The 141,290-nt window shown below is 51.4% G+C and overlaps 4 protein-coding genes across 5 annotated transcripts in view; 2 read left to right on the top strand and 2 right to left on the bottom strand.

Moving 5' to 3' along the window:
• Positions 1-24,887, bottom strand: part of RAB20 (RAB20, member RAS oncogene family) — a 25,735-nt gene extending 848 nt beyond the window's left edge. The window contains exons 1-2 of the mRNA XM_032402616.1: positions 24,345-24,887; positions 1-189 (exon numbers count right to left, since the gene is read on the bottom strand). The exon at positions 1-189 is cut by the window's left edge and continues 848 nt beyond it. Coding sequence (XP_032258507.1) covers positions 1-189; positions 24,345-24,516 — 361 coding nt within the window. The 5' untranslated portion in view covers positions 24,517-24,887. The remainder of the gene's footprint in view (positions 190-24,344) is intronic.
• A 30,662-nt stretch (positions 24,888-55,549) lies between these two features.
• NAXD (NAD(P)HX dehydratase) lies at positions 55,550-76,191 on the top strand. 2 transcript variants are annotated; one of them, XM_032402613.1, is made up of 10 exons: positions 55,550-55,776; positions 59,537-59,687; positions 63,379-63,424; positions 64,044-64,132; positions 66,193-66,301; positions 72,250-72,300; positions 72,382-72,486; positions 73,209-73,326; positions 74,431-74,551; positions 75,003-76,191. In XM_032402613.1, the coding sequence occupies exons 1-10, from the start codon at positions 55,605-55,607 to the stop codon at positions 75,151-75,153; spliced, it is 1,113 nt and encodes a 370-aa protein (XP_032258504.1). In that variant the 5' UTR covers positions 55,550-55,604; the 3' UTR covers positions 75,154-76,191. The 2 variants fall into 2 exon arrangements, with proteins under 2 accessions (XP_032258504.1, XP_032258506.1); XM_032402615.1 differs by having other exon boundaries at positions 55,550-55,650; positions 75,003-76,190.
• A 661-nt stretch (positions 76,192-76,852) lies between these two features.
• CARS2 (cysteinyl-tRNA synthetase 2, mitochondrial) lies at positions 76,853-121,324 on the bottom strand. The gene is made up of 15 exons (XM_032402612.1): positions 121,113-121,324; positions 120,762-120,812; positions 117,380-117,497; positions 109,002-109,073; positions 108,781-108,886; positions 106,519-106,602; positions 104,098-104,227; positions 92,204-92,337; positions 90,470-90,537; positions 81,563-81,629; positions 80,856-80,994; positions 79,619-79,742; positions 78,976-79,074; positions 77,503-77,709; positions 76,853-77,371 (listed from the first exon to the last, which is right to left on the bottom strand). Exons 1-15 carry the CDS (start codon positions 121,322-121,324, stop codon positions 77,303-77,305), a joined length of 1,680 nt encoding a protein of 559 aa, XP_032258503.1. The 3' UTR covers positions 76,853-77,302.
• Positions 121,325-126,978: 5,654 nt separating this feature from the next.
• On the top strand, positions 126,979-133,698 carry ING1 (inhibitor of growth family member 1). Its single transcript, XM_032402611.1, has 2 exons — positions 126,979-127,424; positions 132,361-133,698. The coding sequence occupies exons 1-2, from the start codon at positions 127,289-127,291 to the stop codon at positions 133,062-133,064; spliced, it is 840 nt and encodes a 279-aa protein (XP_032258502.1). The 5' UTR covers positions 126,979-127,288; the 3' UTR covers positions 133,065-133,698.
• The last annotated feature ends 7,592 nt before the right edge of the window (positions 133,699-141,290 follow it).

Genomic DNA, 141,290 nt, shown 5'->3' with positions numbered 1-141,290 from the left:
CGGCCTCGACGAGGTCCACCTTGTTCCCCACGATGGCGAACAGGCAGTCCGTGCTGGCCGTGTCCGTAAGACCCAGGAACCTGTCCTCCAGCTCCAGCAGGCTCTGCGGGTGGTTCACGTCGTAGGTGAGGATGACCGCGACCGCGCCCCGGCAGTACATGGACCCCAGGCCGTGGAACTGCTCCCGCCCTGGCCGGGAAGACGGAAAGACAGACGCGGGTTATCTCTCGTGCCAGGACGCACCCACCGACCACACCGCACGGCAACCCCAGAGGGACAGTGGAAGCGGACCCCGAATGCACGTGTGGCTGAAGCCAGGCCGGATGGAGACACTGGCTTGCACAAAGGAGTGAGGGGCCCAGGCCCCACGGGATCCAAGGGCAGCGCCCTTCTGCTCTGGGAGGTGCACAACAGCCTGGTTTCCAGGCAAACCTTTGAATTTTACTCCATGCACGTAATTCAGAGGCAGGGTCACGGGCTCATCCTACTTGGGTAGAAGGGGATCCCTGACAAAAAAGAAATAAAGAACCTTTTGTCTGTGAGTCTTAGGAGCATGGACTGAAGGCATGTTACCTACACACATGTATTTATTTAAAACGTGTCATTTGCCAATAATTCACTGTTTTCAGCCAAATGACCAAAGAAACACAAACAATGTCTACCCCAATTCCCAAACATTCTCAAACAGCCCTGACATAGGCCAGGCTGCATCCTCACTTTGGGGCGGGCCGGCTGCCCCCCATGTCTGGCCCTGGAGAGAGCAGCGTGCCGAGAAAGCCGGCCCGGGCCTACACCGGACCGCTGGCTTCTCCCTCGCACGGAGCCGCACCCAAAGCCAGGGCCCCCTGCCTGTCCAGCAAAGCCCCAGTGTCTCCCCAAATGATCCGGAGGGGAAGGGGTGCTGAGACGGGGCCACCAGGGCTGGCAGGGGTTGGAGGCAGGCGTCCTGGCGAGATGCTGAGAGTCGACGTGATGTGCCAGAAGGCAAGTCTCCGAGGGCCACCTGCTGACCAGCGGCGTGCAACCCAGAGCAGCACGCCTGCCCTTCCGCACCGACGGCAGGGCCGTCCTGGGACAGATCATCTCATTACAGGTTCATGGCAAATTACACTGCCTGCCGATGGGCAGAAAGTCAGCAGCCCCCCAGCCCCCCCGTCGCTTTCGGGACCCACCCCGGGAGGCGATGATCAAGGAGTCTTTAGAAACAAATGTGAACACTGGAAGCATCAGGTATTAGCTACGAAGAAAAGCAAGACCGGCTTCCCCACCATCAGCCCTGAGCTAGGACTTCTCCGGCAGACACTAATCTCGTCTCAAGCGAGCGATCGGGGCATCGTGAGGTTTTCCAACAGGAGAAATGCTTCCAGCCCCCACCCTAGCTTTCCCGAGGCAGCGACTGCGGGAGAGGCCGGGGGAGGGTCTCCAAGTCCGCGGCACAGTTCGCTGGGGACAAACAGGCAACTGTGCTCAAGCCCGGACCTAAAATACTTCTCCTTTCCAGATAAAAATGTCTGATCTGCCTTTTAAAAACGAAAAAAGTACATAATATTGATACAAGGAAAAATCATAGTAACTAAGGAAGTAGGAACCAAAGAAGCCCATATGCTGGCCTGACGAGTCCATCAGAGCCTCTGTTACAATCCCATCACCTACCGGCCCAGGCGCATGCAGACCGGTGCACTGCGGCCACCGCAACTGAAGAATTTACAGTGAGGCAGTCTGCATACCTGAAATGCTTAAATTCTGTTTTAGATCGAATCTGCAGCGTGTAGGCTGCTTTCCCATGAGTGCAGTGCCCGTCATGGGCGGGCCCATGCACAGGGAACAGAATTCTGAATTTAATCCCAAATGAATTCAAGTGGGTGCCCTGGTATTTGTGGCATGAAGAGCACAGCGAAGCTGGTGGGGGAATCCGTAAGACTCGGCCTTTTGACAGCTGGTTTTGCCAATTCAGTGCTTGAACTCAGACTCTCTAGTGAGTTTTCCGGTGACCTGGGGACATGGCTGAACCGCGGAGTCAGGCTCCTACCGCTAACCCACGGTAAGCGTCTGCTCCTGGTCCACGCGGGGCCGTGTACCAGCTCCCCTCCCGGAGTCTCTCTCTCTCCCCCCACCGCGTTCCCCAGCCTGGGGCCCCACACACCAACTCCAAAGCCCCGGGAATTCCCGTAGTCCCCCCTCCTTGGCTTCACTGAGGAACTCAACAGCCTCATGGTGCGATTCTGGGGGCGTCAGGGCACCAGGCTGCCCCACCCCAGCCCTCAGAGGGCTGGGGGAAAGATCATGAGCTGTTTCAAGTTTAACCAATGCAGCTGCGGGTCGGCGAGTGCCAAACCCTAGGCCGGGTGACAGGGCCAGGCTGCCAGGCTTGGCGGGCCCCTGCCGTGCGGCCTGCCAGCGATCCGGGGGCGCGAGTCCAGGAGAGGGGCCCAGCCTCCTCCACCTCCAGGAAGCAGCCTGGGCTCCCCCTGCGGTGAGTGGTCCACAGGGCTGCAGGTCGGGAGCCTGTGCGATCGTCCAGGAATTCTGGCTCATCCGGGAAGCAAATCAAGACGTGACCCATCTCCCTGAGGTTCCCCCACATATTCACATTTGTAGGAGCTCTTTCTTTTTTAAGGCTGAATAATCTCCCATTGTATGCATGTGACACACTTTCTTTATCCATTTATCTGTCAAAGAACATTCGGGGTGTTCCCATGCCTTGGCCACCGAGAATAATGCAGCAGGGACACAGAAGTGCCAGTGAGCCACTCCCGGGACGGATACTGCAGGATGCCACCTATCCTGGGGCATCTAAAATAGCCACATTCGGAGACTCAGAGACCGGCCTGGTGGTCGCCGGGGCCTGGGGGCAGGGGAGGGGAGAAGGGGGAGAGGGTGGGGGAGGAAAGCTTGGGCTAGTGACCCGGAGAAGCTGGGTCAGCATGAGGACACTGGACACACCCACGCGGCCTTCCCAGTAACCACACAAAGGGGGCCCCCCCCCCACAGCACAGAGGGAGAAACCGAGACCAGAGCCCAGAACTGGGACCCTGGCCCAGGTACCAGGCAGTCTGTGGTCTAACCACCCGTGGCAGAGCCAGACTCTGGGCACAGACCATCTGCGTTCGAGTCCCCACAGCGTGACATCGGGCAAGTGCCTTTGAGCCCCCGTTCTAGTCGCCAACCAGTGGCCAGTCCCGCCCGAGGGAGGCTGTGAAAGTGTAAGTAAGGGACACGTGTAAGCTCCCAGGAGTGAGCCTGCTCCTGCTAAGCCCTCAGTCAGATTCCTCCCAGACGAAGCACAAACCCCTCCCCGGACCCCGTGTCCTGGGCTCTTGATCAGACGTTCACACTCCGGCTCCGAGAGCCTGGTGGCCACGTCTGCCGCTGACCGATCCCATCCACCGGTCTTATTTTACGAGCCTTCCTTTTGGAGGACAGCCTTCTCCCCAGTTCCGGGGCGCGTTACCGGATCGGCCGCACTGTATCCGTGGAGCTGAAAACAGCCCGGCAGCAGGCACGGGGGGACACGAGTCAGCCGCCCACACGACCCCAGGCAGCTGCTGGACCAGCGAAGGTAAACTGCTCGACTGCCTTCTCTCCCACCCTTGGCCGTCCTCAGCCCGAGGACCACCGGCCCTTGACCCCGAGACTGCTTAAACAGTCTAAAATAATCAAATGGGTGGTGTGGCCATCAGAAATCACAATGCTGGCTGCATGGTTTAAACATGTGCATGTTCGGGGCGCCTGGGTGGCTCAGTCAGTTAAGCATCTGCCTTCGGCTCAGGTCATGATCTCAGGGTCCTGGGATCGAGTCCCACATTGGGCTCCCTGCTCCGCGGGAGGCCTGCTTCTCCCTCTCCCACTCCCCCTGCTGTGTCTCTCTCTGTCAAATAAATAAATCTTTAAAAAAAAAAATGTGCATGTTCTATTTCATTATTTCTAAAGTAAGAATGACGCGGGGGCCCCCCCACCTGAGAGCATGTGAACCAGGATGCGACCGGGGTGTGTGGGGGGCGTGGGTACCACTGTGATCTGAGAAGCTCCCCAGAGAATGCACGGTGCGGCCCGAGGGGAAGATCCCCACCTCACTTGGTGCAAGCGGGAGAGAAAAAGCCAGTTGTTAACATATGAGAATCAGAAGGCTGCTGATCAAACAGTAAGGTCTACCAGGAAACAGACACAAACACAAAAGAAGGAACTTTTTGGGGGGCCTGGCGCAGAGGGGCAGAAGAGGAGAGCGAGAATCTCCAGTGGACTTCATGCCCTGCACAGAGCCCAACGCGATCCTCGATCCCACCACGACCCTGAGATCATGACCTGAGCGAAATCAAGAGTCAGGCGCTCCACCAACTGAGCCATCTGGGCGCCCCGAAGGAGGAACTTTTAAACGTCCTGCATGGTCTGGAATGCCCACTGGACAGGAGTGCACAAAAACACCGATGTGACCACATGAAAAAGACAAAGAACTCAGATCACAGAACCAGAGATGGGAACGGGGAGAGAGTGAGGGGCAGGCGTGGAAACAGCCTGGAGGAGCCCAGTCAGGGCCGAGCTGGGCCGCACCTCCCTTTGAGATCCTGTAAAAACACAATCCTTCTTCCGATGCTCTCAGGTCCCACCGTGGTGTTATAAATACGACCTGTAAGATTACCGTAGCTCTCTTTCCTATCACTGGGTGCGTTCTGCCTCAAGTTTACCATCCCAGGCAAAATCTAGAACATTCCCACCTGTCTGTCGGTGTTTCTGACCTGACGGTGAGCCCAGCTGGAGAAGGGCCCACGGAAACAAGTACTCCCAGGAAGGCTCACGAACGTTTAGGCTCCTTCGGTGCATTAACAGAAAGGCAGCACCTGTCCCCCCCGGGGTGATGAAAGGACCAGCCGCTTCCCCCGGTGTGTGCACACGGCAGAAGCAAGGACACTTCCTACGAGGATCACCGTCTGCGCAGAGGTCCCAGTCCGCGCGGGTGAGTCTGCCCCCACAGACCGACCTGTGTGCCAGCTAACCACCAGGCTGCCCGGTTCTGTGCTCCGGTGTTAGTGTAGACGTGGCCACGAAGGTTATTTTTCGAGACCTGCAATCAACTTTGAGTAAGTAGATCACCTTCCACGATGTCGGTGGGCCTTATCCAATCAGCTGAAGGCCTTAAGAACCTGAGATTTCCTGGAGAAAAAGGATTTCTGCCTCAAGACCACGGCCTGAGTTAAAAAAGAAATCTCAGCCTGCTGCCCTGCAGACTTGGAACTCAGGACGCAGCACCAGCTCTTCCCTGGGTCTCCACGTTGCCACCCTGCCCGGCAGAATTCAGACCTGAGTCCCACCGTCGTGGGAGCCAAGGCCTTGCCCTCCCTCCCTCCCTCTCTCCCTCCCTCCTTACTTCTTCATATACTTCATATTTATTTATTTACAAATTCATGAATTTATACACTGTATTTATATATAGATTTTTATATATTTATATAATATATATTTAAAATATAAGTTATACGTAATTTATATTACATGTAAATATAAATGTTTTGTTGTGTATTTAATTATATATTAAATATATTTTTATATATAAACTTACATTTACATTTTTATATTTATATTTATTTCCATATCCTATTGGTTCCGTGCCTCTGGGGAAGCCAGACGATCACACCTGGAGCCACCCCATGGCGAACATGTCGCCTCAGGAATGAGGCTGTTAAAAGCCGGGGCTCCCCAGAGGGTGGCACTGTCTCAGTGGCCCATGTCCCCTCCGGCTCCCCCATCTCCACACTGTCTCCTGGGAGGCCCCGATCCCCTGCTGGCCCCTCACATGGTGACCTGGGGGCCGTGAGCAGCACACCTCCCGGGCGGGCAGTCCGCCGGGGCCCCCAGCCGGGGCCCACCCCCAGGCCCGCCGGGCGCCACAGCCGCTCGTCCACGGGAAGGAGGGGGTCCTGAGAGGGGCTTCTAGCAGCCACACACATCGCTGCGACCCAGACCGGTCACGTCTTCACTGAGGACTGCCTGCCCTGCTCCCGGGCCCGACCGGCTCTCTCCCTACACGCAGACCCCGCGGGGCAGCCTCCTTCCCACAAAACACACAAGCCTCCTGCCGGGGCTTCAACAACTAAACAGTAAACACAGGAAAGCTAGGATTTCCAGATCCGAGATCTAGAACCTTTATGGTGGATGGGTGAGCACAGCACAGGGACCGGGGATGGAAGAGGGAATTAAAGGGGGCATTTTCTGGGGTTTGAAGTGATCTCCTCCTTCTTTCTACCTTTTAGTCTTGTTTCCCGTCCTATAAAAGACAGAACTGCTACGGTCCCCCGCCGTCTGAAGTGGGCGGAGTGGTGGCCCCCAGATGCGTGCGGGCCCTAAGCGCCGGAGCAGGTGGACCGGCCTGAGAAGATGCGGGTATCAGGGGCAGCCAGGCCATGGCGGGGTCCTTCCAGCGGCAATCCACGCCGGGGGCGGGGGGGTGCGGGGGCAAGGGGAGGCACAGAGGCTGACACACGCAGAGGGACCACGTGGCGGCAGAGCCTGGAGGGGCGCGGCCGCCTGCCGCCAGCAAGGGGCCTCCAGAAGCTGGGACAGACGCACGGAACGGATGTCCCTCCAAGCCTGCAGAGAGCACGGTGCCGCCCGCACGTTCACTCCAGACCTTCCAGAACTGACAGAACAAACCCCCGTGGTCTGAGCCGCCCAGGACTCACAGTCCTCGGAGGGCCCCGGGCTGCAGGCCAAGGCCTGGCCTTCCACGGACGCCAAAGCCACAAATCGAACAAGAGCAGGTCCACGTGCAGGGTCAGGCTGCCCAGAGAAGCTTCTACTTCCTCCCCTTGGCCCTCCCACCCCCTCCACATGCAGGAGATGAGCTGGATATCTGTGGCCTGCAGTGACCCAGCGAAGGAGAAGCTGACCAGATGGCTCAGACAGCACTGACCTCGGGTGCCCCAGCCCGTGGGGACAAAGTCTATGTCATCTCCTGAGCCAAGTCAGCGAATCTGCTGACTTCCCGCAAACAAGTCACGAATCACACAGCTAAGTCCCGGTGGACAGCAGCGTCTAAAATTGCTTCACTGTTTCCGGCTCGACCTGGGGCTGCCACAGGAAGGACCTCTGCCCTCTAATCTGATCGCTCGAGAACGAACCAACCACCCACGTCCGGTTCGCTGTCTTCCTTGAGAAACGCCAGAGGGAAGAAGCGGTCACCACTGACAACTAACAAGTTTGCCACCAAGGAGGCGGCAGCTGGTGGCACCCCAAGGAAAGCTGTCCCAAGACCAGGTGTCGAAAGCACAGGTGGCCGGCAACAGGCAGGTTCGGGCAGGGGGACGCAGTCCCCGTGAGTCGGGAGCTCCTCCTTGCCGAGCGGGCAGAGCGGAACCAGTGTGGACTGGCCGTTGGCTCTTGGGGCCCTTGCATGAGTCTGGGGTACTCAGGCCCCCCCGCGGCACCTGCTGCTTCCTGACACGTGCAGACGCCTCGCGGGGACCGCACACAGGCCGCCCCGCAGGGCAGGAGAGGACCCCGGCCTTCAGGGTCAGAGGCCCCGCTCCCCAGCCCCAGCTCCAAGTCCTACTCGAGCTTAGGGGCAGACCTGGGCTTGAGAAAAGAATGCCAGCATTTCAAAATCTAGAAGAAAAAGCGACCGGGTGGTTTCTGTCATACCTCTGTTATCAGAAATTGAACAAACTGAAAAAGGCCAGATAAGCACAAAAAGCGAAAAGCCTGGGCGGTGGAGCCAGCTCCCGCCAGACCGCGGCTTCCTCCCCGCGAGGCGGCAGTGGGGACGAGTCTGAATGAACCATTCGCAGTTCTCAGACGGGTGGGGCTACACTGGGCATCCGCAGCCCCATCCCGAGGCCAGGCCCTTCCCGCCGCACGGGCAAGGCCAAGCCCCCCAGCTCACACGTCCCTGCACGGCGGACCCTCCCGGACCCTGTCCTGGGCACCACCCGAGCCAACAGCCATCAGCTGGATGGTGAAGAGCATCCCTGCCGCCAGAAGGGGCCTCCAGAAGCCGGGACGGACGCACGGAACCCACAATAGGAATGGGGTTGTTTTTCTGCCAGAAGGAAGAACTAAAACCCAACACCAAGTAATGAACCACACCAACAAAAGAGATGATTCAATAACATTTTAAAGATAAGTGAGTAATTAAAACCCAAGAGTCCAATCTAGTTGCTTGCATGTATTGTATAGCTCCTTACATTTTGTTCTTAGCCTGACACCATTAAAAGGTCTTCAAAACCACGGCCCGCTTCGTGACACAGAGGGAAATGGCTGTTCTTGTGGCCACGGAAGGCCAGGCGCCTCCACGGGACCGAAAAGGAAAGCAGGGCTGCAGGCCACGCCAGGGGTCGGGGCCCGTGTCAGGAGACGCTCTCCTCTTACAAATAAAGGCGCCCAAACCCACAACGATCTCCATCTCGCAGAGCCACCGCGTCTGGGACAGAGAGAAGGCTGCTTCAGAAAAACGATCTTGCACATTTCAATATACACAACGTGCTTTTACCCAAATCAGCACATGTGTCATTTCTGCGGTTTGTTTGATGACTTGAAGACTAAAACCAAAAACAAAGAACGTGTCGTATGCCCAATGAACTAAATAATGAGCCGCACATAAATTAATCCTCTGCCTGTGACTCACCAACCAGGCTTTCTAAAATAACTACTAAGGTTATATAATAACTGAGGCTTAATTCTCAAATTACTTCACTCGCCTCAGACATGAGTATACTAAAAATAATTCAGTAATACAACCAAATAGTTCAAATAAAGATATGATCTCTAACAATCTAATATTAAGAAAAAGAGGCAAATCCAAAGAAAAGACACTTACATAACAGAATTAGCTCTAAAAAAAAAAAAACCTCCCACATACCAGTATATTTGATCCAATCTCCTTTACCTCCAACAGATACGCTGTTGTCCTGTGATAATTAACCTTTAGAATGAGATTATCAAAGAAAAATTATTTGCTAAATGCTCTACTTACTAGAAGCAGGAAACTAAAATCATTTCAGGCTTTTTAGTGCAAGTTTTTACTTGTTTCAAAGTCGAGACTTTGCAAACACCGCATGAAGAAAGAGAGATTTCTCAAAATACTAAGTTATCTAGAATAGCCTCTTATCTGGAGTACCCCATTCAGTAAACATCCCAGTTATTTCTAACAGCTTTGCCATCCAGAACAGCGTTTTATTCTTCTCCATAATAGAAAGTCTTCTGGGAAATCTACACCGCAGAAAACAAATGTTTTTCTGTTAATTCTATCCCAAGGGAAGCATATTAAACCTTTTCTGAACAATCCTAAGGAATCAAAGGATTTCACAGATGTTTATGATGTCTAGTTATCTCTTGCTTAACAGATTGGGTATGTTCTCATAAAATTCCCTGGAGAGTACTTTATCCACTGGCAGACACTGTGAAACCAGGACCCCCTTCTGGGGACGGCACGGGCAGCCTGGGGGTACCTGGGTATAATTTCATCAATTTAACAGTGCAAAAACCCTTGTAAATCCATCATATTAAAGTATTTTATTAGAACTCGTTTTTTTAAAGATTGATTTATTTATTTTAGACCGAGAGACAGAGAGTGAGCAAGTGTGTGAGGAGGGAGAGGGCAGAGGCAGAGAGAGAGGGAGAAGCACACTCCGTGCTGAGCAGGGAGCCCGATGTGGGGCTCAATCCCACGACCCTGAGATCATAACCTGAGCCGAAATGAGTCGGGCGCTCAACCGACTGAGCCACCCAGGTGCCCCTTGTTAGAATTCATTTAATCCTATTTAAATATAACTATATTATGCTGTACATAAAAGTAAATTTTGGGGGGCGCCTGGGTGGCTCAGTCGTTAAGCGTCTGCCTTTGGCTCAGGTCATGATCCCAGGGTCCTGGGATCAAGCCCCGCATCGGGCTCCTTGCTCCGCGGGAAGCCTGCTTCTCCCTCTCCCACTCCCCCTGCTTGTGTTCCCTCTCTCGCTGTGTCTCTCTCTGTCAAACAAATAAAATCTTTAAAAAAAAAAAAAGAAAAGAAAAGAAAAGAAAAACTGTCTGTGGGCGCCTGGGTGGCTCAGTCGTTAAGCGTCTGCCTTCGGCTCCAGTCATGATCTCAGGGTCCTGGGATGGAGCCCCACGCTGGGCTCCCTGCTCTGCGGGGAGGCTGCTTCTCCCTCTCCTCCCCACTGGTGCTCGCTCTCGCTATCTCTGTCACTATCTCTGTCTCTCTTAAATAAACTAAAAAAAAAAACTATATTTAGAGAGATGACAGATAGATGGATAGAGAGACAGAGAGACAGAATTGCATGTGAAAAACAGCACCCACTAAGAACACCAGAAAACCCGAAAGGCTGAGTCCCTGCCGGTCTCGACCTCACAGCTCGCTCCTGCAGCGGCCGCAGCAAGCCCAGAGCACTTCTCGTCCACCTGGAGATCTGATTCGGGAGGGCAGGGCAGGGCCTGGATTCTCCCGGCCACGGACCAACCTTCGGGAAGCAAGGCTGCAAAGCCTCAAGCAGTCTAGGGGCAGCTCTCGTCAACCCAGGATGAGACACAGTATGAACACAGTTAACTCTGCAACCCAGCCTGGCTGTGACATTTTGCACTTGACCCCCTAGTGCCCTCTCCTGAGACTCAGCCTGCTCACTTCCCGGGAGAGGAAGGGGCTGCAGGTGGCTCGAGCTGAAACGGGCCACTTGCCAGTTAGAGCTTCACTCGAGAGCAGGGGCCTGTGGCTACACGGTAACCGGCCAGAGTTAATCAGATTGGAAATTAATTAGGTTTGGAATGTGCCTTTGCAGCTGCTGTAGGAAAGGTGCACAAGCAAATAATAGATCAACCAGCTTCAAAAGTGGGAACAAAGTGTCCTCAGACAGGATACAATCACAGTGCACCCCCCTGCTACGTCCAAAGCTCTGGGAAAGGCGAATCACACACTGTTCTCTTCCACGCCTAAGGCCAGGTCCTCACAGGAGAAGAGTTCCGGTGAGGATACACACTCAGGAAGCATTTAAAAAGTCCTCCACTCAGCCTGTCTTTTCAGGTTGTAGGACAAGCAGCAGCCAATCTCAAAGGAAGAACTGCTTCCTCTGCCTCTGGTTACTGACACAGGTGTCCTTGGGCCTCAGTGTCCCCAGCAGTGTCCTCGATTCCGCTAACCACGTGTCAGCACTCCCCCTCAGAACTGCCGGTAAGAGCTAACTCTGAGATCCCACGTCAGGTGCCAGGCGGAACGTCAAGCTAGACACGCGTGCACACACGCATTCGCAGGCAGGCATGTACACGCGTGTGCCTACGTGCTCACATGTGCAGTTCGTCCTCCCCCACTGTATGGGGCACATCTCACAGATCTGCAAGCAGAGGCCCCAACCGCTCATGCAGCTGCTCAAAGACCCCCAAGAAGTAAGCAGCTCCTAACACCGACAGTGGAATGAATAGTCTGCATGAGGAAGTGCCAGACAATAAGGGTTTTAAAAGCAATGGAAGGGGGCGCCTGGGGCGCTCAGTCGGTGGAGCATCTGCCTTCGGCTCAGGTCATGGTCCCGGGGTCCTGGGATCGAGCCCCGCATCGGGCTCCCTGCTCGGTGGGGAGTCTGCTTCTCCCTCTGCCCCTCCCCCTGCTCCTATCTCTCTCTCTCTCTCTCTCTCTCTCAAATAAATAAATACAATCTTTAAAAAAAATAATAAAATAAAAGCAATGGAGGACCTCTAAATTCTGTTAAGAAAAGAATGAGATTTGGCCAAGCATTTTTTAGAGCAATGCTACTCTGAAACGTGTTAAAAGGCAATTTTTAAGAAAGGACAAAATCATGACTCCCAAACAGATATAAAAAGTAAATATTGAGGCACCCGGCTGGCTCAGTCAGTACAGCATGCAGCTCTTGATCTCAGGGTCGTGAGTTTGAGCCCCACATTAGACGTAGAGCCTACTTTAAAAAGAAAAAAGTAAATATATGTTAAAAATCTTACTTAGCTCATATAATGAGGGAACCAGACAGATGTCATCACTGAAACACGTCAAGGAGACACAGCCGTGTCTCCACCCGCATGAGGTCCCAGGAGGAAAGACTCTGCCTCATTCACTGCTCGTCCCCGAGCTCCGCATGGCGTCCGATGCGTGGCAGGTGCACAGTGCTGACTGAGTGAGCGAACCAAGGGATTCACACCTCCTGAGTGTTCACTCTGGACACAGAATGAGACTGAAACCAGAGGGAGCTTGGAGGCGGCCACACAAGACTCCTCGACCTTGAGAGTCAGCACAAAGTAGGGAAGATAACAAAACCCTCCCCGCGCGCCCCAAGAACAGGTACAGAGCATGTAAAGGGCACAGTAAGAGACTATAGAATATGATGCCCTTTAATGTTCAGGAGGGGGCCTCTTTATGTCCAGCATTCCTCATGTTTAAGCAACTAATGATTACCATTCTTGGACGTGGACCAACATACTACCATTTTACTTTTAAATTCTTTATTCCTATTGGATAATCTGACTCCACAGGAACAGGGGTCGTGTGGTCTACTGACTGGAAGCTGGAGCTCAGCATTTGGCAAAATACATGAAAACTAAATGTCCAACCCAAACCACGCCCATCAATAATCCCAAAAGTTATTCCTTAGCAGGTCAGAGAAAAGCCATGAGATAGGAACAAGGACAGCTCTCCCCACCTTACAAGCGCTGAGGGTCCCTGCTGGGCCCCTGGGGAAGGGAGAAAGCCCATGTGTGGGTCTACTGAGCCACACAGGGCCCCTCAAGCCCACCATCCTAAGCTTCAGAACCAACCCTGGAAATCAGGTTCACTACTACAATTTGAGGACGAGATAAATGAAACTCAGAAACAGAAAGGACAATATCCTCACAGAAAAGTGTCCCCACTGATTCAACCAAAAAAAAAAAAAAAAATCCCAACTCCCAAACGCAGCCATGAGTTGAAAGTTGGCACCACTAAACTGCTGAGTGGCATGAGTTACTCCAAGAAATGCCACAGACAACAGCTTTTCACAAGACACACAGTCACACATCAGCCTTCTGTTTCTGAGCAGAAACCCTGCTTTTAGGGAGGACACAGCCGACTCGCAGGCCACCCGTCTCTGCGTGGGAACACAGCCCTGGGGGGCTTCCCGGCACACAGGCTCGACCAGCCCAGAGTGTTTGTGGACAGGCCAGGCTGAACGTCCGTACCACAAACCAAAGGGAGTGCTAGTCCTTCCCCAGGACTCAGACACGGAGACCTGGACGGCCACCAAACCAGGCCCGCGAGCTCATGGCGCCAGGCAGAGCATCCCACTGGCCCTTCTTGAACAAGATTACCCAGGAACGGCGCAGCTGATCAGGGGTGACAGATTCGGGACCTCTGTCTCAAGGGCAAGCCCAACACCGTACTGACCTACTGGCTCTCTGAGACAACATAATCTCGGGCATGGAGTATATAAAGCTCAGGTAACTCTATGTGGGAAAAGAGGGGAGGACGCGAATCCTGTTAGTTATGAGACGGGTGGCCCAAAGGTTGGAAATATTTTGAACCTACGGCTATCGGCTGCTGCACTTCACAGGCTCTAAACAGGGGCATGGGGTACGCGTGGTCACATCGTGTGTGCGCGCAGAGACCGCGTCCTGCTCACAGCATGCCACGGGTTCACCTCCCTTAGACCAGAGGCCACCTCTGTGAAGGACATGCACGCTGCGTGACCAAGTGCAGAAAGCCTGGGGCAGGCTGCCCAGCTCAGCCACTTTCGGGGAGGCTGTTGAGACGGGGTCCCTGAAGGACGGCGCGGTAGCTAATCAGCCAACACAAACAGTAGCACATTCAAGCTGTTCTTTACAGCTGAACATTAACTTTCAAATGCGGGCAAGCATTTCAGGTGTAACCTGAACGAAAAGGCTTCCTACATGGGGTGTAGCAGTTTATCTACCCCACAATCTCTCCTGATGCCTGTGAAGGCTCCTAATAATGAAATTAAGACCTTTCAAAGGATAAATAAGGAAAACAGATCAGCAGAATACAAAAATCAAAATGAGTGCAATAGCTATGCAACTTTAGTTAGAACACTGCATTCTTGGGGCGCCTGGGTGGCTGGGTCGTTAAGCGTCTGCCTTCGGCTCAGGTCATCATCTCAGGGTCCCGGGATCAAGTCCCGCGTCGGGCTCCCTGCTCAGCAGGGAGCCTGCTTCTCCCTCTCCCTCTGCTGCTCCCCCTGCTTGTGCTCTCTCTCTCTGCCAAATAAATAAAATCTTAAAAAATAAATAAAATAAAATACCCCTCTCTTTAAAAAAAAAGAAGAACACTGCATTCTTGGGGCTCCTGGGTGGCTCGGTCGTTAAGCGTCTGCCTTCAGCTCAGGTCATGATCCCAGGGTCTCCCGGCCACACGAAGCAGCTGTAAGGCACCGAGTGTGACGGGCGCCCCCGGGAGCCAAGACGGAGCCCTGCTGCTCCCACGGTCCGGGCCTCCGGGACGGCAGGGGCTGCACATCGGCCACCCGCACGCCCCTCAGCAGACAGCTCCCGAGCGGCTTCTCCCAGGGGTGCCACCTTGACCTCCCAGCAGACTGACGCAGGGGAGGCCTGAGGAGCACAGGGCCTCTGAGATGACATCACCGCACAGGACACAGAAAGGCACGGAGCAGGGAGAAACAGCACGGACTCCCCACACTCTGGCGCCGGCCCCTGTTCTGCCACCAAGTGGCCATTGGACGTGGGACACTAACTTCCAGGGTCTGTCTCTTCATCTCAAAGAGGAAGAGGCTGAGAAGACGCACGGTCGTAGGGAATCGCACCAGCCTCTGCCATTTCAGCCTGTGCCCCATTACACGGATGGGACCGTGAAGGACACCGGCCCAGCCAGGACGGGAGACCCTGAGCCGCTCCACAGCTGGATCACGGCGCCCGCGAGGGCCAGACTGGTCTCGCGTTTGCTGCCAGCAAACCCACAGAGGTCAAAGCTAAGCTCCTCTGTGCCCACGGGTCCAAGGCCATCTGATCCACGTTAAAAAGGAGCAGGAGGGGGAGGTGTGGAGGGAGCTGAGCTGTTTCAGAAGCCGGAGCCCAGCACGCGGAGAGGCCAGGCCAGGGGGACGTCAGGGCCACAGGACAAATCGACAAGCATTGATGAAACACTCTGTAGGAGTTACAAGCTCAGCTTGGCGTCTGTTGAAATGCAAACACTGGAGGAAGCGCGTGCATGTTGGTTAGCTCATGTTGGTTAGCTCGAGCCAAGCAGGAAGGCAGAGCTCAAGAAAGGGCTGGATTTTGAATGCTGGCTGGACGTAATTTATCACTGGAAACCAAGGGATTCATGGCCACAGCACCTCTCACCAAGTTCCACAAGTGACCTTCTTTCTAAAAAAAACTCTGCTGAAAAACATGTATCATGTGACCTCGCTGATATGAGGAATTCTTAATCTCAGGAAACAAACTGAGGGTTGCTGGAGTGGTGGGGATGGGAGGGATGGGGTGGCTGGGTGATGGACATTGGGGAGGGTATGTGCTATGGTGAGCGCTGTGAATTGTGTAAGACCGTTGAATCACAGACCTGTACCTCTGAAACAAATAATACATTATATGTTAAAAAAAAAAAAAAAGAAGAAGAAGATAGCAGGAGGGGAAGAATGAAGGCGGGGAAATCGGAGGGGGAGACGAACCATGAGAGACGATGGACTCTGAGAAACAAACTGAGGGTTCTAGAGGGGAGGGGGGTGGGAGGATGGGTTAGCCTGGTGATGGGTATTAAAGAGGGCACACTCTGCATGGAGCACTGGGTGTTATGCACAAACAATGAATCATGGAACACTACATCAAAAACTAATGATGTAGTGTATGGTGATTAACATAACATAATAAAATAAAATTAAAAAAAAAAAAAAAAAACTCTGATGAGACCCAAATGAACCATGAAATGTGTGTTTTATGGCCAAGAAAATAAATCAAGACTGAAACCTTACAATTCTTAGGTCTCTTACTCCTAGGGCCGGTCTGCAAACACCCTGCCTCATTTCAGACACACCTGCATTACAGCAGCTGAGAAATGAACGAACCTGCAGTGCAGAATTACCCACACGCACTTGCATCAAGTCAGCAAAGAAAAACCAGCAGCTGACTACTTTCCTCACAAAGGTGGTGGAGTGTTAATTACCTACATAATAAATCCTCCAAGTCTGTCCGTGAAAATGGAAGTATCTCAAACACTATGCAACAAATAAAGGCTAATACAAAAGCCAACCTTTTAACAAATGGTGTTGGGTCAACTGATGTTGAGCATACATCAACCATAAAACCCAAATAGCCTACTCGTAGGTAATTCACCTGAGAGATGAAAATTTATGTTTACACGAAAACCTCTATGTGACTATTTATAGTGACTTTATCCATAATCACCAAAAACTGAAAGCAATCCAAGTATCCTTCAGCTGGAGGACTGACAGGAATGAACACTCACCACAGCACAGATGAATTCAAATGTGTTAAGCGAAAGAAGCCAGACTCAAAATGCTCCATACTCTATGAGTCTAGAAAAGCCCAAACTCTAGGGACAGAGACAAGTCGGTGCTATCTGGGGCCGGGAGTGAGCAGAGAGACTCCCAGGGACACAAGACTGTCGTAAATGGTGGAAATGGTTTGTATTTTGGTTGTGGTCATACAACTATATGTATGTGTCAAAACTCCTAACTATACACTAAAAATGAATTACTGCAAAGACGCAAACATTCAATAAACCTTCCTTAAAAATAAAACACAACCTAGACAATTTTACCAAAAAACAAAAACTATTACCTATGCAAAACTTGTTGCCAATTTTTAAACTACAAAGCCAAAGCTTTTAAAATTCATGTGAAAAAACCTCCCTGGTCTGCCTAAATAGTGGGTTAAGTACGAAACAGGGTTCCACTATGTGTAATTTAAAGAACAGGAGCAGAAATCCGGAGTCCACAGAGGCACGTGCGCCAGGAGCCTGTCTCTCCACAGTCACGCATCGGGACGGAAGATGGGCGAGAATTAGATATCAATATTCTTCACCTTTGCTTTCAGCACTTGAAAAAGATGCCACTTCTTTCTGACTGCCACGGGGTCGATGGGATACCCGCTGTCATTCGGATTCTGTTTCTCCTCTGGCTGCTTCCGAGACTTTTCCCTTGTCTTTTGGTTTCAGAATTTAGTTGTGATGTGTCTTGGCAAGGATCTCTTTCGGTTTCTCCTGTTTGGGGTTCTCTCAGCTTCTGGAACCTGCAGGTTTCTGTCTCTGGCCGAATTTGGGAAGCTCCTGGCCATGATTTCTTCTAGGACTCTGTCAGCCCCACCCTTTCTCCCGTCCTTCCAGAACTGGGACGGCGCGGTGTTGATCTTCCGCCAACCCCCCCACCCCAAACCCCGGGTTGCCGAGCTCTGTTCACCTCCGTCTGCTTTCCCTCCATATTCCAGTGCTGGCCAGTGTTTCCTGCTGTCTTCCCACACCGTTCCTTCCTTTCTCCCCTCCACCTGGCTGGTGAGTCCACCCCACTGCACCTTCTGGTTTTGTTACTGTACTTTTTCATTCAGAAATTTCCCTGTGGGTCTTCTTTAAATCTGTTTTTGCTGAGGCTCTCTATTTTTTGTCATTTGCTCAGGGGTTCATGATTGTTCACGGAAGCAGGCTCAGGATGGCTGCTGTCATCATCCTAACGCTTGTGGGGTAATGCTACCATCTTGTGGGGTAACGCTACCATCTCTGTCAGCTCCGGACTGGCATCTCGTGATTGTCCTTTTTGACTCAGTTGGAGATCTTCCTGGTTCTTACATGATGAGTGTTTTGTTTTGTTTTTTTTATTAAAACCTGGACATTTCCATCCTGTGCTATGAGACATTGGATCTTACTTAAATCTTCCTTTTGAGCTGGCTCATTTGTCCCAGCAGGGGCTGGGGGGCTGGGGGCTGGGGCGGGTACTCTCTCTTTGCTGACAGGTGGAGGCAGAAGCCCAGACTCCCCATGCAGCCTCCACAGGCACCGCTGAGGGGGAGGGCTCGTCACCCCCCAGCGGGGATGAGAGCCCTAGCTCCTACGAGATCTTGATGGTGGGCATGGGGTGCTCCAGCTTGTTCTGAGTGTTTGGCTGGAGTACAGCAGTTCTTGTCTAAAAGGTTTGTTGGGATACCTGGGTGGCTCAGTCGGTTGAGGGTCAGACTCTTGATTTCAGCTCAGGCCATGATCCCGGGGTCCTGGGATTGAGCCCTGCATTGGGCTCCCTGCTCGTGCTCTCTCTCGCTTGCTCTCTCTTTCAAATAAATATTTTTTTAAAAATATAAATAAATAAAAAAGAATGAACAGTCATTTAAGCTCGTGTGTATGTACATGTGTGTAAACTGTGTGTAAACATTTTTTCACAGAAAGGGAAGTTATGTGAAATCTCAACAAAGCAAGAGGGGCAAGTTCGAGTTGAAATTATAAAGCCCAGATTATCTCCCAGAGACATTGAATGGGATTCAGGCATGAGTTACGAGTAGGGTTGACCTTAATTAGTCAAATTCTCCTGAATCAGCACCACACCAGTGAGCCTAAAATACCTCTTCCCACCCCCAGAATCCTCGGCGCCCCCTCCAGGAGGACTCTGGGCGGCCCTCCCAGCACACGCACTGTTCACAGGCGTCCTTTGTCCGCTGAAGTCTCGCAATATAATGGCGCCTTGTCTGCCCCGCTGAACCCAGAACCCTCGGTTCCTTCCACCTGTCTTAACACCCGCATTCATATTCCGGCCACTGTTGCTGATGAAGAGAGCAGAGGAGTTCTGCGAATGCGGCCTCGCACCCAGAGGGCGCCCGCTCAAGGCCACTCGCAGTGCAGATGTGGACCCACCCCCGAAGGTGTGGGCTCACCCGCGTCGCGGGCCCAGCAGGCTTAGCGGCCGATCTCAAGTGCAAACTAAGATTTTTTGAGTGGGGGCTCATGTCAATCTTAAGTCCAAGGCGCCCCCACCCCAGTCCAGCTCAGAGTGGACCACACAGCGCCCCCTGTTGCCTGTAAGTGGTCACGGGCTCCCCCAATCACTGAACGCCAGACTCTGTGGGGAGTTTCTGTAACCACAGAGAGGGCTTTTAGAGAAGTGTTCTCCCCTCTGCATGACCCAAACCAGGGCTCAGCAAACTTTCTGCAAAGGGTGAGATCGGAAAAGTTTTTCTCTTTCTGCGCTATACGGTCTCTGTTGCCACGAGTCAGTTCGACCGCTGCAGGGCGAAAGGCACCATAGTCTCGGGGCGCCCAGGTGGCTCAGTCGTTGGGCGTCTGCCTTCGGCTCAGGTCATGATCCCAGGGTCCTGGGATTGAGCCCCGCATCGGGCTCCCTGCTCAGCGGGAAGCCTGCTTCTCCCTCTCCCACTGCCCCTGCTTGTGCTCCCTCTCTCGCTGTGTCTCTCTGTCAAATAAATAAATAAAATCTTAAGAAGAAAGAAAGGAAAGAAAGAAAGGAAAGAAAGAAAGAAAGAAAGAAAAGAAAGAAAGAAAGAAAGAAAGAAAGAAAGAAAGAAAGAAAGAAAGAAAAGAAAGAAAGAAAGAAAGAAAGAAAGAAAGAAAGAAAGAAAGAAAGAAAGAAAGAAAGGCGCCACAGTCTATAAATGCATCAGCATGGCTGTGTGCCAATAAAACCTTATTTATGATGACTAGGGAGGGCCCGGCTCAGTCTGCTGATCTACAAGAAGGGGATGTCACCCACCAGATGCTCTCCTGTCACACGAACACCAACTGCTGGGCTCAGGACCACCATATTCGGACCTCCAGAACCACTCAGCAGCTGCACGAACGTAATCAGAGAGCCAACGAAGACCTGAGAGCTCCAGCCTCAGCTCCACGGTTTGCACAGGCTGTCCCCTCACTTCAGCACCAAGGTCTCGGGGCTCTTCAACTTCACAGTCCTCACAGGCCAGTCCAAAGGATCAGTGATCAGCAACCGTGTGGTCCCTGCCAAAGAGAGCTACTCGGCAGCTCATCCGCAACACCACCATCTTTGCCCTGTCATTCCCTGGATCCAGGGGCAGCTGCCTCCCGGTGGAGCTGGGGGCTGAGGCTTCTACGAAGAGTGGAAGGAGGATGATGGGGGCTCACGGTCCTCAAGGATGGTCCGTCGCATCTGAACATCTTCAATTGTGTGTGTCTCCCCATCCTTCAGACGCTCACAGGGCTGAGGCCTCGGCTCTGCCATGGGGGCCAAGACCTCTCAGCTAACTTCACGGGCACCATGATTTCATACCCAGACATGCAGCATCTTCTCCTGGGTTGCACCAAAGTTATTCGAGAGAAAGATCTTAAACCAACTGTCACCTCTGGGATGCAAGGATGGTTTGATGTCCACAAATCAATGTGACACATCCCATTCATAGAATGAAAGAAAAGAATCATATGATCATCTCCGTAGATGTAGCAGAACTGTGTGACAAAACTCAACATCCATTCATAATAAAAATCGTTAACAAAATAGGCATGGAAAGAACACATCTCAACATCTAGTCATTACACCAAGTGCTCTGAATCGCCCCTCTCTTTGATCTCTCCATTTATTGCAGAATTACTTACTGGGGGCCCACTCAAGCCTCTCTTGCCCTTCTGTGACATTCTTGCTGCTGGTAATCATGGTCATAAGCCCCCAGGGCTAGGAGATGATTGTTTCTTCATCAAACACTAACACAGCGCTTCCTCGTTCCGGGTACTACTGTTCAAGCACTTTGCCAAGATTAACCTACTGATTCCTATCAACGCTTCAGGTGGGTGCTACAACCGTCTCCATTTGGTAGAGGAGGGAAATGAAGTGGAGACACATAGCCACAAAATCACACATGTGGTCAGTGGCTGTGGCTGGCAGAATGGCACACCCCCACCCCGTAGAGAAGTCCTAAACCCTGGAGCCCGTGAAGACGTTATGTTACATGGCAAGGGGGACCAACGTCGCAGACAAATTCAAGTTACTAACCAGCTGACCTTAAAGCTTAACAAGATGAACCCAGTGGAATCACAGGGGTCCTTTAAATGTGGGGGAGGGGTGCTTGACCAGTCAGGGTCCGAGAGACACGATGAGAGACACCATGGCCTTGAGGATGGAGGAAGAAGAAGCCACGGCATGTGGGCAGGCTCCAGAAGCTAGAAAAGGCACCAAAACAGATTCCTCCCTGGAGCCTCCAGAAAGGAGCACCGGTGGTCGGCACCTCAGTTTTAGCCCAGTTAGGACTTCTGACCTGCATTTTTTAAGCCACTGAGTTTGTGGTGCTTTGTTAGAGTGGGAGCGGAGTACTGAAATAGATATTCGTCCTCGGAGTGGGGACGACTGTGACAAAGTTGGACGTGGCTTTGGAACTGGGCAACGGGCAGAGGCGGGAAGAATCTGAGACACAGGATGGAAAGAGCCTGCCCTGCCTTGCATAGGCCGTTAGGAATACGGATTCTAGCAGCCCTGCTGGCGAGGGCTCAGGAAGAAGAAGGAAGCACAGTAGAGAAAACCTGTCTCGTCTTTCAAGGATGCCCAAGCCGGCATGAAGACTTCAGGCAGAAATACGGATGTGAGGGTGTTGCCAGTGTGAGCTCAGATGGAAACAGGGAACGTGTTCCTGGAGGCTGGAGGAAAGGGGATCGAGAGTTCCAAAGCGGTCTTCGCAGGACAGATACTGGGGATGCAAAAGTGAGCCGTACCCCCCCCCACTTCCAGGGGCTGCCGCCTTGAGGTAGGAGCAATAAAGGAGGGGGCTAGCCTTCCAGGGCTCTAGGGATGGAGTTTCTTTGGATGATCCCATGTGAAATGATACCACTTCTGTCCTTGTTGCCTCTCCCCCTCCCCTGGAGTTGAAAGCCCACGGAGCAGCGGCCCCAGGCGTGTAGGAGGGGCTGGGTTTACCAACCAAAGGCATGACAGAGAAGAGAGTGGTGGCGGATTCTGCTGGGGCCCCATCTCGTCTCTGGGCAACGGCCTTTTGCTTCCAGAACTTATCAAACCTTCACGGTGAATGTCCCACATCTGTCTGCCCAACTAGGCAAGGGTCGGGGTGAGCAAGACACAATGAACGGAATGCACGGCACCTGGACAGACCAAAGTCTGAATCCCTCTTAGCTTCGGCCAGCCTCTATGGCCCCATCCCAGACGTGGACGTGATCTTACCCCCCTCGGGAGGCCTCTTGTGTCACTGAATAAGATACCTATTAACCAGCCCAGCAAACCTCTCCTCCCCCTCCAGCTTCAGGCAGCCAGCCACTCTGCTGCTGGAAAGAAGAGTAAGACTCTCCGACCCCTCCTCTCTCCTCTACGACTGAACAGCCTGACACCCCGCACAGCCCCACACCCCCACCCCACCCACCTCCTGTGACCAGGGCCAGCACTAAAAAAGATCCTCTCGCGGGTCCGTAAACTCTGCCTTGGTTATGAAAAGTAAAATGAACACAGCTTAAAACCCAGTGTCTGTGGAATAGGAAGGACGTTCAAGAGCAAGACAAGGAAAAAGCAGAATCCCCTTCAGGGTTAAACTTTTGAATTTCCAACAAAGATTAAGGAAAGGTATCTATTCATACCTGTCTAGGCATCTAGTCATACGTCCAGGTGGCCCATAACCCCACAGTGGCTGGGGTGCCAGGCACAGAGATGGCCTGTGTCAGTGCTGAGGCCAAGCCTCGGGCACCCTGTGCGTGTGGACACAAGCCAGCCATGTGGACACAGGGCCTGGCCCCCCCGCGGCCGCGGAAGCCTGACCCAGCACACACTAAGGGTTCCAGAAACAAGAAGGCAACACCAGGAAATGAGTCGCCGCCCCCGGCAGCCGGGCGAGATGGCTAGGGCCAGTCATTGGCTGTATTACAAAATCCTCCGATGACCAAGATTCCGGCTGATCATGCCCTGGTCACTGAAGAAAGTGGCCAGTCAAAATCACTTCGCTACTTCATACTCTTGACGCCAGAGACACCTGCTCTGACACCAAAGGTCAGCTCCTCTTCCAGAAACACCACCTCCCACGGAGAAGGGCTGCTTCTGACGGCAGCCACTAACAGAGCCGCTCGGTTGGGGACCCCAACACCAATCCTGCATCATCTCCTTGTAAACCGAGGATAGCAATGAAGGCCAGCCGGCCAACTAAAGGATCAACAGGGCCAGCCTTGTACAAAACAGGCAGCCGAGTCATTTCAATGCGATGTGACTTCTAGAGCTTGAGTTCCATCCCTACCAAATGCTTAGTGCTAGAAAGTCGGCTTTAGGAGAGCATCCGGGAACATCACTGCGCAGCCTGGAGAAGAGCAGGGACGGCTACGTGTGTACCTGGGAGACGCTGTTTTCATAGCATGACTGCAAATCATTTAGTCGGACATTAACCACCCTACTAAAAAAGACAGCAACAAAGAAAGCAGGATGGAGAAGGGTAGGTGGACATCAGTGAACTCCATTAACTCCACTGTAAACAGAGGACTGGTTCTAATCTTGTTTACTTAGCAGACCGGTGTGCCCAAGTTGGCAATCTAAAATTTCTAGACAGGACCTTCGGGGATATAGGTCACTTGTGAAAGTGCTGGGCTTCTGAAAGTCATGCTCATGGAAAATGTGCCCAACGATTCAGTGTCTTTACCTGAGGCATCTTATTCCTTTTCCTGGGGAAGGAGGTAAACTCCATGATAGGACTGTCGTTGGCAGCGTACTTTTGCAGAGTTAACTCACCGAAAGCCTGAATCAAGACCCTGTGATGTGCACTTTGGAAAAATCACAAATACTACATGTACTAAAAATAGTTCATTACTATCTTAAAAATGCTTCTGCAGAAAACCACTTCAAAGCCCCATGACAGATAGGAGCGGAGATCGGACAGGTGGTAAGTGAAGTGGGAAAGGCAGACGTGCTCAGCACTGACAGCAGAAGCCTGAGCTTCCTGGTCTCCTGACGAAACCCCTCAGGGAAGGCCCTGTGGCTCAACTTCCTCCTTTGTAAAGAAGGGGTAATTACACTAGCTTTGCTCACCCCTCCAGGGGGTTGGGGCTATCAAATGAGATCATGTTCCTGAGCGTGGGGTTCCCATTAGCAGGATGATGGGGCTCTGGAGCCAAGCCACCACGCGGTACACAAGACACCAGGAGCCTCTCTCTTTGGATCCAGGGGCACTTTTCAAGTGTCACCTGTATTGTCCCTAAGACCCACCGAGTGGCTGAAGTTTCCCAACCAGCAAAGGAGAACAAGCAGAGGCAGAGAGGGGCCAAGTGCGGCCTCGACCGTGACTAGGGGCCTGATCCCGAGATGGGGTCACACGCAGTGCGTAGGCGGGACCCTGCGCACGGGGACCCTGTCCTGGGGGAAGTCTTGCCCTGGGACACCCCGGTCCTGGGGGATGCTTCTCTCTCGCTGGAAGCACCTGGCCTGCGGAGCCCCAGGACAGTGAGCCCGAGCGGGGCCCGAGCGGGGCCCGCCCTCACCTGCGGTGTCCCAGATGGAGATGTTGTAGGAGCGCCACTGCTTTAGGTAGAAAGCACCGCCCACCGTGCTGACCGTGTCCGGGAAGCGCCGCTCCATGTACCTCTGCAGCAGCGACGTCTTGCCCACGTTCATGTCCCCCAGAAGCACGATCTTCCCGTCGGGCTTCCTCATCTTCCCGCAAGAAGCCCCCTCCTGCCCTCCGCGCCGGTCCCGCCGTGCGCCCCAGGCGCCGCTGGACAGCCGGGCGCCGCCCCCGAACGCTCGGACCCCGGGGCTCGCAAGGACCCAGACTCGCGGAAACCCGGATTCGCGGGGACCCCGAACTTGTGGGGACCCGCCGGGCCCCTCCGGCTCCGACGCCAGGGAGCGCGGAAGAGGAAGTGAGTCTCCGAGCCCGTGCGGGAGCTGGAAACCCAGCCCGGCGCCCACCTGGGGTGTCCGGACTGCAGCTCTCAGCTCCCGTCGGGGGCGCCCCGGGCTCCGCCCCGGGCACGTCCCCCGACCACGCCCGTGGCCACGCCCCCACGCCCTCCCGGCGCCCCGCCCCCAACTTGACCGCGCCCCCGCTGCCCTTGGCTCGGGCGCGGGACCCCGTAGTCGGTCCCGCGGCGGCGTGGGCTGTGCGCGGCCGGGAGGCTCGCTCGGCAGCTCGCGCACGTGCCCCACGGCCCCGCCGGAGGGGGGCCCCGTCCCGCCCCCGCCGCTCCCCCAGCCGTGCGGATCCCCTTATCTGCGGGGGCGCAAATGTAGCCACTGGTCAAGGCCGCTGTAAGAAGTTTTCCTTCAAGGGGCATCTGCGCAAACCTTTCAGCACGTTGATGATTAGAAAGCTGGGGAGGCGCCTGACAGTGTCGCTTTTGTCTGTCGTCTTCACTTCCGCACGAAGTCGTTTGCGCTGCTTTGTATCTGAAAGGTGGGCGCCTGTGACCGGTTACAACTTTGCAGTGGAAATTTGCCTTTGTCAGTAGCAAATCCTACTAGCAAACTCTTTCCTCCTGCCTGTTTGGAGTGAACCTTGAAATGCTTCTAAAATGTGCAGCGTGTGGGGTTTAGTATTTATTCTAGAGAAACTGCTGAGGCAGACCTCGGTGCTCTAGTCTGAATCCCGGTAGGCGGTTTGCTGAGATCGCCGTGTGTGCTGGCGGGTCCCTGTCGGAGGGGGGTGGGACATGGCCCTCTCAGGTGCAGAGACGGGGTGCGGGGGCAGAGGTGTGGGAGCGTCTCCCGCACTGTGAGGCCCCGGAGTGGGAGCTCACGGCCCCGCCGACTTTTCCGAACTCCGGCTTTCTCTGTCCAGACGCCTGCCGTCTTCCCACCTGGCCAGTCCACACTGCGCGTTATCTGCCCCCACACCCTGCCCAAGGTTTTTCCAGAGTTCTCCTCTCCCCTCCCCTCTCGGGCCCTATCCTGCTTTGTTTTCTCTTTTTTTTTTTTTTTCTTTTTTAAGATTTAATTTATTTATTTGACAGAGACACAGCGAGAGAGGGAGCACAAGCAGGGGGAGCGGGAGAGGGAGAAGCAGCCTTCCCGCGGAGCAGGGAGCCCGATGTGGGACTCGATCCCAGGACCCTGGGATCATGACCTGAGCCGAAGGCAGACGCTTAACGCCTGAGCCACCCAGGCACCCTATCCTGCTTTGTTTTCTTGCCGCTATCTCAAATTGTATAGCTTATTCACACGTCGAACCCTGCAGCCTCCCTCTCCAGAATGCAAGCTCCCTAAGTGGAGAACAAAGGCACAAAGGAAATGTAGATAAAATTAAACTTCCTTATAACCTGCGGCCCATTGACAAATACTAGAGGCAGGCAGAGTATAAGATTCCTCCGGGAAGCTCCCAATCTTAATGTTAATGTCTTGCTAGAGGGAAAAAGGGAAAAACAACTTGGTTTGATAATAGCCAGGCCTCCAGGATTCTGGGTCTTCTTTAGCATATGAAAATCCTTTTGGAAACTCCTTTGTCTTTACCTCCCCCAGTTCCAAAGTCTATAATCAGTTGCTCCTCACGATCCCAGCGCAGCTCTTTTCTGCCCATGGGTCCTGTCTCTGTGCTATAATAAAACCACCTTTTTGCACCCAAGACGTCTCAAGAATTCCTTCTTGACCCTCAGCTCCAGACCCCAACATTTCCACATCATCAAGAAGGGACTTTTTGTGTGGTGCTCCCCAGTGAGCCTGGTGAAGCCTATCTTGCACACAACAGTTGCTCAAGAAAGCTTTGAGTCAAGGGCGCCTGGGTGGCTCAGTTAGTTAGGTGTCTGACTCCTGGTTTGGCTCAGGTCATGATCTCAGGGTCGTGAGATCCAGCCCTGCGTCGGGCTCTGCACTGGACATGGAGTCTGCTTAAGATTCTCTCTCTCCCTCTCACTCTGCCCCTCCCCTTGTGCTCTCTCTCTTTAAAAAAAAAGGAAAGAAAGCTTTGAGTTAGGAAAGAATGGATGAGTTCACCATCCTGGTGAGACCAGAAGCTGTGTCCTGCAAACACATGGTGACCAGCTATGCCACACCCTCTGGGTTGGCTCACCTGGGCGGGCCCCTCCTCCAGGCCCCCCTCTGGTGAGTGTCCCCCACCCCCCAGCCCTCCCATGCAGTTAAGACCCTGGCACTTCTAACCAGCTCATTATATTCACTGTACTTCATTCTTATCTCCTGCAGTAATTTTGAAATTCCCTAGGGACGGGGAGCATGTTTTAAACGAAGTTTGTATCCCACCCAGTTCAACACGCCTTTCTCAGCTCACCCCATCATTCACTAAACGTGGGGTTTTGAGCCCATGAGGGTCTTTGGGTTTTGTTCTCCGGTGTCTCCCAAGTTCCTAGAACTAGGCCACGGTCTGTGCTCAGTTCGTGTGTATTTGAATACATTTCATTAACTTAATGTTGTCGCCCCTGGAAAAACTGCTGCTCTCAGAGCAGGTTTGCCGGGGAGGGACCTGTAGGTTTGCTAGGTCCCAGCACCGAGCCCAGTGCCTGGCACATACAATTCACTCAGCGAGTCTGTCAAAAAATTTAAATTGTCCAGCACTTTGAACAACTAAATTCAACCAGGAGAAAGTCTCCGTATCAAATTTCAACCACTCCTAAAAAATGCCTTAAGACTCTCAATTGCCTTATTCCTGTTCAGGAGGCCATATGGAGGAAGGAGGCAGATGTTGGGATGAGTCTGTTTAAGGAGCTACTTACCTGCCAAGGACGATGTTTATTCTGCCTGGATTTAAACCACCAGCCTAACAGGCTAATCCTTTTTCCAATTGCTAGATGAAACGCTCCCAAGGCCAAGAAAAATATGTAGCTTCCTTTTTAAAAAGATGCAAACTGAGCAATTCTGGGACTCTCTGCAGTGAAAATATAAGAAAAAAGAAAAATGGTTGCTTTCCTCGGATTTTGCAAAGTAACTTGGGAGTGTTTGTAGGTGCCTTTGATGTAGTTTTTGGAGCAGTGTTGGTGGTGGTGAGGTTCAGAGCCCACGGCCAAAAAAAATTCTTGAGACGTCTTGGGGGCATAATGGTGGTTTTACTAAAGCTCGGGACAGAACCCATGGGCAGAAAGAGCGGCCACCCCGAGATTCTGAGGAGCAACTGATTATATACTATGGGGTTGGGGGAAGTAAAGATAAGGGAAGTTTCCAGAAGAACTTTCACCAGCTAAAGAAGACTCACAGGATATAGGAGACCTGGCTATTGTCAAACCAAGGGTGTTTTTTCCCTCTAGCAAGGCATTAACATTAAGACAGTTGGGAGCTTCCTGGAAGGATCTTACACTCTACCTGCCTCAAGTATTTGTCAATGGGCTACAGGTTATAAGGACATTTAATTTTATCTACATTTCCTTCTGCCTTTGTTTTCCACATCACCTGGTTGTAGAACAATTTTTCCTTTAAAGTACTTTCCTCCTTTTTAAAAGCAAAGGAAAACAAAACAACAAAACCAAACCCTGCCTATCTATCATATATTCATTCAGTGGGTAAGAGTTGAAGCACTAAGCACTAAGCCCTGACCTAGGAATAGAGCAATGAGAAAGACAGCCAACAAAATAAACAAGCAAAATATATAGTGTCCAGGACAGTGATGAAATGTTAGATGGAGAAAAACAGAACACGACGGTATACAGAGAATGAGGACTGAGGGTGGATGCAGGGGGTCCCGTTTTAAACAGGATGCCTTCAAGATAAAGTTTTCATACGCATTAGGAGGTAAGGCCTTGAACATGCACGTATCTCTAGGAAGAAGGGTTCACACAGAGAGCAGTGAGTGCAAAGGCCCTGAGGCAGAAGCCCTCCTGGTCAGCGTGATGGACTGCAGGAGGTCAGAGCAGCCGAAGCAGGAGAGGGAAGGCGAGCTAGACATTAGGTCTGTGAGGAGGGGGGTAGGTGGGGCAGGGGAGGATACTGGGGCCTAGAGGTCGTCGTAAGGGCTGTGGCTTATACTCTGAATGAGACAGCAGGGTAGCAGAGGATTCCGAGGGGAGGAGAGACAGGAGCTGTCCTTACACAAGGTCACCTGCCTGCTGTGTTGAGGCGGCCACGGCAGATGCAGAGACCTCAGAGACACGGTGCTGGTTGGGATTAGCGTGGTAACAGGAGTGTTCAGAGTTGTTTGCAGTCTGGGCATATCTTGAAGGTGGAACCTACAGGATTTGCTGTGGATTGGATGTGGAATGACAGGGGGAGAGGGGAGGGATAGAGAGAGGAGCGGAGCACAAGCACGTGGAGAGATGGGGTGCCACATCCATCTTTATCAGCTGCAGGCTTCCTGACCTCAGCACGGCCACAGGCCGGGGACCCAGATCGCTCTCGGGGGCGCAGCTGGGGTGCCGGCCTGTGATGTTTCGCCGTCTCACAAGCGCAACCGGGGCGCAGCGGGAGCCAGCAGCTTCCCCAGGGCCCCGCGGCCGGCTGCGCCCCGATGTGTCTAAGCTTGAGGTCCTGCCCTCGGCCCAGCCAGCCGGGCACGGACCCCAACATCTACATCCACAAAATAGTGGTTCTTTCTCTGTCGTTCACATCCACAAGACGCACACCTACTTCAGGACAAAAGCAGTGTACATATAAGGGGTTCTCTGAACGAAGCACCGGCCGCTGAAGACGCGGCTCCGCTCTGGGGCGGACACGGGGGGTCGGAGACAGAAGACGTCGTTGCAGCCAGGTCGAGCAGAGCTACTTCGTGCCACTTAGATTGGCTTCCCACGGACGGGACAGAAAGCCCCAAATAAGTGGAGTTTAAAAGAGACATTTATTTCTCCCACCAAAAAAGTTCTGAGGTAGCCCATCTGAGGCTGGCCTGGCAGTCTGTTCTACAAAATCCGCAAGACTCCTTCCAGCTCACAGCTCTGCCAGCCAAGAGTGGACTCTCACCCTCCTCCTCCCGGTGGGAGCTCCAGCCATCACACCCACGTTCCAAGCAGCAGAGTGAGGAAGGGCTGGCCGACTGTCCAATGGCTGACACATGACACTTTTGCTTACATCCCATTGGCCAGAAGTTAGTCACATGGCCATACGCCTAACTGCAAGGAAGGCTGGGAAATGTAGTCTTTACTCTGAGTCCTCGTGTACCCAGATAAAAATTCTCTAATTAGGAAGAGAAGGAGGGATAGTGGGGAGGGGGGACAGCCAGCAATTTCTGCGGCTCACATGTAACAAACTGAACCGATACTGTTCAAAATGCCTCAATGCCACAAATATTAGGTCATTGTATACTTCCATTAATACTGCATTTCAGTATTCTCCTGGGTGGCAAATAAGCCTTCAGCTATGTGCCAAATCTAAATGATAATCTCACTGGGGCTCAGTGGACAGACATAGTGAGGGTAGTGACGTCTGCAAGGGACACAAGGGACACCGTGGAGAAGAGTAGCAGTGCACGCGCTGAATACTCGCCCCGCCTATCCAACACCGTCCCGACACCAGGGGATAAAGCTTCATCTTTACCAGTGGAGTAGGTAGAAATAGGTCTCATATCCATTTGTGTTTCTTTGACCATCAGTAAGGTCAAAATCTTTATTTAACAAATCTACTGGTTGGGGTGCCTGGGTGGCTCAGTCAGTTAAGCCTCTGCCTTTGGCTTAGGTCATGGTCTCAGGGTCCTGGGATGGAGCCCCGCGTCGGGCTCCTTGCTCATAAGGGAGCCTGCTTCTCCATCTCCCTTGCCCCTGCTATGTGCTCTCTCTCTCACTCGCTCTGTCTCTCAAATAAATAAAATCTTTAAAAAATAATAAAAATTAAAAATAAATAAAAAATCTACTGGTCATTAATGAGTTTTCTTTTGTTAATTGCCCATTAAAAACCTGTGAATAGGGGCGCCTGGGTGGCTCAAGCAGTTAAGCATCTGCCTTCAGCTCAGGTCATGATCTCAAGGTCCTGGGATGGAGCCCAACATGGGGCTCCCTGCTTGGCAGGGAGCCTGCTTCTCCCTCTCCTCCCTGCTCATGCTCTCTCTCGCTATCTCTCTCTCAAATAAATAAATAAATAAAAAGAAAAAAAAGAAACATTGAAAAAAAAACTGTGAACATTTTTTTTGAACATTTTTAAATTATGGTGCTGCTATAGATTTGACATTCTTCAAAATAAAAAATTGGGAGTCATGTGTATCATATGTAAATAAATTTCAAACATATAAATATAAAACTTAAGTCATAAACCTGTAAATAAATTTCTATGATATATAACATTTAAAAGCTTTTATATACTTGTTTACTCAACTATGTCAACCTTGTTTATGGTGATTTTTTTAAAGTTGTTTGTTTGTTTTTGCTTTTAAGAAAGAGAGAGTATGCCCGTGCACCCATGGTGGGGAGGGGCAGAGAGAGAGGGAGAGAGAATCCCAAGCAAACTACCCAGTCAGTGCAGAGCCCCACATGGGGCTTGATCTCAGGATCCTGAGATCAGGAGCTGAGCCGAAATCAAGAGTCGGATCCTCAGCCCGCTGAGCCACCGAGGCGCCCCAGGGATTTTTTTTTAATGTGCAAATATTTTTTATTTGTATGTAACCAAATCTACCAACTTTTCCGGCATAGTTTCTGGGCATTTCAATATCCACTGTGATCCCATCAATTGACTGCTGAAGGTCTGGTGTCAGCTAAGTATATGGAAAGATCTCAAGAGAACTGAATTTGGAGCCCCGGTTGGCCATGTTTTAACTGAGCGACTCTGGGCAAGTGTTCCTAATGGGGGTGCGCTCTGTTTGATCATCTACCAAATGTAGATGACACTGCCCCTCTCAGTGTTGTGGGCAAGTGATCCTCTACACAGGGGTGCTCAGTAGGCGTGAGTTCCGTTATTCCTTCCTGGGCCCCCCCCAATTCGATCAGCATCCCCTCGGCCAGCACCACCAGCACTCAGTAAGATGAACCAGGCCCTTGGGGACAGCAACCTTGCCCCAGCTAGGACAGGAAATTGTGGGTGTTTTTCAGGTCGGGTTTACATTTCAATTTCAGAAACCCCCCACCCTGAGTTTCTGCTCTTCTTCCTCTTAGAATTCCCTGCATCCTCTTCCCTTCTCTGGAGTCAGCATATAGGCTGCTACTAGCATATAGGCTGCTATTGTAGATCAACAATCCGCCACATCCGTTCCTTCTTAGATTTCAAAATATATCTTCATTTGATTCGACGCTGATGCCTTCCGTCAACCCATTTTCTGTTTATCATAAAAGCTATCCCAAAACCTCAAAATAAATTCAAGGAATTTTGCAGAAATGGAAACAAAGTCAGTACAAACTCCAAAAATGGTAGGTTTCTCATAAAAAGAGCATCTTCCAACCTCTGGAATCACCCAGCTTTGGATGGAACTGAGCTAGGGCTAGAAAGAATGGATGCTTGGGAAGACACGAGCGAGGAGGCTGCTGGGGGGCTGATCCCTGACCAGCCATGTGATTGGTGGTGGCCCCGGGGAGGTGTGATTAAGGGCCCGAGCTAGCAGGTGCTGCGGAGGCCAGGCGGCCAGGGGGTAGACAGCCGGATGCGGCAGCGGGCAGGGGCTGTACTCCCCGCCCCGCAGTGCGGGGCACCGCGCAGTTTTCATTTTGGAAGATGCTCTTTTTATGAGAAATCTACCATTTTTGGAGTTTGTATTGAGACGGAGGGGTGGCGGGAGGCCAGACAACCCACACTTCCACCCACTGGGAAGCAGAGCAGGGACTTGACTGCCCCAGGCCCCACAGCAGCGCTGGCCTCTCCCCCTCCTTTCTCGTCCCTCGAAGCCCTTCAAAGTCCTCCCCACAGACACACGTCCTCCACGACAAGGTCCCAGACCAGAGGGGACACAGGAACCTGTCACACAGAGGAAAGGAAGGTGTCCCGTCTCTGCATGTCGATGCCTAGCCCGGTGAGGAATGCTGCGGGCAAGAGATGGGGCAGCCCGCCACGGGGTCTCCCGCGCACCGCAGCGTCCAGCCGCGCCCGCCGGAGCCTGGCCTGCCCTGATCTCCGACCTCCAGGACTGCGGAGAAATAAATGTCTGTCGTTTAAGCCGACCAGCAGCCAGAGCAGACGAATACACCAGGGATAACATGTCACCATCCTTGTCCCAAGGAGACGGCAGTCTGGGGGAAAGAAGCATAAAGACCGGTGTCCATCACAAGACAGAGAAGGGTGTCAGAGATGCTTGAAGCAGGGTTAGGACAGAACCGATGGCCCACACTCTCAGGGATGGTTTTCCTTGAGCCAGGCCAGCCAGCACCCCAAATTCTCTGGCCCCACTCCCCACACGTATGCAGTCAGGAACTCTGGGTGGGGCCCAGCCCTGCACCTGAGTCTGAGCCCCTCAGGCTTGGGGTCCCTGCTCTTGGCAGCACCCGGGGCTAATCTCCCCAGCCTCCTTGGCCTCTCCCCACCAGGCCCAGAGCCTCACGGACCACCGTGGGAATCACGTTCCTTTGCTCAAAAACCCGGCACGGGGGGCGCCTGGGTGCCTCAGTCATTAAGCGTCTGCCTTCTGCCCAGGTCATGATCCCAGGGTCCTGGGATCGAGCCCCGCATCGGGCTCCCTGCTCAGCGGGAAGCCTGCTTCTCCCTCTCCCACTCCCCCTGCTTGTGTTCCCTCTCTCGCTGTGTCTCTCTCTGTCAAATAAATAAAGTCTTTAAAAAAAAAAACAAAACAAAACCGGCACGGTGTGGTCAGCAACCCCCGGCCTAGGCCACACCTCTCTAGCTTCTTTGCAGAGTGATGGGGACTGAGACCCCCAGAGCTCGGAGGCCATGGGACCCCCCCCCCCCCCCCCCGCCGTCTGGGCCCTTGCCTCTTTTGCACAGGGTCCTCAGCAAAGCTCCTCCAGCAGGCCTGCCCCCACCTCCCGGGACCCCAGTGTCTCTACAGTGAAACCTCACACACACCACCGGACTTAAGAGAATGGTCCTCCCCGCACACTCTGCCCTCAGAATTTGGGGATCAATCTGCAACTTAATTACTCGATCTGCTAAGAAGCCTTTGTACAGTTGTCGGTTTGGGGTTTTGCTGGGTTTTGTGTTCTTTTGTTCTATCACCTCCCCCCAACAGAAATGCAAGTAGCTCTTCCTTCATCTTTCCCTTAGTCTAACACTTAGGCTTTGGTTTTTCTTTAACAGCTCAACTTCCTCTTGCGAAACAGTGGACTTCCCTGTGCAGATAGAACAAGGAACTCTTAATTAATTGCTTTCGGTTTTTCAGTCATTGATGGACAGAGGGGATTTTGAATGTTTTTTAAACATCGTGTGTGGAAGTCCTCTCTCCACTGCGCCACCCGGTGCATCATGACCTCTTCAGCCTGGACACAGAACGTGAGGGCATCTGACCCAGGAGAGAGGCCATGGGTGGGGTGTTTCATTCTCTGTAAAAGAATGACTTTTCCTGGTCTTTTATGGACATGCCCACTTTGAAAGATTCCACTTCTCATCTTGTACATTTCTTCTCCTATTACTCGCTGATTCTTAGCTGGAATTTTCAGCGATACGAGCAGGTGTATGAGCAGGAGTCATCCTCTTCCTCCCTCAGGCGGCTGACGCTCCTTCGTTCTCCACGACGCTCATGGGTGCTAGCTGTGACACTTCCTCCAGGGAACCTGCCCCCCACGCACCCTGAAACCGTTCTCCCCCATGTCACCTGGGGTCAACCTAACAGACACTTCAGCTTTCGACCCACTTGTGGGCTTTGACTCTGTTTCCCACTTCCTCCTTGAAAGTCTGTGGCTTCCTGGACCACCCTTCACTTTGCCCCCCACCCCCCAGGGCTCTACCCTCATCGTGTGGGTTTGCTTTTTAAATAAACTCGCCACATATTCTTTCAGTCTCTATCTGTGCACTGGAACTCTGTATGTACAATATTAGCTAGATTTCCTTGGAATGGAACTTTGGCCCCTTTGGAATCAAACCTCAATCCTGCCAAGAGTAGACTTGTCAAAACAGGCCTTCTTAAAGACTCTAGAATTTCTGAAGATCTGAAAAAATAAATAAGCCACAATGAACATAATGCTGCTAAAGAAGATTATGACACTTATCTCGGGATGTTAGTGCTGAGACTCGTGCCGTTAAGCAACCACTTGGTCTGATCGCAGGATTTCACGGTTCTGGTAAGCTTCTCGAATTGCATCACAGGGAGGTTTGGACCTCACAGGGAAGAGACGATCAGAACACCCGCACGTGGGCAGAGACAGGGCAGCAGACAGCTGTCTTCCGGGTCCAGCCTGGGGTGTGTTGCCAACCCCAGAATGCCCCCCCTGAAATTTGTATCGTCGGGGGGGGCAATACCTTCCCTCCACCAATACAGACTCAGGGCTGGGGGCCTGAAAATTTAACAACAGACAGATTAACAGAAGAGAGAGCAAGTCTGTTCACACTACACGTGAGCATGCTCAGATGAAGCGGACCCTGAACAGAGAGATACAGGGGTTCATGTACCAACTTAATTGGGGGGCAGAAAGCGCTGCTAGGGGGAGACAAATGAGCCTTTAGGGGGAATGGGAGGTGTGGCCCCTGTCGTAATGTTTGTTTATGCGATTTCTCATCCTGGTGTGAGTGGCCCGGCTCCTTCCCATCTGGGGGTGAAGCTCTGCTTTCAGCAAAGGAAGGGAGCTCTGAAAAGGCTTCTCTCTGCATCCATTGTACATCAAATGTCTCCAGCTCAAATAATCTTCCTACCAGCTCTGTGCGGCCAAGTGGGTCCCTATGAGACCAACAGAGCTCTTGCTTGGAATTTGAGCAGAAGGATCCTCCCTCAGGGCCTGCAGGGAGCACAGACCTGAGCTCCTGTGGGCCCTGCTCCGGGCTCCCTGAGGTGTACTAAACAAGATCCCCATGCCCCCTGGCATTCCTGGCAGGAAACGGGCAAGATTCCTGCACTTCCTTGTGCAATTCTGGCTTCCTTGTTGGGATGAAAGATACATGCTGGCTGGGGCCTGAATGTCTGTGTCCTTCCAAATGCCTGCCATGAGACCCCGACCCCCACATGGAGGGCATTAGGCGGGCATTTGGGAGGAGATGGGTCATGCAGTAGAGCCCTCGCGAAGGGGATTAGTGCCCTTAGGAAGGAGACCCCAGAGATCCCTGGCCCCTTCCACCACGAGAGGACCCAGTGAGAGCATCCTCACCTGACCTGGGGCTTCCAATTTATGAGAAATAAATTCTGTGGCTTGTAAGTACCCCCAATGTGTGGGATTCTCTTATAGCTGCCTGAACGCACTAAGATTATTTACTTTTTTTTAGATGACCCAAGGGGAATAAATGTGTTTTCATTTCCCAAATGCTCGCTCTAGCTTCTGTCTGCAACATGAACAGAGGGGAATCTGAAGACAGGGGTGTCCTCCCTGCGGTAACCCGCGAGACCGAGGAGGAGCCCCCAGGATTGGCCAGCTTTAAAGTAAGACCCCACGCCACTGGAACTCTGGTTTGAGATTTTCATCATTTATGTTCATGAACTTGTCCACACTGTGGCTCTGAAATATTTTCAGGTATTAGCTCATCAGATTTCCTATCCATCTCCAGGCAGCCCTGCTTACCTGCTCTCCTCCCCCTCTCATCTGAGCCAGCGAGGGTGCTCAGATCTGCATTTGAATCACTGTTTATTCTGTAGAGAGCCAGTTGTTTTTACTGTAGCACTTGACAAACACTTCCACAAGAGACCCACTTTGGATGATTATGGAACTAATCCATACGTCAAGCCACCTGAGTATTAACATGGGTCTCAAATCATTTATTGAAGCCATGAAGAACTGTTTAAAACCCACAATTAATTTTCAGGAAGGACTAACGACGGGTTGATCCTAAGTTTTCAGACGTGGGCAGTGGACACAGTGGGGTGTGCTCAGTTTGCCATGTCTTCTTTGTGTTTTTCTCCATTTTCATATCTTCTACAATAAATACATGTTGCTTCTGAAAAGAGAAAAAGTAGATCTAAAGTTAAACTTAATTTGAATCTGGAAAACTGGGGTGGAAGTCTATGGAAAGGACCAAAGGAAAAGCTTAAAATTCATCATGTTTACTTTTATTTTCTTTAAAGATTTTATTTATTTATCTGAGACGGAGAGAGAGAGAGCGAGAGCAGGAGCAGGAGGGAGGGGCAGAGGGAGAGGGAGAAGCAGACTCCCCGAGGAGCAGGGAGCCCGACGTGCAGCTCGATCCCAGGACCCCAGGATCATGACCTGAGCTGAAGGCGGACACTTCACCGACTGAGCCACCCAGGCACCCCTCATAGTGTTTACTTTCAACTGAAATCGTATTTCCTTGCACCATGCCAGGATTTACTGGCTTTGGGGGGAGAGAGGGGGAGTGTGGTTCATGAAGGGTGCTCAAACGGCCCAGGTTGCAGCTCTAATGGTCCAAGGTGACGTCATCAGTGACTTCATTAGTGGGACTTGGTCCAGCCCTAATATGACAGTTACGAACAACTACCGTTTGATGAAGGTGAAATTATTGAAGATATAGGTTGAACCATATGAAGTTGCCGGCACCTGAGCTTTGATGACCTAAAAATGGTGATTTCATGTAGTTCAACTGACAACGTGGTGAATTTAACTATTTTCCTAGACAATGTCCATTGGGTTGGTTTAAACATATTTTCTCTCAGCCACAGAAATTAAAAGTGCGTAGCCTTAGCCTAGCCTCTCACACGTCAACACCCACCATAAGTTACAAGGGCCAGTGATCATGCCCAGCTGATTTTAGGGGCAGTTTCTTAAAAGTACCAATCCTTTTGTCCCCCAACCAACAAAGTCAGAATCTCTGGGGACTGGGGCTTGGACAGCAGGTCCTTGTTTGTTTGTTACCAACTTTATTGAGGTAGTCAGCAGACAACAAACTCCATTTTTAAAGTGCTCAGCTGGGGAAGTCTGAGAAATGTGTTCACTTGTGGGACCGTCACCACACTGAAGATAATGAAACTATCATCTCAAAAGTCTCCTTGTGCCCCTTTGTCATCTGTCCCTTCTGCTCCTCCCACTCACCTTGTCCCCAGGGAACCCCTGATCTTCCATCACTGTGCATCTGTGTGCAGTTTCCAAAATTTTCTCAACATAGAATGATGCAGTATGTATGGTGCATTTTGTCTGGCTTCTTTCTTTCACTTGGCATACGTTCTTCATGTTGTTGTAGCGATCAATAATTGGCTTCTTTTTTTGCTATGTAGTACTCCACTGCGTGGGCATACCAGAGTTTATCCACTCATTTGTTGGATATTTGGGTTATTTCCACTCTTTGGCTGTTAACAAATCAGCCGCCATGACTGTTCATGGACAAACCTTAGTGTAGACAATGTGCTTTCATTTCTCTTGAGTAAATACCTAGAAATCAAATATCTGGGTCGTATGGTAGGAATATGTTTAACTTTTGAAGAAACTGTCAAGCTGCTTTCCAAAGTGCGTGTTTCCCCGTATGTTCCCACAAGCAGGGCATGAGATTCTAATTTCTTCCTGTCCTTGCCACCCCTGGGTATGGTGGTCTCCTTACTTTTAGTCCTTCTCATGGGTATGTAGTGGTATCTCACTCTGGGTTGGATTTGCATTTCCCTAAAGGCTCATGATGTGGAGCAGCTATCCCAATCTTTGCCCAGGTGATAGTATTTTAGGAAAGCACACACCCCATCCCCCAGATGATTCTAATGTGCAGCGATGGTTGACAGCCACCAAGACTCCTACAGTACTGTGACGCCCAGCTTCTTGTCCCCCTCCTGGGGAGGGTAGGACCCTCCCATACCCAGGTTTAGGGAAAGGATGAATCCTCTTCCAGAATCCTGAGGACGCTTCTTGGGCTAACCTCAGCACGAATCCTTTGAGGGCTTTAAATGTGGATTCCACCGAGATTCCTTTTTTTTTTTTTTTTCCAAATAAAGATTGATTGATTTGACAGAGAGAGGCGGCAGGGAGGGGTGGAGGGAGAGGGAGAGAGAGAATCTCAAGCAGACGGCACACCCAGTGCGGAGTCCAACGCGGGGCTCGGTCTCAGGACCCCGAGATTGTGCCCTGAGCCAAAATCAAGAGTCAGACGCTCAACCAACCGAGCCACTTAGGTGCCCCTCCACTGATATTCTTTTAGGGAATCCTGCAGTGAGGGTTCCAACACCACACTTTTCCCCCTGATGGGTGTTTGGAGGCTGTGTATGTGGGGTCACCTCTGGCCTTGAGCTCATGATGACTGCAGCTGCTGTCTAGACCTGCCCACGTAAGAGACACTGACCCCTGAGCGTGTAGAAGCGGAAGGAAGGAGAGGGACCGGGGGTCAGCTTCTCATCCCCGTCCCTCCTGAAGTGAGGAACTGTACGTGGAGTTAAGCTGCCCGTCATGGGTTAACTTGTTCCCTAAAAAAGATATATTGAAGTCCTAGCCCCCAGTACCTCAGAATCTGGTACCATTCAGGCATGATGCCTTCTCTTCTATGTATTTATTTGTTTATTTATTTATTTCTGAAACTGGCTTAAATACGCGGTATGGTCTCACACATCCAACCATTATTTAAACACGACAAAGCAAAAATAGAAAACACTTTATATATTTTTTATTTTTTTTATTTTATTTTATTTTATTTTTTTTAAAGATTTTATTTATTTATTTGACAGACAGAGACAGCGAGAGAGGGAACACAAGCAGGGGGAGTGGGAGAGGGAGAAGCAGGCTTCCCGCCGAGCAGGGAGCCCGATGCGGGGCTCGATCCCAGGACCCTGGAACCATGACCTGAGCTGAACGCAGACGCTTAACGACTGAGCCACCCAGGTGCCCCACTTTATATATTTTTTAAAGATTTTATTTATTTATTTGAGAGAGAGAGAATGAGAGAGAGCGAGAACACAGCAGGAGGAGTGGCAGAGAGAATGGGAGAAGCAGACTCCCCACTGAGCAGGGAGCCCGACCGGGCTCGATCGCAGGACCCGGAGATCATGACCTGAGCCAAAGGCAGACGCTTAACTAACTGAGGCACCCAGGTGCCCCTAAAAAACACTTTAGATTGCATTGTCCAGAAATAAACCAATGTTACTTAGTGTACTAGAAAGATCTTTCCAGATATCTCCTGACTGCACGCAAATACGATTACAGGAAATCTTAGAGATGGTGCCACCTTGGTGGTGTTGGGGTGTGGGTGTAACGTAATGGGCCCTTCACACACCAGTCACGTTGTTTGGGGATCCCCACCCTTGCAGACATTGTTAGGGTGAGCGTCCTTCTGCACATCTCTTTTTGATTCTGTGGGAATAAGCCCTTGTGGTAAATTCCCAGAAGTGGGATTGCCTAACCCCTGCCCCATTTTCATTGTTTTCTGTAAAATTGCAAAAACAGCACATGCTTGTTGTTTTTTTTTTTTTAATCAAATGTTGCATAAGAATGCAAAGTAAAAATGAAACCTGTTCCATGCTTCTCCTAGGGATGATGACTGTGAACAGTGGAGAGGAGTTTTAATGAAGCAAGTTTGGGTTTAAATCTTTGGTCTCTCTCTTAATAAATACGTGACCATGGGAAGGCTCTTACTATGTTTAATGATTAATTTCCTCATCTGAAAATGAAGTTAGTGCCTGCTGTCCCCTTCTCATGGACACTTAAATAAAATATATGTGAAATGGAAGATTCACAAAAATGTATGTGCACCCAGGTGATGATGGACGTCGATGACTGTCCAAAATCTGGAATCATTCACACCACACCTTCCAGATAGATGACCACTGGATTGGGGCACCTGGGTGGCTCAGTCATGAAGCGTCTGCCTTCGGCTCAGGTCATGATCCCAGGGTCCTGGGATCGAGCCCCACATCGGGCTCCCTGCTCTGCGGGAAGCCTGCTTCTCCCTCTCCCACTCCCCCTGCTTGTGTTCCCTCTCTCGCTGTGTCTCTCTGTCAAATAAATAAATAAAATCTTAAAAAAAAAAAAAAAGAAGACCATTGGGTTGAAAATAAACAACAAAAGGAGGTTAGAGAACCTAAGTGTTTGTCCGCGTGTACTGAGTCACTCTGGGATTAAGGAGGAAGGTTGGTGGAAGCAGGGAGACCAGCTACACAGAACCGAACGTCAGCGAGCAGTCAGCATGCTCCACTTGTGAGATACCCCAGAGGCCAGACCCGCAGGGAAACTCACCTTCCAAGGCCTCGATTTAAAAGGAAGAAATACTAAAAAGAACGAACTTAAGAGTTTATTTTTAGGGCACCTGGGTGGCTCAGTCGTTAAGCGTCTGCCTTCAGATCAGGTCATGATCCCAGGGTCCTGGGATCGAGCCCCACATCGGGCTCCCTGCTCAGTGGGGAGCCTGCTTCTCCCTCTCCCTCTGCCTGCCACTCTGCCTACTTGTGCTCTCTCTCTATCTCTCTATCCAATAAATAAATAAAATCTTTAAAGAAAAAAAAAGAGTTTATTTTTAGGGGCGCCCAACTGGCTCAGTTGGTAGAGCATGCAACTCTTGATCTCGGGGTCGTGAGTCCCAGCCCCACACTGGGTGTAGCGCTTACTAAAAAAAAATAATAATAATCAATCAATCCCTGCTTTCAGTACAACCAGGATATTGATATTGACATAATCCATCAATCTTAAAAAAAAGTTTAATTTTAAAAATTGAAAAAGGAAGAACAAAGTAAATTTAAATAAAGCACAAGGAAATATAAAAATAACAAAAGTTGATAAAAAATACAATCAAAGAAACAACAGAAAAGATGAACAAAATCAAAACCTAGTTTAAAAAAGATTATTAATAGATCAAACTCTAACATGACTAAAAAAGAATCACAAACAAGTATAGGAAGAAAGGTGGTAAAGCGGCAGATAATTTTTTTTTTATTTGTTTATTTGAAAGTGAGAGAGAAAGCATGAGCAGAGGGAGGGGCAGAGGCAGAGGGAGAAGCAGGCTCCCCACTGAGCAGGGAACCATACATGGGGCTCGATCCCAGGACCCCAGGATCATGACCTGAGCCAAGGCAGATGATCAACCGACTGAGCCACCCAGGTGCCCTGCAGATAAAATTTAAAATAATAAGAATACTCTAAGTGTTTTATGTTAATATTTTGAAAACTTAAATGAATGTATGACTTTCTTTTTTTTTAAGATTTTATTTATTTATTTGAGAGAGAGCACATAGAAGGAACACAAGCAGGGAGGAGTGGGAGAGGGAGAAGCAGGCTTCCTGCTGAGCAAGGAGCCCGTCATGGGACTCGATCCCAGGATCCTGAGATTATGACCTGAGCTGAAGGCAGACAATCAACCAACTGAGCCACCCAGGCGCCGCTGAACATATGATTTTCTATAAAAATTGCAAAAATTGAGTGAAGAAAAAGTGGAAACTAAATAAACTATTAACCATTGAAGAAATTGAATCCGTGGTCAAAAGCTTCCGCTCATCGGATGACACCAGGCATGGCCTGGGAAGGCAGATAACCCTATTTCACACGGACTATACCAAAAAGTAGAAAAATAGGGGACATCAGTTTGTAAGGTCAGTATAATGTTGAATAAAATTCAGACTATAGAAGTGCAAGAAATGTACATGACTCACCAATATCACCCATAAATAAACCTTGTAAATAAAAGATCGCAAAGGACATTCAACGTGTATAGAAGTAGGGATGCACGACGACAACACAGTGCAGCCCTGGAACCACCACAAGGCTGTGAATCAGAAGTTGTATTATTTACTCCCCAGGGTTAACAGATTAAAGGAAAACAAGTAGGATAATTTTAACAGATACAGAAAATTAATAAAAATCAATAATTATTCGTGATTTAAAAAAATTCTTAACGTGAAATAAGGGGATTTTCCTTATCCTAATAAAAGGGTGTTGATCGGAAGCAAACATCATACTTCCTGTTTTAACTTTAAAAGCATTTCCATGAGGGGCGCCTGGGTGGCTCAGTTGGTTAAGCGACTGCCTTCGGCTCAGGTCATGATCCTGGAGTCCCGGGATCGAGTCCCACATCGGGCTCCCTGCTCGGCAGGGAGTCTGCTTCTCCCTCTGACCCTCCTCCCTCTCATGCTCTCTGTCTCTCATTCTCTCTCTCGCAAATAAATAAAATCTTAAAAAAAAAAAAAAAAAAAGCATTTCCATGAATCGGGGAGTCTGGGTGGCTCAGTCGTTAAGTGTCTGCCTTCGGCTCGGGGCGTGATCCCAGCATCCTGGGATCGAGCCCCGCATCGGGGTCCCTGCTCCGCGGGGAGCCTGCTTCTCCCTCTCCCACTCCCCCTGCTTGTGTTCCCTCTCTCGCTGTCTCTCTCTCTCTGTCAAATAAATAAATAAATAAATCTTTAAAAAAATAAAATTCTTAAAAAAATAAAATAAAAGCATTTCCGTGAAGGTGAAAGTTAATATAAGGGCACTTTAATCCCCATGATTCATCAGTGAATAGGGCGTCCTGGCCGGCACAGCAGGAAGGAAGGAGAAATAGAAACTAGAAAGGAAAACAAAGCTGTCGTTCTCTGCGGATGGTAAAATTTTGTATGTACCAAATCTGAGAACATTTACAGAGAAATAATAGGTTTTTGGGAATAATATTAACACTGCAAAAAAATCAGCAGCATGCTGTCATCAGCAATAAATAATTATAAAATGGAACAGAGAAACGATGCCGATGCCAGTATTCATAAACCCGACGTGGGGGAGAGAGGCGCTAGAGTCTGCTAGTGAGGCGGGGATCTCATTGGGTCTGGTGGCGGCTTGCCCTCCCCCCACCATGCTCACACTGGGGGGACGGGGTCACACGGGGTGAGCACCGGCTGGCGGGGTGCTCAGAGAACGCACAGAACACGTTCCCTAAGGATCCCACCAGCTGACTCCTTAAAAGGAGCTGCAGAGCCCATTCTGGTGCAGCGGACAAAAATGGAATCATACCCCCATAGGAGGTCGTTAGGATGCAATTCGTGAAGTTAAGGTGAGGTCATCCTGGTGTAGAGCAGGCCCCTAACCAATGTGACTCGTGTCCTTAGAAGCACAGGTCATGAAAGGGCGCCTGGGTGGCTTAGTCGTTAAGCGTCTGCCTTCGGCTCAGGTCATGATCCCAGGGTCCTGGGATCGAGTCCCACATCGGGCTCCCTGCTCCATGGGGAGCCTGCTTCTCCCTCTGCCACTCCCCCTGCTTGTGCTCGCTCTCGCTCTCTCCCACGCTCTCTCTCTCTCTATGAAAGAAAGAAAGAAAGAAAGAAAGAAAGAAAGAAAGAAAGAAAGAAAGAAAGAAAGAAAGAAATGTTTAAGATGAACAGGTCATGTGAAGATGCAGACTCGCCTGGGGACGCATGTGACGTGTGTGCAGTTGTCAGCCAGGGGTCGCCACGGAAGCTGCAAGAGGCAAGGAAGGATGTCCCCACAGCTTTCGGAGAGAGCAGGGTCTGCGGACACCTTGATTTCGGACTCTGGCCTCCAGATGGGAGAACGGTGAGACCCGGATCTCTGTGGCTTTAAGCCGCCCCTTCGTGGTGGGCTGTTACCACAGCCCTGGGAAACGAACACACACGGGGATGACGGTATCTACCCAGAAAAATCACTGTGGCAGAAGATGGCGGCGTCCCCAAATCTGACCCCAGAAGGTTCCATACCGTAGATTTCATTTCAGTAACGTGCTTGAAGAGACGCGATCCTAGTGATGGAGGACAGCTCAGTGGCCGCCGGGGTTCGGGAGGTTGGGAGGGAAGGACGTGGGGCGTCCGTACAGGGCAATGATGGGAATATCCTATACTCGACTATCAAGGTCACTATCCTGGTCGTGATGTTGCGCTGTGGTCTCGTAACATGTCACCATTGGGGGAATTGGACAGAGAGTACATGGGATTTCTCTGTATTACTCCTTCCAATCACATGTGAATCCACAGCCATCTCAAAATAAAAAGTTTAAGAAAAAAATCGCTGTGAGGAGGAGAGCAAACAGGACACGCACAGCCCTCAGTACGATGCCGAGAGTGTGGCGGGGAGCTCGGTGCGGTAGCTCGAAGAGCCTGGGGCCAAGCGGGCCGCGGCTCACCCCGCCGGGCCGTCCGCTGTCGCCTCGCGCAGCTCCGTGAAGACCTGGGTTCTCTCCATCTCCCGACCCTGCCCTGCTCAACACGTAGGCTCCGTGCCGGCGAGATGTCCTCAGGCTCCCAAGGCTTCTCCAGCCCCAGGGATCGTGTGCAGGCTGGCCTCCACCTGCCGGCATCTCTCGGAGAGCAAAGAACCCATTCCCGGAAGCCGCCCTCACAGCCGAGAGGCCAGGATTACATCACTTATGCAATCATCAAGCGAAATGGAATGAACTGTCCTGCCTCGGTCAGATCAGTCTGGGTTAACCTCCAGACCCGGGGCGAGAGCCAACTTTCCCAACTCAAGGGCAGGATACCCATCTATGCCAACCCGACAGCAGGAGGTGGTTCTTGGGCGGCGTCCCAGCAGGGCCCTTCTCCCGCCCTGCCCAGCGCTCCCCCGGCCGGCCAGCAGGCCCCCTGCCTGTGACGTGAGGGCGGGCGGATCTGCTCAGGCTCCTATCCCCGCACACCGCGGGTGCCCCGTGCGTAGACACAATATTCGCGGAAATGAGTTAAGTAGCCCTTGACGCATTCATTCTGCCTCCTGAACATCTGCTTAAATCTACACCCGTAACTGTATCGTGACGGCCCAGGTTAAAAACTCAATCAGACCCAAGCCTACGACCCACCTACAATGTCTCTTCGTTTCTGCAGAAGCAAGCTGCAAATCCTTCTTGCTCTACGTGCTTCTACATTGGATTTGCTCCTTCGGCCTTTTGACTTGAAGGCAACTCGTGTTGTCATACTCTGCGTTTTTCTCTGAAGTATTTGATGTGGGAAACAAAGGCAAAAGAAAAAATTAAATTTCCTTACTACTTACACCCCACTGACAGGTCCTTGAAACAAGCAGAGGGACCTTCCTCTAGGAGCTCAGCTGCCTTGATGTCCACACTTAGCTAAGGGCCAAAGGTAAACTTAGCCGAACTCCCCAGGATCCTGTGAGTCTACTTTAAACATATAGAGATTCCTCTGGAAACTTCCTTTATCTCTACCCCTCCCCCCCCAAGATATGTCAGTAATCATCCTCCAAGCATATGGCCCACCGATATACACCTGAAGGGTCTCATGACTGAGGGTTTACTAGCCAGTACTAAATAGCCTTTTCCTAAAAAGCCAGCCCCCTCAGGGTCCTGGGAAGGTCCTGGAAACCTTGTTTCCAAAATACCTTGGAGGCTTGTTCTATCCCTAACCCGTCCCAACTTGAAAGCATAGAATCAGTCACCCCTCAAAACCCCAGAGCAGCTCCTTCTGCCCCCGGGTCCTGTCCCCATGCTTTTATAAAACTGCCTTTCTGCACCAAAGATGTCTCAAGAATTCTTTTTTTTTTTTAAGATTTTATTTATTTATTTGACAGAGAGACACAGCGAGAGAGGGAACACAAGCAGGGGGAGTGGGAGAGGGAGAAGCAGGCTTCCCGCGGAGCAGGGAGCCCGATGCGGGGCTCGATCCCAGGACCCTGGGATCATGACCTGAGCTGGAGGCAGAAGCTTCACTGACTGAGCCACCCAGGCGCCCCTCATTGGTGATTTAAGCCCACATGCATCGCTGCATCTTATGACTCATGTTCTCTAATTGTTCACCAGATACCCTGTAGGGAGGACAAGAAATCTCTGGTGCTCCAATTTCTACTTAGTGATGCATGTGGCCCATCAGGTAAGTCAGTGGTTTTCCTCCACAAACTTTGCATCATTTTTTTTCTCCCCAAGTGAAGTTGTTGACTAAGTCAAATACTGGTTTGAATTTGATAGTACTATATCCCCTAAGCAGAATCCAGCCCAGCTTCTCCGTCTCTGACTCTCTTTTTGTTTTTACTTGCCCCTGAATCAACTGTTAGAAATAATTCTGACCCGTAAAATGGTAATGCTCACAAACCAAACAGAGGTTCAGATCCTCTCCTTAAGATTCTTCTTTAGATGGAGCACCTGGGTGGTTCAGTCAGTTAAGCCTCCAACTCTTGGTTTTGGCTTCGGTCATGATCTCAGGGTCGTGAGATCGAGCCCCACATCGGGCTCCAAGCTTAGTTCAGAGTCTGCTTATCCCTCTCCCTCTGCTCCTCCCCCCGCCCCTGCTCTTAAATAAATAAATAAATAAATAAATAAATAAATAAGATTCTTTGTTAGATTTCCATGTTTCCTGGATTGGACTTAAGTTCACCTGCCATTTTGCCCACATCTGCCTCAGACCCATGCGCATCTCCCGAGTTCTGTCCTCCTGGCTCTTTACTGTAACACAGCATATAAACGGGAATGCTAGCCATCAGCTCCTAGCGAGGTCTAGGGACATCACCCCCGCCAGGAAGAAAAGATTTAGCAGAAATAACGGTGCATCAAGAATCCAGAATGGTTTATGTTCCTCTCACTACCGAGACAGAAAGCTGTAATTGTCTCCTGGGTTCATGTTCTGCTTGAATAAAGTCTGAAGCAGCGCACTTAAATACGGGACTCTGTGGTAGCAATAGTTAGTTCTGGGCTGATGTGCAGGGTTTACAGAGCGGACTGTAGTCTGAAGATGCTCACATGGAGGACATTTCAAAACTGTCATCCTGGAGACAGTAGAGGGCACCCCATCCCAGAATGAAGTGTGGGGACAGTGCACTAGACAGGGACGACGTGAAGCTCCTCTGCCCAAGCTCACCTGGTATTTTCCGATGGTTTCAGTGTCCCAGAGCTCTGCCATCCGTATGGTAGCGGCTATCCACAGGTGCCTGTCTGAGTTGGTAACATTTAGTATTATTTTTTAAATTTTATTTATTTATTTGAGAAAGAGAGACAGAGATAGCGAGAGAGAGCACGAACGGGGGGAGGAAAGGGAGAAGCAGGCTCCCCGCTGAGCAGGGAGCCCGATGTGGGGCTCAACTCCAGGACCCCAGGATCATGCCCTGAGCCGAAGGCAGACAGTTAACCAACGGATCCACTCAGGCGCCCCGAGTTGGGTAACATTTAAAGTTCAGGGCGCCTGGGTGGATCCGTCGGTTGAGCCTCTGCCTTCGGCTCAGGTCATGATCCCAGGGTCCTGGGGTCGAGCCCCACATCGGGCTCCCTGCTCAGTGGGAAGCCTGCTTCTCCCTCTCCCCCACCCCCTGCTCGTGCTCTCTCTGGCTATCTCTGTCTCTCTCTCTTTTTCAAATAAATAAATAAAACCTTAAAAAAAAAACACATTTACAGTTCAGCCCCTCACTTGCACCAGCCACACTTCATGTCTGCAATAGTCGCACGTGGCTAGTGGTTACCATGCTGGATAGCACAGATACGGAGCATTTCTACCGTTATAGAAAGTTCTCGTAGACAGTGCTGCGAAAATCCCAGTTCCCACATATGTGACAGTTCAATATGTAATCAGAATATGCCACCCCATCCCCAGGGGCGCCTGGGTGGTGCAGTGGGTTAAGCGTCTGACTCTTGGTTTCAGCTCAGGTCATGATCTCAGGGTCCTGGGATCGAGCCCCGCACCGGGCTCTGTGCTCAGCTCCAAGTCTGGTTTGGATTCTTTCTCCATCTCCCTCTGCCCCTCCTGCTTGTGTTTGCTCACTCTCCCTCTAAAATAAATAAATCTTAAAAAAAAAAAGGAATATGCCACCCCCAAATACACCACTTTGGCGTGAAGATTATTCTGAGCTGGAGACAATTAGGAAGCAGCAGACACAGGGGAACTCTCTGCTGTCTCCCTCACCTACGAGCAGGGAGTGAGTCTGCCTTGGGAAGGGGTGCCCCTCTGTGGAACCAGGAAGGGAAGGACGACCGATGCTGCCAGGACGCCTCTATGTAAACAGCCTTAGTGAACATCCCTCGGCTTCCATTAGTCTCCCCCGTATCTGCCTCTGGACGCCCAAACCCCATTTCCTTGGTCTGGTCACTTCTCCACAACTTACTGCCTTTTGTTATAATGGCATATACACCCCCACCCCCTAATTGGACCACTTCCCTGGGTCTTTCTTTCTTTCTTTTTTTAAAGATTTTATTTATTTATTTCACAGAGAGATAGCAAGAGCAGGAACACAAGCAGGGGGAGTGGGAGAGGGAGAAGCAGGCTCTCTGCCGAGCAGGGAGCCCGACGTGGGGCTCGATCCCAGGACCCTGGGATCATGACCTGAGCCGAAGGCAGACACCCAACGACTGAGCCACCCAGGTGCCCCTGGGTCTTCATTTCTTTTCTGGGAAGGCCTCCACTCATGGGAAAAAATTAAAATACCAAGAAGTGAAATGTGTCTACCTTTTCTCCTGTTCATCTGTCTTTTGTCAGTCTGATTATAGACGCCTACTCTGAGAGGGCAGAGGAAGATTGTTTCCCCCCCTTACACAATCCACCAAGAATAACAGAAACACGAACTGGTCTGGCAGAGAGGCTGAGCTCTGCGGTTGATGAGCCTGAGCGGCTTAGGCACAGAGGATAGTCAGCTGGCTTCCAACCGGGTAACATCACCTGGCCACCCTTCCAGGGGATTTCTCTAATTTTATTTTGGAGAAAAACTTCAATTAAAGAAAGAGGATGGTATTTTTCAATTAAAAAATAGGGGAGATATTGGTCTGAATATCATTTGGGACTTGCTCTATATAAATTCTTGATTACTTTCAACCCCCAAGCACATCACTGCTCCTCTTACAGGATTTTAAAACAGTCTTTTAAAAGTAACACGAAATAAAAGATAAAATGTAAGCAAGTGTATTATTAGGTCAAATACATGTTTCTATTGCTGACAGAAACATTAAAGTTTATCTCATCCAATTTCATCTTTTGGTGATAAAATCTCTGTGACCCGAAATGTTTAGGCGTCTCTCCCAAATGCTCAAGGCTATCGCTGAGGATTAGAACTCTTATATCCAGACTCAATGTAGTGTTTTTTTCCTTTATGTTATGATTATACAAGACTTTTTAATTTAATTTATTTGAGAGAGAGAGAGAGAGAAAGAGGGAGAGGGAGAAGCAGGCTTCCCGCAGAGCAGGGAGACCCATGTGGGGCTCGATCCCAGGACCCTGAGATCCTGACCTGAGCTGAAGGCAGATGCTTAACCGACTGAGCCACCCAGGACCCCCATATATAAAACATTTCTATTAAAAATGTGGGCATTCTAAAGTCTTTCACTGAGATTAGCACTATCGAAAGAGCCAATCTCTTCCCTTATTGGTGGTTGATCCGTAATATAGAAGTGCTCCCACAGGGACACAGCTCGACGTTTTACTTCCTCTCAGGCTCACCTCCTGAACCGGGATCAGGAAGGTGGATTTCACGATCTCAGATTCAGTGCCATGTGCCTTCCTTTGTTAAATGCAGGGAGAAAGGATGGAGAACTACTCCCTGGAGTTTTTATGTAAGAGAAAGTGAGAAACATTACCCGACACATTGCCATCTGCAAATGTGACAAATACGAGAAGTGCTTTAATCACTTGAGATTTTGATAAGGATTTTGTTCACCAGCCCCATCACACTGACCCAGGAGAAGAGACTGTGGTGAAATTATAGAGTGAAGTTCAACATTCACCCGCGGCCTCTCTGGGGTCCCCACGGCAGCCCTCCCACTGATGCTGCACCGGGACTAAGAGGGTTCTCAGCCGGCCGTGGCCAAGCAGATCAATAGCAGCATCAACATTTCAAGGGATTATTTTATTTGTGTTTTTAAGAAAGATGCTGAATCATAGCAATCACTTAAAACAGATAACTTGATTTTTATGGAAACAATAGGTACCTTTATGCTTCTGCATTTCAAATAAGCCCCCAGAGAGACCAAATCTACCTGAGCCTGACTGGTTTTTCCATAAGTCTGAAATTAAAGATTTGCTGATCCTGCAAATAAATTTTATTTTTCCTTCTGGCCATATCCCTTAATCACATTCCTGTTCGTTGCAAAGCGAAAAATAGGTAAGATGTCACAAGAGATAGTTCTCAAAAGGAAGGACGTTCTCCCAGTTACCAATGGGTATGCTAAGCAGCGGCTCCCACTGAGGTAATTAAATTAATAGGAATGCAAATCCCTTGTTAGTGTTACATCAATTCTGGTCTCTTTCCTGCTTACTAAAAAAGTACAGATTATTTCAGCTTCAACGATTTTTCAGATTTTGTGGGTGAATATTAAAAAACATACTTACAGGTCTCCTGTAATATTACCCAATGTGCTATTTCACCTTTGGAAGAGGAAAAGATCTGGGTCCGATTGTTCTTAGATCTGTTTCTCAGCCTGGCCGATGAGGACAGCAGCCTGCAGGCCAGGAGCCGGGCGAAGAAGGTGTTGGAAGTTGGAAGGTGAAGGTCACCCCTGGAGGTTGCCAGCGAGATGGGTCAAATGTGTTCCAGTTCAGAGGTGAGGTTTGGAAATGAAGTGGGTGCCCGCATTTCAGACCGCTTACCTTCCCGTCCCTGCGGTGTTTGGCCTGGGAAGGCCAATCAGAACAATGCAGTGACACAGGCCAGTGTCCAGTGAGCCCTCACTCTCTTCCTTCCCTCCTGGCCGGGGCAGTGTCAACACAACGCCACAGCTGAGTAAGGAAGGTTCCCGTTAACTGGTCTGCACGACTTTTCTAAGTTTGCACAGATCTCCCCTCCCCGGCCCCTGCCCGCACAAGAGAAGGAACTCCCTTCCCGCGCTCTGTGGGAAGGATTGGACCGTGAGGATTAGAGATGGCTCTGAGGCTGGGGTCCCTAGATGAGCCATTGAAATGTAAATATTTAAATATGTTTGCATTTAAAGTATAAAAAAGGGTAACATAATAAATAAGGTGTAAATAAAATAAATGAATGAAATAAAATAAAAATTCATGAATTCATATTGGTAACAAATAACTCGGTGGTTAATAAATAAAATTTAAAATTCTGAATAAAATAAATAAAATAAAAATTCATAAATTTTTGTTGAGTAAAATAAAAATTCAGGAGTTCATACTGGTAATAAATAATTTGGTGGCTACCCAGAAAGTTAATGAAGTTAATATCACCAAAAAATGGGCAAACTGACACTGCTTATATAGAAGATCCCAAGTAACCTCAAAGTATCTGCTAGAACTAATAATTAGTGAATTCAGCATGGTCAAGGGATACAACGTCGATATATGCAAATCAATAGTATTTTCATATATGAGCAATGAACAATTAAAAATTAAAATTAAGGGGTGCCTGGGTGGCTCAGTCGTTAAGCGTCTGCCTTTGGCTCAGGTCATGATCTCAGGTCCTGGGATCGAGCCCCACATCGGGCTCCCTCCTTGGGGGGAGGCCTTCTTCTCCCTCTCCCACTCCCCCTGCTTGTGTTCCCTCTCTTGCTGTGTCTTTCTCTGTCAAATAAATAAATAAAATCTTTAAAAAATAATAATAAATAAAAATTAAAATTAAAATTAAGAAAATAACATTTATAATAGCAACAAAAGCCTGAATTGGGGTGTCTTGATAGGTGTGTTCTAAATCACTAATGTGGTGGTGATTGATGTAGGAAATGTTGGGGTCCAGGAGCAAACAGTCAAGAATTCTTCACACATCTTCAGTGCAGAAAGGCAGTTTTTTTTTTAAAGATTTTATTTATTTGACAGAGAGACACAGCAAGAGAGGGAACACAAGCAGGGGGAGTGGGAGAGGGAGAAGCAGGCTCCCTGCTGAGCAGGGAGCCCGATGTGGGGCTCGATCCCAGGACCCTGGGATCATGACCTGAGCCAAAGGCAGACGCTTAATGACTGAGCCACCCAGGCACCCCTTTATTAAAGCACAGGGACAGGACCTGTAGGCAGAAAGAGTTGCACTGGGGTTGTGAGGGGTGATTGATTATATGCTTTCAAGTTGGGACGGGTTAGGGATAGAACAAGCCTCCAAGGTATTTTGGAAACAAGGTTTCCAGGACCCTGAAGGGGCTAGCTATTGTTAGGAAAAGGCTATTTAATACTATTTAGTAAACCCGCAGTCTTGAGACTCTTCAGATGTATATCAGGGGGCCACATGCTTGGAGGATGATTACTAACCTGTATCTTGGGGGGTAGAGATAGAGAAAGTTTCCAAAGGAATCTCTATATGTTTAAAGTAGACTCACAGGATCCTGGGGAGTTTGGCTAAGATTACCTTTGGCCCTTAGCAAAGTGTCAACATCCAGGCAGCTGAGCTCCTAGAGGAAGGTCCCTCTGCCTCTTTCAAGGACCTGTCAATGGGGTGTAAGTAGTAAGGAAATTAATTTTTTCTTTTGCCTTTGTTTCCCACATCAGTGATTACATGATTATATACGTTTGTTCAAACTCATGGAAGTGTACACTTACAATCAGTGGTTTATTGTTATGTAAATTATGCCTCAATAAAGAGAAAGAGAGAGCACCTCCTATGCGCCTGTTCTATGCCCTGAGCATATAGTACAGAACAAAAGAAAGGTTTTCCATCGGAGCTAACTTCTATAGACATGGTGATGGTGACGTAGATGACAATGAATGGATAAATGAGCGAATATGTCAAGTAGTGAGAAGTACTAAGAGAATAACAAGACAGGAAGCAGGAAAGAAGGGGTATGGATTTTACATAGAATGGTCAGGAATGGCTTGGCACTGATAAAATGCTGCATGCACACTCCATGTCAGTATCGGGAGAAAGAGCACGCCAGTAGAAGGGAGAGCAGGAACATGATGGGCAGGGTAGACTAAGGGCAAAGAAGTTGGTGTAGCCAGGAGAGGGAGCAAGGAGGGCAGTGGCAGGAGATTGAGGTGCATGGATCACATAGGGGCAAGAAGGCCTTGGAAGAAAGGCCTTGGAAGATTTTACTCCAACATGGGAAATCATTGGAGGAGTGATGAGGGAGCAGAAAGCAAGCTGAGGACAAAGCACAAGCTGACAACACACACACACACCCCCCCCCCCCCCCCCCCCCCCCCCCCCCGCCCCGCAACACACACACTCCCAGGTGGAATGTGTGCTATTCCTCAGGCACTCCTGGCTGCCCTAAAGCTCAGAGAAGGAAAAACAAATGGTTAACTTATAGAGATTAGAGTCCTGCAAGACAGGACTCTCCCTCAGTTTACAAATGTCTTAGTGATTCACAAGAAAGAAGCATTCTTGGGGTGCCTGGGTGGCTCAGTGGGCGAAGCATCTGCCTTTGGCTCAGGTCATGATCCCGAGGTCCTGGGATGAAGCCCCGGGTCAGGCGCCTGCTCAGTGGAGAGCCTGCTTCTCCCTCTCCCTCTGCCACTCCCCCTTGCTTGTGCTCTCTCTCTCTCTGTCAAATAAATAAAATCTTACCAAAAAAAAAAAAAGAGCATTCTTTTTTTTTTTTTTTTTAAGATTCTATTCATTTACTTGAGAGAGATAGAGAGCACAAGCAGGGGGAGCGGGAGAAGCAGGCTCCCTGCTGAGCAGAGTGCTGGATGCGGGCCGATCCCAGGACCCGGAAATCCTGACCCGATCCAAAGGCAGACGCCCAACCATCCGAGCCACCCAGCCCCCCCCCCCGCCCCCAAAAGAGTATTCTTAACAGTACCTTAACTTCTGGAAGGAAGCTCCCAACTGTCTTAATGTTACTGCCTTGCTAGTGGGAAAAACAACCTTAACTTGAGAATGGCAACGCCTCTGGTATCTTGTAGGTCCTCCTTAGCATATGAAAGTTCTTTCGAAAACCTCCCATTTCCTTACCTCCCCCAACTCCCAAGTATATAATGAGCCGCCCCTCACAACCCCGGTGTAGCAGCTCTTTCTGCACTCGGTCCTGTCCCCATGCTTTTAGTGAAATCACCTTTTTGCCCAAAGATGTCTCAAGAATCCTTTCTTGGTGGTTGGCTCGGGACCTTACCCTACCGAACCTCACCTACATTCAAAACCACCTCAGGAGGAGTGACGTGATCCTTCTGTTGCTGTAGGGAAGTAAGGAGGCGCATTTAGGTGTTATGGGTGAGTTGTATCCCCCAAGATCTGTTTAGGTCCCAACCCCCAGTACCTGTCAGTGTACCCTTACTTGAAAGTAGGGTCTTTGCTGATGACCAAATTAGCATAAGGTGATCAGAGTGGGCCCTAACTCAATATGACTGGCGTCCTTATAAGAGGAAAGTACCACCATATGAGGACTCACGAAGAACGCCATGTGAGGACACAGGCAGAGATGGTAGGGACACAGCGGCAAGGCAAGGAACGCCAAGGAGCGATGGCTGAATTTAGACTTGCGGACTTGGGAACTGTGAAACAACACGCTTCTGTTCTGTACCGCGCCCCCACTCCCCCCCGCCCCCCAGCGGGCCCGGCTGTGTTCAGCCAGGGGGTCGCCACGGGCCCGTCTACCTTCCCCGGCTCTAGCCTGTGTGCCTGAAAGCAGCCTCTGCAAGGCAGGCCCTCAGCACGAGGGATGCGGGAGGGGGAAGGCGGGAAGACAGGATGCCCTCCAGGTTTCTGACTTGAGCGGCTGCAACGGCGGCGCCCCGCTCACCGGGGCGGGGAGCAGCGCGGGAGCCTCCCAGCTGGACGGACAGCTTGGAGTCCAGGGCGCGCAGCCGGCCCAGAACGGAATCGGACTGCGCAAAGGTGGTGCTCCGGGCCCTCCACCTGCTTTCCGAGAGTAACGTGCTTGTCACCTGGGCAGCGTCCTGCCCCCTTTTCTACAACGCCCCCAGCCCCAAAGAGGAACAATAAAAAGAACCCAAACGCTAAACCCCTAAGACGCATCTAGCTGGCGGAACCTGCTTTCCGGCAAAACGCCAGGGGTCGGGAGCTGGGGCCCTGCGGGGTTGGGCATTGAGCTTGTCAATCATCAGACACCGTCTATGACTGACGGAGGCCAGTCTGTGGGTGGGGCGAGGCCAGATTTTGAGGGTCGGCTTCCGGCGACCGCGCGTGGGCCTTCGGGAGCCGGAAGTCCGCCGCGAGCTCTGGTTCCGGCGGCGGCGCGGGGGCGGCCGGGAGCCCGGAAGTCTGCCGATGGCCGTAGGTCCCGTTTGGGCGGCTGCCAGGACCGGCCGCCGAGGTAAGAGCGATCCGGGCCTTGCGGGCATGGCCCCTCTGGCGGGGGCCGGGGCCGTGCTCGCGGGCGCGGCCGCTGTCGCGCTGCTCTCGGCCGCGCTCGTGCTCTACGAGCTGCCGCTGGACGCAGGTACCCGGCCGCGGGCGCTCGTCGGGACGGGGGGCGCCGCCGAGGGTCGCTCGCGCGGGGAGCCCGGGGGCCGCGAGGAGTTGTACGGCCTTCGTGCGGCCGCGGGGCCGGGCGGCCGGGCCGAGGAGGGCTTCGCGTGCGGTGCGCAGCACAGCAGCCTCCTCGTGGGGGGTGGCTGGAAGCGCCGGTACCGCGGGGCAAGGGGCCGGGGCGCGCCTGGGCTCACCCGAGCGCCCCCCGAGGACCCCGCCGCGGCCTTGGCTCTTAAACGGGACGGGTGGTGTAGAAAGAATGGAGGCGTGCAAGGAACAGGGCTGTCCTGATCGGAGTCCCGTACCCCGTCGTAAGGTGTTCTCCTCGTCCTGTTCGCCGGGTGGATGATTATTTACGTGAAATACAGGAGTGTGTTTTAGGCCGTTAGGGAACGTGTGGACTCGTGTGGATTGTATTATCCCCTTTCTCACACGCGGTGGAGAGATTGTTGACGCACCTTTGTGTGGACGGTCACAGGCCCTGAGAGAATACGAAAATTACGCCACCCGCGGTTCCCCAGCCAGTAACGAGCTGAACTGGTAAAATTCACGTTTGCTATGATAGTAAGAAGATTTTGCTACGTACGTATATATAGTGGTGCAGAGCAGAGAACAGTTGTTAGGGAGTTTTGGCTTTTTGGTTTTCCGCACGATAGTTCCAGTTGCCTTTTTTTTTTTTTTAATTGTATAGTTGACACACAGCATTACCTTAGCTTCAGGTGCCAGTTGCTTTGAGAGGCATTGAGGGGTCTCTTAGCTTCTGCACCTCCCTTACTCACACGGGCAGCCGAGGGGCTTCCGGTCACAGTTTGTCCAGACTTTTTATTGGTAGCCGTTTGTCTTAAATTTGCCCACTGTGATTAGCTAGCTGTATTTCTCTTGGCATTTGTTCAGAGTTTTATTATTAGGCTGATTTGCTGAACTTTTACCCCAAAACAGGTGGAGTTCTAGAGCACTGGCTTCCCATCCTGGCTTTAGGGCCTGTGGGTTACTGTAAGGATTGCTGTCAGCTGCTCCAGATTAGCTCTGGTTCCCTTTGGTTTGGAGCACCGTGTGGCACAAAGACACAGTGTTATCCCAGAGCGCTGTAGGTGGTGATTCTAGAAAACAGCCCAGGCCGAAGAAATCCGTTTACATCTCAAGCTCTCTCCGCCACTTCCATAAAACAAACAAAAATCAGACGGGTTTGACCTGTTCTTCCAGACTCAGAATCGTCCTGGAAATAAAGTTACGTAATGGGATAAATTTTAAATCGCCTCTTGTCAAGCCGTTTTTATCCTTGAGAACATTGATGTTTATATTTAAATATTTCTGTGGGTAAGTCCAATGATGCCTGCCAGTAAGCCAGCTGAAACTGAGTAACTGAAGTGTGGGGGGAGGTAACTGACCTTCATTTGGCCCTCTGCTAACAGAAGGCGTTCCTCTCAGGTGGATGGGACAGAGTCTGGTGAGCAGTGGATTCACTTCGCGTCCATACACTGCTGGCTAAACAGTGAAAATGGTGTACTTCTCGAGTGATTTTATTCTCCCCTCCCAAATGGTTATTAGGGGCAACTGAGAAGGATTTGATCATTGTCGTCTTGTCTTTTGGTTGGTGTGGTGACTATTTGGTTAAGGAAAAATGATTTGCTGTAAAATGGCAGCATTTTGGTAAAACGGTGTCTTCTGGTCTGGCTTATCCATTACTACCCCAGGCATCTTCCCAGGCCTGTGTCTCTGGGCTCTAGTTCCCTTATCTGTGAAAGGATACACCGGCCGCTAATGAGAATAAACCAAGATGCTTTTAATTTATCAAACATGTATGGAGTGTGTTGGTCTGTGCCAGACTCCGAGTTGGTGGAGGGTGGGGAAACAGCTGTCCTGAAGCCAGAGGTGGGAGCCTCATGCTGTGTCGGCAGAGGTCGCGGTCTTAGGGATACTGTGTGTGTGACGAAGTGCTGAATAGAAGGTCCTGGAACCTGATGAACCCACAACATTGTAAGGAACCCAGAACACCCCTTGCGTGATTGGTTACGTTTGGACTCCACTTTTACAGTTTCTAGACTTTTTTTTTTTTAAGATTTTATTTATTCATTCGAGACACAGAGATAGAGAGCACGAGCAGGGGGAGAGGCAGAGGGAGAAGCAGGCTCCCCACTGAGCCAGGAGCCAGACGTGGGGCTCGATCCCAGGACCCTGAGATCACGAGCCGAGCCGAAGGCAGACGCCTAACTGTCTGAGCCACTCAGGCGCCCCCAGTTTCTAGACTTTAAAAAGCAACTGTATTTCATGATGTGAGGAATTTGAAGGCACGGCCGTTCTTTGATATTCTCGTATTGATGGATCATGTTGTTAAGCTGGACGTGTTAAAGTTTCCGTGACTGGAGATGCTCTTCAGCAGTCAGCGATGTGTCACCGGATCTGATGGCAGCAGCCCTAGTACCCTTCCTGCAGCTTACGGGGAGTGCACAGTGACGGGTGCGAGGAGGAGACAGCGGTCTGGGAGGGGGCATGCACAGAACTGGGGAGGTGGAGTGAACTCGGCGGAGGAGGAGAGAGTTGGGATGCTCTGGTAGCTCGGTGCCTCTGGGGCAGGACGGTAGACTTGGCACCAGACTTTGGAAGCAGAGGGATCAGCCGGCTGTCGTCAAGGCTGAGGAAGCCCAGTTGGGCCTTTTCCTGGCCAAAGATTTACAGTGATTCTGTTTTGAGTTTTAGTCTTGTGTTGGTTTGGGAACAGGTGAAAAGTGTTGGGTTGACAGTAATTAATATTCTCACATGTGGGGGTTTCAGCACCTGGCACATCAGCTGAGGAGGCAATTACAGCTACTCATTAAAGAAAATTACTTGAATAAAATCGTTGAATAAAAAGCAGAATTGTAAGAGTATTTTTAAAGATAAAGCTGTTTACCTTATGGAGCTGGGGCAGCTTTTGGTCTTCATTGGAACTGTGACACCTGCCTGGTTTTTCTCTGCTGCTAAGATAACTGGAAGGAAATGAATGTTGGGTGCCTTGTGTGAGTATTGTGTATATTTGCAAAGACCCTTTAATTCTAGAGAAAACATGTGCTTTAGTATCTATTCAAACCTTGAATACACAACATGTTATAGAACATGGCATTTCTCTCACAGCTGAGCTGGGTTAAATATCAAGGCAAATGTAATGAGGGAAGTTTTTCTAGAAAGGCAATTAAAATCTAGCTATTTAGAGACAATTCAAAATCATCTTATTTTATTTTATTTTTCATCTTATTTTAAAATGCTGCTTTGAACCCACTGTAAGCTATGTTCTCTATTTAGAAGGCCATTTCTAGGTTATTTAATTAGTATCTAATTGAGTGTCAGAAACATGACTGGAAGGTTGGGAGTATGAATATGGGAGGTTGCTTTTCCAGTTTGAGAGAAGAGACCTGATAAACTTAATGGAAGATTGAACTAGAATTTGAGTAGTTTATTAAGTGGTAATGCATTAAAAACACTCTCTGAAAGGTTAACTAGACTTTGGAAATGTCTGAGACATTTCAGAAACAAACTTGATATGTCCAGCTAGTGTTAGTGTTGTGTTGTAATTTCTAAGCATCATTTGCTTACAGAAATAAAATAAGGAAACCATGGGATAAAAATCTGTAGCCTCCATGTTAAGTCAACTTTGGGAAGTGTTTTGGTTAATAGGCTATCTTGTTTCAGTCTCTTTTTTTATGTATGCTAATAGATATTTTTCTAAATGATTCCGTTTTCCTGTTTTTCAGTTTTACAAAGAGCATTTTCACTGCATAAAGCACATTCGATAAAGGATATGGAGAATACTTTGCAGCTGGTGAGAAATATTATACCTCCTCAAACTTCCAAGAAGCACAAAGGCCAAGATGGAAGAATAGGCGTCGTTGGAGGCTGCCAGGAGTAAGTGACTTGGAAAATGTTAGTGTTTAAGCAGTCAGTCTCTTGTCTGGCGCTCTACCTGCTTATCAGTCAGTCGTCCGTCTGTCTGTCTGGTTGGACCCCAGTAATTTCTCAGTGTAGTCTGATGTTCCGACACCCGGGATTTTTCAGTGATGAACTTTGTGAATAGGAGAAAATAGTAAGGGCCCCGAGTGAGCTCTTCGCTGGTGCGCAGTGTGGAGACTTCCCCCAGGGCGGGGGGCTGGGACTGTTTTTTCCTGTTTTATACTTTCCTGTATTGACCCGGCTACATACCATAAACATGCGTTACTTTGTAATCAGGAGAAAACCAGCATGTGTTTGGTTTACTTTGTCAATTTGAAGATGTTCTTGGAAGTCATTAAGGAAATTTGACAGATTCTAGCCTTTTTTCAAGGCTTGTTTTCTAGTTCTATGGATTTTGCTGCCGTGTTGTTTGCACATAAAATTTTATAATCTGTCCTTGTTTATAAATGATACCTTTGCCTTTGACTTAAATTCAACCTTGGTTACCATTTCAGCTACTGCTTATTCTCTGTTCATGTTGACGTGCTGTCTCTGCCTGGCTGTGTGTTTTCAGCGGTTTATCACATAGTTAGGTGTGTTATAAATAATACACAGCTTGATTTGTTTCTTAACCCCAGGTGACAGTAACTGCTCTTTTTAATAAGGCAAATCAACCTGTTCACATTCAGTCTGCCTGGTGTACTTTCTAAGACTTGTTATGTTTTCTCTTCATTTTTCGTTGTGTTTCCATTTTTTCCTTATTTTTGCTAGGTTTTTCCTTTTATTAATCTGGAAATACTGTTATGCTTTCAAATTTAACTAGGGCTTGCCTTTTCTGACTACCATGATGAATTACAGATGCCACTCAGGAGAGCGTTAACACTGACCTCAGAGCTCCCAGGGAATTCCTGGCGCAGCCCCGAGGGCTACACGCAAGTCTGTGCGCCGCTGCCTGGTTCCTGCCTGGCCGAGCGTCGGCACTTGGGGGGGAGTCCTTGGCCTCTTCTGGCATTTTCTTTTCCTTTTTTTTTTTTAAAGACTTTATTTATTTAATTTATTTATTTGACAGAGACACAGTGAGAGAGGAAACACAAGCAGGGGGAGTGGGAGAGGGAGAAGCAGGCTTCCCGCGGAGCAGGGAGCCCGATGCGGGGCTCGATCCCAGGACCCTGGGACCATGACCCCAGCCGAAGGCAGACGCTTAACGACTGAGCCACCCAGGCGCCCCTTTTCTGGCATTTTCCTTGACAGTTCGCAGGGGACCCTGTGGAGGACTTGCATACCTGCTGTGTCTTCTGTGGTGGGTGGGCTGTGTTGTGCCTTGGCTGAGCTGGGGATTCTCAGGTAGCTTGATTTTCTTTGCTAAACTGTCATGTGATTGCATTGTCTTCTAGCCTGTATTTTGCACCACAAAAAAGAAGTTTGCTTTAATTTATAAGTAACTTGTTTTTGCTTGGATGTTCATAAGATTTTCTTTTTCTTTAGAATTCTGGTTTCCTCTGGATGTGTCCGGGTGTGTCTTATCTTCGCTAATCTTACTTGGGACTTGGTGAACCCTTTCTCTCTGTAGACATGGTCCCTTTGGATGAGGGAAATGTGCCTCTGTTACTGGCTCTCCTTTCTCATCTGTTTTTTTCTCCTACTGCATTTTGTATTCTTGGATCATTAGCTCTTAGCTGCTTCTCTTCCTTCGGGTCCCCAGTTAAAAGGACAGCCCTCCTAAAAAAAAAAAAAAAAAGACAGCCCTCTTCCAGCATCTTGGATGGAGGCCAGCAGTGCGGTGGCCTCTACCAGGCCCTTGGGCCCTTGATCCCTTGAGAGAGTTGAGGGAGTCAGGGGTTTTAGTCCTCACATCCCCTCTGTCTCCTGCCTTACATTTTGGGACATTTACATGGGAAGAACTGGCCATCAGGCTTTCTTTTCGGATAAGTCTGGTAGTGTAGCATGCTAGGGAGTAATTATCTAACTTAAAATATGTCCATTAGCTTTAGGAACTAACCTTTAAAGTAGGCTCATCTTTACTCTGATTATAAAGGTATTATCTGCTTGTTGTAAAAATTCAAACACTGCAGAAATGTGTGAAGTAAAAGCCTCATAGTACCCCATATAATAATACAGCATGGGCACATTATTAACCTTCCAGACTTTTCTGTGTATGTAACTATTTTTTACAAAACTGGGACCATGCTGTCGCTGTTTTGTGCCAGTCTTAGCCTGCCAATAACCAGTGTTGTAGTTGGAGCTGCCTCCGTGGTTCTTATGATCACAAGATGCACTTTAGCAACAACTATCAGGAAACTTTGAAAAAATAAAGGTGTGTTACTTACAAGATCTGGAAATGACATAGCACTGGGGCCACACAACGAGGTTGTGGGTGGACAGATCATGTGGGCTTGGGTTCTCCTTTTATTGGGGGTGAGGGTGGGCACCTAGGGTCTCAAGGGTTCACTCCTCATTGGTGAATTTAAAGCATGAATGTGGGAATTTAAAGCACCGGAAGAGAGACTACAAGTGGCCCAAATAGTCAGTTACTGAAATCAACCAAGATTTTTATTTTATTTTTTTTAAAGATTTTTATTTATTTGACAGAGAGCACAAGCAGGGGGAGTGGCAGGCAGAGGCAGAGGCAGAAGCAGGCTCCCCGCAGAGCAGGGGGAGCCCGATGTGGGTCTCGATCCCAGGACCCGGGGATCATGACCTGAGCCGAAGGCAGTCGCTTAACCAACTGAGCCACCCAGGTGCCCTGAAATCAACCAAGATCTTTAAAACAAACTAGCCTCAAGGGGGTGGGGGTGGCCTGGCTTTCTCCCTAGTCCTGGGCTGGTGAAGCGTTTGAGATAGCGGTGTTCGAAGTGGATGCTTTTGCAGTCAAAGCTTACATCAGGTACTTGTATTACAAAACAGAGAAAACAAGTGTCAGGGCTTTGCATTATGTATGCTTGCTGTTTGGCAGTGTGACCTCCTTTTCATTTAATGCGATGTCCTGGGTATCAGTCATTCCACGTTGGTTCCTAGAGACCGATTCTTGGTAAGTGGATGCGTGGTATTCATTGTAAAGATGGCTGTAACTTATTAACCAATCCCTGTTAGGCGATCGGTCATCTCTGTTCTTTTTCCCAACTAAACAATATGACTGTAGACATCCCTGTACGTTTTTCTACTTATATGTGCATCTGGTTATTTCCAAGGGATCGATTCCCAGAATTGATACTGGAGCAGAGTGCAGACATCTTCAGTGTTGTTGCCCATTGCTAATTGCCCCCCCGTTCTGTGCTGGAGGCAATGTTAAAAATCCAGGCGTTCGGGAATGGTGGGACGGACGCCGGGGGAGGGGTGTGAGTCCCGGTGCCTCGCTGCGTGCCGCTGTTCTCCGCGCCGTCACTGCGCTCCCACGGCCTCTGCAAGCCTCCGGTTTGAACACAGCGCTGCAGAGAAGCCAGCGGTCCTGACGTGGTACGAAGGTCTTCCGTGATGGCTGCCTGGTGCCTTCGTCGGCTGAGCGGCGAACTCTCGATCTCAGCTCGGGTCGGGAGCTCAGGCCTCGTTGGGCTCCATGCTGCGAGGTGCTGGGCCCTGGGCTCGGTGATGCCTGTCTTTATGACCCACTGATAACCCTGGTGTGCTGGCCTCCTCAGAGGATGTTGACTGTCCCTATCTTCCTTTTCAGGTACACTGGAGCGCCCTACTTCGCTGCCATCTCAGCTCTCAAAGTGGTAGGTCTATTTACAGCTTCTCTGTCTAGTTAACAGTTGGATTCTTTCCTTATTTTTTAAAGATTTTATTTATTTGAGAGAGCGAGCATGTGAGAGACCACGAGCAGTGGGGAGGGGTAGAGGGAGAAGCAGACTCCCCGCTGAGCAGGGAGCCCGATGAGGGGCTCGATCCCAGGACCCTGGGATCCTGACCTGAGCTGAAGGCAGATGCTTCACCGACTGAGCCACCCAGGTGCCCCTAACTGAAGTTTTATTAGAACTGTCCTTCACCACCACAATCCTAGAGTGCCGCTTTAGTCCTCACTTAAGCAGTTGGCGTCTTCACGCCTTGGCGATTTCCCAGGCCTCGATCAAGTCCTAATGGCCCAGTTGGCACAGTTAATGTGAAACACGCTCCCCGTGGCCCTCGGGGTGATGCAGCCAGAGCTGGTCTGGGTTGACCTGCCTCTTGGGTGGCAGCAGAAGTCTGCTTTCTTTCCAGCCCTTTCCTTGGCTTCCATCCTCCTCTGAGCCACCTCGCTATAGCTTAAGGGCCCCGGTGAGGGGCTGGTGCTGAGGCCACCTCCGCGTCCGTTGAGCGGGCCCTGCTCTGAGTCCGCCTGTTGTGCTCATTTCTCAGGGCGCAGATCTTTCCCACGTGTTCTGCACCCGGGAGGCCGCGCCCGTGGTCAAGTCGTACAGCCCGGAGCTGATCGTTCACCCAGTTCTGTGAGTGGGGCCGCTCGCGGTGCTTTGCTCGCAGCCGGGCTCCTCGGCACGGGGCCTTCTTGCGGGCTCGGAGTCCCTCCGTGGAGCGGCTGCTGTACTAGGAGGTGGTGGGCGGGTGCTGTCAGGAGGAGGCTGTAAGGAGCCCGCTGGCCAGAAGACAAGCGGCCGTGCGTGTACGGCATGGGAGAGGGCTGGGCCCCCAGGCTGCCCCGCGGTCCGTCAGAAATGGCTGAAGCTTCCTAACAGAGGTCCCGGCCTTGCTGCAGCTGTGCTGCCCACGGCGGTAACGAGGGGCCTGTCGAGCAGGCACGGGCCGTTCCCTCGTTCAGCAGGTGCTTCCACTGGCTTCCGCGGGGACGGCATTGAGCCAAGCAGGCAGAACGCCTGCTCCCGTGCAGCCCCCTCTCTGGGGCAGCCCTGTGTCCTAGAGCTTTCTGTGGTGGTGAACGCGTTCTCGGTGCTGTCCAGATCCGTGGCTGCTGAGCACCTGAGACGTGGCTGGTGGGACTCAGAAGCTGAATTAAACTTACATCGCCACGTGTGGCTGCTCTCTGCCGTGTCGGGCGGCGCAGCTCCAGAGACGGACAAGCGAGAGAGCAGGATGTCAGAGGGTGATGAGGACCACGCAGAGGGGCAGGGCAGGAGACTGGGAGTGCCAGCCGCGTGGGCAGCATGCGTGCCACGCATCACGTGTGCACGCGCGTGGCCCGTGTGCAGTTTTCACTAGGGTGATGGTGGGCAGGGGCCCAGAGAGTGGCGCTAAGGTAGGGACCTGCAGACCTGGGGAAGGGCTGGCGCCGCAGTTCAAGCCAAGGAGTTTTAGGGAGCACTGGGGACTCAGGATAGGGCGGGTGACCCGAGAGGTTCAGGGCCAAGCTGTGCAGGTAGGTCATGGGGGTCATCCTAGGGGTTTCGGCTTTCACGTAAATGAGGAAGAGGGAGAAGGGATGTGCTAGAGCCCTCGAGCAGGGGAGGAACGGATCCAATGTACATTTTAAAGACTTAGCTGGCTGCTGTGGAGAATGAGCTTTCGGGGCCCAGGGTGGGAGCAGGGGTTGCATGAGAAGGGAGTTGTCAGGGTCCTAGTGAGTAGAAGTAGGAGAGAGGGTCACATTCTAGGTTCATTTGAAAGTGCAGCCCCAGGATCTGCTGGCAGGTGGGATATGGGGTAGAAGGAAAAGATGAGAGTCATGGAGGCCACTCTGGGTTTGATCCAAGCTAGTTGTCACTTGACAAGGTGGGGAACCTGGGGGAGCAGGTTTGGTGGGGGTGACCATCAGGAGCTGACTTTTGGATGTGTTTTCACTTGCCTGTTGGACATCCAAGCAACATTGCTGTGACGTGTCGGACAAGAGTGGGGTGGTCAGGGAAGGCGTAGATCTGGGGGTATTAACGTGGGAGGTGTTTAAAGCCAGGAGACGAGGATGAGGCTACGCAGGGGTGCGTGTCAGCAGGGACAGCCCAGTGCCCAACAGCTGGGAGCACAGCGTGGGCAGGAACGGGGGAGGAGGGGTATTCTGGAGAACCGTTGGCACTCTTCTGGAAGGGCCTGTGTCCCTGCAGTCCATCAGACTCGGAGACTAAGCACAGGTGCTTGGATCTCATGGTGGGCTTGTTGGGGGCAAAGCCTTACAAAGTGGGTTCTAAGAGTGAGGAGCGAGATGGGTGGGAAGGTGGTGTGGTGAAATGACACAATCCCGTACAGCTTTCAGGTCCTATTCTCAGTGACAGGGTTCCCAGGTGCCCCTTTGAGTGCATAAAGTACCCCTGTGTGATGGAAACAAACTGGTTCATTCTAGAGGGTGAAGACCATTTTGAAAGTAGCCAGAATGTCTCATTGTAGCTTTGTTTAGATGCTGAAAGCTAGATTTCTACCTTGGGCTGTGAAAGGATGAGCCCGACGGAGTTGATGGGGGAGGTATGGCTAGATGCAGGCTGGGGTCCTGGCCCGGGTCCTGCAACAGGAGAAGGACCTGGGGAAATCCAGAAAAACGTGCAGGCTCCCTAGCCAGTGAGTGCAAATCAGACTGAGCTGCTCCGGCCTCACTTTCTCCATGCAGCGACAGCCCCGGCGCCGTTCACCACGTGGAGGAGTGGCTGCCCCGGCTGCACGCCCTGGTCGTGGGACCCGGCCTGGGGCGAGATGATACTCTTCTCGAAAACGTTAAGGTAAATGTAGAGAATTATTGAACATGCCTCTCCTCATAGACTCAGCTCGTGGAGTCAGAAGAGAAGTGTTTTCTTGGAGTTTGTGTTGTTCAGTGTTTCGGAGCCCCCTGATGGAAAAATTAGGATGGTTTGGGGGAGAGAGTAGGCACTAGGCAGAGAGAAGAATGACCCTAAAACAGACCAGACAGAAGGAGTCTCCTGCTCTCGGGGCCTCAGCTTGTCATACTACAGCAGGCGGTGGGGGGGGGGGCGTTCCCTGGGACCGCCCGGGGCTCGGGGGTCTCCCCTCTGGAATGAGAAGCGTGGTGATGGGCGCCTGGGGGGTAGGGACAGCCACTCAGCCCTCTCACAAAGAGCCGAGAGAACAGGGGTGCCGAACGAACCAGCAGTTCATTTGGGACAAGTAATCGGAGAGCCAGTCCCGGACAGTCGAGCAGTGACCCTCGGTGACACGCTGCACAGTCTGAGTGGCCCTGGGTCGGAGCCGCCTGGAGCCAGCGTGGGGCACGTCACACGCAGGCAGCGTCGTCGATCTCGACCACTTGCCGAGAAGTGGGAGTAAACCCTAACTGCGGGGCGCAAGAGCCTTTGGTTCGCGTGAGGTGAGGGGCAGATCCGAGTGGGGAAGCCCGTGTGTAGACGGGTCTGCCGTGCACTGTGTCCGGATGTGGCGGCCCTGCGCGGCTGGCGGGGCTGTGATGGCCTCTCCCGGTGGTTTGTCTCTGGGAAGAGAGGCCAGTGAGGGCGCCTGCCAGGGTGGGGAGGACCGTCGGCATGATGGGCTTTGTGACCTTTGTGACTTGTCCGTTAACCTCTGGCCCCACTTGGTCACGACAGAGTGCAGCTCACGATGTTCTCTGGCCTCGTTGTCCTTCTCTCGTGCTCGTTGTCCCCGATTCTCACATCATGCTGCTGTTTCTCGCTTACGTACTTGGGAGACACCCACATGCTGTTGGTGTAGACGCGTCTGACTTCTGTGGGAGCAACCTCGGGGTTCGGCTGCTGCTTCCTCAGGAGAGCTGTTCGCGTAGGCTGTCAGTGACCACGCTGCGGCCTGAACGCGTGTCCCCCCAGATCCACGTGTTGGAAGCCTCACCCCCAAGGTGAAGTGTCAGGAAGTGAGGCCTTGGAGGGGGGTGGTTGGGTCGTGAGGGTGGAGCAGCCTCCTGAATGGGACTCATGCCCTTAAAAAGGGGCCCCCAGAGCTCCCTTCCCCTTCCACCAGGTGAGGACACGGTGAGTGGTCTGTGACCTGTAGGAGACCCTCCCCCGGCACCCCCATCTTGGACTTGTAGCTTCCAGAACTGTGAGCAGTGCCTTCCTTGTTTTTCCAAGCCATCCAGCCTGTGGCATTTGTCACGGCAGCTCGAGCGGACTCCGCATGGTCTGACGGCGATTTGCATCAGGAAGCCACTTGTCAGGGTGTCTCTGGAACAGAACCGCAAACCGAGACGCCCTCTCGCTTCCATGGTGAGCTGCAGGCCCCGAGCCTGCCCTGCCGTGGCAGCGTGGCTTTCTGTGCCGTCCACCTGACCCCTGGGTGTGCCCACCTCCGAGCAGCTGCCACACCGGGCATGGACGCCTCACCCTCACCCACGTCTCCCTGGGCTCCCCGGGTGTGGGCCGCTTCATTCCTCAGCAGAGGATTTCATGTGCAGAGAAAACTTAATAAGATCAGTGATGAGAAATGAACTTATTTTTGAAACAACAGTTTAAATGAGTGGCAAAACGTGCTTGGATTTTACCAGAATTCCTCATAACTATTTTTCTCCCTTGGGACAAATACGCGTGCAAGGGCCACACCCAGCCCTGGCCGGAGGACCCGAGACGGGCCGTGCACCTTCCTCATCCGCTCGCCTTGTTTTCCTTCTCATGTTCTGCTGGGTTATTGCGCTCGCTACAGTCTGTGACTTGTACGCACATTGGGTGCGTTTTCCGTGTGCTTTCTGTTGCTACACTCCGTTCCCACCAAGCCCTCCTGTTGGTGCTGCTGTTCTCCCCGTTTTACAAAGGAAGGAGCCCGGATGCCGTCTGCTTCCCGCTCGCTGCCTCCTTCATAGCAGACACTTAGTAGATGTTTCCTGAACAAATGCATTACCTGGTGCAATCCTGAAAACAGCCCTATTAGATAGATTTCTCTCCTTATCCTCATTTTTTTTTTTTAAAGATTTTACTTCACAGAGCACAAGCAGGGGCAGTGGGCCTAGAGAGAGAAGCAGGCTTCCCGCTGAGCAGGGAGCCCAATGCGGGGCTCGTTCCCAGGACCCTGGGATCATGACCTGAGCCGAAGGCAGACGCTTAACGACTCAGCCGCCCAGGCGCCCCATTATCCTTTTTCTGATGAGGAAATTAAATTGGAGAAATTAAATTACACCCCTGAAGTGGCCATGTCGTAAGTTGCTGAGTTCTTAATTTCAGTTTCAGAGTTTTTACAGCCACACAATTCACACATTTAAAGCGTCCAATTCTGTGGTGTTTTTTTCTTTTTTTTTTTTTTAAAGATTTTATTTATTTGACAGACACAGTGAGAGACGGAACACAAGCAGGGGCAGAGGGAGAGGGAGAAGCAGGCTTCCCGTGGAGCAGGGATCCTGATGCGGGGCTCGATCCCAGGACCCTGGGATAATGACCTGAGCCGAAGGCAGACGCTTAACGACTGAGCCACCCAGGCGCCCCCAATTCCGTGGTTTGAGTACATTCACAGTTGTCCAGCCACTACCATGATCAGTTTTAGAACATTCTCATCATCCCAAAAAGAAACCCCACATCTATCAGCAACTGCTCCCTTTTCCTCTCAAACCCCAGAGCCTGGCATCCACTCCTCCACCTGCGGTCTGTGGATTTGCCGACTCCTGACCTTTCAGGGCGACGCGGTCTTACAGGACGCGGTGCTCGTGACCAGCTGTGTCCACTCGGCAGCATCTCGGGGCTCGCGTGCGCGGGGTGGGTCAGTGCTCCGCTCCTCCCCTTGCTGTTGGGTGTTCCCTTGTGCGGGTGGAGCGCGGTTCGGTTACCCATCACCTGACAGACGATTGGGTGGCTTCTGCTCTGGGCTCTTGCGAGCAGTTCCGCTCTGAATCTTCATGTACGGACTTTGGTGATAACCCCGCTTCACATTTGGAGGAACTCCTGTTTGCTGCACTTTTTTTTTTTAAGTATGAATTTTTAATTCTGATCAAGTCCTGTCTTGTCTTTTGAGAGCTTTGTTTTAGCTCTTATATGTAGATCTGTGGTCTGTTTTGAGTAAATTTTCATGTCTGGTGTACGGAGTGGATATTCCGTTCCAGCACCACTCCGCTCGTGTCTGGGCAGCCTTGTTGAAAGTCTGGACAGAAAGGCAGTGGTGTATTTCGGGGCTCTCGTCCCTGTTCATGGATGTGTATGGCTGTCCCTGTGCGGCGACACCCAGTCCTGATGGCGGCGGCTGTGTGATCCCACCAGCATTGTTCGCGCCCGGAGTATTTGGGCTGCTGGGGGTCCTGTGATGCCCACAGGAGTTTTAGGGCCGGAAGAGGCAGCGGGGATTCTGCCGGGGAACATGCTGGACGTGGAGATGAGCTGGGGGGAGGGCTTCTGCTGCTGGCGGACTCAGTCCTCCACGTTACACGCTGGTTTTGACCTGCAGTTTCTGGATCTAGTATGTGGGCTCTTGACTAACTCCCTTCATGCTCTTTATGCTCCTTTGTAGCTTGCTCCTGTGTAATAAGTCCTGGAGGCTTTTCCGGGACAGATTGTGTACCTGGTCCTCAGTGTTTTTAACAGCTATGTCACCATATACCGTATTTAACTAGTGCAGTTAGGTGGTTTACAGCTTTTTCTTAACATGGTAGTGATGTCTCAAACATATCTGCACCTATATTTGTCCATCTCTTTTGGGTGTGTCCTTCAGGATAAATGTCTAGGAGCTGTATGGCCAGGTGGTGGTGGCTACAGCAGCCCCCTCTCCCCTACAGGGCTGCCCTTGCCGGGCCTCTGCTCCGGGGTCCCCCCCCGGGCGCCACCTCCCACGCGGGAGCACCCCCCGATTGACTGTAGCTGGACTTACTGCCGGACACACGGGGCCGCTGCTCGGCCGGCACCCAGCCTCTTCTGACCTGTGGGGGTGCGGCTCCTTCCCTCCTTTGCTGTCCATCCCGTAGGTGAGATTGGCGGGGGTGATGGCGGCAGGTGGCCTCCCCTGCAGCCGCCATTTGTGGCCCGCCAGCTCCCTTGCCAAGAACTGGGTACCTCTTTAGAGTTGGTATTTCTCATCCGCATACAGACTTCAAAGTATTATATGAGGGGCGCCTGGGTGGCTCAGTAGGTTAAGCCTCTGCCTTCGGCTCAGGTCATGATCCCAGGTGCTGGGATCGAGCCCCACATCGGGCTCCCTGCTCGGTGAGGAGCCTGCTTCTCCCTCTCCCGCTCCCCCTGCTTAAGTGCTCACGAGCGCGTGCGCTGTCTCTGACAATTAAAATCTTTAAAAAAAAAAGTATTATTTGAGACATTACCCTCATTTTATAGACCAGAAAATGGAGTTTCAGAGAAGTAAAGTGACTTTATTCAAGTTCACACAACTCTGAGTCTTTTGGACTGTGAGTCCATGTCCTTCAGTCCCAGCAGCTTCGCTGGGTTCCGGAACTGTGACCTGGTGATGTCCTAGACGCTCGGTCGCTGTCTGTGGACTCGTCTCACTTGGAGCCTCAGTCAGAAGCTGTCTCACAAAGAGGTCAACACTTCTTTAAGATGAGGACTCAGGGCCATTAGAGCAGCCTTCCCTTGTCCAGGATTTATTTGCTGGTTCCTTGGCTTTTCCTCTTGGGGCCAGAAGGCACTTCCTAGGGAGTCCATGGTGTCGGGGTGGGGGTGGGCACTGGAAATGATGGAGGACGTCTGTTTCCGTCTGCTGGGGCCGCCTCGGCAGAACACCGCAGGCGGGGGCTTAAACCGCAGACGTCTCTTTTCTTCCAGTCCTGGAGGATGTCCACGAGCAAAGTGTCAGCAGGTTTGGTTTTTTCCTGAGGCCTCTGTCCTTGGCTGGTAGATGGCCGGCTGCCTGCCCACTGTGTCCCCATCCGGTTGTCTCCATGTTGTCTGTGAGCTGGTCTCCTCCTCTTGTAAGGACACAGGCATCCTGGAGTGGGGTTCTCGCTTCACCGTCCTCGATGTTTTCTACTCTCAAGTGTGTGTTTCGGGGGGAGATGGTTGTTACATGCTATTGCAACGTGTCATCTTGTAAAATACTGGTTCATAATAAGCGACCGTATGCATGTTGATCGTAGATAGATACATAATTTGGCAAAAAACCTCAGACTTTAGTATAACTTCTTCAGAGAGGTGATTCACTTTTATTATTGTCACTTATTTTATTTTATTTTTTTAAAGATTTTATTTATTTGACAGAGACACAGCGAGAGAGGGAACACAAGCAGGGGGAGTGGGAGAGGGAGAAGCAGGCTTCTGTGGAGCAGGGAGCCCGATGTAGGGCTTGATCCCAGGATCCTGGGATCATGACCTGAGCAGAAGGCAGACGCTTAACGACTGAGCCACCCAGGCGCCCCTGTCACTTATTTTAAAACAGAGTGTTAGAAAGAATGCATAAAAACTCGTGATTTGGGGGAATTCTGCCGACTTCAGATTTTCCATCTGGGAACCCTAAGGATTAATGTTGCTGGGACCCTTGGAGCCTCTAGCTTGGGGTCAGCCTCCATGGGCTCGCCTGGCCCAGCGCTGTGTACTGGGCTTCCCATGGACTCCTCTTTCCAGAGTTCCCAGGGCCCCTGCCTTACAGGGGGGCTGCTGTCTGTTCATTTGGGTCTTTTTCTGCTTCTTGCATGCATTTATCATTTCCTGTGTGTTTGCTGATGACCTGGTGTTGCAGTTCATCAGGGTACTGCTTGCTTGGACTTCTTTTAATTCCACTGAGGGGTGATGGCCTTGTTGCTCAGCATATCTTTCTTTCCTTGCAGGGCATTTTAGAAGCAGCCAAGGCCAGGGACATCCCCGTCGTCATCGATGCAGTGAGTGTGACCCTCCTCTCCTGCCCCTTCTCCCAGCCAGGCCCCTGAGGCTGTGCTCTATGTACTTGTCCTTGTCTGTAGGACGGGCTGTGGCTGATCGCTCGGCACCCAGCCCTCCTCCAGGGCTACCGGAAGGCCGTTCTCACTCCCAACCACGTGGAATTCAACAGACTCTCTGAAGCTGTGGTGAGTTTGCTGACGGCCCAAAAGATGGGGCGTAAGCCCTCCCCATCCTGAGGAGGGGTGAGAGATGGCTCTGCTTCTTCCGCAGCTGTCCCTGCAGAGGCGGACTTGCAGATGGCCAGCGAGGAGATGCATGTTTCCCACATGCTAACAGTGCTCTTCTTTCTCGGTGGTGCATGGAATGACGGGGATCTTCTCCCTCGTCCATCTCTGGCTGGGGGAGAGGCGGGGGGCTGGGCTCTGGGCGGAGCACTCCATCCCTGTCCTGCGTTGCCTCGCCTGTGAACTGTGGGTCCTGAGAGCATCGCTTCGTAGGGTCTGAGGACGAAACGAGAGGATGAATGTAAACCCCTGAGTCTTACGTAGTAAGCGTCCCGTAGATGTTAGTGCGTGATTCTTCAGAGTTGTCACCTCTGCAAACCTGTGAAACTCCAGCCTTGGGCAGGGTTCCCTAACTGTGACCCAAAGGTAGGGGGAGGGTACGTGAGCGGTGTTTGCGCATCCGCCCCAGGACTTTGCTGTCCAGCTCTTCTGGGCCTACTTCCCCCTAGTGGATGCGTTGTGCCTTTCCGTGTGTGGGGCTGGGGCTCTCGGCGGAGAGTGTGTGTGTGTATGTGCGTGTGCGTGGGTCTGAGGGTCAGGGTAGACAGGCAGGACGTACCCGTGATGGTGGGCTCCTTCCATGTGTCTGACAACGGCCTGGTCTGTGCTGTCCCACCCTGCAGCTGAGAGACCCTGGGGACGGCAGCGATCGAGAAGCTGTGCAGAGACTCAGCCAGGCCTTGGGGAATGTCACCGTGGTCCGGAAGGGGGAGCGGGACGTGATCTCGGACGGTGAACAGGGTGGGTAGCTGTGGGCTTCACGCACGTCACTCAGTGTGGTGGCGCTGGGCACCAGCCCCTGGAAAACCAGTCACGGCACACGCGGTCCTTTCTGTCACCCATGTTCCACACACGGGGCTTCCCGATGAGCTTGGTTTTACTTCTCAGTTTTGCAAAGGGCGGGGAGCACGCCGAGCGTTCATCCTTGTTGATGTCCGGGGCGGCTGGTTCTGTCGCCGTCTGGGGGAAGCCGTGCGGCGGGCTTGCGGTCCTACCGGCAGGTGGCGCTCCAGGGCCCCCGGCCCGCCTGCCAGCGCCGGAGAGGCAGTTACCAGAATATTCCATGCATCTTGTTCTGCTTTAAGGGCTGGAAATGAGGGAGCTGGGAGCTGCTGCGGGTGGGGGGGTCGGCAGGTGCTGGGTGCGTGGCAGCTTCCGCCTCGTGCTCTCCCCGAGGCCTGCCGGCTGTCCAGTGGGGCAGCAGGGGGAGCTTAGGGCGGGTGTCCGTGACCGCGAGGTGCCGAGCCTCCCTTGTGCCCCGCGGCCAGGCCCTCCCCTCACGTAGTCTGAGCGGGAGGCAGGCAGCGCACTCGTCGTGACGGGACGTCATACAGAATTGCTGTCGTGCTGTAGGCCCGCTGACCGGGGAGCGGGAGGCTCGCTCGCACGCACGCCCCTGGACGACAGGAGACACCGAGGGAGTGCTCTCTGAGGGACCCGGAAACCTTTGGGGTTCATGTTGCTGGAAAGTGCTCCAGACTCTGACACATTGAGGGGATATAACCCCGCGCTTCCCGAAGCGGCTGCTGGTTACACGGCATAGAAGGATGAGCGGCCGCCGGCTGGGTCTGCGCGGGGCACGCACCTCCTTGAAGATGGCGCATGTCCCCGAGGGGCCGTGGGCAGCCCAGGCTCCAGGGGCCTGCGGCCCGGGGACCCCGGGTACCTGCGCGCCTCTCCCCTCTGCTCCGGCGGGCCCGAGTGGGACTGGTGTGCTCGCCGCGTGCGCTGCACAGGCAGGTGCTTCTGGGCCGGCCTGGGCCTGCTGTCCTGTAAGCCGGGCCGCCTGGGTACTGCCGGGCACAGGCGAGCTCGTCCGACGGCCGTGCCCCTCTTGCCCCGCAGTGCTCGAGTGTGCGCAGGAGGGCAGCAGCCGCAGGTGTGGCGGCCAGGGAGACCTGCTGTCGGGCGCCCTGGGCGTCCTGGTGCACTGGGCGCTGCTCGCCGGACCCGAGAAGACAAACGGGTATGTGACCTCTTCGCTTGCCCCCTCCGCCCCCCCCCCCCCGAGAGTTTTGAACCACGTGAGCCATTCAGGTTGCCCATACGTTTAACGCGTAGCCTCGTGAAACATCAGTGTCCCGCGGAAGCGATCCCAGGGCAGGGGTGCTCTTGCTCCGTGGGCCCCTGTTTTCTACACCTGTCGTGGGACAGTGGTGGCCACCTGTGCTGGGGCGCGGTGTCCTTGGTCTGGAGCCCCCCCCACCTGTGAAGCCATGCGAGGCCATGGGGTGGTGGCACACCGGGAGGCAGGGAGCACCTGCCCGGCGTGTGTACACGTGGAAACAGAGCCCTGTGGGCATCTGGTGAGGGTGGCGGGAACCCACGTTCTCAGGTCTTCGGTAGCCCTCTCTGGTGCTGCAGATCCCCATGAACCTCAGCCGTGGGGCTGCCGTCTGACGCTCATCCCCCTCCAGGTCCAGCCCTCTCCTCCTGGCTGCCATGGGCGCGTGCTCTCTCACGAGGCAGTGCAGCCACCAGGCCTTCCAGAAGCACGGCCGCTCCACCACCACCACCGACATGATCGCCGAGGTCGGGCCTGCTTTCCACAGACTCTTCGAAACCTGAGCCGAGTCACCGGGAAGCGAGCAGCACGCGGACAGGGAGGCTGCGTTTGTCCAGGAACCCACATGCTGTGTCCCAGGCCTCGGGGTAGCAGAGCAGCGTGGTCCGTGGGTGGGTTTTTGGCTACATGTGGACCTGGAGATGTTACAGTGACAGCAAACCACGTATCCCTGAACTTCTCTTAGCTGCTCGGCAGGAAACGAGCCGCTGAGCTTTGTGTGCTCCAGGATCACGGGCCCTCTGGGCTCGTTCGTCCCCCTCCTCCTCCCTACCCACGTGCTTCCCCTCACAGGGATCCCGTCGATCCTGTTTAAAAAGCCTCTTGTAGCTATTTTGAACACTGATTAGGTTGAAATTGGGCAGAAATAGTAAGCATTGGTGGTTGTGCTTAATTGAAATATTTCAGAACAATCAGTGATCGGTTTTTTGGAGGATGAGCCCAGAGCACGCGGGTGGGGCTCTGGGATACCCGCGGCTCTGCCCTCTCCTCTCGTGCACGCACCCAAGTCCGTGGTGGCAGGAAGCACGCCCGGGGGAGTCGCGGAGCCCTCGTTTGGGATGTGGCCCATCCGTGTGCTCTCGGGAGGAGGCAGACAAAGCTAGACATTTGGAGGGCACCCGGGTGGGGGGACTGAACATCGTCATTGAAAGCGGGTGTGTCCTCAGCAGTAGATTCCGTTAAAGAAGTTCTGTCTGCGAGATGCCCTGTTAGCCTCTGGTGGGCTTCTGCATGGTGCTTTGGGTGGGTGGTTTTCTCTGCGGCCAGAGAGCCGCTTCTCCGGTGTCTTTCTCCTGCACCTGTGAGCGCTTCTGTAGGTTTCACGATGCTTTCTACAAGGACCGGACCTGTGTGGATCCTTTACGTCCCTCTTGGCTGATGCTCTGTGATTCAGACCGCCCCTCCCCCCCCCAAGCCGATCCTACTTTAAAACCAGATTTCTTAAAATGTTTGCTCTCGTTTCATATGTAATTGAGAAGCGTCACTGTTTTTTCTTTTGGGAAATTACATCTAAATCCTGGTAACCATTAAAAGGCAAATCTGGTTTATTTCAGTGTGGAGTTTTCTATTTTTTTCTTACAGAGCCCAAACCCACCTTTCAGCTTTCCTGTTAGCAGCAAGATAAACAAGTAACAGCCTGTTTGTCACTTACAGTTCTCACCAGCGCCTGCCCACCTTGTTAAAATGTAGTCGTGGTCCTTTCGTTCCACAGAAGGTAAAATTCAGGAGTCACAGAACTATTTTTGTTTTCGATCTGAGTACAAATCCTCTCGCTCAAATGGGAATGAGGAGTATATTCAAGTAGCCAGGGGCAGATTTAACAGTAACCCGTATGGACCCACTAGCTCCAGCTAAGGACATGCTTTTCCCCTGAGACCAAGATCGCAGAGCACGGAAGTACGCTGGGGTGGCCGGGTTCGGCATCTGGCCAGCAGGGGACAGTAATCCCCCTGTACTGAAGGGACCCGATTTGGGTGTCCTCGTCAAGGGCCTACCTGCCAGGTGGGATCTTTGCGCGAGCTGGGTCACTGTCGGCAGGTCCACTTCTGAGCGGGTTTCCTCGCCTGTAGACTGGGACACCGGTGCCTTTTGGGGTCCTGAAGGTCGGTGACCAGGGGATGCGGCCGGGGAGCGTCCCCACCGTGCCCAGCGTGCACTTGGCCGCTGCGCCCGCAGGGCGTGCCCGCCGACAGTGGCGGACCTAGGGCGGCCTGGCCGGGGACGGAGAGCGGGTGTGGGCCGCGGGGTGTGGGCGCCGGTTCTGCCCCCCGCTCGGCGGTCTGTGCTCACACCTGGGTCTTGCTCTCACCAGTGCGTCCACCACACGGTGGTTTTCTATGGTGAACACATTACTTTTGTAACAGAAATAAATGTAGGAAGACCACCTCCCCTCAGCGGGGGAGGGCTGCCCCGTGCGGGGTCCTCGTCCCTAGTTCAGCACTGCCCCGGACCCCCTGTAGGACCTACATCCTCCGCCCAGGGCTCACGGTCCTCCCGTGACGGCACTCCGGGGCCCAGGGGCCAGCATCAGGACCGGTGTTGGCCCGTGAAGAACGTACTTCTCAGGCGCAGGGTATCGGTTGGACTGACTTTAATGGTGACTGAGCAGCCACAACGGGAAACTTTCCCGTCAGCACAGGATGCTGGGGGCCGTCAGCTCCCCGGTCTGGGGCCTTCTGTCCTCTGCTCCAGCAGCTCCCACGTGGATGTGCTGCTCCTGTCCTGGGGAGGAAGCACCAGGGGAAGGTGGGCCGGTCAGGGCTCGGTGCCCACCCGGGCTCTGCCCGGTCCACGTTTGTGCGACGCCGCCCGCTTTGCACAGTACGTCGGGGTGACGGTGCCCAGTGGCTCACCTTAATGCTGATGCCGTGGGCGACGAGGTCCCGGCGCAGAGCGTCACACGCCTCCAGCAGGGGCTGCGTGTCCAGCAGCTGCTGCCGCCGGCCCTCCCTGGTGGCCGCTCCTGTGGCCAGGGCGAACTGGCGGACCCGCAGCCGGAACTGGACCAGCTGCTCCACCACGCTGTGCAGAGCGGCCCGGCTGCCGTCCCCTGAAACACACTATGCCAGGCAGAGCGGCGCCGTCAGCAGGGCCCTGGGAGCTGCCCGCACGGTGGGGCCCAGCTGGGGGGGGTGCGGGGGGGGGGGGCTCGGCACCAAGCTGACCCAGCGCACGTCCGCCCCAGGGCTCTCCTGGCCTGCACGTCCTGGTCACCAGGCGGAGCTCCCCTGGCCGCCGGCAGGTGCAGACCCAGGGCTCCCCCGTCCGCGTCCTCGGGAGCAGTCTCCACGAGGCCGACCTGGCTGGGCAGCCCTCCTGCCATCCCACAGACGCGCTACCGTCTCGGGGTCTTTATCAGCCGGCCCCCTCCTAGAGTCTGGGAGTGCAAGCCATGCTGACTCCCGAAACCGGATCTGTTCTCTGACCAAACACGGAAAGCAACGTCCGCCTCGCGTGTGGTCCGCACACACGCACGCTCTCACTGCCTGTCCACAGACTGACCGTCTCCACGGCCAGCCGGAGGTCTCAGTGGGTCAGGCCCCCTGCGACCTACACTTCTCCTCCTCACGGGGAGGGGACCCTAGTGCCTGTCTGTAGAAACAACACATCCTACAACTCGGGCTCAGGCTTCTCAAACCTACAGAATCCTCGGTTACTGCTTCCACGATAAAGGACCGTGTTTATGGTCACAAAGACATGAGCCCAAAGCGGGATCCAGTGTCCGCCGTCGAGGAGCGGGAGGTGAGCAAGCAGTTTCTGACAAGGGCCAGGCCCCACGCGGCCTCCACAGCACCATCTGGGAAGAGTGAGCGGTCCCAGCACACGGATGGTGGAGCCCAGACCTTTCCATGTTTACCACCTGCTCACCGAGTGTCTAGAAGGGGCCTCACAGTGGAGCAGGGCGGGGAGGGTGCTGGGGAGGAGCGGGGCCCCGGGGAGAGGAGGGGCGTCGTGCGGGAGGCTGGCCAGGGAGTGGGGGGTGGCCCAGACCCCCGCCACGGGAGACAGCGCGGGGCTCGGCCGGAAAGTGTCATCCTGCTGTGCACCGAGCTGCACTCGAGTCTCAGAAGAGACGAGGGAAAAGAACGTGTGCAGACGGAGAGCACGCGGTCTGCAGCCCGGCGGGGCCGCGGGTTCTTGGAACCCCTGCAGCGTCAGGTAGTAAGACGCTGGCTTGGAGCCTGTTGGCGTTTTCAGGAACGTATTTTAGGCACGTAAATAAATTCAAGAAATTGTCCATTAAAATGAACATAAAAGGGGAGAAGAGAGTGGTGACCACGCAGAGGCGCCCCCCCCAGGCGAGGACTGAGAAGGGCAGGGCGTACCTGTCTGTCCGCCAGAGAAATCCCGACGGTCTCGAAGAACTGTTCGACGTAGGACACGAGGGAGCCAAACACGGCAGGACTCCTGGGACCGCCGGGCTCCTGTGACAGGTCACCCAGAGGAGGTGCGTGAGGAGCCAAGGAAACGACGAAAAAGACACGGGGACGCAGCCGGTCGCTGCCCCCGTCGCTGGGGGGGGACGGCCCTGGCGGGGCCCCCCGTCTGCCCATCTGTGAGACGGCGATCTGCTAGGGCCTGCGTGCTGGTGCCCCCAGATCCAGATGCTGACACCTGAGCCCCCGTGCGACGGTGTTCGCGGGCGGGTCTCTGGGAGGTCACTGGCGCACGCACGGAGACCCATCAACGGGACTGGCGCCAAGCCCAGAGCAGGGCCGGGCTGCGTGGGCAGTGGGGTCCACCCACGGCTTCCCCCCAAGTCCTATTTCACGTGCCAGCAAGCTCAGCTTCCACAGAGTCCCCTGAGCCAACGGGCGGATGCCGCCTGTCCGTGTGCAGGACCTCCCTGCTCCGGGGGGGTGGGGGGGCCCGGAGGCCACCGCAGGGAGCTGGCAGGGCGGCGCTGTGCCGTCCCGAGGAGGGAGCCCCCACCACACCAGCCGGCCCACAGCCCCGTCCGGGACGCACCTCGGCGGGCGCCGTCAGCTGTCTGTTCCCGTGGTGGATGAGGTCCATGACGGCGTCCACGGCCGCGGGCGTGTCGAAGTCGTCCGCCAGGGCGGCCTTCACGGCCTGCTTGGCATGGCGGAGCCTGGGAGAGACACGGTGCTCCTCAGCCCCTGGACCGGCCCGGCAGCAGGAACGGGGTCCCGCCCGGCCCCCCCCAGCACAGAAGTGACTGTGAGTTCACCCCCGGCCCTCCTAGGCCGGCCTCACACGCCGCTGACAGTCCTGACGGGGTAAGATCAGCGCGGCAGCGTCCCGCACCCACGAGTCCGGGGGACGCCCCTAACCCCGGGTCTGAGCACACCCCGTGCACCTGCAGCGGCTTCCAGATGCAGCGGTGAGAAGTAAGGCTCACACGACAGCATGCCGCGTGGTCAGCTGTCTGCATTATGCACCACGATGCGGCCCCCCTCCCCAGGAGCCCGTAGGCAGGACACCTGCTCCCACGACGACGGCCCGGCCTCCCTGAGGGGGAGGGTGGCCCCAGGTCCCAGGGGAGGGAGGCTGCTCATGCCCCGCCCCCCCCCCCTTGTGAGCTGCACCTGCGCGCAGACAGCCTGAGCCTCTGAGCAGCGGGCCTGCCAGGCGCAGGGTCCGGGGACCCGGGGGCCGCGTCAGGCCTAGGACCCGGCCCCCATCGGGCTCTGAGTGTGTCCTGCTTCCCGCACCGGGCTGCGGCCTCTCCCCGTCCTTCCCTCTGCTGCTGGAGCCCCGCCCCCCGCCCGCCAGCACGCTCTCCCCACCTCCTTTCCTTCCCCAGCCATGGCAAGGACACTCCGGTCCCCTCGGTCCTCCCTCCTGCACGCCTGCTGCTTCAGACACTGAAGCTTTGTCTCCAAGACTAGCTCCCCACTGCCCACCATTACTGGTCTTCACCCCACTTCCTGCAGACTCCCCGATTTCCAGGCATGGGGAAGGACTGGGCTCCTACCCGTGGAGCAAGGTGACCAGAGCCTCTGCATCACTCACCGACAGACGCCAGTGAGCGCCCCGTCCAGGCACGGGTGCGACCCCCCACCCCGCACAGCCACCCCGCACGCAGGGCATCCTCGTCTCTCCCCAACAGGACCACCGACTCGCCCGAGGCACCTGCACCAGCAGTCCCGGGGGGACCTCAGCCTCCGAAAGCCTCTCCCGTCTCAGGCAGCCCCACGTCTGGCGCCCGCGACCCTCGGGTGGATGCTGGGAGGGCACCTACCTCTCCCACAGCACATCGTCCCTGATGGGGCCGCACACCAGCTGCCCCTTCATGTAGGCCCGGGCGTCCTCCACAAACGCGGCCGCCGCCAGGAGGAGGTGCTTGGCCTCGAGCATGGTGCCGTCACTGTAGTCGATGGCTGTGGAGGGGACGCGGGAGGCACTCTTCAGGCCTGGTGCTTCTCGGCCAGAAGCCAAGCAGCGGACGCAGGACACCTGCTCCCCTGCCCCACTCGGATCATGAGGGTCTATCCTGACCCGGGCCTCAGCACCATTCCCAGTATGCTTTGGCCAAGGGGTTCACTCCTGCTGAGACAGGTGATTCTGGGAAGCGGGAGAGACCCCTGGGCCCTACACCACCTCTCGGGAGACCAGCCAACGGTGGGGACTTAGGGCTCTGTATTCCAGCACAGGGAGCGAGGACAGGCTCTCAAACTCTGCGCTCTACAGCGTGTTGAGAACATGCCCTCCACCCGGGCCCCGCGTCCAGACCCACACAGAGGAGAGCTGGGGGCCAACTGGAAAACCCACGGCCTCCAAGAGACAAGCTTCTGGAACCTTCTGGCTGGGAGCTGGGATTATGCTTCCTAATAGTGCATCCTCTGGCTTCCTTTCAGGCATTAGCCCGTGTTCAGCCATTCCCCAAACGCTGTCAGAGGACTCTTCCCTGAGCCGCCTGAGTGCGCACGGGCCTCACGTCTCGCTCACCTGACCTGTAGCTGCTCCGCATGCAGAAGAGCCGGAAGACATCAGGGGAGAACATCTTCAGAAAGTCCTAACAGGGAGAGATCAGGGAGAAATGGGAAATCAGAGTACGTACGACAACTGCGTGAGCTGATCTGGCATATCAAGCCGTCAGGAATTTTTACGAAAAGCTTCGTTTTGTTTCCAGACTATTAGCACACCCCCACCCCACGTTCCCGCAGGGTCTTCCCTGTTCAGTCAGTGTCTGTGGGAAAGGCCGGCTGGGGGAAAACCTGGCTCTGCGCTGACGCAGGGAGTCTGCGCTGTTGTCGTCCTCGGGAGCCCCTTCCCATGACGCGGTGGCCAAGCGAGGGAAGGGGTGCGGGGGGGGGGTGCCCAGCTCCTGGGCCTGTGTCAGCGCTAAGATGAAGCAGGGCCCAAGCTCAGGTTTCTTGAAGAACACACCACCACCTCTGATTAAACATCAGTGAGAACCGGTCCTTGAACAGATGACTTCCCGAACGTCTACGCAAAGAAGTGTATCCCTTCTCTATGAGGAGGAATAACCAGGGAAACCTGGCAGAAGTTGTTCAAACAGCATGAAACTCAACAAATTTCCGTGTGGTGGCCGCGGCAAGAAGCGCTTAGTGACCTTACGGGGGTGAGGGGGAAGGGAGGACAGACAGCCTCCGCGGGGCACTGCTCGGCCTGCCAGGGACGTGCTCGGACACAGCCCACGGTGGCACTGAGGACAAGCCGGCTCCAGCAGGACCATCTGACAACGTGGAGTTTGGGTCAAAACCCAAAACCATCCTGTCCCTTTGTCATGGATTCTCTGTGAGCAAAAGGACATTCTCAGCCCTTCTCCTGTGAACCCGCTCCATGTCTAGCAGTTACTTCTGGCCTCCCTCAGCAACAGTGACCCAGTGGGTGACAGCTGGAGGACACCGTGGCCCGGACCCCGCACCAGGACCGGCAGGTGGCCCCCCTGGGAGCAGGTGCGCTGACAGCCTTCCTGGGGAAGGACGAGCAGACACACCACTTTAAATGCAGCGTAGTTACTACACCACAAACAGCGTAAGCAGACAGAACACGGACCCTGTAGCAGACCTCACTGCTCACAGATGGCTAGGGTCTAACATGTTCGAACCACGTGTCCCCTACTCCGGTGACAGAGACGAGGCTCGGAGAACGGAAAACCTGCCCCCGCAGCGCCAGGGGCTCCATCCCAGCCCCTAGCTCTGTGCTGCTGTCTGTGCTTAGTCCTCCTTGGGTCTTACTTGCTAGTTCACTTCCCCACTGTGGTACTGCTGAGGTCCTCCCAGTTCTCAGGCACACGAATGGTGCTTCTCTGAGCAGTTACGTGCACAGGCTCCCCGTGCCCGGGCCGCGCCGTGCAGCAGGACCTGGGGGCCACGGCTTCCGGGTGCGGCTCTGCTCCGCTGGACCTGAGTGCTGGTCTGGGTTTACGCCTGGAACGCAGGGGCACGTGGACGGCCGCTCACCAGCACGCACAGGGCCTTCCGGCCACCCTCTTTGCCTTTTTCCCGTACGTCCGAATAGTTTCTTTAGAATTCCTTCGGGGAAGCGCAGACTTAGCTGCTTTATAGCTTGTTACAAGTTGCTTTCCTGCAAGCATGTATCAGGGGACCAGTCCCCAACCGCCACACCTCCTTTCCTGTGCTGTTTGGTTTTTTCAATTGCTGTTGTTGCTCGTGTTGCTTTTTTCATAAGTTTTTGCCAGATGTTTGGTGTGTAGGAGTCCGGAGTCGGTGGGGAGCTGTTTCCAGCAGGCTGAGCGGCGCCTCTCACAGGTCGGCTGTAGACCGCTCATCCGCCAGAGAAACAGATACCGCCCCACGTTCTCCAAACATCTGTGCTTTCTTTGAACTGGAAACCTTTTCCTTCTCTATTGCCTTTCTGCTCATATTTGTGCATTCGGTTAAAAAATTTAAAGTGGTATGGCTGTTTTCCGTCCACTGAAGCACTCTGATCTTTCTAAAAAAGAGAATCTCTCTTCCATTTTAGTATTTCATATTTTCTGGGTGGCTACGTTCTCTATTTCACTCCTAAACCCTATTTCACTCCATTTAAACTCCATTTAAAATCCTAAAAGGATTTTAGGGTTTTTTATTTATTTTTTTTATTTTTAAAGATTTTATTTATTTGACAGAGACACCATGAGAGAGGGAGTACAAGCAGGGGGAGTGGGAGAAGGAGACGCAGACTCCTGGCCGAGCAGGGAGCCTGATGCAGGGCTCGATCCCAGGACCCTGGGATCATGACCTGAGCTGAAGTCAGACTCTTAACGACTGAGCCACCCAGGTGCCCCTAGGGTTTTATTTTAAAGGGTTTTTCCTCCCAGTCAGAATATGTACTCATTCAGATTAACCTCAATGGGTATTCAGAAATCTAAGGTACTAGTTCTCCACAGCCCAGCAACAGGACAAGATGTTTCTTCTCACCACCGTGGGGGGCTCCCGTGAAGGAGTTACAGTACCACAAGGAGAAATCTGTGATCCAGTGTTTCTACAGCATTCGGTCCCTGGGAGCCAACTGCTGATAATAACAGAATGAAAGGACAACCACATCCAACTACTGTCCTGTTACCACTTGCTGAGCACTGGGTTTATCTTGACTGCTGGCCGCTGGTTCTGGGTGTACACAGGGTGACATCCAACAAAACGGAAAGGTGGCCTACGGACCCAGAGAAAGCATTCGCAGACTATGTATCTGATAAGAGGTGAGTACCCAAAATACATAAAGAACTCCTACAGCTCAACAGCAAAAGACAACCTGATTCAAAAATGGGCAGAAGACATGAACAGACATTTCTCCAGAGAAGACATACTGATGCCCACCATCACTCATCATCAGGGAAATGCAAATCAAAACCATGATGATACCACCTCACACCTGTCAGAATGGCTAGAATCAAAAACACAAGAAACAACAGGTGTTGGTGAGGATGCGGAGAAAGGGGAACCCTCGTGCACAGCTGGTGGGAATGCAAACCGGCGTGGCCACTCTGGAAAACAGTATGGAGGGTCCTCAGAAAGTTAAAAATAGAGCTTCCCGGGGCGCCTGGGTGGTTCAGTCATTAAGCGTCTGCCTTCGGCTCAGGTCATGATCCCGGGGTCCTGGGATCAAGCCCTACATAGGGCTCCCTGCTCCGCGGGAAGCCTGCTTCTCCCTCTCCCATTCCCCCTGCTGTGTTCCTTCTCTCACTGTCTCTCTGTCAAATAAATAAAATCTTAAAAAAAAAAAAAAAAAAAAAGAGCTTCCCTACGACCCAGGAATTGCACTTCTGGGTAATTACCTGAAGGAAACAAAATCCGTATCTCGAAGAGGTATGTGCACCCCCATGTTTACTGCATCACTGTTCACAACAGCCAAGATACGGAAGCAACCTAAGTGCCTGAGAACGGACGAATGGATTAGACAAATGGGATACAGACACACGTACGTACAATGAAGTATTATTCAGGCGTCAAAAAAAAAATCTGCCATTTGTGACAAATGGATGAACCTGGAAGACATTATGTTAAGTAAATAAAAAGAGAAAGACAAATACTGTAGGATCCACCCATGTGTGGAAGAAAAAAAAAAGTCGCGCTCACAGAAACAGTAGAATGGTGCTTGCCGGGGCTCGGGCTGGGGGAGACGGGGAGATGCTGGTCAAAGGGTACAGACTGAGCTGTAGATGAAGCAGCTCGGGGCCTCTAACGGACAGCACAGCGGCCGTAATTAGTAACACTGTGTCGGGTACTTGAAACTTGCGGGCAGGAGATCGTAAGTGTTCTCATGTGTTAACTAACCTGATGTGCAAACAGTTCACCACATGCACGCATATCAAATCATCATGTTGTACACTCTAAATACACACAGCTGCACCTGTCAATCATACCTCCGTGAAGCTGGGAAAGATGAGGGAGGGGGGAAGCGCTGTACCTTCCCGAACCTCATTGCCCTGAATACCTGGGTCGCCCTCCCTGTTGCTGGTCTTTGTGGAGGTCACGCTTTACCCTGTTCCTCCCACTGCCCAGCCCCCACGCACAGCATGACCACAGCTCCCGGACAGGCGAAATGTCACCTGGCCCGTGTGCTGGGAGGCCAGGGGGCGGCGAACGCTCAGACACAGCGAGCTACAGGGGCGCGGGCCAGCAGGAAGCTGGGTGCAACCCCCCCAACGCACACTGCCCTTCCCCCAGCGCCCGGGGCAGGCGGGCTGACCACACAGACTCGGCCCTTTGCCTCACTTCACGTGCTCGGGGACCCTCAGAGTGGGCGCTGCTAGGTCATGTTCAGAAGGAAAAACTAAGACTTTGACAGTAAGGTAACGGGTCCCAAATCACAACCTAGAGGTTAGAAAAGGCCCGTTTTGAGCTGTTATGTGAACTGTAATGGTTGAGCTTTCCCCACGTGGACTCCAGTCTGTCAAGCAGAAAGAATCAAGTTTTCCTGCAGACCGTTATAAAAGCCTGTCCATGGTCTCCCAAATAATGAGGACTGGCAGGAAAACCTCCTGCTAGAAACTGGGAAACCGACACGTGTTTTTTCCATGACGGACACGGCTGAGCATCCCCAGGGACTGCCCGCAAGGCCAAGTTGCAGACTGGCCAAAATACAAAGTAACAAGAGACAATAAGTACACACGCTCAAATGCACCATAATAAACAGAGAAATGGACATTTAAAATCTAGCTGTCAATTTTCACCAAGTTAACAGGGAAAACGTTAACCAGATTAAGACTGTACGGAGTTCATGTGGATAAGGGAAATGGACACTTTCATACCCTGCCAGCAGGAACGTCGGGCACACCTGCTATGCTACCAGAGGCTTAATCCAGAACATTCTGCATGCACACGTCCTCTGACGGCCTTCATGCTACACTAATCATGGTACAGCACCCCCATGGGCCCCCAAGTGCTCGTGAAAAGTAATGCAGACTCTGTAATATCTATGAATGTTTAAAATGCACACCCTCTAGTAGACAATTTGACATAATTTAAATGACCATCAACAGGACACTGTTTAAATTAATTAAGATGCAACGGACAACCCAGCCATTCTGAAGAATTAACTCCATATGGAAGAAACTGACCCAAAAGATTCATTAAGTGAATAAAGCAAGTGCAAAACAGTTCGACCACTTGGGTGGAAAGAAAAAACCGAGAAATGTATTTACACCCGTGCACTGTGCCAAGAAGCTGGTGACAGTTGCTCTGGGAGAGAACACGGGCAGCCGGGGAGTGTGGCCGGGGAGGAGGAGGGCTCCTCACGCCCTGCGGCTCCCCGGCCTTGTCTGCAGCCTGCACACTTCCTGGGGGAAGCCCACTCCTTCTAAAACCACTTGTTGTGAAGGGGAGAAGCAAGGTGCACTCCAGGACACACGGTGCGCCGCATGAGGAGGAGAAAATCAGGACTCCTACACAGACGGCTTCTTTCTGTCACAGCGAACGCTGGGAGGGTGACCTGGGGACAAGCCACACGGCAGAGGCGCACTGGGGATGGCGTCCTGGGCCCTCGGCTCAGTGCTCCCCGCTGAACTCGGACAACACTTCATGCTCTCGGAAAATAGAGGGAAAGGGAAAGGGGAAAGAGATGCCCTCCAACTGGAAACAAACTTGACAAACGAGCCTGCTGTGCAGCTAAGGGGGACGCCACCCAGCAAATAATTACAGTCTGACTGTGCGGGCGTGTGCCCAGCCGCGTGACCCCCATGCCAGAGGCTGAGAGTGACAGGAAACGCAAGCCCAGCACCGGCAAGTCCACGGGGACAGAAAGACCAGGGGACGCTGGGGGCTGAGCGGGGAGGGGAGTGAGCGCTTCACGGGTGCGTGGTTTCCGTGTGGCTCGGGGAGCTGTCAAGTAGGTGGCCAGGACGGGTGCCCAACTCTGTGAAGATGCTAAAAACCACCGAATAATACACTGTACAAGGTGAAGCCTCCATATGTGAATTATGTCTCAATAAAGCTGTTATTAAAACCAGAATTGCTAGAAAATCTTAACTTCACTCAATACAATTACTCTACTGTTAATAGGAATATTGGTATTAAATTTTACAACATGTCGATTTTAAGATAAAGCACAAAGCTGATATGCTGTTGTGAGGAAACAAGATTTTTCGTAAAAGAGGAAAAGAGCTAAAACAAGCCAGTCCCGCCGTGTAAGACTGGATAGCTCACAGTGAACTCCAGCGGCTGACGACTTTGCGCATGGGGGTCCATCTCGTCCTCCAGCTCTGTCCCCTGAAGGGGCCTGGAAGCAATGTCACTCCAGCAGCAGCAAACACACCAAATGCCCAGATCTTGGCTCAAAATTCCATGTCCTCGCAAAGGCAGCGAAGCTCCTTGGAGAAGTGGCAGCTTTGGGGCCAGAGGCAAAGGGAAACAGGGCGGAAAGCAAGGATGCACACGGGGCATTTCCCTGGGACGCAGGAACCAGTCAAGGGAGCCTCCTCCCTGCCTTCCCCCGGGTCAAATCTGGGATAATTTCGGCATAAAAAGGATAAAGACTGAATTGATAATACACGAAGTAAGTACAAAAGCTGAACTCCTAGCAATATTGAAAAGAGAACAGAGAACCCCCGTCTTTGAAGAGGAGGGCCAGCCGGGCAACAGCACAAGACAGTGTGCTCCACCCGGACTACTGACGTGCAGGACGGGGCGAAGCCCCCAGTGGACGTGAACACCACAGGCGGCAGCTGTCAGGGCACGGGATGCCCGGCGGCAGATAACCTTGCTGGCTGTCCACGAGCACGGGAAGGAGATAAGAATCTCTACGTCAGAGAGATGTGGTGGCCATCACTGACCCCAGCGGTCAGACCCATCACTAACGGCAGGATGGCCTGGTGCTGTGGCCCCCAGAGGGCTGCCGTGCGGGGCCCACAGCACCGCGGAGGAAGTGTTCCCGCCAGATTTACCCCGACCTGAGTCAAGCCTCGAGGCCTCACTTCCAGCTACGGGAAGAATGGGAGACAGAAGAACGAGTTACATGACACCACAAACAAATACAAAATGCGTGACGTTCAACAAAACTGGCCTCATGTCTTCAAACAGTCAACACTGCAGGGAAAATAAAAGGAGAGAGACTATTGTGGATCAGAAGCCAGAAACACCCAGTCACGGAGGAGCTCCTGTCTCCCCCATCTGCTGCGGTACAGGTGGGCCTGGAGGGCATCACGCTGGGTGGAACAGGCCAGTCACAAAGGGCAAATGCCGCGTGTCTGCACTTCCATGCGCTTCCCGGAGCACTCGCCGTCCATCACGAGACCAGGGAGCAGCCTGGCGGACGCCAGGGGCTGGGGGGGGGGGCGGCGGGGACTTGCTCAACAGGGCAAAGGTCCAGCTTGGCCAGATAAGAAGTTCTGGAGCTCTCTTGCACAATGACGTGAGCACTGTGCACATAACAAGTTAGGACGGTGACTTTTATGTTCTGTGTTTCACCACAATGAAAAATACCTTCTGAGAGGCCCGAGAAGACACAGCATAGAAATGCAACCCAGGAACCTTCACTGGATCCTGGTTTAAAAAAAACCAAGGCTATAAAAGACATTGGGACACATGGAAAAATCCGAACACTGAGGAGTCAGTGATGTTAAGGAATTAGTGCTGACGTTTTTGGCATCTGGGTTACACAGGAAAACGTCCTCGTTTTGGGGACAGCACGCAGAATGGGGCAGTGTCATGATGTCCGGTGGCTCAGCAGCCGCGGTAACAAAGTACACACCGTGCATGCCTACACGCCCGCCGCCCCCGTCGGCGCCCCAGAAGCAGCACCCGCCGCCCCCGTCGGCGCCCCAGAAGCAGCACCCGCCGCCCCCGTCGGCGCCCCACGAGCAGCACCCGCCGCCCCCGTCGGCGCCCCACGAGCAGTAAAGGTAGCAAAGTAACAACTCTTGAGTCTGTGGCAAGTATATAAGTTTAACTCTTCTGTAGGAGAATGTGTAGCACACTGAACGCTTCCACTTAAGAAAAGCATATGAAGACTGTTTGATGAGGAGCACCCCCCTTTGGCTTCCAGCGCCCCCATCCGCAGGGGTACGCTCCGCAGCCCCGTGGGTGCCTGAGTATGTGACAGGACCAAAGCCTCTGGGTGTCCTGGACAAACATGCCTGCGAGAACGTTTAATTACACTGCAGGCGCAGGGATGAACGACAACAGGACACATACAACCGTGATGCGTGATGAAAGTTACCGGGACGTGGTCTCCCTCTCCCTCAACATACCTTCCTGTCCGGTGCTCGCCCCTCTTGGGATGAAGAGAGACTTCGAATGCCCCCGTGACGAGGGGGGCTGAGGGGACGGACGCAGGCTCGGGACGCAGCACGAGGCTGCTGGTCACGGCCCCCGGACCGCGTCCGTGAGACCGCGCACAGGGGGCGACCGTATGTAAATCTGGTGGGAACAGCTCGAGTGCTCGCGTGTTCAGGGGATGAGGGTCTGGTAACTGGCCTTGCATTTTAACATTTGCAATTAAAACTACATTTGGCTTTACGGGCCCAGAGATGAGCGGAGTGCTGGAAGCGCCCCCGCGAGTTCGCGTGTTTTCCGCTCACGTGGACACTCACACGCCGCCCCGCCCCCACAGCACAGCGAAGCCGCGAAGCCACAGGCCGGCAGGCAGGCGCTGGGACAGGGAAAGGGGTAAACGGGACTCAGGGTAGCCGTGGGGGCCAAGGCCAGGGAAGGTGGTGTGAGCGTCCGGATGCAGGAGGGGACAGGCAGACGTCCGTGGGGAAGCCGGCCCACGGGGGCAGGGGACTCGGCCGAGAACCAGAATGCCGGATCCCGCTGCGCTTTTACCACGAGAAACAGTAAGTTAAACGTGGCGGGAGGAGAAGCCCGTCAGGGCCGGGAGCACCGGCGATCAGAGACTGGGGTCGCCCCACGCAGCAGCCCTCCGGACAGGTCGGCGGTGCCCCGTTACCTTAATGGTAATGTAGTTTTTCAGCGATTTGGACATTTTTTCTTCTTTGCCTTTCACGTGCAAATGCCCTGAAACAAAAACAGTAGTTTGCTCTGAACTGGGTGGAAGAGGGGGAGCAGCTGGGACTGCGGGTCAGCCTCACAGGCGCGCTCGCTCTGCAGGAGGCAAACACCCACGTCCGCGTTGCTATAGGATGGTGCTCCCCAGGAGGGAAGCCACAGCCACACCTGCTGGGGGGCGTGGGGTCTGCCCTGCCCCCCCCCCGGCACCCCGTGCCACCCTGCCCCCCGTCCTGCGCCCTGGAAACACCGGCCTGAGGCCTCGTCAGCCCAGCAGAGGCCAGAACTCTGCTTCTGCAAACCAGGCACCCAGCAGTATCCACCGGATTTCGGACGTTCGGAACTGCACGTCTCTGAGAAGGACTGATTCGATTTCCCGCTGCAGTCCGTTTCCGCGGGCTTCTCGAGAGCCTGGCAGTCCTTCACCCCCATGTATGGAAGACAGGAGGACCCAAGTCCAGGGCTTCTCAGTCCCAGCGGGGCTCCCCTGGGCTGTGCGTTCACACGGTCTACTTCCGGGGCCTCCTCTCCTGACACGGTAGGACGTCGAGCACAATGAGGCCCCACGACGAGCCTTCCGAGAACTGGTGAAAATGTGGCTTCCAAACAGAAATAAACCTTCAGCACGCACTTCGATGTAACATGTCCATACCAAACACAATTAAACATTTTTAAGTTGACAGTCGTTGGAAAATGAAACCCATCCGACGACTTCTCTTGTATCCGTTTACATCAGGAAGGAGACACGGCTGTTCCCCCGGCCCCAGGCAGCCGTGGGATGAAGGAGATGAAGGAGAACGCGGTGCCACGGGAGCACGGCCACGGCAGGTGTGCCCGACGGCTCATCCGGGTGCCGTGTCCCCGCGTGTGAGACGGGACAGGGCGTGGCGCCTCGGTCGTTGGAGGGTCTCTGCCTGACAGGCTCTGTGCCCATTTATGCCGCGGGTGCCTTCCCCTCCAGCCCCATGCCAGAGGGAGACCGTGGCATGTGCCGGGCCCCGGGGGTCAGCTCTGGAGCACCTGCGCAGCACCCACCCTGCTGGCCCCGGGTGGAACCGGGACCGTCAGGCTTTCGCCCTATTTCGGGAATCTGCCAGCAAGCCGCGTTGTTGGCAGAAATACAGGGTTTCGGCCACTGTTGGGTTCCCCCCGGGAAATACGATGCCAGAACAGCCACTGGGCCCGCTCCGCTTCTGCTTTGTTTCTTCCCAGACTCCCATGGGCAGCGCAGTCGTGGGCCTTGCGTCGCAGGGAACCGAGGGCTGATTCAGAGACGGCGGTCACCGTGGGGGCGCCTCCCGGGAGGACTTGGGGTGCGGGAAACGCGGCAGTGGGCGCGCTCCGGGCCAAGCAGCCTCAGGGCTTATGGTCCTGGGAACCCGAGAGAAGTGTAACATCAAGCAGCCCACCGCCCGCCAGACGGCACGCCCTCTGCCGCCACCCCCGCACCGAGAACGTTCCCACATTCCACTCAGTCCGCACTTCTTCCAAAAAGGCACACTCGTAACTCCGATCCGGAGAGGCTCACATCCAGCTGCTTCAGACTCAAACGCTGGGAGAGCCAACTCTGTTTCTTCACCTACTGGAGCCATGCGTTTGCAAATGGAGCGGTTTCACCAATAAAGAAAATCGACAGAACCGAAATAGAACAAATTAACACGAAGTCATGACTTACCAGAATGCAGAAAATAATTTCCCCACTGCCTGCACTGATGGAAAGCCTCACACTGGGCGATTTCATTCTCGTGATGCGGAAAGGCCAGATCGACCCCGCCCGAGTGGATGTCCAGCTGGCTTCCAAACACCAGACTGCAGGGCAGCGTAGAGACATGGGTTAGTTCAAACAGCACATTTACAGTTAATCCTCCCAGCCTTTATGCAACCAGCAAATGGATCGCAACTTCAAATCAATATGCATGGTAATTTAATTGATGCACACAGAAACTCAAATTGTTTTAATTTCACGAATCTCTACTTCATAGCTTTACCTCCTAGTAGAGAGATTTAATTCTCTTTGTTCTGGATATAATAGATGCTTTGAAAAACATACAAAATTGGGGCGTCTGGGTGGCTCAGTCGTTAAGCGTCTGCCTTCGGCTCAGGTCATGATCCCAGGGTCCTGGGATCGAGTCCCGCATCAGGCTCCCTGCTCAGCGGGAAGCCTGCTTCTCCCTCTCTCACTCCCCCTGCTTGTGTTCCCTCTCTCGCTGTGTCTCTCTCTGTCAAATAAGTAAAATCTAAAAAAAAATACAAAATTACCTTTTCTTTTCATAGGTAGAGTTTAGTGGTTTTCCAACTTTAACAAAAGAGCACTATAAAATCAAGAGCATTTTTACTATGGCTTTTGAAAATAGAACTATTTAGCAATCACATATGAATAACAAGGTAACTGAATTCAAAGCATCACATCTCTGCTCTAACACTTGCGTTCCTGAAAAACCTCAGGTCCCACAAAACTGCAGCCTACAACTAGCAGGGCTGCTGGGGACCATGGGGCTGGCCAGACACTCAAAGCCAGAGCACCTGCTGCCTACGGGCCAGGCCGGGTGCCTCCGCCTTGGACAACAGTAAGAACGTAACCGTCAGCACGGTGAGGACGTGGGCCTGTGGGCGCCCCGGGCAGACACGGAGCTCCCAAGGCCGTCACCTGCCCCAGCGCACAGAGCTCAGTGTACGGACACTCGTGAATTCTCTAAACGTGGCTAAAAACAGACATTTCTTTTAATTTTTAATTTTTTTTTTATTAAGTAACCTCTGTGCCCAACGTGGGGCTTGAACTCACAACTCCGGGGCCCAGAGTCACAGGATCTACCAACAGAGCCAGCCAGGTGCCCCCAGAATGGACACTTCCAAAGATGCCACAGCCTCACTGAGATCCCTTCCTGCTGACTCCCACTGGCCTGCGTTAGAAGGACACGTCCACACTGGCCACACCGGTGGGGGCAGGAACGCGCCAGGCCGCTAATACACATCCCTGGTGACGGGCTTTAGAGAGTCTCTGAGTCCTTGAAGTTCAAGCGGCACGAAGGGAGCGTGAGACCGGAGGGACAGGACCAGGGAGGAGAGAAAAGGGCCTCGTTTGTTTCTATCTGTAATGAGTGATTCATTTTTACAAAGATCTGGAACAAAGCTGACAGCGTGCGGACTTAACAAAGCTAAACGGTGAGGGCGCCTGGCTGTCTCAGTCTGACTCTTGATCTCGGGGTCACGAGTTCCAGCCCCACATTTTTTCAGGTTACCTGAAAATAAAGCTAAACTGGGTCTATGGTGTTCATTATATTAGTCTCTATCTTGTCTGTAAGTTAGACCTGTTTGAAAACAAGAGAACACCAAGAAGGAATACAAGTCTATTTTCATTAGAGTTCAACAAAAACATTTAATGGTAACATTACATTTGAAATTTACTAAATCTTTTCTACCTACTGTAGAGAAATTATTTGAATCTACAAAATAAATATCTTTTTATCATCCAATATATACCCCACATTGCTCTTAAGTCAAAAGTATTTATAAACACACATAAGTGTGTGCAGTAGGGACTGAGGGCTGGACATGGTTTTTTAATGCAAAACTGGGCCCTGCTTCGTGACGTCTCAGGAATTCCCGGGTGCGTTTCCAGAAGAGTCCTATCAACATCACCATAGGTGAGGGCAGTAGGGGAGGCCTGGTGGCAAATGTAGCGCCCCTCCTAGGTCCTCAGTAGAATGAACACGACTTGGATTGGCAGGTCATGGAGCACGAGGCGCTCCCACCTGGGGAGGGAGTGTCCGGTCCGTGTCCACCGAGGAGAAACCAGGCTGGGGTGAGCGTCTGGGGCACAGCACTCTCCTAGGACGGTTGCTCCTCCTGACGCGCACGCTCAGGCTCGGCCAGCAAACAGCACCACACGCGATGACCAACTGGAGAACTGCTTTTGCTGATCTTCAAGTTTGGGTGTCGCCAGTAGTCTGAAATGTTCATCTTAATTATATTTTCTATATGTTTCTAATCTTTAAAACTGCTCATTATAGTAAACGTCTACAATGAGCTGAAACCCATCAGATATGTGGAAATCATGGGTTACTAACGATACTAAAAACCCTCACACCTCCCCAGACAGAAAATAAATGTACAAGGTTATTCACTGCAGGTATTTGTAAGAGCAAACCACTGGGTACATGCTCATCTGTAGGGTCCTAGCTAAGTGCACGATGGTCCGCCCACCCAGCGCAGCACCACAACGCCGAGGCACGATGGCGGGAGAACCATCACAGGCGGTTCTCGGCACCAGCGCTGAGCAGGAGAAGACCTGACAGGCCTGCCTCCGAGATCCCGCGGGCTCAGTTCGACACCACCGCAATCATGCGGGTATCACAATAAAGTGAGTCAGATGAACTTTCGGGGTTCCCAGCGCATACAGCAGTGATGTTTACACTACCCTGTAGTCCATTAAGTATGCAGCAGCATTGTCTAAAAAACAATGTACATACACTAATGAGAAGATACTTTATTGCTTGAAAATGCTAACCATCTTGCGAGCTTTCAGCGAACTGTAGTCTTTTTGCTGGAGGAGGGTCTTGCCCGATGGGGACGGCTGCTGACCCGTCAGGGCGGTGGCTGCTGAAGGTGGGGGTGGCCATGGCAAGCTCTTACAGTACGACAGCAATAGAGTTCGCCACATTGATGGACTCTTCCTTTCATGAACGATTTGTTCCATGTGATGCTGTCTGATAGCATTGTACCCACAGAACTACTTCCAAAACTGGAGTCCATCCTCTCAAACCCTGCCACTGCTTGATCAACTCAGGTTATGTCATATTCTAAATCCTTTGTTGCCCTTTCAACAACCTTCACAGGGTCTTCACCAGGAGAACATTCCATCTCAAGAAACTATGTTCTTTGTTCATCTGTAAGAAGCTACTCCTCAACAGATCAAGTTTTATCATGAGATCGCAGTGATTCAGTCCCATCCTGAGGCCCCACTTCTGATTCTGGTTCTTCTTCTATTTCCACCACGTCCGTAGTGACTTCCTCCGCTGAAGTCTCAAACCCCCCAAAGTCATCCAAGAGGGTTGTATCAGCGTCTTCCAAACTTCTGCTCATGTTGACACTTGACCTCTTCCCATCAATCCCACATGTTCTCAGTGGCATACGTTGGCAGATCCTTTCCAGAAGGTTTTCAGTTTACTTCCCCAGATCCGTCAGAGGAATCACTTTCTTTGGTGGCTATAGCCTTACAAAACGCACTGTTTAAATACTCCTTGTTCCATGGGCTGCAGAAGGCATGCTGTGTGAGCAGGTGTGAGCACAACATTAATCTCGTCCATCTCCATCACAGCTCTTGGGTGGCAGGTACATCGTCAATGAGCAGTAGGGTTTTGAAAGGAATCTTCTTTTCTGAGCAGTAGGTCTCAACAGTAGGCTTACAATATTCAGTAAACCATGTTGTAAAGAGATGTGCTGTCATCCAGGCTATTTTGTTCCATTTACAGGGCACAGAGTAGATTTAGCATAATTCTTAAGGGCCCTAGGACTTTTGGAATGGTGAGTGAGCATCAGCTTCAACTTTAAGTCACCAGCTGGCTGCGTTAGCCCCTAACAAGGGAGTCAGCCTGCCCTCTGAAGCTATAAAGCCAGGCACTGACTTCTTTCTGGCCACTGAAGACCAAGATGGCATCTTCTTCCAGAAGAAGGGATTTCTGTCTACACTGAAAATCCGTTGTTTAGCACAGCCACCCTCATTCACTGCCCTAGCGAGATCTTCCGGAGAACTTATTACAGCTTCTCCATCAGCACTGGCACTTTTGTAGAAAAGACTTCTTTCCCTTAAAGCACATAAACCAGCCTCTGCGAGCTTCAGACTTTCCTTCTGCAGCTTCCTCACCTCCCTCAGCCCTCACAGAACTGAAGAGTCAGGGCCCTGCTCCGGATTAGGTTTGGCTTAAGGGAATGTTGTGGCTGGTTTGATCTTCTATACAGATGACTAAAACTTTGTCCATGTAAGTAGTAAAGCTGTTTCACTTTCTTATCATTTGTGTGCTCACTGGAGTAGCACTTTTCATTTCCTTCAAGAACGTTTCCTCTACATTCACAACCTGGCTGACTGTTTGGCACAAGAGGCCTAGCTTTCGGCCTCTCTTGGCTTTCGACCTGCCTTCCCCACTGAGCTTAATCACTTCTAGCTTTTGTTTGTTTGTTTTTAAAGATTTTATTTATTTATTTGACAGAGAGAGAGACAGCGAGAGAGGGAACACAAGCAGGGGGAGCGGCAGGCAGAGGGAGAAGCAGGCTTCCCGCTGAGCAGGGAGCCCATGCGGGTCTTGATCTCAGGACCCTGGGATCATGACCTGAGCCAAAGGCAGATGCTTAACGACTGAGCCACCCAGGTGCCCCCACTTCTAGCGTTTGATTGAAAGTGAGAGATGTGTGAATTCCTCACCTGAACACTTAGAGGCCATTGGAGGGTTATTAATTGGCCTAATTTCAACACTGTTGTGTCTCAGGGAATCGGGAGGCCCAAGGAGAGGGAGAGCAAGGGGGGAATAGCCAGTTCTGGTGCAGTCAGAGCACACACAACATTTGTCGACTAAGTTCATCATCTCACACTGGGGCACGTGAACATGGCATGGTTCATGTTCCCCCAAACAATCACAGTAGTAACATCCAATACTACGATCACATATCACCATACCAAATATAATAATAAGAAAGCTTGAAATACTGTGAGAATTACACACACGTGACACAGAGACACAAAGTGAGCAAATACTACTGATGCCAACCGACTTGCCCCACACGGGGTTGCCACGGACCTTCAATCAGCAGAAACACAGTATCTACAAAGCACAGTGACACGAGGCGTGCCTGTTCAGAAGAGCACACGCAGTAAGCTGTCTCCTGTACCCCACCACATGCACACACAAGAAGCGGCGCATCTGGCCACCAGGAGAACCATGGGAAGTACCAGAGGAACAGTCTACAGAGGAGGATCTCCAGTGCATGATGCTGCTCCGGAAGAAGAGCTGGAAGGTGGGCAGACCGAAGACTGAGGAGCCAGCAAAGTGGAAGCTGGGGTGGAGCTTGATGGGTCTGATCCACAACCATCTCTGGGGGAGTAGCAAGTAAGAGGAAGGTGGTTCAGGGAGAGACTGAGAAGATGGCAGAGTAGGAAGACCCTAAGCTACCCTCGTCCCACAGATACAACTAGAAAATACTCATATCCATGTAAATAGTCCATAGAACGACCCAAAGACTCACAGAACGAACTCCACAGCTAAAGGGAGAGAACAGACCACATCAAAGAGGGTAGGAAGGGCAAAGACACAGTCAGGAGCTAAAAGGGCCTGGCTGTTTGCAGTCTGGAGGGAGCCCACAGTGGGGAAGGGGGGTGGCGGGGAGAAGGGCAAGAAACAGACTATCATGCCGGTGAGCCCACATGAGGAAGATAAATCCCTGTATCATTTGGCTTTGAAAGTGAGAGGGGCAGAATTCCATGAGTTCTTACAACCAGGAGGACTTAAAAGCCTGGAATTTTAGGGGTGCCTGGGTGGTGCAGTTGTTTGGGCATCTGACTCTTGGTTCCAGCTTGGGTCATGATCTCAAGGTCGTGGGATCTAGCCTGGGTCAGGTTTCACATTCATTGCGGAGTCTATTTGGAACTCTCTCTCCCTCTCCCTCTGTCCCTCTCCACTGCACACTCTCTCTTTCTCTCTAAAATAAATAAATAAATCTTTAAAACACAAAAGTGGGAATTTTTTTTTTTTTTAAAGATTTTATTTGACAGAGAGATAGAGCACAAGTAGGCAGAGCGGCAGGCAGAGGCAGAGGGGAAGCAGACTCCCCGCTGAGCGGGGAGCCCGACGCCCGAGCCGAAGGCAGACGCCCAACCGATTGAGCCACCCAGATGCCCCAAAAAGCGGGAATTTTAAAAATCAACGGCTAGGCTCTGGGAGAGCCAGGAGGGTGTTAGGAAGCTGAGTTCCCACCCTTAAAGAGACACCTGACAAAGAGCCCTGGAGAGGCAGGGATCGCAGGGAGATCCCTCCAGAAACCTCCAGGACCTAGAAGGCACCATTTCCCTCCCCTGCTCCTCAGCACACACAGCCACCTCGTGTGAACCAGTGCCACACTGATGCTCACTATCTCAATTTCTTATACCAAGCGCCCTGCCCATGCTGTCTTAGCCCCAGAGCTGCGGGTCCCCTCCCCCAGGAGACTGGCATAAAGCTCACCAACACCACATCTCCCAATGCATGCATTTTGTGGGGCCTCAATCCTGGTGGGGTGGCTGGTTAAACTGCACCCCAGACCCACACACCCTGTGGAGCAGCCCCAGCCACCCAGTCTCCACAGCAGCTGTGCATCCCCTGTGGAAATGGGCCAGCGCCCCTTGTTAAAAGTCTGCACCTGCCCACTACCTTCAAGAGCAAGAGATATAGCTGACTTTCCTAACACACAGAAACAGACAGAGTTAGACAAAATGAGGAGTCAGAGGAGTATGTCCCAAATGAAAGAACAGGACAAAACCACAGGAAGACACTCAAGCGAAACAGACATAAGTACTCTACCTGAAAGAGAATTTAAAGTAATGATTGTAAAGATACTCACTGGGCTTGAGAAAAGAGTGGAGGATATCAGTGAGACTGTTAACAGAGAGAGAAAAAAAGAACGAGAGATGAAGAACACAATAAATGAAATTAAAAATACGCTGGATGGAATATATAGCAGGCTAGAGGAAGCAGAAGAGCTAATTAATGACCCGGAAGATGGAGTAATGGAAAGTAATTAAGCTGAGCTGGTGAGAGAAAAAAATTATGCAAAATGAGAATAGACTTTGGGAATTCAGTGACTCCATCAAGCATAACAACATGCATGTTATAGGGATCCCAGAATAAGAGAGAAAAGGGGGCAGAAAATTTATTTGAAGAAATAATAGCCGAAAACCTCCTGAATCTAGGGAAGGAAACAGATATCCAGATGTAGGAGGCACAGAGATTCCCCCAAGAAAATCAACACAAGGAGGTCCACACCAAGACACACAGTAAATAAAATGGCAAAATACAGTGATAAAGAAAAAAACGGGGTGGGGGACACCTGGGTAGCTCAGGTCATGATCTCAGAGTCATGGGATCAGGCCCCACATCAGGCTCTGCACTCAGTGTGGAGTCTACTTGAAGATTCTCTCCCTCTGCCCCTCCCCCCTCTCACACACTCTCTCCCTAAAATAAATAAAAGCAGCAAGAGAAAAGAAGACAATTACACACAAGGGAAACCCCATAAGGCTATCAGTGAATTTTTCAGCAGAAATTTTGCAGGCCAGAGATTGGCATGATATATTCAAAGTGCTGTAAGAGGGACGCCTGGGTGGCTCAGTCAGTGAAGCGTCTGCCCTTGGCTCAGGTCATGATCCCTGGGTCCTGGGATTGAGTCCCACATCAGGCTCCCTGCTCACTGGGGAGCCTGCTTCTCCCTCTCCCCCTGCCACTTCCCCTGCTCATGCTTTCTCTCTCTCTCTGTCAAAAAAAAAAAAAAAAAGTGTTGAAAGGTAAAAAAAAAAAAAAAAAACCTGCAGACAAGAATACTCTATCCAGCAGGGCTGTCATTCAGAATAAGGAGAGATAAGAGTTTCTCAGACAAATGAAAACTAAAGGAGTTCATGACCACTAAATCAGCCCTGTAAGAAATATTAAAGGGGAGATGCCTGGGTGGCTCAGTCTTTGGGCATCTGCCTTCGGCTCAGGTCATGATCCTAGGGTCCTGGGACTGAGTCCCACATCGGGCTCCCTGCTCTTCAGAGAGCCTGCTTCTCCCTCTCCCTCTGCCACTCCCCCTGCTTGTGCTGTCTCTCTCTCTCTGACAAATAAATAAATTTTAAAAATCTTAAAAAAAAAAGAAAAGAAAAGAAAAATATTAAAGGGGACTCTCTCAGTAGAAACGAAAGACCATAACTAAGAGTATGAAAAGGAGGAAACACAAAAGCAGTAAAAATAAATATATCTGTAAAAAATCAGTCAAGGGAGTCACAAAATAAAAGGAAGTAAAGTATGACACCATATAGGTAAAACGTGGGGAGGAGTAAAGAATGGGTTCAGGCTTAAGGAATCAGCAACTTAATACTGACTGCTATATGCAGAAGATGTTACATAAAAACCTAATCATAACCACAAATCAAAAACCAGGAATAGATATGCAAAAAATAAAGAAAGAAATTCAAGTATATCACTAAAGAAAGCCAGCAAACCTTGAAAGAAAGAAAGAGAAGAAAGGATCAGAGAAGAATTATAAAAATAACCACAAAACAAGTAATAAAAAAAACTCCCAAAAAACAAAAGTCCAGGACCAGATGGCTTCACAGGTGAACTCTACCAAACATTTAGAGAAGAGTTCATACATATTCTTCTCAAACTATTCCAATAAATAGAAGAGGAACTCCAAACTCATTCTGTGAGGCCAGCATTACCCCGATACCAAAAGCAGACAAAGACACCACTAAAAAAGAGAACTACAGACCAGTATCTCTGATGCATATAGATGCAAAAGTCCTCAACAAAACACTAGCAAACTGAATCCAATAAAATATTTTAAAAAATCATTCACCACAACCAAGTGAGATCTATTCCTGGGTTGCTAGGGTGGTTTAAATATTCACAAAACAATCAACATGATACATCGCATCAACAAGAGAAAGGATAAAAACCATACAACCATTTCAATAGATGCAGAAAAAGGTTTTGACAAAGTATAACACCCATTCACGATAAAAAACCCTCAACAAAGCAGGTCTAAAAGAAATATACCTCAACATAATAAAGACCATATATGAAAAACCCACAGCTAACACCATACTGAGTAGGGAAAAACTGAGAGCTCTCTCCATAAGGTCAGGAACAAGACAGGGATGTTCACTCTCATCACTTTTACTCAACACAGTACTGGAAATCTCAGCCTCAGCAATCAGACAACATAAAGAAACAACAGGCATCCAAATTGGTAAGGAAGGAGCAAATCTCTATTTGCAGATGACATGATATTATATATAGAAAACCCTAGAGACTCCATGAAAAAAACTGTTAAAACTGATAAATGAATTCAATAAAGTCAAAGGGTATAAAATCAATGTACAGAAATCTGTTGCATTTCTATTCACTAATAATGAAACAGCAGAAAGAGAAATTAAGAAAATAATCCCATTTACAACTGCACCAAAAATAATAAGATACCTAGGAATAAATCTAAGCAAAGAGGTAAAAGACCTGTACTCTGAAAACTGTAAAACACTGATGTAAGAAATTTAAGATGACACAAAGAAATGGAAGATATTCAATGCTCATGGACTGAAGAACAAATATTGTTAAAGTGTCCACACTACCCAAAGCAACCTACACATTTAATGCAATCCCTATCAAAATACCAACAGCATTTTTCACAGAATAAACAATAACAATAAAGAATAAAGAATCCTAAAATTTCTATGGAACCACAAAAGGACCCAAATAACCAAAGTAATCTTGAAAAAGAAAAACAAAACTGGAGGGATCACAATTCCAGACTTCAAATTATATTACTCAAGTTATATTGTTTGTAGTCATCAAAACAGTATGGAACTGGCGTAAGTAGATACCACAGATCAGTGGAACAGAATGGAAAACCCAGAAATAAACCCACAATTATATGGTCAATCTCTGACAAAGCAGGAAAGAATATACAATGGGAAAAGGACAGTCTCTTCAACAAATGGTGCTGGGAAAACTGGACAAGCCACATGCAAAAGAAGGAAACCAGACCACCTTCTTATAGCATACACAAAAATAAACTCAAAATGGATGAAAGACCTAAATGTGAGACAGGAATCCATCAAAATCCTAGAAGAGAGCACAGGCAGTAACTTCTCTGACATTGTCCATAGCAACATCTTTCTAGATCTGTCTCCTGAGGCAAGAGAAACAAAAGCAAAAATAAACTATTGGGACTTCATCAAAATAAAAAGTTTTTGCACAGCGAAGGAAACAATCAACAAAACTAACAGACAACCTACAGAATGGAAGAAGACATTTGCAAATGACATGCCCAACAAATGGTTAGTATCCAAAATATATAAAGAACTGATACAACTCAACACACAAAACCAAATAATCCAATTAAAAAATGGGCAGAAGACATGAACAGACATTTCTCCAAAGAAGATACAGAGATGGCCAATAGACATGAAAGGATGCTCAACATCACTCATCAGGGAGATGCAAATCAAAATCAAGTCACACCTGTCAGATGGCTAAAATCAAAACCACGAGAAACAGTGTTGGGAGAGGATGTGGAGAAAGGGGAACCTTGTGCACTGTTGGTGGGAATGCAAGCTGGTGCAGCCACTCTGGAAAACAGTATGGAGTTTCCTCAAAAAGTTAAAAATAGAACTACCCTACGATCCAGCAATTGCACTTTTGGATATTTACCCAAAATACAAAAACACTAATTCAAAGGGATACGTGCACCCTGATGTTTATTGCAGCATTATTTACAATAGCCAAACTATGGAAGCAGCCCAAGTGTCCACTGATAGATGAATAAAGAAGATGTAGTATATGTAAAATGGAATAGTACTCGGCCATAAATACGAACGAAATCTTGCCATTTCCAACAACATGGATGGATCTAGAGAGCATAATGGTGAGCGAAATAAGTCAGAGAAAGACATATACCTAAGTACAGAAAACACACCGATGATCACTCGAGGGGAGGAGAGTGGGGGGCAGGGGGACACAGGGTATGAGGATTAAGAGCACACCATCACGATGGGCACTATGTACAGAACCGCTGAATCACTACACTGCACAGCTGAAACTAATATAACACTGTATTTTTTTTTTTAAAGATTTTATTTATGTATTTGACAGCGCACACAAGCAGGGGGAGCGGCAGAGGGAGAGGGAGCCCGATGCGGGACTCGATCCCAGGACCCCAGGATCAGGACCTGAGCTAAAGGCAGACGCTTAACTGACTGAGCCCCCCCAGGCGCCCTATAACACTTTATGTTAACTACCCTGGAAGTAAAATTAAAAACTTAATATAAAATAAAAAGAGGAAGGTGGTCCTGTCCCCGAGGGGCCTCTCCCTACACCCACCGCCAAGGAAAGACAGAGGCACAGATGAACTGTCCTGTGACAATCAAGAACTGAACTGTAAAGCAGGACTTTCTACTAAAAAGGACAGGCAGGGCGGTGGAGGGGAGGGGCGCCTGGGGGGCTCAGTCAGTTAAGCGTCTGCCTTCGGCTCAGGTCATGATGCCAGGGTCCTGGGATCGAGCCCCACGTTGCGGGGGGGGGTCCCTGCTCAGAGGGGAGCCTGCTTCTCCCTCTCCCTCTGCCCCTTCCCCCTGCTCCTCTATCTCTACCAAATAAATAAATAAAATCTTCAAAAATAAAAAGATAAAAAGGACAGGCAGTGATGGTGGACAGGTAAGCTGCTTGGCAAGGGTCCGGTTTCCCTAGGGAGCCTGGCGCCTCCTCCCAGCCCCGCCGCGCGGCTGCGCACACCCACCCCCTCTGCTGGCCAAGTGGGGCACTGCGCGAGCTTGCACAGAACACAAAACCTTACCTTGAGATGGTGGAACATTCGATGTGCCAGCCAGGTCTTCCCTTTCCCCAAGGAGAGTCCCAAAACACCTCCTGGGGTTTGGCTGCCTTCCACAGGGCAAAGTCGCTGGCGTGCCGCTTGTCGGAATCAACTGCCAACAGCAAATGATCGATCAGGGGCGAGAATCTAAAAGGCAGACCCACACAGCATGGCCATGGCACCCCAAAGATGCTGCTCCTTCCAGCACGTGACCTCACGCTCCTCTTCTCCCCTCGTGACGGCCGGAAGGACCACCCAACACCTTTATCTAAAACACGGTGAGGCCAGTTTCAGCGAGCAGAAGAGCCGAGATTCCGCACCGTGAACGCTGATGCTTCTTCCTAGGGACGCATGAGCTGAGCTGTCTGCCTTCCTTATTCCCCTCCTGAGAAAGCTAGGTGTGCCAGCACGTGAGTTTCAGAGCACCTTCTCCCCCAAAAAGACAACTACACAGAGTACCAATGACACTGGAGGAGCAAGAGAACCCAGAAGAGGAGGGTGAGGGGACGGTCCACGGTCATACGAGCCGGTACTGGGCTCTCTCTGCTCCAAAACTTGGTGCGGCCACGATGTCCTGACGTGAGTGGATACGCCAACCGTGCCGCATCGGACAAGGGAGTGTCACTCAGCACCGGAAGGAAAGGGCTATCAAGCCATAGAGACACGGAGGGTGGCTGTGTCCCCGGTCCCCAAGGGGCTCTGCCCTTGCCTGGGTCCCCATGGGACCTGGTGGCTTAAACGCACACTTTCACCTAAATGTGTATTCAGTGAAGAAAGCCAGTCTGAAAAGGCCACCGAGTGTATGCTCTCACTTTATGGCATTCTAGAAAAGGCAAAACTATGCAGACAGTAAGAGATCATGGGTTGCCGGGGTGAGGAGGGAGGAGTTTGAGCAGCTGGAGCACAGGGAGGGCTGAGGGCCGTGAAGCGGTTCTGTGACACGTGTCGTCACACATTTATCCAGCCCAAGAATACACAGCACCAAGCGCGAACCCTCCCAGACACCGCGGACTCGGGGTGACGTGTCCATACAGGTACATCCGCCGTGACAGACGTCCCATTCTGGTGACGTTCGTAACAGGAAGGCTGTGTGTGAGCAGGGTCGGGGGGACGTGGGACACCCCCACTCCTAACCCTCAACTGTGCTGTGAACCTAGAAGCGCCCTAAAATAAAGTCTATTGTCTTTTAAAGATTTATTTATTTGGGGGGGGGGGAGTCGGGGGAAGGGGAGAGAGAAACTCAAGCAGCCTCCCTGCTGAGCATGGAGTCCAACACGGGGCTTGATCCCACGACCCTGAGATCATGACCTGAGCCGAAACCAAGAGTCAGGTGCTTAACCGACTGCGCCCCCCAGGCGCCCCTAAAGTCTATTAAAACACAAAAGCATCGCTGATGCTAGGACGTGTGTCTCAGAAACACGTCCTCTGCTTCCCTAGGGCACAGCGGCAAATCCACACGTGTGCGCCGTCTAGTGGCGCTCGGTTCTGGTCCTTCAGGAGGGAGCGGGATACTCATGAGTAAGAGCAACAAACACCATTTCTGAGGCGTCAAACAATACTGTTAGTAATTAAATGTAAAAGGCATCGCTGGGGCACCTGGCGGCTCAGTCGGTTAAGCGTCTACCTTCAGCTCAGGTCATGATCCCAGGGTCCTGGGATCGAGTCCCACATCGGGCTCCCTGCTCAGTGGGGAACCTGCTTCTCCCTCCACTCCTCCCCCCACTTGAGCTCTCTCTCGCTCTCGGTCAAATAAGTAAAATCTTGAAAAAATAAAAAATGAAAAAACAAATGGCATCATTTATAGAGCAGAGGATAATGGTTAAAGACAGAAATTACTTGGACAATTTGTCTTTGGGGTTTTTGCTTGTCTTTATTTGGTTCTCTTCAATAGTATTTTTTTAAATTTGAAATTATTTTTAATTTTAAATTTTTAAAAATTATTTTCCATTTACTTCTATGTACATACTTCTCCATAAAAATGACTTCAATCTAACAATCATTGGAACAGAAGAGAGTGGAGGAATAAATTAAAATACACCAGGAATGTAATACATAGTAAAATACCTACGGGGACTTACTATACGGCAAACTATAGATGGAACTGAGTACGACAGCCAGATGGCAGAGAGCGTTAAAACGCGACAGCACGACTGTGTGCTCCCGTGGGAAGCCCGTGGCCAGGCGACCGTGCCCTCCCCCTGGAGAAGAGCCAAGGACCCGGCAGGCGGGAGGAGATTCACAACCTGCCGAGGGACTTCACACTCCAAAGTTCCCTCTCTTTGAACAATGAGTTACATTTAAAACACTGCTGGGATGGACGGTCGGGCGCCATCACTGGGTCTGAGAGGCCCAGCCTGCGCTTCAGCCCCCAGACCCCGACGTGGGAGGCTGGGGTCCACCCACCTGGCTCTCTGACAGAACCGGGGACCACGCTGACCAGCTTGCCGTACTTGTCTCCTCTCGACTGCAGGTCAAAGTAGACGTTGCCTGTTTTATAAAGGTAATGAAGAAGTCATCATTTCTCTGAATCACCGAATTTTACTCCAGAAACCAACACTGCACTGTATGTTAACAAGGAAAATTTAAATATAAAAAAAAAAAAAATCAGTTCAAAAAAGAATATGAACAATTACTGAAAATTAAAAAGAATCCATCATTTCTGAACCTTAAATATCAGCGTCTATCTAAGCATAGTAGCTAACGAGTAATTAGCATTTAAACACAGAGTATGGCATCTGGCCTTCACGTGGCCCCTTTGCTCCATCTCTAAATCAGAATGAACACCAGCACCGCTGTTATATAAGAGCACGCATCTGGACATGTCACGAATGTCCAGAGGTGGAAATGAAAACCCAAGTGTAAGATCGGCGTCAAATGTTGAGATGGTTCCTTCTAGCGAGAAGGAAAAGCGTCACCATGTGCCTGCGTCTAGCTCTGCGCTTTATGCTACGTACCAGCTGACAGAGAAACCCGGTCTCACCCAGAAAATCTGCTCAGAGCCCAGACACCTCCACACTCAAGCACCCTGACCGAGGAGCGGGGAAGGAGGTGTTGGAGCAGGAGCCCCCCCCCCAGGGCTGTGTCCCAGGACTGGCCATCAGAGCCGGATCCTGACCCGGGTGGGGAGGACCCCAACTCAGGGCTCACACGCAAGCTCCAAGTACGCTGGGGAAGAGCCAGGGGCCACCGTGCGAGCAGCCGTCCAGGAAGTCAGGACATAAGCAGCAATCTGGAAATGCCTTGTCTTTCATGGAGGAGACATTTCTCCATACCGGTGTTCATGTTATCAGTTCGCTGAACAAAAACAGTTTCTTCACAGAGTTGAAAATCCATTTTTTTTAAAGATTTTTATTATTTATTTAGAGCGCGAGCAGAAGCAGGGGGAGTGACACAGGGAGAGGGAGAAGCAGGCTCCCCACTGAGCAGGGAGCCCGATGTGGGGCTCGATCCCAGGACCCTGAGATCATGACCTGAGCTGAAGGAAGACACTTAACCAACTGAGCCACCCAGGCGCCCCAAGAGTTCAAAATTTAAATCACAGCCAAGCTTTTATGGAATTGTCACAAAGCCCAAATTAATGGAGTCTGCGTTAATGTCAACTTATTTTCATTGTATTTACATTATCACTATTAAAAGCTTACAATAAAGCACTGTCATAAAGCAACAGACCAGGGGCATCTATTGCTAAGGCGCGTTTGGCCCTCTGCCTCCGTGAGTCTCACTCTGGGCTGCTTGTCTCATTTCATGTCTCACGGCAGCAGGACAACAACGCCTGTATTTTCCGGAGAAAACTCCAGTTCAGTCACCCAGGCCCCTTAAAAACAAGCTTCTCTTGGAGACAAAATCTAAATATAGCAAATACGGTAAAGTAAGAAAGCTGCAAACTCTGGTGTATGCACAGGTGACTGAGAAAGGCAGCGCCCATTCCTGGGGACCCGGGGCCCCTCGCAGGGATCTAGGCGCGCAGGTGGGACCCCTGAAAGAAGGGGCTTACAGTCCGTAACCCGCAGAAACAGTGTCTGCTTGCACGCTTCATACTCTGCTGTTGACACGAACAAGCATTACAAGATGCACACATCCCAAGTCTGGGCTGGGCATGCTAGTGGGTCATTCACCAAAAACGAGCAGTTTTTATGATCCCAGAAGGGACAGAATACGAGAGCATGAACAGCAAGCGAGGGCGGTACGTGCCCGGCGGCCAGTGGGCACAGCCCAGGCACAGAGCTGGGCTGGAAGTCCGCTTGCAGCCCTGAGCGGAGAAGAAACGTCCCGGGAGGGAGAAAGCTCAGTCGGACTGTGGGGACGGGTGGGACTTGGGCGGAAAGGGCTGGAAAGGGGGAGGCGCGGCTGAGGACCACGGGGACCCCAGTGGAAGCCAACACCAGGCAAAAAGCAGCGGCTCCCAGGCCAGCAGCAGTGAGGTGTGCCAGAAGGACGCGATCGGGCCCACCCCAGGCAGGGGGCGGCCAGCAGGAGACCCAGGGCGGGGGGACGTGGGAGGACCAGACGCGTTAGGGAACGGTCCGGCACCTCGGTCGGATAACACAGTGAACCAGAGAAGACAGTAAGCCACTCGGCAACTCCAACAACTCGCAAACACGCGTCCAGTTTCTCAAGGTCCCACTGGTATTTACCCAACGATCAGTTAAGTAACACAAGCCCTACCTTGTGCTGTCGGATAAGCGTGCCCGTTAGCAATGATTCCTTCGATGAAAGAAATGATCTGAGGAATATTTTCAGTTACCCTCAAGTACACAGTCGCGGGGAGAACCTGACGGAAAGCAGAGGAGAGATGACCTTCCACGGGTGAAAGGCGTCGGTCGGCCACACCGGCTTTCAGCGCTCACGCCCCCCTCGCGGCGAGGAAACCCAGCGACGCCCTTCACCTTCAAGGCTGCCATGTCTTGTTTAAAATCCTCTTCATACAGACTGGCGAGAGAGGCAGGTGACACGTTCATCTGCAGAAAGACGAGGCGAGCCGGTCAGCAGGTCGGGCCCCCGCGGCCGGCCTCGCAGAAGGGCCTTTGGTTTTAGCTCCCAAACTCATTCTAGTAACTTAGCTAGTCACAAAGGCTGACTGACCCCGTTTTCTGGTTAGAGGGGAAAAAAGGAATAAACAATGTCACGATTTCTGTTACGTAATTCAAAACAAAACCCCAAAACACACGAAAAAGCCTCGCTTTTCTAGGGCAAGGGCAGGCTAGCTCAATCTAGTCTACATCATAACCAGAAACTTGGGTTTCTCTCTTATCCCTTCCCCTCGGGGGGGCGGGGGCAAGAAAACCCGTCAAAAACACATGAACGAGGAACTCTAAGAAGTGTTCGGAAAGCAGCAGAGCAGGTGCAAACAAACAGTGGGCAGGTGGCAGGGCTGGGGGGGACGCAGGGGCCCAGCAGCCGCCGGAGACAGATGTCACATTCCGAGCGCGGGGCATCTGGGGGCACGCTCCTGCAGCCCCAGGGGCTGAGGGCACTGGCGCACAAAACCAGGCTCCCCGAAGCATTTTTTACTTTTCAGCAGAAAAAAACGTTCCAAGAACAAAAGAAGGACAGGTATGGGGCCCCGTGGAGCTTGCGAAGGGCCCGGGACTGCAGCCCCCGCCCCTGTGGCCCCGGAACCAGGGCCCCACTCCACGCCGACACACCGCAGCTCCAGCACGGCAAGACTCCCCCTTCTCAGCGAGAGGCCCCCGCCAGCCCCACTCCGCGGCCACGCTCTTCCCCGCCCGGGGCCCCAGAAAGGCAATCATCCCAGAAACGGCGACCACCGGGCATTTACTGAATAAATCAATCTGGTGAACAAAGTGACTCTTCAGCTGTGTGGCCGTGGGCAAGGCGTGAGCCTCTGTGCCTGGGGCTTTCTTGCAACATGGAGAGGTCCCACCTATCGACCCCCAAGATTGCTACGAGGATCCGTGTGCATCTCGGAAAGACGACCGCGTGAATGGACGACGCTGTGTTCACGCCTCTTAGACACGGGACACCCGGCCCCCAGACACACGGATCTGCATTCCCTCCTGAAACGCAGCGCCCCGCACACACGGCCTGCAGCTGGCTCCCTCCACTACCACCCCCGTCCTGCTGGCCGGCCCGGCCCGCGTACCAGGAGCCGCTCCCCGGGCCCCCTCCTCACGCCCTCTTCTGCTGTGACAACGGGCCAGGCCATTCCTGAGTACGGATCCAGACGCCAGACCGCTGGTCGGAGGGCAGGTGCACATGCCCTGGCTGGCTACCTGTCGCCCCGGCGGAGAGTGCGCTGGCCTGAACCTGACCGAGCCCCGACTGCACGGGGGTGGGGGGCACACTTCTGGACATCGGCAACATGACTGCTAACACACGCTTTCTCGCTGTAAGTTTAACGTGTACTTCTCTCTTCTGAAGGAGCTGAACATCTCTCACGGGTTTAGAGCCATGTATATTAACAGTCTGTAATCACCACACCCATTTCTCCACTGACTTGTAGAGCTCTTCTTGTCCATTGGTACGAAGTAGTTTTACATGAAAGAAATTAGCCTTTTATCTCGGATGTGAATTTCAATTACTGTCACAGTCTTTCAACTTTATGGTTAGTTTTTGTCCTATAGAAAATGTCATTTCTATATTTAGCCATCTTTTGTATTTCTCAAATCTTTTTCCCCAAATGGCTCCTGGGTATGGAAACAAATTTAGGAGAGCCTTCCCAGAATGAGGCTATCAAAAGTGCCCCAAGGTTCTTTCAGTAATTCGTGGTTCCATTTCTTTTACATTAGGCTCCGATCTGCCCCGGATCTGGTTGTTAGATCCACCACCCCTCCTGGGTTTTTTTCCCCCAGATGCTTACCTAACTGTCAACATCTTTTAGCGGATAATTCCTCTCTTCCCCAATGATTTGAAATGCCATCTTTATCACAAATTTCCATTATCTACTGTGTCTATTTCTGGCTTTCTAGTGTGTCCCATTATCTGTCTGTTCATGCCGTCTATACGACGTATCCATACAACGTGTAATGTCTACAACCTTCACGGTGACAGAAAGTAGACTGGTGAAAGCTTGGGGGCAGGGCAGCAAAGAGGGAAGGATGACAAGGGGCAGAGGAAGCTTTCGGGGCGATGGATGGAGATGCTCATCCTGACACTGGTGATGGGTTCACAGATTTTATCATGCTGTACACCTCGAAGTACTCGGTGCAATTTATTGTAGGTCTGGTCAACCTCAAAGCTGCGCCAAAAAAAAGAAAGAATATATGAAAAAAAATTTCCTATAGCTTTAAAAATGTTTTAATATTAGGTAGGACTATTCCCTCCTTAATACTCTTCTTTAAAAAAAAAAATTTTACTTATTTGTCAGAGAGAGAGCAAGAAAGAGAGCACACGAGCGGGGGAGGGGAGGGGGGAGAGGCAGAGGGAGAAGCAGCTTTCCGGCTGAGCAGGGAGCCCAATGTGGGACTCGATCCCAGGACCCTGGGATCATGATCTGAGCCGAAGGCAGATGTTTAACCAACTGAGCCACCCAGGCGCCCCAATACTCTTTTACAGAGTTTTCCTGGCCACATATGAACTCTAGAATCCACGTCTCTGGTTCTGAAAGGGAGTATTAGGAACGCGCACACACACTCCTCTGAATGACCTAGCAAGTACCACGCTGCCCAAACACGCAAGCCCGGCTTCACAGGCGGCTTCTCCAGCTCACACGCGCAAGCCCAGCGGCCGTGGTTTGGAAACACTGAGGGGCAGTGAATTGTAAGTGGGATGCCAATCTACTGCTGGCCTTGCACGGAGGAGTGGAATCATATTCTAATATGAAACCTTTTATTTATTTATTTATTTTTAAAATTTTTTTATTTGACAGAGAGAGAGACACAGCGAGAGAGGGAACACAAGCAGGGGGAGTGGGAGAGGGAGAAGCAGGCTTCCCGCGGAGCAGGGAGCCCGATGCGGGGCTCGATCCCAGGACCCTGGGATCATGACCTGAGCTGAAGGCAGACACTTAACGACTGAGCCACCCAGGCGCCCCACTAAAATGAAACCTTTTAAACTTACTCTTTCGGCAGCGGGTCATGCCATGCATCTGGACGGCGCGCGGCTCTCACTCTCCGAAAAACAAACCGCACGAGGCGGGAGCTGAAATGCGGTCTCAGTCTTCGATCTCAGTCACTGTCCGTCCGCCCCGACCATCACAAACCATCTCAAGCTGCCTCGCCCGCAGCAAGGGCCCCCCGGCCGGGCCCTCGGCACTCAGCCGCAGCGTCCAGCCTCCCTCCCGCAAAGAAGGCAACAGGGGCCAGTGACCAGCAGCAGAGAAAGAATACCTTCGGCCTGAATGTGTCACTCTGACACATTCATCCCAATTTTTCCCACAAAATGAGACGATGCCCATGTACCACGCCTCTCGTAGGCTCGCCCCGGAAATCCCCCCGCCGTTTTTATCCCTGACAAACTGTAACACTGTGCCGAACATCAAAGTCCAGGGAGAGATCCAGAAAAGTGTAATATTATAATATAAAATACCGTACGTACAAGCAAGTGCTGAAGCAGACGGCATGAAGAGCGTCGCCATCACTTTAATAGGTTGCATTAGATAAAAAATAGCCTTTTTGCCAGATACTAAGAAACAAACAGATGCTTTCATAACCATGTTTCAGATGCATGCTTCATCATCTTAAAGAGATATTGCGAGAACAACTATTCAGTGCCATGTTAGCATCCTGCCATGTGACAAGGAGGGAAATTCTCAGGTGTCAAAAATTAAACGCTCTCTACATACAGAATCTTTCAGCTAATTCTACCAACCTGTTCGTAGGCTAAGTATAATACAATTCTTAAAAGTAACAAGCTCTGCCTCCTCGTGGCATCTGTGAAATCCTCTCAGTAACTTCATTCTCGCTGCATTTACCCTGTGCCGCCACCCCTCCCTCCTGAAGTCCGCCCCCCAGCCTCACCCGCATCCGAGCCCCTCAGCCCCTCCCCTTCCTTTCCCACCAGCCGTGCCTCCAGCCTCCCAGCAGGCCTTGCAGCTCACAGGTCCACCTCCGAGTCTGAAGATTCACAGCAGAGCCCGATTCATCAAGTGCAGGGACCCAGGTGCGTGGTCTCGGATCCCCGCTGAGGGGGAGGACTGAGGACAGATGAAACACTCACCTGGGTCACCTTCCTCCATAACCAACACCTCCCGCGGCGGTGTCCCTTCCAACCCCGCGCTCACCAGGCCAGAGACCACGGCTTGCTTGCTACCAGCTGCACCCTGCCCGCAGCCAGTGAGGTCCCCGTCCATCAGGCCTTCCTGCTCAGCACCCCTGGGGTCAGCCTTCTCTCCCAGCAATGGCTCCGGACCCCTCCTTAAGGCCCCCCGCAGGGACCATCCCAGCACCTCCCAGAAAACAGCACAGCCCCTGCCTCTGCCTCTCCCCCGTCCGTCCTACCCATGGATCAGAGGACGCTCCTTTCTTCCTCCCGTTTGCTCAGAAGCTTCACTCTAGAATCCAAAGGCTGCGCCGCTGGTGAGTGGCTGAGCTCACGCTGAAGTCAGACAGCCCTGGACGAACCACTCCAAACTCGGGCCCCCTCCTCCCGCGCTCCACACGCAGGATCCTGTGGGTCTGCCATCTAACACAAGCACCACCTGCCTGGGGACCCCTTGCCCCCTGCTGTCCCCTCACTTGCAGCTCCCCACAAAGGGACAGCTCACCTTGCCCCCAGGGCCTTGGCTGGACCAGGGGACACCTGACCCCAGGGGCAGAGACAGAGAGCAGCAGGGACGGTGATGAACCCCAAGTGCTAGCCTGCCCACCCTTTGCTTCCAGCCAAATGCGCGGCACCTTTTCCAACTCTAGCCACTTCTCCAGTTCTCCGGCTGCAGCTGGTTGTCCACGATTCAACCCTATTCTGACACGAACTCCCCGGCTCAGCGCAGACCCCGTGGGACTGCCCCCTTCAGACACCAGCCACCATGGGTCCCCTGGCCACTTGAACTCCTGCCATGGAGTCTAAATTTGGGGGTTTGATCTGAGTCACAGAACCCAGGAAAGCAGTCCACTTACCAACCCTAGTTTATGATAAAGGACACAACTCAGGAGCAGCATAGGGCGAGGGGCAGGGCTCCCAGGCTCTCCGACGCCGCCCTCCCAGCGCCCACCTGTGCTCACCAGCCCGAAGCGCTGAGCCCCCTCATTTTGGGGGTGTTTGTGGAGGCTTCACGACTTGGGACAGGTGATTAAATCCCTGGCCACTGGCAATCAGCACCACGCCAGGGGTGGGGGGTGAAAGGTCCCAGCTCTCGCCATGGCTGGGTCTCTGGGACCCCAGCCCCCGTCCTGAAGCCCTCCAGGGGCCCAGCCGTGATCTCATCAGCATACAGAAGATGCTCTCCCTCACTAGATTCCGTGGGTTTCAGGCGCTCTGTGCCTGGAACTGGGGTAAAGTCCACACGTATCTCTATGATACCAAGGCCCTGAGCTGACCGAGCTCCAGATTTCTGTATCCAGGTCTGCGTTTCTTTAGGTACGTCACACTCACTCTGCTCGCCGGGGCGAAGCTCCCACCAACCCTGTCCGTGGGCCCATCTCTGGCTGTGTCCTCCCCACCACCGAGTGGTCTCCACTGGATGGAGCTGAGCCTGGCTAGAGCACCCCAAGAGTCTACCGGACAAAGTGCAAGTCCCCAGTAGGTCCTCCAGGCCCGGCTGCCCCCACCTCTCCAGCCTCACCTGCCAGTCCGCCCACGGGCCACGAGAGCAGGACGGCGGGTTCCCTCGCAGGCCTCCATGCAGCCTTTCAGCCCCTCCTCGCTTGCCCTCTGCCCAGATGTCCTTCCTGCCCTGACTCCTCACCACCCATCCTCTACTAATGCTAATTCGGGGCTAACCTCCTCCAGTGAATCACTTCTGCATTCCACGGAGGTGTGACGGTCTTCCTTGCACGTCCCTAGCTGGGCTTATAAAATGAACTATGTCGCACACAGAGCATCTCTCTGTGGGCTCTTTTGCCTCCCCAGATGCAAGCTCCATGAGGCCAGGACTGGTCTTCCTCACCTTTCTTGGCACAAAGCCAGGCACAGGCCTGACCCCGGACGGTTCAATGCGTGCTCAGGACAGTTCTGGAAGTGGAAATCGAGTCTACTCTAAGGGAGCATGACGTCCTGGCTCAGCTATTTGGACAAGACAGACCCGGGAAACCCCACTGGGTTTGGGTGCCACCAGTAAGCACTCTCTAAACCACCCAACTCTAAGAAGAAAAACCTTATTAAAAAAACCATTCCTCCTTGAACCAGTGACTCCACTTTGGGAAAAGTATTTAGCGAAACAAGACAGAATGAAAAAAAAGATATTCACAGTAGCCCTATTTTTAACAGCTATAAACAACACAGCCAATGATGGGAAACTGCTGAACAGTCCCCATGCCGAATGCTATCTAGTTGTTAAAAAGGTAAATTAGGGGATGCCTGGCTGGCTTGGTTGGGGGAGCGTGCGATGCTTGATCTCAGGGTCATTGAGTTCAAGCCCCAGGTCAGGTGCAGAGATTACTTAAACAAGTAAAACTTTACAAAAAAAAAAAAAAAAAAAAAGGCAAATTGGTAGGAAACAGGGACACATGGCTTCTAGAAAATAAATCTGAGAGAAAGCAGGATATGGAAGTAATTCAAGAGTCCAAAAACAAGAATGGTAAATGAGAGTATTTCCATGCGATGAAATGCTATACGGCTATTTAAAAACGTTCAAGAATATTTAAGAACATGAAAAAAGTACTCAAAATATACTAAATGGAAAAAGCAGACTATAAAACATTATAAAGTGTAGACTGGTTCCTAAAAAAAAATAGTATACACAGTTTTTAGTACATACATCTTCTAAAATAACGGGAATATAAAGCACTCGATGTAGGTTTTTGCATAGATTGGATCATTTAACAATTATCTGCAGATCCTTAGAGATAATTGTTAAAGTTGCTAATTATAAAAACCAGAAAATAGACTTAAAAATTTATCTATATTTAACTTAACTCCTCAGTTAAAACTTTCCCCCAAAAGCTTCCCCTAAACCCTCCTACACTATTGGTGGGAATGCAAGCTGGTGCAGCCACTCTGGAAAACAGTGTGGAGGTTCCTCAAAAAGTTGAAAATAGAGCTACCACACAATCCAGCAATTGCACTACTGGGTATTTACCCCAAAGATACAAACGTAGGGATCCGAAGGGGTACGTGCACCCCAATGTTTATAGCAGCAATGTCCACAATAGCCAAACTGTGGAAAGAGCCAAGATGTCCATCGACAGATGAATGGATAAAGAAGATGTGGTATATATATACAATGGAATATTATGCAGCCTTCAAAAGGAATGAGATCTTGCCATTTGCAATGACGTGGATGGAACTGGAGGGTACTATGCTGAGCCAAATAAGTCAAACTGAGAAAGACATGTATCATATGACCTCACTGATATGAGGAATTCTTATCTCAGGAAACAAACTGAGGGTTGCTGGAGTGGTGGGGGGTGGGAGGGATGGGGTGGCTGGGTGATAGACATTGGGGAGGGTATGTGCTATGGTGAGCGCTGTGAATTGTGTAAGACTGTTGAATCACAGACCTGTACCTCTGAAACAAATAATACATTATATGTTAAAAAAAAAAAAAAAGAAGCAGCAGAAGACAGCAGGAAGGGAAGAATGAAGGGGGGGAATTCGGAGGGGGAGATGAACCATGAGAGACGATGGACTCTGAAAAACAAATTGAGGGTTCTAGAGGGGAGGGCGGTGGGAGGATGGGTTAGCCTGGTGATGGGTATGAAAGAGGGCACGTTCTGCATGGAGCACTGGGTGTCATGCACAAACAATGAATCATGGAACACTACATCTAAAACTAATGATGTAATGTATGGTGATTAACATAACAATAAAAATTTTTAAAAAAGCTTCCCCTAAATGATGCATGAGTTATAAGAGAAGTGCCCTGTGTACTAAACAAATGAGAAAACTGAACCTCCCGTGAGCTAAGTTTCCCTAGCCCGGAAGCGGCCCTTTGCCTTCCCTGTGCGTGGGAGGCCTGGAGGCCACGAGGCCGCGGGGCCGAGGAAGGGACAAACTTCAAGCAGGGGACAAGGACATCAAAGGCTTCAATGCCCAAAATCAAACAGGCCTCCTTTACCAGGGCAGAGACTCACCTGATGACCTGTCAGAGCGCTCTCGCCAGGCGGCATGTGGACGGAGAGATGCAGAACACACCTGCCGAGCAGCCAGGGGCTCAGCGCAGCACAGCACCGATCCAGGTACGGACAACATCACCCTCTGCACTTACCTCGGCGGCTCTGTGGATTATTTTATCGTCCACATCTGTGATTCCCATCACCATGATGATGTTGCATCCAAAAACCCTGGTAAGGATCCTTCGGATGATATCAAATCTAACGTACGAGCTGAAAGAAAAGAAATGTCAGAGCGTCTTTCATGCACAAAGTCCCCAGTGGGATCTTTAAAAAGGAATGCCTTGCATCTTAACAGGCTGCCCCAAACTTTAGGTGTGTGATGGAGCTGATGGGTCCCGCACAGCTAGGAAGAGGGAAAGCCTTCCGCTGACTGGCCCACGCGGGGCCCCACAAGAAATCAGCAAAGGCAACACCTCAATGTCAGGCACACGGGGAGCATGTTTAATGCCGGGGCTGTTACGTGAGTTCACACCATTTAACTGGAGAATAATTCACTGGTAATACAATCTCACCAGGTAGTTAAAATACTGAGAGCTTTTCCCGTCCTTGTTTATGTTCTAGAATAACTGGAGGGTTTCACTATGGCAAAACAGAAGGAACAGCAGACGAAGGACGAGGCTGTTAAAGCTGTATGGCGTTACTCCCGAGAAACGTGCGCACTGTTGTGGGATATTAACACACCAGCTTGGGGCGCCTGGGTGGCTCAGTCGGTTAAGCGTTTGCCTTTGGCTCAGGTCATGATCTCAGGGTCCTGGGATCAAGTCCCACATCGGGCTCCCTGCTCAGTGGGGAGTCTGCTTCTCCCTCTCTCTCTGCCCCTGCCCCCTACTTGTGCACGCGCGCTCTCTCTCTCTCAAATAAATAAAATCTTAAAAAAACAAAACAAAACAAAAAACCACCCGCTTATCAGCATGCCACACTGGGGCAGCTCAGATGTGTAAAACCAAAAGGGCTCAAGAGCCATTTAAAATGTCCAGAATCTGGTTTCCCATAAAAGCAACCTTAAAACTCAGGGTTGGCAAATCTCATGCTCATCTGTCACCCACACAGCCTCTGTAACTCAAACACGAGCCCTGTCATTGTACCCCGTCTGCGTCCCACACTACCCTCGCCAAACTCAGCTCCGGTGACCAAGCCAGGTCGGAAACTCCTTGCCGAGATATTTAATCATCTGAAGCCTTAGGCTGCTTATTTATAAATCGGGCAGAATCCTGCTATGCCACGGGGTTGCTGAACACGATCCTGATGCCCCGCAGCACCAACTCCTACAGGCATGAGCCTCTGTCACCGCGGTCATGGGTCATCACCATGCCCTTCATTCGGCTCCCCCAGGAGTGGTTCCCCGTGCACTGTATCTGCCCCTGGGGGGAAAACAGCACCATCACCCGGTGTCCTTAGGAGAATCACACTGGCTGGTGTTTGTAAAGCATTTAGAACAGAAAAAGTGCTGTGTCTGTTAAGTGTCTTTCTTTTTTTTTTTTTAGTAAGCTCTATGCCCAGGGTGGGGCTTGAACTCATGACCCTGAGGTTGAGTCCCGTGCTCTACCGACTGAACCAGCCAGGCACCCCAAGTACCTGCCTTTTTAAAATAGAGGTGTGCTACCTGGGAGGCGAGTGGGGAGACATGAACCTGGATAGTACGTCGGGACAGACTTCCAGAACTGCAGAGACGTCCTTAGGATTTGGACCTTTACTTTAGGAGCTATGGGAGCCATGCTTGACCATCCCTGCCCTTAAGACCTCACAGCTTCTTCAGAATCTTGAAGTTCTCGGGTTTCCCACCACTCAGGAGCATCCTGAATGACTCTTGAGGAATGGGTTCTATCTCACAGTCTATCTTCCATAGAGGATAACCGGGTATCCTCGAGAGGGCGGGGGACCACAGTGATGAAGGGGATGCTCAGGCTTCTGGGGTGATGGTAAGGTGTCTCTGCCTAAGACCCGTGAACATTCACTCAGCTGTACCCTTAACATTTGTACTCTTTTCTGTATTTTTTTTTTTTTAGATTTTATTTATTTATTTGACAGAGAGAGACACAGCGAAAGAGGGAACACAAGCAGGGGGAGAGGGAGAGGGAGAAGCAGGCTTCCCGCTGAGTAGGGAGCCCGATGCGGGGCTCGATCCCAGGACCCTGGGATCATGACCTGAGCCGAAGGCAGACGCTTAACGACTGAGCCACCCAGGCGCCCCTCTTTTCTGTATTTGTAAGGGCAAATACAAATTATAACCAGAGGCTTGATTCTCCTAGCTGAAAATAAGGAAACACCCTCCCCCCTCCGCCCCGGCCCCCTTCTTTCAGAAATTCCTGTCCTTCTAAAATGTACGTAAATGGTTTTAATGGCTAAGGAAGCCTCTCCTGAGTCCCACAACTCTGGAAAGTTTCAAGGACCCGGGAGCCATCTCTTTGGAATGAAGCCATCAAGGAAGGTAATGCTCCATCTCCGGAGGGGGATGGGCCTGACGCATCACCTGACTGCTCAGCGCAAACCAACCCCACCTGCCCTCACAGATTGTATCCACTTGGCTCTATAAAAGACTGCGATTTCTGTCTTTGCAATCCTTCCCCAACATACTTTATACTTCAATAAAGAGGTCAAAATATCCTTTTTAAAATTAATAGTAAGTTAGCCACTGATTCTGTTTTAACAAAACACAAAAAACACTCCAGCCTCCCTGGGTGATGCAGGATTTTGTAAAAAGTGTAATGAGTTAAGGTAGCTTTTCCCTTTTAGTCTAAGTCTGAAACATAACAAGCTTAAAAAAGGAACAAGAGAACATACAAAGCGCTAGGAAAAGTGTAATTCTGACAAAGATGGGATGCAGTGCAGCGGAGGGTTAAGAGGTTGAGAAAGGAAGCCCCAGGGAGATCAGACACACCAGCCTCCGCTGCTTCCAGAATGTGTGGCCTCGGGCAAGTTACTTATCCCCAAAAACTGCTCAGCCCCCACCACAGCGCACCTCGGGCACTGTGTACGCTGCACTTTATGCGCGGTGCTTCATAAAGTTGTGAAGATTCAGACAGATGAATACTATTATCATCCCCATCTCAACGATGAAGAAACCAGGACTCAAAGTAATAAAAGGGCTTGTCCAAAATTGGAAAGAAAATAAGCAGTAGGGGCCAGAAATAACTTCTCACTGCTGACTCCTGACCTGATCTCACTAAAACCCACCAAGAAGCATCCAATTCCAAAACAGGTCATTTATCACTGCTCCTCACTGCCTCCCTGTGAAATGGGTAGAAGTGCTTAGAATTTACTATGAGAACCAAATGAGACAACAGGTGTGCCTCCCACAATACCTGGAATATAGTTAGCTATTCAGTATTCTCTCTCTCTCTCTCTCTCTCTTTTTTTTTTGCTATTCAGTATTCTTAAGTTGCCCTTGAGAGATGGGAAAAACCTGCAAAAGGCTCTTTCTTTCCAAAATAAACGGTCCCTAGAAGTGTGAAAAATCAAATTCAGAACACTCACCAAGCATGGCCAAGGTGTGCATGATCATAGACAGTTGGTCCACAGCTATACCTAGGAACAAAGTTAAAATCCACCATGTGAAACATGTTTGCAAGAAAGGACACCACATTCTCTGTTACGGTTATCATATAACCATGCTCTTTTAAAAACTGTTAAGTAACCACTTTTGGGGAATTCGTAGCCAAAGCCAGCCAAGTACCCGGGACTACACCAGTATCTCCAATTGTGCTTCCATGGATTTTGTACTTATTAAATGCTCCCCACCTGAGAACCTTTCAGCGCAGCGCTGGGTGTACCGTCCTTCCCGCCCCACGTCCCCAGCACCCCGCTCCCCCAATCCTGGGCGGCTACCAGGAGGCGGCGTCCGCGCTGCCCACGATCAAGGGGTCTTTCCTCCGGGTGAGGCTGTTGTACACCTTGACGCCCGTGTCGTGGCCCGCCGGCTGCACCCAGCCCTGCCCGCGCACGCCCGACGCCGCCCGCGCCGGCCCGAGCCGGGCGCCCAGGCCCAGAGCGGCCCGCAGGAGCCGGGGGCCCACAGCCGCCCCGCGCTTCCGCAGCATGGCCGGCCCGCGAGCGGCACGGAGCAGGGGTGCGCGCGGCCGCCGCGGAGGCTCGCCACGCCCACTCCGGGGGGGGCTCGCACCGGACCCGCCCACCCGGAAGAGGGCGTCCAGGTCCCGCCCACTCCTGATAAATGACAGACAAGGCCCCGCCCAACCCGGAAAGGACTTCCTATGCTCTGTCCAACCCAGAACGGCGGACGCCCAGGCCCCGCCCAACCCGGAAGGGGATCCGGCCGTGCCCGCCCATTCCGGAAGATGATCGGCCTCGGTCCCTCCAACCCCCAAAGAGGCGGTCGGGTAGCCGGGCCTGCGCCTCCCTCTGGCTTGCAGGGCACGGGTTGCAGCTCTGGGGGCGAGGAAGAGTTCGGCGCGGGCGAGGCAGGGCGCGGCACGGGCGCCCTAGGCGGTAGAGGGAGGCGCTCCTTCGCGCCGGGAGGAGGGGGCCCTTCTGCTCTTGGGATCCCGTCGTGCAGGTGTCTGTGCTGACGCTGACGAATCGGGGCCGGTCCCACCTCCCGCTGGGGAGCGGGAGGCCGCTAACTGCCCGAGTTCACGGTGCGGGCACCCGCCTCCGGTACCTTGCCTGCTCGGGAAGCACGTCTCACCCCAACGCACCCACAAAGCACGTCTGCAGCCAACACAGCACGTCTGCACCCAACACAGCACCTTGCACCCTAACAGCACGTTTGCACCCAACACGCAGCACATGTGCACCCTGACACAGCACGTCTGCACCCAACACAGCACGTCTGCACCCCAACACAGCACGTCTGCACCCAACACAGCACGTCTGCACCCAACACAGCACGTCTGCACCCCAACACAGCACGCTTGCACCCGAACACAGCATGTCTGCACCCCAACACAGCACACAGCACGTCTGCACCCCAACACAGCACCTTGCACCCTAACAGCACATTTGCACCCAACACGCAGCACATGTGCACCCTGACACAGCATGCTTGCACCCCAACACAAACAAGGCACGTCTGCACTCCTACATGTGCACACAGCACGTCTCCATTTAAAAGCGCAAGGGTCATTTGCACCCCAAGACAGCACTGTCTCCGGATGGAAGACCAAAGCTAGGAAACCACCCATCATTCATCAAGTATGTGTAGTAGGAAGTGTCTACTTGGGATTTATTAAACATTCTATATCATCTCCTCTCTTGAGAACAAAAACAATCTGAATTGCGGTTTCAGTGGGACTTTTTAAAAGCGGATTCACTTGAAGTTACTTTCAAATTATCTTGACAAAAGGGCCCCTACTGATACCTTGCAAAACAGTGTGGAAAGAAAGAAATCCCCTTTATTTTTGCATTCCTCAAAACCACACAGAGGTTCCTCAGTTCTTTTTTTTGGTTTGTTTGGTTGTTCTATTGAAAGGCAAATGCTTAAGCAGAGACAAACCAGTATGTTTCTAGAACAGTTCATTCTTTTTTCTTTCAAGATTCCTGGAGTCCAATACTGTAATTCTGTTTCAAGCTAAATTGTAGTCTAATGTAAACTATGTTTTTTTTTTTTAAGATTTTATTTATTTATTTAACAGAGAGAGAGAGATAGCGAGAGCAGGAACACAAGCAGAGGAGTGGGAGAGGGAGAAGCAGGCTTCCCGCGGAGCAGGGAGCCTGATGCGGGACTCGATCCCAGGACCTGGGATCATGACCTGAGCCGAAGGCAGATGCTCAACGACTGAGCCACCCAGGCGCCCCTAATGTAAACTATGTTCTAATGCATAAAGCTAAAATATTAGAACCTATTGTTCAGAATTAGGAGAACTCTCCATCAGTGCTAAGCACAGGCTCCCTGACTACTCAAAGTTCTACTGGAGTATTATCCCTCCTTCACTGCCTCTCTCCATCCCTATCTTGGTAAGTTTTTGTAAGAGTCTCTTGTGTCTAGACAATGTATATTTCTCTCCCCAGTACTTTAGACTGTAAGTTCTTTTGAACTCCCTCCCTCACTGTTCCAGCACTGCATTCAGAAAAGAGCTGCTGAATGAATCTGTGATGAAATCCACCTGTTGTGCATGTGGGAGGAAATTTCCGCAGTGAAATATCTGATGGAGAAAGCTCTGGTCCAGATACTAGACGTGCTAGTAAAATAAAATGAACAAAAGGCGATCTGTGTCAACACACAGAATTCAAGGGAAAAGCTAGAAGGTTTTTTTTTTTTTAAGATTTTATTTATTTATTTGAGAGAAAGTGTGAGCAAGTGAGAGCACGAGCAGAGGGAGAGGGAGAAGCAGACTGCCTGCTGAGTAGAGAGCCCGATGTGGGGCTGGATTCCAGGACCCTGGGATCATGACCTGAGCCGAAGGCAGTCGCTTAACCAACTGAGCCACCCAGGCGCCCCAAAAAAGCTAGAAGTCTTGAAAACAGATTTAGTAACACTGAAGACCAAATCCTGCACATGAATCTGGACAGGTGGTATGTTGGAATTGGCCATAGAAAATTCATGACTTTTAAATTAACAATGGTATCTTCTGTCTTCAGAAAACCAGTTGTGTAAGGTGTTCAGCCCTTATTGGCAGCAATTCTACCTTTACTTAATTAAGTCTTTCTGAAATCATCAAACCAATGATAAACATAACCCTCTACTTAATGGTGATTAAAAATATGAGTCCTTTTTGCAGGTTGAATATTAAGGTAAAGTAAAAATGACTGGGAACATTTATTAACAAATATACTCCCCAAAAGAGAATCCTGTGACTTTGAAGTGACTCCTCCCCAATCTAGGCCAGAACAAAGAAGTGTATTAAAATTAATGATTCCAAAGTATCTTGAATGCCATTTCCTAGTCCTTAATGACAACAACCAAAAAGGTAGTTCTCAGTAATACATTTTCTTTCAAGGCCAAATCTTGCAAATTCAAAGTAGAGTAGATAAGGTAGCATACTGCTTAAGGTATTTCAAGTTTGAGAGAAACATGTTAGCTTTTTTTTTTTTTAAGCACCTCAAAACATAAAAAATTTTATGTTCACCTCTTATTTTTTACTCCCACGGGTTGGAGCATCACCAGTTAAACTAGAAATATAATTCAGAAAAAAATTTAGTATCCATTTTTCCAACACACTCCAAAGAGCAGAACCGAAACAACCAAGGTAATTCAATGTATCTTCAAAATTAAACATGTTTCCTTAGTAGTATATTTAAAATGCATGGTCATAGTTAGGTTTTAGCTCTTAGTCTCTTATCTTGTTCAGAAAACTGTGAAGTCATCGATATGTATTTTAATAACTTTGTAAAGCTAGTAAATAAAGTATCTTCTGACCTTTTAGCCCACAAGGTAAACTGTCTTACAGAATGCAAGCTCCTCATCCCCAGTGCATACACAGTAGCTAGCACCTGGTAGGCCTCATGAAATATTTCTTGTTCAATGATTAAGATAACCTTTTGTTTCTGTGTCTGTGGAGTCCATGAAAACATGAAAGGAATCATTATTCAGATAGCATCGTGATTTTTAAAAAAGATAACCTAGTTCAAGCTGGCTTGATTATCGTTGGAAGGGGTAAGTTATTTCTAACCTTTATTCTTAAATTCAGACAAACACTACTCATTCCAGGGCCAATAAATGCAAGGATTCAAAGAACTTATCTCTTTCTTGCTACGGTACTTTAAAATTATTTATATGGTCTCAGAGAAAGGGAATTATTTTTCTTATTCAACTTCGTTATTGTCTCTCTATTCCATATAACGTCTCCGTTGCCACATGTCATAGTATTCAAGTCTCTCATGCAGACTAGTGGCCAACGAATTTTGTTGTATAAAATGAAATGAAATTTCATTCATCATTTGCTTTAAACCAGGCCAAGACTGGGAGAAGTGCGAATCCGTAAGTAAAATAACCATTCTCCCAATATCAAAGTGAAAGTTCTTTTGCTGTGGGGAAGGGATGAAGGGGTTTAATAGTGAAGATCAATCTATTTACTTCAAAGTGTTAATATCAAAGGTCGTTTATCTCCGCAGATGAGAACCATCCATTTCAAAGACAAAACAGCTCAAGTCAGGGTCCTCGGCTCTACCCGCATCCCTATCAGAAAATGCGCCACCGCGGATAACAATCTATTTTATCTACGCTGGGTTGACCGAAAATACTACTGGCTTACATACAGTATTTTTATTTCTATTTATGTATTTATTTTTTATTTAAAGATTTTAAGTCATCTCTACACTCAAGGTGGGGCTGGACCTCACACCCCGATTTCAACAGTGGCAGGCACCGCCGAGTGAGCCAGCCAGGCGCCCCTACCACAGTAACTCTAAGAACCTGCCAACGGCCTGGGTCTTGACAGCACGCCTCCTGGAGCAGGCGAGCGCCGGGCTCGCAGTCTGCGGAGGAGCACCCCGCAGGCCCCAGGGCACCCGCTGCGCCGGGGCGAACCGGGCAGGCCGAGCGGAGCCAGCTCCGCCCGCAGAGACCGCGACAGGACACCCGCCCACCTGGGGGAAGGAAGACAGCACAGCAGAGCGGCGCGCCGAGGCCAGCCCGGGAGGCTGCCCCGCCGAGCAGGGCCGTGCCCGCCGGACAAAGGCGGAGCGCGACCACGCCCACGGGGCGGGGCCTCAGCCGGAAGCAGCGGGCTGGCGCGCTGGCCCGTCGCCTAGGCAACGGGATCCTCTGCGCAGAGCTTTTCAGAAAGCCCGAATTCGGGAGCTTAGGGTGGGGAGAGAGGCCGGGGGGGGGGGGAGGGGCGCCCCCAAGACGGTACGGGGAGAGGGCCCCGGACCCCCGGGACCGGACGTCTGCCCCGCCCCGCTTTGGGTGGTCTTTCTAATGAGAGTGGATCCTAGGGCATAGTCGGGAGGGGGTCGGGATCCTCCGCCCACTGCGGGAGCCCAGTCCGAAAAGCAGCTCCCCTCTTGGGCCCCTTTGTCTCCAATCCGCTCCGCACCGGGCTCCGGCCGTCGACACAAAGGGAAGGCGGTGAAGACCACGCAGGCGCGCGAGCCGCTGAGGTTGCTGGGAGCGGTGGTCCGGCCGCCTAATGGTAGTCTCCTCCCTCCCGGCAATTGCGCATGCGCCATCACTTCCGCCCTGCACGGCCCGCCCTCTCTCTCCGCCCATCGTAGGACGCGGGTTTCTCGTAGTCGGAGCCTGGGAGGAGTTATCCTTACTCGCCCCGCCTCTCCTTCGTCTTGATTGGTCCACTGAAGTGAGGGCGGCAAGTGGATTGGGTTTCGGTGTTGCCAGTCTGTTTCGGGCCTTATTTATGCCCCGCTCCGCGGCGGGTCGCTGGAATGAGGGGTTGGGTGTGGGTAGGGAGGTGGTACCCTGGGCGAGCGATGGCCTCGGCGGCAGCCGTCCCACAACTCAGTCCATTCCGACCGGCTCTTCGGCGGGGCCGGCTGCTCCCCACACTCCCCGGAGGTTCTGCATTGCCGCCCGACAGGCTCTGCTTCCAGTGCAAAACTCTTAGTAAAGTTTGCGCTTCGCCCGCAGACCCTGTCCACACGACCCCCTGCCCAGCCAAAGTGACAGACAAAGACACACCCCCGCACTGCCGGGCCGGTGAGGGGCGTGATGCGGTGGGGGCGGGGCCCGCGGGGAGGGGGCGGTGGGGGGGCGGGGCGCATGCGCGGTGCGGGGGGCCGAATGTTTCCCAAGTGTTTGAAACTGGTATTTGGGTTCTCCACGTTGGACAAGTGCGGCGCGGCGGGCGGCGCGCGCCCCTTCCCGCGCTCGCTCGGCCCCGGCCCTGGCCCTTGCGCCGGGGTGCGCGCCCGCACGCGCCGCCCGCGCCCGCCCCGCGCCCGAGGCCGCCGAGCGCCGGCCGGGCCCGCCAGGCGCCGGGTCCCCGGGCCCAGGCGGCGCGGCTCGCAGATGTAGCGGCGCGGGGCCGGCCGGAGGGGGGGCGCCGGCGGGCGGGAGCTTTGCATTTTGCAGCGCTGGGCTCCGAGGGGGCGGGGGCTGGAGGAAGCGGAAAGCCGCGCCGAGTCGCCGGGGACCTCGGTGAACCATGTTGAGCCCTGCCAACGGGGAGCAGATCCACCTGGTGAACTATGTGGAGGACTACCTGGACTCCATCGAGTCTCTGCCTTTCGACCTGCAGAGAAACGTCTCGCTAATGCGGGAGATCGACGCGAAATACCAAGGTACGGCGGGATGGATGGGCGGGGGCGGTCGCTCCATCCCCGCCGGTCGCGGCGCGCCGCGGGGCCGCGGGCCGTCCTGTTCCCCGCCCGGAGGAGCCGCGGGCCCGCGGCGTCCGCTCTGGCCGGGCAGGAACAAAAGGTCTGGAGCCTCTTTGATTCTCCAAGGTCCTTGTGAGCGAAGCCCGGACACAGAGGAGGAAGGAGGAACGAGAGGTCTCAATGCCAGGCTGCGCGAGCAAAGCGCTCTTTGTAGTGAAGTGACGAGGCGGGGTGCTGCGGGGGAGGGGGCGCAGGGGGCGCAGGCTAGGGTGCCGAGGGAGGGATGTGCCGCGGTCGCTGGGGCTGAGGGGCGCAGCGACGGGGCTGCGCGCAGGGCTGCTGGGAGGGCACTGCGGGTGGCGGGTCCCCGGCTCTGCTCGCCATCCCCAGAGCCACCCCCACCCAGTCCCGAATCTGAGTGTTATATAAAGTCCGGGGTCGGCACTCCGCGCGGTGCGGCCCCGGTCGCCGCCGCCCCCGCCCGATCCCCGGGCCTCCTGTGGAGCTGGACACCGAGTAAGGGCCGACGTGCGAGGGGCGGCGCGGCCGGGTGTAGTTCGCGGAGGGCGAGGGCTTTATTCTGTGCGTGCGGCGGGGAAGGGGAGGGGATGGAAGGGAGGATGGGTCGAGGAAGTCGCCCATCTGCTGTGCTCGGGGGGCGCGGGCAAAGCTTGTCGGCTTGCAGAGGAACATGGCAGGGAAGAGGACCTGTGGGTCGTTCTTTGCAGCCCCGGCTGCCCAGAGTTCCGGAGAGAGGCGGAGGGTTCGTATCCGCTGGGAATTGTTGGCTGTTGGGGAAACTTTCCTGCCAGGTCAGGCACGCCATTGGGGTCTGTGTATGGGACGCGGATCGTCACTCGGAGTTTACTAATGTTTACAGGGCTGCGCAGCAGGGAAACGGAAGCGTGGGGGGAGGTGGGTAGCGACCGCACGCCCCGAGCACGCAGGGAGACCCCGGGGGTATGGCGCCCCTGCGCGCTCTAACCGAGCTTGGGCTTCGCAGCGACTTTTATAGGGGTCTTATTAGCATATTGTGAACGTCCCGCTTTGGCTTCCTTGTGATTGGTCTTGGCGTCCCCCATGGAATGTCCTTATCAGTCCGCCGCTGAGCTATTGGTTGCTGAGCCGGATGAGGGTGGGCATTGCGCAGTGACTGGCACGGGTCTCTGTTTCCGCTGCCTTCTTTTTTCTTCAGAGGGGCGGGGAGGAGGAGGAGGTCGAGTTGATTTGAATGTCTTTGGGTCGCCTGGCCTCCGGCCTCCGATTGGCCATTGGCGCTGCGAGGGCGGGCCTTATTCGTTGATTCTGTGCTGTGATTGGCGCCCCTCTTGGCCTCCGCCCTACGGCCTGGCGAGCCCCACAGGCGGTGGCTCTCGGGGCGGGGCGCGACGCCCGCTGACCGCCTCCACATTGGCTGAGGGCCCGGCCCCGCCCCTGTCCCTCAGGGGCCCGAGCCTGGTCATTTCCGGCCGCCGAGCAATGGCGGCCCCCGGGGGTCGGGGGGAGGCAGGCCTTTCTTGGTTCCGGGGCTGCCGAGGATGCTGCTCAGGCCCCAAGGACTCGCGGGCAGGCCCGCCGATGTTCCGGGGCCGCCCCTCCGGCGACCCGCGGGTGCGGCGGCGCGGAGCGGGGGAAGCGTGAGTGGCCCGGGGCCGGTGCCTGGCGAGGACGAGCCGGCCCCTAGGGTCCCGAGTGCGCCGAGCGAGGCGGCGACTCGGGGGAGCGAAAGAAGATCGGAGGATTCGTGGTCACCGGCCCTGTTCATTATCGCTCTCAGGAAACTTATCTTCCAGTTGTTGTAGCATCCCCCAGAGTTACTGTGTTGCTGCTTCGGGACCAGGTGTCCCGGGGAGGGAGCCCCCGCTGCGGAGCTCGCTGCGCCTGCAGAGAGGGGCCGCTGAGCTGCTGGGAGCAGTCGCAGCTCGTTTGGTGGACCTCACTGGAGATGGGGGGAAATGCTCACTTACCGCTTTTAGTTTTAAGGACCTATGTTGAAAGTCGGACTTGGCCGGCAGTCTTGCCTTAGTATACATCAGTTGGAGATTAGTTCAGAAAAATGGATTAGAATTAAGTTTGCCCATTTTAAATGGTATTTGAGGCTGTGCTTGAATTATTGAATTCAAAATTATTTTTGCATTGTTTCAACTATTTTTTAAAATACCCACCCCACCATGGAAGTCCGCTTCTTCTTCTTTTTTTTTTTTTTTAAGATTTTATTTATTTGACAGAGAGAGACACAGTGAGAGAGGGAACACAAGCAGGGGGAGTGGGAGAGGGAGAAGCAGGCTTCCCGTGGAGCAGGGAGCCCGATGCGGGGCTCGATCCCAGGACCCTGGGACCATGACCTGAGCCGAAGGCAGACGCTTAAAGACTGAGCCACCCGGGCGCCCCCGAAGTCCGCTTCTTAACGAACGTCAGTGCAGCCTTTATGTAAAGTTAAAATACGTTTCTAGTAGTTGGACAGACCAGATTGGGTTGTGCTACAGTCTCGTTTCGTCCTTAAATTCTTTCCGTGGGGCCATTGCTTCCTTACAGTGATATTGGTGTGGAGCATTTTCAGAAGGAAGGTCAGCAGCACTTGGAGCTGACGGAGCTGGGAGAAGCTCCTGGTGTCCTGGCGGGGCGCCCGCCTAGTTAGACCTGGTGCTGTTCCTGTTTACAGCGCCTACTGCAGCGGCTCTGTTGGTAGAGGACTTTGCTTGGGGAGTCTAAGAAATACATGTCATTGTGCAGGTAACAGAATCACTTCTTGGTAATTTCGTGGTGTCATTTTTGTTTCTTTCGCGCACCTGAGACTTCACATGGATGTAAGCTTGCTTGTGATGTAAAAAACTGTATGTTACTGAATTTTATGTTAGCGATAATTGCGTTGTTTTTTCTATGAAAGGCTAATATTGTCTTTATCGATTTGGTTACCGATTAAACCAAAAATAGCTTTGTTATAGTAATAGTAATATGCACTTAATTTAAAATAAATTGGAGAAACTCCTATTTTAACATCTATGAAATAGAACTTAGATAAATTGAGCCTATTTATTTTCAGAATTAATTATTCCCAGACACTATGAGACTACGGCATTCCTCCTTTCTGGGGGGCATTCCTCCTTTCTGGGGGCAGATAGTCTACATTGTTTTTCTAGGAAGTATCTTCAGAGCCGTCTTTAGTTTAAAAATAAAGCCTGGAAAATAATACTTATATTTAGGTAAGCTTCAGTGTTGGTCTGAGTTCATGTATTTATTTCAGTGTTAGGTTTATGCCTTATAACTATTCAAAGATAAGATCTAGAAGGGATGAGGGGTTACATTTTATATATCCTGCCTCCCACACTTGCTACCTGGAGAGTAAAATTGCCTTATTTTAAGAGACTGCAAAGGGTTTCAGGAGAAAAATCTGATACTGTTTATTCATTTTTTAGTAATCTCTACACCAGATGTGGGGCTCGAACTCACACCCCCGAGATCAAGAGTTGCATGCTTTTCTGACTAAGCCAGGCAGCGCCCCCTGATACTATTTTGATTTGTTACTCTTTGGGAAAAATAACTTTGGGAATTTCTGTTTGTTTGTTTTTTTTTTTAAAGATTTTATTTATTTATTTGAGAGAGAGCACATGAGAGGGGGGAGAGTCAGAGGGAGAAGCAGATTCCCTGCTGAGCAGGGAGCCCGATGCGGGACTCGATCCTGGGACTCCAGGATCATGACCTGAGCCGAAGGCAGTCGCCCAACCAACTGAGCCACCCAGGCACCCTTTCTGTTTGTATTTAAAAAGGTTTGTGTTTTTTTTAAGATTTAATTTATTTATTTGACAGAGAGAAAGACAGCGAGAGAGGGAACACAAGCAGGGGGAGTGGGAGAGGGAGAAGCAGGCTTCCCGCTGAGCAGGGAGCCTGATGGGGGGGCTCCTTCCCAGGACCCTTAAATAGGTTTTTGGCAAGAATATTTATTTTCCTTATTTCAATCAAGATTATTTAACAACTTTTATATCTTGAGAAATTGCCTAATTACACTTTCCAAATTACATCTTAAAATCATATACACTTTTTTAAGATTTTATTTTTAAGTAATCTCTACACCCGGTGTAGGGCTTGAACTCCCAACCCCAAGATCAAGAGTCACATGCTCTACCGACTGAGCCCCCAGGCGCCCCCTGTACAAAGTTTAAATTTAGTACTGAGGGTTTTTTTAGTTTTGGTAATGTTTTAAAATCTGTTGATTTTTACAGATGTGAATGTGTATTGTCTTAAGCAGTAAATGCAAAAGCAAAATCTGACCCCTTTGTTTTAAGGCAAAGCTAGGTTGTCTGACTTATTGTGACAAACCAGTCTTGTTTTTAGTAATACAGAGGAATAGCAAGGTTGAATGACAGTGATGTGACTGATAAACTGAGGCCCTGGGTCACTAGGTAGTATTTATATACATTCTCTGATTTAATAGGGTATTCTAGACATTGATGCATTAAAATAAAGGGAATAAAGGCATTTAAGTTAGAAGAATATTTGAGTGAAAACTGGAAATATAGGACATAAATCAATTAATTTTATAGAAAGTAAAAGTTTGGGCACCAGCACTTCACCTAAATTTAAACTTTTCCTCTTAGTTGCTGATCCCAAGAGTAATGTTACCCATGCTTCTGAATGCACAGAGTCCCTTGGGGAGCTTTGAGTGGCACTTTGCTAAATGGGAACTGTGTTGCATTTGTATTTAGTTGCAGGGATTTTTTTCAATAGGGGGAAAAAAAGGTCTGCTCAAAATGCCTGTAGGTTATAGGATTTTCATACTAGGAAATCTTGCCTTGATTATTTCTGTCCTTTGCAATTACTTCTTTATAGACCAGAGAATTTAAATAAAGGGCTCAGTTGTGTTTATAGAATGGACATAATGCTTATTTTTCCTTTGCAGAAATCCTGAAGGAACTGGATGAGTATTATGAGAAATTGAAACGCGAGACAGACGGCGTCCAGAAGAGGAGAGTGTTGCATTGTATTCAGAGAGCCCTGATTCGGAGCCAGGAGCTGGGCGACGAGAAGATCCAGATCGTGAGTCAGATGGTGGAGCTGGTGGAGAACCGGACCAGGCAGGTGGACAGTCACGTGGAGCTCTTTGAGGCCCATCAGGAGGTCAATGACACCACTGGGCACAGCGGCAAAGCCGGCCAGGATAAGTCCAAGAGCGAGACAATCACGCAGGCAGAGAAGACCAATAACAAGAGGTCCCGGCGACAGCGCAACAATGAGAACCGAGAGAACGCTGCCAATAATCATGACCATGATGACATCACCTCAGGAACGCCTAAGGAGAAGAAAGCAAAAGCCTCCAAGAAGAAGAAACGCTCCAAGGCCAAAGCTGAGCGGGAAGCGTCCCCTGCAGACCTTCCCATCGACCCGAACGAGCCAACGTACTGTCTGTGCAATCAGGTCTCCTATGGAGAAATGATCGGCTGTGACAATGACGAGTGCCCCATCGAGTGGTTCCATTTCTCCTGTGTGGGGCTGAATCACAAACCAAAGGGCAAGTGGTACTGTCCCAAATGTCGAGGGGAGAACGAGAAGACCATGGACAAGGCCCTGGAGAAATCCAAAAAGGAGCGGGCTTATAACAGGTAGTTGGCGGAGCTCGCGCAGCAGGGAGGAGAGCGGGCGGGCCAGTGTATTTATTACGTCAGTCACTGCCCGTGCTGGGGCGCAAGGACCGTACATTGTATATTTTTAAAGAATATTAGAAAAGGAGCCGTTCCTTTTGCAGGGACGGCAGTGATCCTCTGCTTTTGTTTTCATTGGTACATACGTGTAACAAGAAAGTGGTCTGTGGATCAGCATTTTAGAAACTACAAATATAGGTTTGAATTAAACACTCAAGTGAGTCTCAGACTGATTTGTTTTGTTTTTGTTCTGCTGGGGTGGGGGTGACTTGGAAGCAACCTAACATGTTTCATGTGGAAAGAGATTTCATTTGGCATCATTAGCATTATTTTAATAAAAATAATGTTATTGCTTCATGAGCACGTTTTTAAACATTAGCCAGATTGCTAAACTTATAGCCCATAGCAAATTTGTTTCTTGCTATGATAACGTATATCCATATAACAATCCAACGTAAAGATTTAAAGTTTGAAGGTTATTTTTTAGACAGGTAAATGGTTAAGTTTTACATGACAGACATTTTTCTATTACTGGCCTGTTCCCCAAGTGGCCTTTTTTTTTTTTTTAAGATTTTATTTATTTATTTGACAGAGAGATAGCGAAAGCAGGAGCACAAGCAGGGGGAGTGGGAGAGGGAGAAGCAGGCTTCCCGCGGAGCAGGGAGCCCGATGCGGGGCTCCATCCCAGGACCCTGGGATCATGACCTGAGCCAAAGGCAGATGCTTAACGACTGAGCCACCCAGGCGCCCCTCCAAGTGGCCTTTTTTAAATGACTGGGCACAGTTTTTATTAAACCACATGGAAGTGGTCTAGTCGTGGAACATCAGATCACACTTTTTTGCTATCACACATCTCAGTGTGGCTCCATGTTTCATTCATACAAGTATAAATGTACGTTTGAAGTGAACTTGCACTTGCTGCTTTGTAATTGGAAGCCTTTGTAGAACCGAGGTGTGTTTCCTGCTGCTGTGTGCATGAGAGCTTACAGATGTGAGGTCCAGAAATAAGTGAAATTTGACCGGTTTCCTCCTCTTGCAGTATATTTTAATTTCGGTGTAAGTAATTTTTAAATTGTTTTAAAAATCTGTATACCAGCAGTTTAGGCAAAGCCTTAAAGCACATTTTTTTTAATTGTGCTTAGTAATGAAGTAGAAGTACCTAATTGCCAGCAAGTAAATGTCAAAACAGAGTATATTTTTAGACCAGGGGTTAGGAAATTACTGTCCATAAGCCAAATCCAGCCCACTGCCTGTTTTTGTAGGGCCTGTGAGCCAAGAATGAGCTTTACATTGTTAAGTGTTTTTTTTTCTTTTTGTTTGTTTGTTTTTTGAAAGAGAGTGTGAGCAGGGAAGGGGCAGAGGGAGAGGGGGAGAGAGAATCTTAAGCAGACGTCAAGCCCAGTGTGGAGCCCCTCACGGGGCTGGATCTCACGACCCTGAGATCATGACCTGAGCCTAAATCAAGAGTTGGATGCTCAACCAACTGAACCACCCAGGTGCCCCTGTTAAATGCTTTAAAAAAAAAAAAAATCGAAAGAAGAATCCTTTTAAATAACACATGGACGTTGTAATAAAATTCACATTTTAGCATCCGTAAATAAAGTGTCACTGGCACACGGCCATCCATGCTCATTCACTGAAGCATCGTCTGGGCTGCTTTGTACGACAGCAGAGTTGTTTGCATCAGGCATCAAATGACCCCCAAAGCTGGGATCGCTTATTTTCTGGCCCTGTGCACAAGAGGTTTGCTGACCTCTGATTTAGACTAACTTCATTTCTAAGCAATAATCTGGTTCCCATTTCAAAGTGAAACTTGGTGGAGAGTGTTTGTTTCCTCCCATCTCTTGTGAAGCCGCCACAAGGAAGAACTGGGATCGTTGTAGCTTCTAAAGCTCTATGTGGCTTGACTTCCATAAAACACTACGTTGTTTTCTGATTGTTTACTTCATTTGACAAACACTGAGAACTTTATTTGTGCCAGACAGAAATCCCTCAGTGTTTTACAGTGAATTTCCATTATAGAGACTATTTGGTAGAGAAATGCAAATTGTAGTTGATTATACATTAAAATGTGAACTTTTTGCAAATCAGTACCTACGAATAGGCATTTATTTTCCAGCAAAACTTCAAAAACATTTCAGAATCTTCTTGAATGTTAAAATTTAAGATGTACCTAGACAAATAATAAGAGGTTTCTTCTATGAAAATAAGGTACTAAAATACTGGGTAACAGTCCAGTGCAATAAAAGTGGTTTAAAAGAATCTTTGCTTATATGAAATTCCACTTGCTAGTTTCTTTTTTTTTTTTTTTAAGATTTTATTTATTTATTTGACAGAGAGAGAGAGACAGCGAGAGAGGGAACACAAGCAGGAGGAGAGGAAGAGGCAGGCTTCCCGCTGAGCAGGGAGCCTTAATGCGGGGCTCGATCCCAGGACCCCGGGATCATGACCTGAGCCAAAGGCAGACGCTCAACGACTGAGCCACCCAGGCGCCCCTCCACTTGCTAGTTTCTACTTCTATTTTAATTAGAGCTAATAATGAAAATTACGTTATGGGAGTGAAGATTGACTAGAACATAGTCGCTAATACTGGATTTCTTCATATTTAACAGTTTTGGGGTCTATAAATGGCTGTAGTAGAGAGACAGGCACAGAGGCTAATCTTTGCTGGGTTTGAACCCATCTTTGTCCCTTAGGGGTTTGATCTTGAATAAATAGCTTAACAATTGGTCCATGGTTCACTTTTAAAATAATTGTTTTATAAAGGGTGCTTCCGAGAAATAAATCAGGTTAAGTGAATAGGAGCCTGGCATGCAGTTAATCAAATGCTGGATATTTTCCCCCACGTTTGATGAAGTTTCCAATAGGGACAGATGGCTAGGCATTCTTTCTTCTAAACACGTGGAACATCATAGGGCAGATTTTGTTAGATTTGGCGGTCTTAAATCACTTTTATTATTTCCAGTGAAAAGTAAAATCACACGTGAGTACTCGGAACATCAAGATTTAGGCTTTAGATCATGATTAGATAGAGGAGTAGGAAGATGCAGTGGCCCTGGGAAGCAGCGCGAGGGGCTGGAGTCTGTGGAAATAGACACCGCCAGGCTAGCTCTTGTAGACCGCTGCTTCTACTTATTTGTTTGTTTATAAAAGAATTTTTTAACTGAGGTATAATTGACATAGAACGTTTTAGTTTCAGATGTACAACATAATGACTGGGTATTTGTGCGTATTGTGAAATGCTCACAGGAAGTCTAGTTAACACCTGTCACCACAGTTACAAAAACTTTTTGTCTTGTGATAAGGACTTGTAAGATTTACTCTCCTAGCAGCTTTCCAATCTGCCAGTTGGAGTCACACTGCAGCAGGTCACCTCCCCACGCTGTAAAGTCAGCGGGAGGTTTGTATCTTTAGACCCCCCTCACCCGTTTCGCCCAATCCCAATCCCTTCTCTGGCAACCGTCGGCTGTTTGCACTTAACCACCGAGTTATTACAGTTCAGGGAAACAGTCTCAAGTGTTCCCGTGGGAATGAATTGTAACCTGGGCCAGGAAACGTGGCTCCTTCGGTTAACTAGTGTGCATTGCGAGGCCCTGGCGTGGCGTTCCTGGGACAGAAGGGGCTGTCCCCCCATCCCGAGAAGGAACCCTGCAGTGTCAGGACCCACCGGCCACCCCCGCAGACGTGCCTCCCAGTGACTCGGACGCTGCAGTGTGGTCCTCTTGGTACCCGAGACTAGCACGGGGCAAGTGCTGAAGTCAGGAAGTGCTCACTGGTCTGAAAGCCACTGTTCCACTAGCTACTTCTCTTAGAAAGGACAGATGCGTACTTGAAATGTCCTTCTGTACATGTTCATACAGTGTTCCAGGTAAAATGTATCCAGATGTTAAACCTTCCCATGAGGCAGAGTTACTTTTTGTGCAGGCACATTTAAAGACATAATGTGCTTTTGCAGGACATGAGCTTGGTCTGTTCCATCTAAAGTAATGTATGATTCTTCGCGATCCCTACGTGTATAGAACAAGATCTCCCGCTCTGTTTCAGCTTCTAACCTGTCCCGCTTTAGTCTTGGGGCCCAGGTGGTTTTAAGCAATTCGGGAGGTAGCCTTCCGGCTTTGTTGAATCCGGGGAAACTGCTAGTCAGCAATGACTTCTCACCCACCTTCCACAAGTGTACGGGGGGCTCAGGAAGGTCACAGCAGGGGGGGTGTTTGTCATGAAGCAAAACAGCCTCCTTAGGTCTTTAGGGGGGCTTTGTTTCAGAATATTTATTCCGTTGTTTTCCTCACAGACCAAACACTAGTGTGCTGTGTAACCCTCCTCCCCAAAGGGTGACAACAAATACATAGTTGTAACTGGAAAGAAGAAAAGCATTAGGCCACGTCTCTTGCCTCAAATACTTGTATTACCTGATTTTGTTCATAAATGTTGATGCTCTCTCCACTTAAAAAGAAGTCCCTGCAAGCAGTAACTGGTTAAGTCTGGTTTGTGCCATTCAATGCTTCATTAAACCAGAGTCTTATTAAACGAGAAAATGCTTGGGCTTAAGTCAACTTTAAATAAGACCATTCGTCTGGTATATACGGCCACTATGTTAGGGACTTTGTATTCCTGATGTTAACTCTTCCTCACGGCCCTGCCTGGGAAGATGCTAGTGTCCTGGAGAGGGTGCCAAGACCCAGGTGAGGGGACCTGCCTCACACAAGGCCATACGTCCCACCTTGGCTGCAAAACCTGTGTCCTCTCACCCCCAGGCTGCCCACGCAGACGGGCTTAGCAGTCAGCACACGGCGCTGTTGGCCCCGATGAGCGGATGCTGGGAGTGGAGCTAAGTGTCTACACTGGTCTCGTCTCTGTTCTCACTTCCTGTGTGATGGGGAGTTACCCTCGGTTTAGGACTAGGAAAACAGGAAGACCTAAGAAACTCGCCTGGTCTGGGAGTAGGGCTGGAATAGGGGCCCAGGGCAGTCAGCCTGGGGTCTTCATTGCCCGGCTTCTCACGTGACTGAAGAACCACGCTGCCGAGCCCAGCAGGGCTTTTTCCTCCAGTTGAACCAGTGCTTCGTCCTCGCCCGCCTCTCGTCTTGCCTTGTAGTAAATTTCAGGACTGTCTTTAACCCCTAAGAGTTTAACCAGTTTATCAGGCACAGAGTGCCATCCCAGAATCAGTACGAGATGTGAAGTCAGAAGGTCTGAATCGGGACTGAGTCCAGTCTAACGTTGGGGAGGTCACTCGTCTCGCCCAGGGTCCTCACAGGCAAAATAAGGCCAGTGATCGTGCGCGTCCCACGGGTAGGAGGATCGGCCCAGCTCATGTGCGAAAGTACTGTTCAAATGCTGAATACTACGCAAAGAATTTTGGTCCACTATCAATGATTCTAGCTAACAGATGTGTTCTGCGAAATGGAAGTGAGATTCCTTACAGCTGGAGAGAAACAGGCCAGTCCAGCCGTAAAATAAAGTGGCCACTTCGTCTTCCATTCTGTGGGAGGGGTGGGTCTGCAGCTGCTTGTCTGTAAATGAATCTGTTTCTCTTTGTACAACACAGAAGTGGAGAAATACAGTTATATTTGCAGCAACAATCAAAGCCTATTTCTTGTTGACTCACCTCTTGATTGAATTCAAGCAGGCAGAAAATTAGTTCCGTCCCTTCCGTGCGTAGGTGAGGAAATCAAAGCTCAGAACGGGGACGTCACTCAGCAGGTCAGTGGTGGGGCTCCTGGGCCGGATGCAGGTAGCCCGGTCCCTCAGGCTGGCGGCCGTCCTGCCGCCCTGCTGCCCTGCTGCCCTCTGCCGTCGGAGCCTGGGCCTGGGCTCCCTTCTGTAAGCGTTAGGCGGAGCTGCTCTTCATGGAAAGCAGAGGCCTTCAGGAAATATGTGTTCAGTAAATAATCAATCCATGAATTGACATAGAAAAACAAGACATTTTCTTTTCTAACTTCTAAATGTTCTGTGATCACACCTAAGACAGAATTTCCAATTTGTTTGTGGGAAGGAAATATTTTTACGAGAGATGTATAGGCCATTACAAATGCTATATTTCTAAATGATTAATATTTGAGAAATTGAATTTGGTTAGATTTTGATCACCCCAGGCATTCGATATTTTCTATTATAAAATTTTATAAAAACAAATGTAAATAATTGTTCACTGGGTTTATTAACAATCTATCCACGTACAAAGATGCTTTAAATGGTTTGCTATCTCCCAAATTTTGTTTTTTTCCCACGTGAGAAGTTGCTTGATAAGTATTTGTTTTCTCCACCATTGTATTTAAGCATCTTTCGGTTGCAAGTAAAAGTAATTGACGGACTGTGCCTGAAGCAAAGATAGGAAAGGTAAGAGCCATGTCAGAAGACCCAGGAAGCTGAGCAGCAATGAGGACAGGGAGCATAGCTCCTGTGACCCCAGGAACGGTTCTGCCCAGCTGGACAGACGCACTTGGTGGCGATGGCCAAGGGCAGACGGCGTGCTAGACGCTGAGCCCCTGCAAGTCTGGCTCGGACAGTCAGGTACTGTGTTGGGAGTAAACTTCTCCTTTTTTTTTTTTTTTTTTTAAAGAGGAGACCTTGAATCCTGTTTTCCAAAATGGTTTTTTTTTTTTTTTTTAGATTTTATTTACTTATTTGACAGAGAGAGACACAGCGAGAGAGGGAACACAAGCAGGGGGAGTGGGAGAGGGAGAAGCAGGCTTCCCGCGGAGCAGGGAGCCCGATGCGGGGCTCGATCCCAGGACCCTGGGACCATGACCCCAGCCGAAGGCAGACGCTTAATGACTGAGCCACCCTGGAGGCCAAAACTTTTCCATTTTTAAAATCCTTCTTACCCTGATAGATGCCATGTTTCAAACGGGTCGTGACACAGCCACCATGGCAACCAGACTGGCTTTGGCTTTATTCTTCCCGCATTAGTTGGGATACGCTTAGGGAACGGAAATTAACTTGTATAGTTCAAGGTAAGTCAAAATTAGGTGGTGGTGAGGATTATAACTATTCCATGGTCAATATACATGATTTCCCAAAATATTTTTTGACCCTTTGCATCATTGATCTGCTCCCTAAACATGATTAAAACTTGAGTAACGGTGAAATACTCTCAGGGCAGATCTGTCATAAAGCATCAGGTGGTTGCGGGCAGTGATGCATGAGGCTGGACTTGCCCGGCATGTCTCGCGGCTCATCATGCAGTGTCAAAGGCTAATAAGGAGCATTTCACTTTGCAAACTTCGAAACCTTATTTCTAGACTCAAGAACATTAGCCAAAGGGGAGACTTGACCAAGCTGCAGAAGGGAAGGATGAGAACGGAATGTGTGAGGACAATCGTGAGACAGTTTGTGGGGTTTATTCCTGTCACTTCATACCGACAACTCATCGGAACGTTCAGCATCGAGCACATCATTCTCACTTAGTAACCTCAGACAGGACGCACCAGTGTGGCGCAGATCTCAACAAAGTTCCAGTTCTTGCCACTGAGTCTGCGGTGCAACCTACTTTTTGAAAAATACAGACAACTAAATAGACCACAGAAAAGCAAATTGGACCTAGAGGCAAAAATTCAATGTGGCAGGATCACTGGGGTCACGGCTAATGTCTTGAGGAAGCGACATACATGGACGGATTTGACGATTTTATTTCTTCCTTTACTCCTAGAAGGTTACTTTGTAGTATGACTCTTAGAACAATTTTATTGATATTTTTTAATATCTGGCATAGGGAAGAAGCCGACGAATGACATATCTGGGGTGTGCACGGGTAAAAAATTGTTCCATCACCAAAAGCATTACATTCCCCTCGACAACAGGGCAGCTTGGGATCTTAACCGTCGGGGGTGCCAGGCCAGTATTCCTTAAGCGCAAAAAAGCAAAAGGTCAACCCCAGAAATAAAGATGACAATAAAATCAAACATAATATTGAGAGAGTTGGTACGCTCCGTCTGCAAAAGCCACGAGAAGCTTGTGATCGAGATGCTGGACCGAGCCTCCAACACTAAAAAAGCTGGATATATTTCATATGAGGGAGGGAAAAGGTTTTAAATCTGTACCTAAGAGCAAACACAAGAAAGGAGATTCCCCCCAAGCAAAGCAACTCAGAGTAGGAATAGTGAGGAGCTGCTGAAGAGGTACGCAGGCCACCAGGCCTGGCCGCTCATACAGTGCCCACTGCTGGCCCCGTGGGACTGTGGGGACCGGT

Source organism: Phoca vitulina, unplaced genomic scaffold (assembly GCF_004348235.1).
Source record: "Phoca vitulina isolate PV1807 unplaced genomic scaffold, GSC_HSeal_1.0 scaffold5, whole genome shotgun sequence".
Classification (NCBI taxonomy): Eukaryota; Metazoa; Chordata; class Mammalia; order Carnivora; family Phocidae; genus Phoca; species Phoca vitulina.
Note: the sequence above shows the minus strand (reverse complement) of the source record. Positions and strands in the feature narration are given on the sequence as shown.

Bases quoted from the DNA above. Each gene is read 5' to 3' on its own strand.
- CARS2 (XM_032402612.1), bottom strand. From the start codon at position 121,324: ATGCTGCGGAAGCGCGGGGCGGCTGTGGGCCCCCGGCTCCTGCGGGCC. The intron at 92,338-104,097 runs GTAAGGTTTTGT...GCTGCCCTGCAG, and splicing joins GAATGTTCCACCATCTCAAG to TCTGGTGTTTGGAAGCCAGC. The intron at 79,075-79,618 runs GTGCGTCCCGGA...GACCTGTCACAG, and splicing joins AGCTGACGGCGCCCGCCGAG to GAGCCCGGCGGTCCCAGGAG.
- ING1 (XM_032402611.1), top strand. From the start codon at position 127,289: ATGTTGAGCCCTGCCAACGGGGAGCAGATCCACCTGGTGAACTATGTG. The intron at 127,425-132,360 runs GTACGGCGGGAT...TTTCCTTTGCAG, and splicing joins GATCGACGCGAAATACCAAG to AAATCCTGAAGGAACTGGAT.
- NAXD (XM_032402613.1), top strand. From the start codon at position 55,605: ATGGCCGTAGGTCCCGTTTGGGCGGCTGCCAGGACCGGCCGCCGAGGT. The intron at 66,302-72,249 runs GTAAATGTAGAG...CTTTCCTTGCAG, and splicing joins CTCTTCTCGAAAACGTTAAG to GGCATTTTAGAAGCAGCCAA. The intron at 72,487-73,208 runs GTGAGTTTGCTG...CCCACCCTGCAG, and splicing joins ACAGACTCTCTGAAGCTGTG to CTGAGAGACCCTGGGGACGG.